The 144,179-nt window shown below is 46.3% G+C and overlaps 2 protein-coding genes across 8 annotated transcripts; one reads left to right on the top strand and one right to left on the bottom strand.

Annotated features, from left to right (window-relative positions):
- The first annotated feature begins 20,091 nt into the window (after nucleotides 1–20,091).
- Nucleotides 20,092–30,478, top strand: ODC1 (ornithine decarboxylase 1). Of its 3 annotated transcripts, none has more exons than XM_049818961.1 (11): nucleotides 20,092–20,380; nucleotides 23,378–23,523; nucleotides 23,693–23,866; nucleotides 24,036–24,208; nucleotides 25,087–25,221; nucleotides 25,379–25,460; nucleotides 25,794–25,877; nucleotides 27,197–27,359; nucleotides 27,445–27,557; nucleotides 27,841–28,055; nucleotides 30,018–30,478. In XM_049818961.1, exons 2-11 carry the CDS (start codon nucleotides 23,422–23,424, stop codon nucleotides 30,157–30,159), a joined length of 1,383 nt encoding a protein of 460 aa, XP_049674918.1. In that variant the 5' UTR covers nucleotides 20,092–20,380; nucleotides 23,378–23,421; the 3' UTR covers nucleotides 30,160–30,478. The 3 variants fall into 3 exon arrangements, with proteins under 3 accessions (XP_049674918.1, XP_049674919.1, XP_049674917.1); XM_049818962.1 differs by lacking the exon at nucleotides 20,092–20,380 and adding an exon at nucleotides 21,550–21,923; XM_049818960.1 differs by lacking the exon at nucleotides 20,092–20,380 and having other exon boundaries at nucleotides 21,941–23,523.
- Nucleotides 30,479–52,689: 22,211 nt separating this feature from the next.
- HPCAL1 (hippocalcin like 1) lies at nucleotides 52,690–118,692 on the bottom strand. 5 transcript variants are annotated; one of them, XM_049818801.1, is made up of 6 exons: nucleotides 118,622–118,692; nucleotides 102,153–102,199; nucleotides 60,374–60,488; nucleotides 58,073–58,522; nucleotides 56,801–56,906; nucleotides 52,690–53,866 (listed from the first exon to the last, which is right to left on the bottom strand). In XM_049818801.1, exons 4-6 carry the CDS (start codon nucleotides 58,448–58,450, stop codon nucleotides 53,769–53,771), a joined length of 582 nt encoding a protein of 193 aa, XP_049674758.1. In that variant the 5' UTR covers nucleotides 58,451–58,522; nucleotides 60,374–60,488; nucleotides 102,153–102,199; nucleotides 118,622–118,692; the 3' UTR covers nucleotides 52,690–53,768. The 5 variants fall into 5 exon arrangements, with proteins under 5 accessions (XP_049674758.1, XP_049674760.1, XP_049674755.1 ...); XM_049818803.1 differs by lacking the exon at nucleotides 118,622–118,692 and adding an exon at nucleotides 117,663–117,886; XM_049818798.1 differs by lacking the exon at nucleotides 60,374–60,488.
- Nucleotides 118,693–144,179: the final 25,487 nt, after the last annotated feature.

Genomic DNA, 144,179 nt, shown 5'->3' with positions numbered 1-144,179 from the left:
CCATGAGTGTTATTAGCTGGCATATTTACAGCTGCTATGCACTCATTAATATATATTCACATGAGAACACCCTATTGACAGCCAGAGATTTTTGCAGTCGTAAATTCTGCACTGGATTGTTTCTGCGGGTCTCCTTCCTTCCTCTCCTCTCCTCTCAAGCTGCAGCTTCTTCAAGTTGTTTGTGTGGTAGGAGCAGCAGCCCTTGGGCTCTTCTCTCCTTCCCTGGCCAAAAAAAGAAAAAGAAAAGAGAGGGTCTTTCATCTGCTTGGTCTTTTCCCCATGAAGCAATTGTACAGCTGGTGCAGCTGAAGGGCCAGGGCAGGAGGTGACCCTAAAAGCTGCTCTTCCAGTGCTGGGTGTAACTTCTTTGCTTGGTGTTTGCAGGGCACTGAGCGTGGGGACATCCTTACCTGTGGGTAAGGGCAGTGAGGTGCAGTGCTGCTCAGGGGAGGTGTCAGCTGTTTGAGACAGATTGAGTGATGCTGTTGGGGAGCAAAGGTTGGGGAGCAAATGAGTTCAGGAGCTTCTCAGTTACAGGTGAACATGGACCATGGACTGGACCCGGGCAGAAAGTGTTGCCCTGGCCATGTGTCCCCACCACAGATCTGCCCACATTGCTGCAAACAGCATTTTTAGCGGAGCTGGTGCTATGTCACGGCTCGGTGACAAGAGGGTGGTCACCGCTGCCCAAGGGACTCGGGGCGGTGAAGTCCTCTCTCCCAAGGACCAGGGCAAAAACCTCCTCTTGGCCTGCTTGCTGGTCCCAGCATGGGGCGAGGGGACACTCACTGGCCCTGCACACAGGAACAAATTTCATCCTGTATTTCGATCCTTATTACTTAATACTTCAATTGTACTTAATGATGTGTTTTATTTTATACGCCGTTTTACTTTATGACTGTTCTCTTGGGTGGATTAATCTGTCATTAGTGCATCATGTTTTAAAGGCTTTTCTTTTCCCTTGTTAAACAGTTTAATAGGCTCAGCGAGACACTTCTGGGTGTGTGCTCTGCGGTCTGCCTGCGCACGGCTGGGGTGCAGCCAGGTGCCCCGCACGCACCCAGCGGGTGCCTCAGGGGCCAACTGGGGCTTATGGCATGGTTTTACAACCACACTCAGCCCTGGTAGCAAATGGACCCTACGCTGCTACCTAGCATGCAGTGTGCAGGACCCAGCAGTAAGGCTACCGGCATGCACTTGACCCTGCTACTTCACACCACTGCCAGGGTGTCCTGCCCCTGTGAATCCTGCCCATTCACAGGCAGGGGATGCCAACCTACTGTGGGGCAGTGTGTCCCGTGTGTATGGGACAAGCCTTGGTTCCCCCACAGCCCTGGGCAGAGCTGGGCACAGTGGGGGAGCAAGGATCCCGTGCATGCTCGGGTAGCCTGAAGTCAGGCTGCAGCCAAAGTGGGAGGCAAATCCAGGCTCCAGAAGTGGTCCCACCCTGTACACACTAATAAATACATAGATAAATATTAAAAATATGTTTATAGCCTGTGGTAAGTAAAACAAGTGAATTACCCTTGCTCAAGTCACATACAGCAGCAGAATTAAGAACAAGTGGTAGGATTTCAACTTGTTGATTGTGTTTGCCATTATCTACAGCCATCCATGTATGATGATAGATTGTATTTGTGCTTCCTTTATAGGGAATATGAAAAAAGTATCAATAGTTGTCTGATTTACCCAATAAGAGATTTACATAACAGAAACACTGTGATTATCTAACTTACTACGAGATCAGCTTTGCCCCTGGTCTTTTCAGAGAATTATAGGGCTGCAGGAACCTCAGAAGATCACTTAGTCCCTTCCATTGCTTCTGTCCAGCAGAATGATTTGTTGGGGCTGACAATGTGCAAACATAGAAACCTCTTTTCTTATCCACCTAAATGAATAAGTACATGAATGAAAAGCTTACAACAATGAATACGCTTTTACATTCACCTTAAACACATGCGTGCATAGAGGAGGGTGAAACCAACCATCTGCCAAGGGATAATTCATACATCTTCAAACACGAGAGTCCACAAAACTGCTGACACGTGCAGAACAGCAGCGCAGCAGCATGAGCTCATTCCAAGACAAGCATTTCCCTTTGGTGAGTGCATAGCTCCCAACGGTAGGTGCGATTGGATTTGGGCACAGGCCTCCAAGCGATACCACACAGAACCAGATCCTAATCTCCCCTGCACTTGAAGGGCCCTAATCCTGCAGATGTTTGAGTAAGAAACAGGCTTCCACAATGACAAGGTCCGTGCACCACAGGGATTGCTATGTACAGCCCAAATTTTGCACCTGACTGCATGCGTGTGTACAGTCATGCTCCAGGTAGATCCCCTGGACATATGAAGGGGCTTGCACAGATACAGGACCTCCCCTGCACTTCTGGCTGCAAGACCAAGGGGAATTTTAGATCTCCCGTAAAGCAAAGATCTAAGACAGCAGCTGGAAAGAAGTGGAAAGAAGGTAGCGTTGATGTTCGTCCAGAGATCCATCTCAGGTAGCCCCGCCAGTGTGTGCTTACTCTGGCTCCTCTGAATTATCAGCTCTGATTAATTTGATTCTTTCTTTCAGGGGACCAGGCAGGAAGGAAGGTTTCAAAGCTCAATGCAGTCATCATGAAGGTGACTGTCTCCAGTGTCCCTTAGGCTCAGGCCCAGAGGCCCCAGTTCAAACCAGCATTCAGAAGTGTGCTACAGCAATGTAGCTTACAGGACTTGAACTCAAGGTTAAAGTTGAACACGTGCTGAAGTGCTCTTTTGCACCAAGACTATGGCTTAATAGCTGGTTGTCCAAATATTTGGGCAGGAGGGACCTTGCTGAAAGCCTGAAGAGGGAAAGGCAGAAGGCAATGACGATGCTGCTGGGACTGGCTTTGCTTGCAGCAAGGAGTGGGGATGGGGTGTTTGTGGCAGGAAGCAAGGGACATGGGGCATAGCACAGCAGGGACAACATGATGTTTGTTTGAACTTGGTGCAGAGATAGAGAAAATCTCCTATTTGAATGAAATCTCCACCTGGATATTCACAGTGAAGGTCTTAAATATTGTGCCTGAATGGCTGGTAAAGGGGACAATAAGTGTAGCAAGAAATATACAGATCAGCAGCAGCGAATGGGATTATCCCACCACCCCCATGCAAGAAGGTCTACAATTATTTTGGTACTAGCACTGATGAGGTTCTGACCATGTTTATTGCCTATGGCAGAAATTTTCTGTCCTTTCATGTTTCAAAGAAGCTTTCTTTGGAGCAAATCTGGACAGTGGAAAGGATGTTGATTTTGAGGTGCTTTGTGGTTAATTTTCATTCCTTTCTTGAAGAAAGCAAGGCTTATGAGCCTGTACATCTCTGAGCTCATATGAATTAGGTCAGTAAATGGTGTAACTGTAAATGGTAACTGTAAATGGTGCTCCACAGTTTCACCAGCACTGAGCAGGGGCTGCTTAAAGTCTTGGGGGGAAACTTTCAGATCTAGTGAAGACCTGAGATCTGGGGCTCAGAGGACATTAATGGTTCCTTCTGCTTCCTGGCATATAATCACATTGCAGACAAACCGCAGTTCAAACAGTTACTTGCTGACACCCACTTCCCCGGCCATCTGGGCTGGATGGGCACCTTTTCATTTCTCCCCTACCACTGATATTCCTGTTAGCACTGTGCACTGTTACTGCTCTGAGTCCAGGGTCCTGGAGGTGTAGTCATGGATCATGAACTCATTTGACTATACTAAACAGAAACAGAGGAGAAAGTCCTATTTTTTTCCTCAAAACACACTTGGTCAGGCAAGAGATGAGGGAGAGGAATAGGAGGAGATAATGAAGCAGAACTGGTCAGATGACAGACTGTGGGTGACTTCAACGCAACAAGAACACAACTATGGTAAATTTTTTTTGTGGGCACATTGTCAAAGGATAATTGAGTTTGAAGAAAAATTGGAGAATGAGTGCAGTACAGCATTATTCTGCAAGGTATTGTGTCTTTATTTTACTGCTTACTCAGGAAATACTTAGCCTCAATCATCCCTGGGTCACAGTTTCATTTTTCAGAGCCATCACCAGCTCATAGTTCTCCTAGCTCTGACACATTGGGAGCTAACAGGGCAGGGCATGGCTCAGGCACCGTCCTATGGCACAAGTCAGGATGGTTGTCCCCAAGGGACAAGGCTGACAAGGACACCCTGCTTTGGTGGTGTTGCAAATACTCTGTTAAAGAAATCAAATTTTGATCACACAGAAGAGTTAGGTTTGATTAAGAAGTAGAATTGTGAAGAATAGAATAATGTATAGGATTGTTGAGTTTGAAATGTAGCCATAGAAACTTTAGGAACTGTGTTACGTGTGACCATAGGAACCTCAACATTGTTAAGTTTAAAGTAGCTAGCCATAGAAACCTCACCAGGAAGTTACTGTTTTTTCTATGTTTTGTTTCAAGAGACTACGGAAACTGTCATAGACACCAGTTATGCTGCCTGGAAACCCCTTACCCTTCCCATCTCAATTTGAGTATTGAGGATTCCAATCAGCAGAGCTAAGTGAAATTGACCAATGATTGTTTTTAAATAAGGATATACATAAGTTTATTTAATCAAAGGACCAATCATTATAAAGGTTAAATTTAAGAGCAAGCATAGTAATACATTTTTATGTAAAGAGCTTATGTAACAATGACTTGACAGAAAGAGTGTATAAAAACTGATGGATTTTGATACTAAGTTGGACACGCCTTTGGAGGAGTGATCCCCTGTGTCCCCAGCACTGCAATAGAGAAGTGCCTGCTTCTTAATGCCACATTGGTGTTAAGGAGGTTTTTTCCAGATTTCGGTAACAGTGGGGGCAAGCAGGTAAAGAATGAGAAGACTGAAAATCAAGGAGTCCCAGGAATAATCCTTGAGGACTGCTGCTAATAACCTCTTTCCATCCTCATACTTCTTTCTTCCCCTTACCATCTCCCACGCAGTAAGCTCCCTGCCCACCTCGCAGTTCATGCACTAATCTACAGCAAATCTTCAGTTTCTCTCAGAGGAGCAGCTCCAAATGTAAGTGAAAATCATGGGGGGTTCAGGAGGCTTCTTGCCATTATAGCCACTGACTTCAGTGTTGGTTTCTTTCTTTTAGTCCCTATGTACCACCCTATAGACAGCTGAAAAGGCAGAAAGCGGCAGTGCTGGAGCGCAATGGGGCCACCATGTCCTTGAGCAGAAGGCCAGTGTTTCCCAGAGCAGCTTTGCAGTCAGAAATGCTGTGTTGTGGGGCAGCACCCGCAGACCCAAAACTCCCTCCAGCAGCTGCTGCCTCGTGGTAACTCGCACTCGTGGCTGGGATTCCTGCAGCTTTGGGGATGAGAGACTGAAAGCACATTTTTATCAGCTGAGTTGCTAGCCCAGCAGGAAGAAGACTTTAAGAAGAAACAAAAGTGCCATTATCCTTTTGTTTCCCCTTTTCCCACAAACGCTCCCACAAGCAGCCAGACACTGAGAGGTGAGCTATGGTGGGTCAAATGTTTTTCCTGAGTCACAGCTGTGAACTGCAATTGCCCTCTTGTTCTGCCCCATCTTAGTTCATCCATGCAATGAAAGCCATCCCTTGTGGCAGAAGGGAAATGTTTCCAAATGGTAGGAAAGATGCCACATTTATTCCAGGAAAGTGAACAGGAGCAGGGGATAAGCATATGATTGCCAATGCAGTTGGCGCAGTCCCTGGAATGGTTTTGGTAGAGACCCAAGTCTTGTCCCTGACAGTGTCCATGGCCAGCACAGGGATGGTATGGGCCAGGGACAGCTAACAGCACTTCCCTTAACACAGACTCCCTGTTTCAGAGACTTGTGTTGTTTTGCCCTCAGTTGGCCTCAGGACCAAAGAACTACCCACAACCCAATTTATTCTCCAATGCAGATGTTGCTGATGCTTCTGCAGAGGAAATGTTCATTCCCCTGTGCCCTCCCCCTCCCCCTCCCCCCCCATTTTTGTTTTTCTCCAGTTCCATGAGCGGAGAGGGTGAGAGTGGCCATTTTAGTAATTTTTCAGAAAGTCTGGTGGTGAAGCTCTTGTTTGGCAAATCTTCGGAAAGTTTCATTTCATGGAGTGGTGGGCTACCTCTTCCAAAGTCTTACTATGACTGGAGGTGGGCCATGTACATAAGTCCAAACCTAGACTAGGTTTAGGCTAGGACTCAGTGATTAGGCCAGAGGATAAATCAAAGTTTGGTCTTAGATTTGAAGGCACCAATTTTCATGAGAGCTTTTCTTGCAAAATGTAACCTCAAAATTCTTTCTGATACCTTCTGGCAGTGATATACCAAAGAGCCCTGAGTATTATTGAGCCTGTTACATGTATATTAAACCTCACATTTAGTTCCCTCTGTCTTCTATTTCCTAAGAAGTTTCTGCCAGCTAGTCTTGGAGAAGGAAAGAGATTTTTATTCACTTTTGTAATATCCACATTTTGTAGTGCCTTCTCTCCAACCACAAAATCAGGGGCCATGTACAACATCCAGCCTCATTAGTGGAGTCAGTTGCAATGTAAGTGTCTCAAGATCTGGTTACATCACAGTTCACTTTATAACCTAATTCAGCCTAGATAAACTTGCTCTGCAAAATAAGGGAGTGAAGGAAGGAGGAACAAAAAATGGAACCATTCTAAGTAGCCATAGACCAATAATGGACATGGAGCCACTTCTCGTGCTGCCATAGAGAGCTAGAGAGGCAGGCAGTGTCCGTGGGGTCGGAAAGGGTTTTGATGAACTCATGGTGACAGGTCCACAGATGGATACTAAAATGACTGGACAGGGTTGCAGGCCTGAATGTGGCAGTGAACCACAGAAGGTGACCACGCTTATATGCTCTCCTAAATAGCATCTCCTGCTGCTGTCCTCAGGCACTGACTATGGCCTGGGCGGCCCACTGCTTTGATGTTTCAGGTCCTTTCTTATGTCCTTATGCCCCTTCTAGCAGTATGTGCTTGGTGCAAGATCTGCGTGCGCATGGGAAGGAGACACAACACAAAGCTGAGCCCAGACTAATCGATTCTGGGAGACCTTTGCAGTCCCCACTGCGCTAAAAAGCAGATGGCAAAATATCACATCTGGAGTCAAGTGTGAGCATCCTGTACTGCTGAGCATGGTTCTCATGCCCAGCTCACGCAGGAGGGTCAGCTTTCTTACCAGTGTAATAACGGTGCCATCCACAGAGATCAGCAATTCCATTTTCTAAACTAGCTTAACCTGTGTATTTTCTCTACAATCTGGAAAAGTTCTGTATACGTTGAATTCAGTGGAGTCTTGAGTTCAGCAGGATTTGCAAGAGGTGTCTGCTAATCTTTATTCTTTTTTCTTTTTTCTTTTTTTTTCTGTAGAAAATACAGAGGAAAAGAAGTAAGCCAAATTATCACTGCCAAATACCACAACTAAGCATACTCTGTCGATCATACATGTCATTATCTTTATTATGGCAGCATTTCATGTGGATTATAAAATGTCATAGAAACGTCATTGCTCCCTCTGTCCAAAGATATATAACAATAATAATAGTCTCTTACAAGTATATTTTTTTTCATCTGTGGATGTCAGAAGCTTTTTAAAAAGGTCAGCATCATTATCCTCCCTTTATGACAGGGGAAAAAAGACAAAGGCCAAGCTGTTCCTTCTAGCTTTAGGCATCTAGGATTCTTCTACCATCAGTGAAGACAGAGAGCAAGAAAGGTATGTGCAAGGAGATCTGAGTCATTTTTTGGAAGGGACATGTCCTCTCTGTGACTCCCACAGAGGACTTCTACCCAGGAAACCTCTGGTGTCTTGCTGGGGCCTCAATCAGATACCTAAAGCCTGGAGGGTGAATTAGACCCTGGTCATTTGTGCCAGGTTTCCACCCGTTTGACAATAGAGTGCAAAACAGAGCCCAGCTCCTGATTCCCACCCTCATGCTGTGCCCCCTCTTTTTCTTTCTGAAATAATGATGACGGCATGCTTCCAGCATTACCCTTGCTGTCAGGCCAGCACGGCCCTGTGTGTAGACAAGATTTAATGCTTGGTTTGTGGCAGAACAATTTTTGCCTGCCCGTGCATGATGGCATAGCAGATAAATCACCAAAAGAAACGTACTGAATGTACTCTGCAGCCCTGCTTTCCTCAATACCCAAACTGTATACTGTACTTCAGATGAGGAACCTGATCTTCCCACTGCAGTATTATGTCTGGCCACGGCTCTTCTCTGGGATGTGCCAGGGGGGACGTAAGATGGAAGCTGAGCGGTGCTAACATGCTCTTGTTGCAGGTCCTCAGCAGCCAGAGCCACGACAAGAAATTCAGCCACCCAGCAGTCAGCTCTGTGTCCACAAAGGACATTGCAAATCAACCACTGATCATGAATCATCATGAAGAGTGATCATCTTTGACCATGAAAACGTCCTTGAATTCATCTCCTCCCTTGTGAAAATAATCCTAACATCACCAGTGTTTCCCTAATTGCCTTTTTTCTTTCACAGTGAAGGGTGGCAGCATTGTTGCCAGTGGTCTCACTCACAGCACAGGCCAACACGGTGCAGTGGCTTTCCCTGGGTGCTTCTGGTATGATTTTCCCTCCTGCACCTTCATTGCACTTTAGTTCTCCTGGTAAAAACTATCACAAGTATCTTTTAAATACTGTGACTTCCACCCAGGAAATGTTTAAGAAACTTGATGCTTATAATAGAGAAAATAATGCAGTTATTCGTCTAATTCTACATTTATACTAATGTTAATACAAATGTTAATGTGGGCATGTGTAAACCACACAAAGAAGTCTCACTACCCACCCACAGAGAGGAATTTGAATCTGCTGTGCATTTATGCACACTGAGTGGCATCCAACCTAATGAGATATCCCCAAAGTTGGGACTTGGGTTATGAAACACACTTGCCTTGCAGCCAGCAATCCTGTCTGCCTGGTTTCTGGACTGGATAACTCCATGTACAGCTAAATTCATGGCCCTTTCAGGCTGTGCTTGGCCTGACAGCCCTCTGGATGCCCATGTCCAGTCCGGAGGTCTGTCCCTTCTCGACTGCTGTAAAAGTCCTGCTGTGTGCAGAGCACCTGAACTCAAGCCGAGTTCATTTTGGAGACTCCCCAGAAGTCAGATGGGTAGTGTGATGGTGTAGTGTCCTCCTCCTGAACACTGGCTGCGTGGAGCAGGAGTTGTGAAGGAGGGCTTTTGTGCTGTGCTCAGACCATGAGTGGTCAACACCACAGGTATCTCACCTGGGAACACCAAACTGCCAACTGAGGCTGAGTCATTGTGCAGCCAGGCACGAGAGCAGAGAAAGCAGGAAGGAGAAAGCCTGACTCTAGCTTTGTGATTATGGCATTCATCTAATGGTTCAGGGACAGGGAAATCTAAGCATCTAGCAAACGTGTCTGACCCCACAGCTCACCCTACTTTGAGCAGGAGGTTGGGCTAGATGACCTCCTGAAATCTCTTCCAGCCTGAATTATCCTATGAGATTATGATGCCGGCTCCTGAAGCTGCTTTTATTCTAACGATGACCACATTTAAAAAGGGTGGATTATGCATCTGACTTCCTCCCCCTTCCAGCTGGCTGCTGTAGCTATGGGCAGCAAGCAACCTCCTGGGCTCCCTTGCTGGTCCCACAACTCTTAACTTCAGCAGGAAAGGCCAAATGCTGTCACTGAGGACAGCCATAAGAATGGTCTCAAGAGATGTGGGTTCCTTTACCTCAGGCTGAGAAGTGTCTGTAATCTTGGTACCCCATTTTTGCAGGTGTGCCCTCTGACCACCATGCAGGGCAGTGGACATTGCTAGCATGCTAACAGCATGCTGCTGGGGGGACAAGCTCTTAAAATTTTTCTATTGCTTCCTCAGACTCCCAAGGAAGGTGCCCAGCTTATGCAGAGGGAGTCTAGAGGCATTTCTGTGGTCGCAGAGAAAGGGGAGCACCTTGGCAGGCAGCCTGGGGCTCTCCCTGCTGTCTCTCCAGTGAGCGTACCAGGAATGAAGGAAAGCAGGAACACCTCCTCTGGGACCAGGCACTTAAAATTCCAATAACACAGCATCTCACTGAAGCCCTGAAAACAGGCAAGGTGGATCCAACCCGCAGCAGGGACTAGGAGGCTTAGGAGGGGCAGGTGGGCTGGAAACAGGGACTGAGCGTGAGAACTGTTTTGGGGTATCACTACAGAAAACAGAGCTTCAGGGAACAGAGCAAGCCTACGTGCCAAGATATCAATCAGCATTGTCTAAAAAGTTTTCATCGAACAAATCAGACAAAGGAAGAAAACTAGAACAGAATGTTCTGAGTTACAGAAATAATTGAAGATAAATTCAAGGCTTTATCATACCATAGTAATCAGTTTGAGGGGTTTCACTGTCACCTATGGAAGGACTCAAAAAAATAACAGCAACAAGATAACTGCAGTATGGCTCAACAGTACAAATAAAGCTGCTTATACTGATTAATCCTCCTGTACTTCTTGCTTCAACAGGTTAGTACTCACAGATTAAAACTCAAAGCATTTCTCCTGCTGTGCCACCCTACATTTGAGGCTGTATTTGAAGCACTTGTTTATAACAGTGTGCAGTGAAGACCACTGCCCAGGGTGGTACATGCCGGTCCTTGCAGATGTATGCAGCTTTGCAGAGCACTGCAATAATGACCAGAAGGACTAGTAGAGAATAACTCCCGCATTTCATTTTTATTGTATTTTTTGTCTGCTCCTTTCCCTTTTGTATGAAAGATCACAGTAGCTGTTGAAGGACATGTTTTAAATTTATTAAGACCCAATAGTAGCCCTCTCATTCAGATTATCTTCTCGTCCCATTGAAACCCAGAAGATTGTCTGAAGAGCAAGGTACAATTTGACGTGGGTAAGAGCAGAGGAATCAAGGTCTTCATTCCTCAGAAGCCTGCGAAATACTTTGGTCTTGCAGCACACTTCTGTTTTCCCTTGATAACAGCACTGTAACAAGGCTGATAACAATGGGCCATGTGCTGTACCTGTTGCACAGCTATGAATGCAATGAAAACAAAGGCCAAATGTTACCTACCTACATAAGGACAAGGTCACCCGATCACAATTACTAGAAGAAAACACGGCAAGGGTTTGGCTAACTGCATGGCATGATTACAGCCAAGTCCTGGCATCAGACTATGTATTGTTGCAAAGCCAACACTATCGATCTATTGTACTTAGTCATAAATAATTCCTATCTGAGCACCTCTGCAGCTACTTTCAGTATCAACTGGTTGATCTGTACAATCTTCTGGTGGTGAAAGGGAGGCAGTGCCAATTTGGGATGCCCCAGGCTGACCCTGGCCTGGTCTGCTCTGGCAGCAGACACTGCTGTTGGCTTCGCCGCAGGCTGTCTGTGTGGCCACAGGCAGCGTTTCAGGTCTGCCTGGGCCACCGGGACCCACCTGCCTGCAAAAGGCAGATTATACTTTCTTTTCCACCTCTTTCCTCCCTTCTTGGGTATTTAGGCTTGGATGGCTTTCACAAAGGGGATTCTTCCTTTTGCCTATATCCAAAGGACTCTATGCTGGAAGCAGAGTTTCCCTGGCCTTCCATTTTGGACAAAATCCCCTTTTTTTAACAGCTAATTCCCACTGGGACTCCGATGATTCTATACCCAATGTTTTTAACACTGCAGACACTATCTGCTCTATGTACTAACCACATACACTTGAAAAACACTCCAACAACCAGCTCATAACAGATTTTACAAAACCTTTCTGAGTCATTTTTGGACCTTGCCTTATTTTTAAGTGCAGCTTAAGGAGAGTGACCCACCAAGCCAGGCGGCGATGTGCAGCAGGACGACAGGCCGCATCCTGGCCAAGGGCTGCAGCATCAGGTGGGTACAAGGTGGGTGACGTGGAACTTCACAGGCTCCATCCCTTGCAACAAGGGGCACAATGGGGTCTGAGTCATTGCCACACGCCCAGAGGCGAGACGAAAGCCTGCAGCCAGTAAACGGTGCAAGGCACGGTGCTGCACCAATTGCCTCCGTGGGGGCTAGGTGCTGAGCGGGACCTCAGGGCGAGAGCGCAGGGCACGGGCTCCCCCGGCTGAGGAAGCATCCCTAGAGGCTGTACCATCCTAAAACCACCTGAGTCATAATCCCCTGTCCTCCTCCTTCCTCCTGGGAGTGGCACCGATTTGCTATCGGCACAAACCTGCCGGAGCAAACTGCTAACCCCAATCCGTGGCCAAGGGACAAGCCTCCACCCCGCTGTCCACCTACACCTCGCTCTCCTGTTTCTGGAGGAAGGGAACAGGAAAGACTCTTGCTTTCTCCTCCACACCCGGGCCCCAGGTCTGAGCAGCTCTGAGTAGTCAGAGGTGGTTTTTCCTGGGCTGGTTGTCTTCTTTCTAATTTTTTTTTTTTTGGCGTGCAGAGGAAGAATTTGTTCTTGCTCTCCATCTCTCGTGTGGGTGCACTGCCAGGCACTGGCTCTCTGACTGTCTTTGGCAGCTTCTCCTTAAAGGTGATATTCCACCCAGGACACTGGGTCTGCTTACCTGGCCTTTTCGCAAGGGTTTGAAAGAATAACTCTCCAAAGGAGGTGATATGTGGCACTCAGCGATTTCCTCTTCATAGCCGGGGCCAGCTCCTGGAGAAGGACCTTTCCATTTAGAAAAGCAGGACACCTCCTGCACTTATCTAGCTTACTGACTCTTAATAAATAGTAGAGTGGATAATGAATAAACATTTACCACCTTGGAATCTCCATGCTGGCAAGTTATGGGGAAGCAAGTGTCTATCCCAAATTCTGCATTTCCCTCCCCTCTGGACTAATGGAGTATGTGCATTAGTTCATTCAGGGATATATTCCTGGTCTCCCCATTTAACCTACTTATCTTAAACTATCTTATCCTATTTGCCCCACAATTTCTAAAAAGATCCTACCCAAGGACAAGATCATGCTTGTGAAATTTTTGTGTGTACTGGTTTAGTTTTGGCAAAGTTAGGAGGTAGTTAAAATGAGACTTATAATGGAAAGCTAGCTGCTAGCGTCTCTCCATAATACATGTCTACCTTGCAGGAGAGTTGTGAGGATTAATTAATTTGTGTTTGTTAAGCACTTTGAGATCCTAAGATCAAAGGTTCTATAGAAATGCAAATTGTTATTATAAAGATAAATTCTTTATATGAGCTCATATGTTTTGCCTTAGAGGCACAGTCTCACCCTGAGTTGCGTAGTTATACACGTAAATCTTCAAACATTATGATGAAAATATACCTCTGAGGGCCTGATCCTTCTTCTTGCTCTAACGCTTCATACACAGAGCTCCCCTTGACTTCAGGCAGGTCCTGTCCATGGGACAATTGCGGGATTCAATGTGTTTGGGAAATGAAAAGACCATTGTGTGCCTCCGGGCTTTGCATTGAGACACATAACTTTCCGTCTCACTCCATAAAACTGCTGCTGCTGCCAGTAGTTACGTCCATCTTGTTAATGAAAGAACTGAGCAGATGACAAAATTTGGATCTGAATTTTGACCCTCCCAAAGCTCAGGTTTTTTAAGAGGTTTATTTAGCCTCCTAGAGAAGAAGGGAGATAAAAGCCTAGCTCAGCTGCAACTTGCTGCTGTGTCCTAACAGATACAGGATCTCATCAGCACGGCCGAATGTCATTCCTGACGCACAAGATGTGCCTATTTGGCCCTTCCCCCTGTGTGCTTTTACAAGCGAATGAGGAATACAGGTTTTCAGGCACTCGCTTGCACAAGTTGCCAAAGGACAGCAGGGAGCAAGGCCACAGCTGCGCAAGCCTGGCAGCCCTGTGTCCCCTTCCCAAAGAGAGCTCTCTGCTTTTCCTTCCCCCTTGCACAGGCTCAGAGCACCATGCTGTCTGTCCCCTGCCTGTGAGGATGTCTAACCTATCCTTGTCTGAAGCACTGGTCCAACATGGGGGCTGTGCAACAGCTGGGAAGCAGGTTCTTGGGAGAAGCAGTCACCCACCTTCCATCACGACATCCCTCCGTGCCTTCCTTGTCATGTCCCTGGCACGCAGACACCTCTACCCACGTCTTTAATGCACAGAGTCAGAAAAATGTCCTGAAGTTTGTTTGCATCCCCCATGGGCTTACCTGAATGCAGAGCCAGAAACTCCAGCTGGAAAGGAGGTCTCCTGTCCAACCTCACCCTCAAAGCAGGACTATAACCAGGCATCAGATCAGGTCAGCCATAGCTTTTTCTAGCTTAAGCTTGAAAATCTTCAAGAATGGCCGCCCCACCTCTGTCTCAGGGCTTCACTACTCTCCTGGAGAAGAAGTTTCTCCTGATGTCCAACCTGAACCTCCCATGCCACAATTTGTGGCCATTGCTCCTTGTGATAATATCTGGCAATACTGAGAAGAGTTTTGCACCATCTTTGTAGCTACCCTTCAGCTAGTCACCTCTTAAACTGCTCTTCACCAGACTAAACTAATCCTGAATTAAACTGGGATCGTAATCCAAAATGTGAGGCTTTCAGCTGTGAGGTGTTGCTTCATGGCTGTTTGCAGTGCGTATTGTGTAGGTGAGATTGCAACACTTACATCCCCCTGAAGATGAATTAAAATTAAGGAACCAACACACTACCTCTTCAAAGTCTTCTACCATTTGTTGTGTAGTCTCAAAAGATTTCTGTTGCATGAAAGCCTTTCCAGGAGCAGAAGGTATGATCCACCTACTGTATTATTCCCTTCCCCTGACATGGAAACCTTCAGAAGTTCTCAGTTAGTCTGGGAAGCTGTCTGCTACATGATATATACCTAGTATTATCACAGAACAGAATGAATAGTTGTCATGTTTAACATATCCAGAATTTATAATCTTCTAAATATGACACTTGTCTCTTTTTTTTCCTCCAAATATTCTGGGGCCTGACACAGATTTGATGCACTATCCAATACATTCACTTCTACCCTTCACATCATCAGTTCCTCCTACCGGAGATGATAACTCAAGCCTAATGTTGCCATAAACCCCAGGAAACCATGCTGACTTCTGATGAGTTTCTTATATTTTGCATTACTGTAAGAGAAAAAGATGTCCTACATGTTCCTGTCACTTGTCTATCTGAAGACAGTAAAAGTCAGATGAAGACTGTGGTGAAAACCAAGACACTAAGCTTTCCAGCTGTCCTTACTTTTACCGCAAAGCATTAGTGGGTACTCAGGGCTCTGCACTGGGACATACATTAACCAGAAGACAAACCTTTGTGAAAAAATGTCAGTATGTGCAACATGCACACACAACGTCCTAATGGGGTTGGGCTCTGCTCACCAACACGTGCCACAGGCTGCTGTCGTCCCCTGCCTCCTCACGTCGTGCACTGAACTTCCCACCAGCAATTGCAAGTTTGCTGGAGTGGTCTGTAACCTCATTGTGTTTGCACAACACCTGAAGATCTGATCCATGGGAGAGATCTTCATATTTAAATCTGCAAAGTGTTAACTTCTGCAGTTTCTGGCATATTTCAGGTCCTGGTGCTGCTCTCCTTGTCAAACAGCATTCTCCTCTCTGAGCAGCCATTGCAGCGTGTGCCAGATAAGACGCATACAGGGGTCAGATCCATCACTGACATCATCAGTGGTCATCACTTGATGTGATGCTTGATATGCTTACAAGCACCAAATGCTTCCTCACTCAAAACTTGAAACCCACTCGAACTCTCAGGCTGCTTCTGGAATAAATCAAGGTCTTGCCCACAGTGGGCTCGGAAGCTGGCCATGAATTATGGGTGACAGCAATGCCCCTTGGACCCAGCAATGCCTTCACTATGGCAGAAGACAGTCCTCTACATGAGAGAGAGATGCAATCTGCAGGCTGAACACAGCAGTGCTGTGCTAGCAGGACTGGCCATTGCCTCCCCACTTTCTGGTGTAAACAGCACTCTGCTGCCTGCACACACAAAATCCCTCTGTCACTTCCATGGTTTCCTTTCCATTGATCCCACGGTACAGGCTGACCTCTGCTTTTCAAGCTGATGCTCAAGAGTTTGCAAGAGCTCTTCTCACTCTTCCTGACTCTCAGAGAATTTTGACATTGTCTTCATTGAGAGCAAGATGAGATGAAGAGTCTATTAAAATACAAAGTATTTTAAAACTCCATTACACCATTATATGTTGCCTATAGAATCCATGTATTAAATATAACAAAAGCTAGAGCCAAATCTTATGATCTGGCTCACCTCTGGTGGGAGCTGAGCTCATACAGAGGATGATGATACTCAAACACCTTGCCGTATCAAGTATATTTAACAACATGCATATGAGAGCACTGACTTCTTTCAATTTCTTTTTTTTTATCTCAAATCTGTAAATGTGAAGGACTGGAAAAGCCTCAGACACAAAACTGGTGCTGTAATGTCAGAGTTATGTGCTTCACCTCATGGCATGTGTCTGTGAATGACTCGGTTTGAACATACTGGGGCTACTTTCTCCTAAAAAAGGCAAGTTAGAAAATAGAAACATAAGCATTTCTGCAGTTGAGCTGCAAAGCAAAGCTTTCCAGTCACTTCACAAGGTTTTTGTCACTCCATCTCCTTTAGTTTAGCCACTGTAAGGAGTTATTTTAATTTGTTGCTCTGACTCAAAGATATGCAACATCACATTTTCAGCACTGAGTGGCATGAAAATGCATTCAAACACCTTGAAAATATGTAATAAAAGATGGCAAAAATGTATCCTGGAAATACATTGCTTCCTCTAATGGTCTTTTTTGAATGACAGGGACAATTTATAGCTTTTTTTTCTCTGTGCAATGGCCAACAAACTGAAAAGGAGTGACGAGCTGCTGCCCCAAGAGAGCCAGAGGTAGCCCCACAGGAGTCCCCCATGCATGTGTCATGCGCCCTGCAGCCTGCAGAGTATCTCCACCTTACACAGGTCTGCAGCTCGGCACACCCCAATCTGGATTTTACCCTCCGCAATCCTGGGTAAAGCACTGAGTCTCCCTCTGCACCACTTTTTCATCCGTAAAGTGGAGGTATTATTAACTTACCTCCATGAGCTGTCAGAAGGCTTAATTTCCTAAGAAGCGCAAAGCCCCTGGGTTAGACTCAGAGGGAAAGCAAGCAGTCGAGAAATGTCAGGCATTACCTAGAGGCTTCCTCCAGCAGCTGTGATGGTGCTGGCCAGGGAGCCTGTCCATCTCCCGCTGGGCAGCTCTCACTGCCCGGCCAGCGGCTGTGGGAACCTGGAGCTTGGCCCCAGGTCCTCCCAAATTTGGGGGTCTGCGACAGCCAGGAGACCCATCCCTCAGCAGGACCAGGGACCACCAGGTTGCTGCTGCTGCGAGATGCAGGAGACACTGACAGCTACAGGGCAGCTGGACAGTCCTCCCCGTCCCCTGTCCCTTCCTGGCAGCAGTGGCCCTGCTTGGAGAGAAAGCGAGGAGGGGAAACATGAGGAAGATGTGCCCAGTCTCCTGCCAACAGATGCTTTTCCAGTGCCCTCTTCTGGAAAACATTTTTGGCCCACGCAACTGCTTCATGTAAGTTAGAGACTGGTGGTGACTTGCGAGGAGCTGCAGGAGCATCTCCCAGCTCTTCAGACCCAGGATCTGCTCTTCTCCTGTCACCCATGGACCTGTGCAGCTCCTCACGCCCTTCAGAGCAGTCAGGGCACTAGCCAGAAAATGGGCAGCGAAGGATGTGACTCCTTGCTCTCTCTCGCCTGACGTGCCTGAAGGCTGTCCCTGGCTGTCTGGCATGGTGACCCAGGTCCAGCCCCCTTCCCTCCCCGTACTGGGAGACCTCCTGCAAACCTCGTGCTCCTCACAGCCAGTCCTTGCCACCAGCAGCTCTCAAGGAGCCTCCAGAGACAAAAACTCTGAGGGGGACAAAATATTTCAGTAATCCCATCCTTTTGAGAAGCTGATATAACATTGCTATTAATCACCCGCAAACAGCTAATGAATGCGTCAGTTCCTCAGATAATTGCACCCTGTGGTTTTTCTTGCTGCCTCTTTCCCTCGGAGCAGTCCAGCCGTCCCTCTCCAGGCTCAAGTATGGCTCCGTCTTTTCTCACATCCGTATCTGAGCGGCACCTTCCCGCTGGCAGCTGCCCTCCTGCCCCAGCTGAGGTCGGTTGACCCAGACTCCGGTGGGGACAGAGCCACGGGCTCTCCTTCAGCCCCAGCCAGAAGGTAGAAGGCGAAGGGGGAACAACGGCCAGACTGGTGACGCGGTCGAGCCCTGGAGCCGGGTGATGGCCACCGTCTCCATCCCGGCCTCAGTCCCTGCTTTTCTGCCAGCTCAGCGAGTAGCTGGGCTCCTGCGGTGGTGGCACAGCCCTTCGCTTCCCTCTCTGGCAGCTTTTCCGACACTTAGATTGCATCTGCTGCCCACAGAGTCAAATCTAGAGGCTTGCGAGCCCTGTTCTTTGCCCCGTTAACTGGCAGGGGAGGTGGTGTGAACCTCCTCTGTTTTTTTGAGGAGTTATCTCAGCACAGGCAACCCTCGTGCAGTGACAGGAATAGCTGTCCAGGGAAGGTAGTGCCCTGGGGAGCAGCTGATGTGGATGCTACATACTGGGACAGTTTTCCCCACTGCAGGCTTGCCATTCTTTAGAAAACCTTCTCCAAATCGTGCCTATGTGTGGGGCCACATACACACACACACTAAATATATTTTTAAATCTTTCAGGGGCTTTTGTTCCTTCTTTCATTTAATTATTTTAACCAAAGCCAGCTCTGTCCCCAGACATTTCTTTTGGCTGTGGCCCAACTCGCCTTTTGTTTCTTATCTGCTTGATCTTGGTGTTTTCCTTTATTTTACTCCTTCAAGGGATTCTTTTGGAGCCCCAGCCTTGGCCCCCACCCCCCCACCCCCCCACCCCAGCTCCAACAGCTGGGGCCAGGGCGGGGGGACAAGGACATCCCATTGATCCGCTTCTGCCTGAAATATGGTGGGGTTTCCAGCTGGGCTCGGTGGGAGAGGTGGGAGGACGGGACCTCTGAGGCCGGTGGGCGCAGCCTTTTCGGTACCTCCACGAGAGGATCCCACACCCCACAGCAGCCAGCATTTCCGATCACCTTTCCCCACGCAGGGCCGAGGGTTTTCCCCACGGTGTGGTGCCCACCCGCCAGCTCTGCAGAAGGGCACGGGCCAGCCAAATGTCTCTGTCTTCAGAAAGCCATTAGCTCTTAGTTAAAATAGCCACTGGTGATTTGGAGGTGGGGTGCCCCTTTTTGGCATGGCAAGGGCAGCCCCATCCTTCAGAGCTCCCACGTACAGCGACGGGACAGGGACTCAGTCCCTACGGCGTTGCGTCCACCATGGGGTAAGACTTGAACTTTTAAAGAGAGGGGCTGAAAGCACCTGTCCCGGTGAGGGCAGCAAGCGCAGTCGTTCAGGGCTAAAACAGAAATGGGTTAAGAGAAGCGTGCAATTTATACCTGCTTACGACTTCCACCAAAGCTCATTTTTTAAACAAGCCAGCACGCAGGGAGACAAAATAACCTTACAGCGGAAACAGGCATCAGCGTCAAAGCAAAAACAAAGGAAAAAACGATGGTCAGTGTTATGAGAAGCGCTTTGGACACCAACCTCGGCGGGCAGGGACGGGGGCAGGGGCAGCACCGCTGCGGGCAGCAGCCAGTGCCGGGGCTGCGAGCGCGGCGCAAACCCGACGGCTTTGGGGGGGACAAACGCTTCCAGTGTCGCCCCACTGACACCACGGGTACTCTGGCACTCCGGGTCCTCTGGCCCCTCCTCCGGCGTCAGCCAAAAGCACCGCTCACAGCCGGCCTCTCCCGGCCTCCCGCAGCCGCCTTCCCACGTTACGCAGGACGCGCAGGGGTGCCGCCGCGGGGGCTGGGGCAGTGAGGCCCCTGCACCTGCACCGGCAGCCGGTGCATCACCCTGCGGGCCCACGCACCGTGCGGGCCCCACGGGGGAAGGAAGGGGACCCGGGCGGGGGGGGAGGGGGGGGGGGTAGGGGAGGGGGGGGGGCCGCCGCGGCGGAGCCCCGCTGCAGAGACCCGACGCGCTCAGCGCACGGCAGGGGCCGGGGCGGGCGGGGCGGGGGGGGGGGGCGTGGCGCGCCCTGCGCGTGTTCGCCGCCGACGTCACAATAGCGGCTGGCCAGAGTCGTTACCCGGTCCCAGCCGATCGGGGCTGGTTTGAGCTGGTGCGTTGCCATAGCGACGCCGGCTGCCCTATATATAGGAGAGCCGCGGCGGTGGCGAAGCTTTGTCAGCCGCGGCGCCGCGCTCGCTCCGCCGGCCCCGCTCCTCCTCAGGCGGCAGCAGGGCGCCTCCCGCCCAGCTCCCCGCACCGCTCCCGGCTCGCAGGAGGAGGCGGCGGCGGAGGAGGAGGAGGAGGAGGAAGCGGCTCGGAGCGAGGGGACCGGCCGCCGCCGAGGCCTGACGGCAGCTCCCGCCGCCGCCTGAGGCGAGGTGAGGCGAGGCGCGGCGGGGTGCGTCGCGCCGGGCCGGGCCGCGGCGGGGAGCGGAGCGGAAGGGGCCGGGGCGGGCGGCGGGGCAGGCGCGCGCGGCGGCGGAAGCCGGCCGGCGCGGAGCCACGTGTCTCCGGGGCCGCTGCCAAAGCGGCCCGGGCTGGGCGCCGGCTCCTGCCGCCGGGCACGGGGGCCTCCCTCCGCGCCCGGGGAATCCCCCGCCCCGGCGGGGCGAGGGCTGGGTGGGGAGAAAGGCAGGCTCCGGGCGGCGGCTTGCCCGGGGAGGTGTTGGCGGCGCGTCCCGGGAGCGGGGAAGGGGACGCCTCCGCCGTGGCCGCCGGGCTCTTTCCGGGGTGGGGAGAGGCAGGTGCGCGGCGGGAACATGGCTCGGGGCGCCCCTGCCCGCCCCTACGCAAGGCGGCCCGGCGCGGAGCGGAGCGGAGCGGCTTCCCTGCGCCGAGGCCAGAGCCGCTCGGTTCCGCGGAGCGCCCGTGTCCCCCCCCCGGGGGTCTCGGCGGTGGGGGGGGGGGGGGGGGGGGTGCGGCAAGCTGCAAGGCGAGGGGGGCTTTGATAAAGGCGTCCGCCAGGGCAAACCGAAATGCCTCCTCGGGAGGCCTCGGCATCGGGGGCTGGAGCGCTGAGTGCCCCGCGGCCGGGTCGGGCAGCCCGGCCCGAGCTGAGCCGAGCCAGGTAGCCGACTCGAGTAAAGGACCAGCCGGACTTCCAGGCAGGAGGACCCTCCGCCAGAGCAGGGCGGCTAGCCGTCCCGGTAGCGGTCAGCAGCGATCTGCTAGCTCCAGGACTGCAGGGTCAGGAGCGCCTCGGGCGCCCTTTCTAGACGCAGCTTTGGTATTTGAGTACAGAGCCTGCAGGTATGACTCAGCTGTGTCTAAATACAGCTCCCGAATAAGGGAATGTTCTGGAGAACAGCTTCTAAACGAGCAGAAATTGCCTTTCTTCTGGGAAGCTGCAGACGCTCTGCACACAGTCCAAGTAGAAATATACACTCGGAGGCTACAATTTGCATCTACGTGATCATGTTCGGCCTATATTCTTTGTAATTACTCTGTAGTTAAAATTGTGCAATGAGGTGGAGGTGGAAGGCTTGCAAGAACTTCTTAACAAAGTCTGCTGTGACCAGCAAAAGTAATTCCCCTCTTACAGGTTAATAGGAAAAGTGCTTTTCATGCAGGTCTGTGCAGAGGGGAGGGTAAACTAAATTCTTCCGGATGGTGTTCACTTAACCACAGCTAGAATTCACTGCATCGCTTTCTGCAAAGCTGCAGCATCTTGTTGAAATTGTCCTACCATAAGATGCAGCTTCTCTTCAGTAACAGACAGCTTCCTGAGAAGTGTTTAATTTGCTGTTTCTTAAGGTCCTTTCAAAGAGGCTTTTAAGAGGAGACTTTAATCCAGCTTCTGGGAGAATTAACACTGCATGTGAATGAGACCAGGGGGAGAATGAGGCTCGGTGGATTGTTGGCTTTTATTTCATTAGAGTTAAAGCTTAATCTAGTTTGAATCTCAAATCTGGTTTGTCTCTGGTAAGTGAGAATCGATCAAAAAGATGCAGAGTGGTTCTTGACACTGGCAGTTCAGGTGCTGTATGTTTCTGAAGGCTGAAATGAAGTTGTATAAGCACTGACTTTTCAAAGTCCTTCAGCAGATAAAGTTTAATGGACTTTAGTATACACAGTGTATGGAACCAATGATCCTGTTGGTCTTAGAACCTTGTTAATCTGTAATGGCTGTAAAATATTTGTTCTTTTTCATATGTTATTATAAACAGCCTTTTTGAAAATAGAGGGAACGGCGATGTAAGTAAAGATTAGTGAATAATTTAGCATTTGCATAATCTTTGGTCCAAATCTGTATGACTAGATTGAGTGTAAAAAGTGCTGAGAGAAGCAGAAGGCTAGACCTGGTTACATGAAACCATATCTTCCCTATGAGTCACTTGCAATGCTGAGGTCTTTAAAAGGTAGCGCACTTCTGCTTGAGTTAACAGCTTAATGGAGACTGTCATTCTTTATTTGGACTACCCAGTAAAAGGATGACCCATACACTTTGCCATGGACTTCATAGGTCTTGGATAGCAGAGGAATGTGCTTTTGCCTTTTAGTTCTGGTTCTCAAGGGACTTTCTACTTGGCTGGTAGATTCCTGTTAACAATGAAGATTTGTTATGGGCTACTGTAAAATCCTGCTATAAAGTGTTAATTGGGATCACTGTTAAGACTTTGCAGGCCACAGTTAGGAACCACTCTTAGTGTGTATCTGCCACTCCTGACAGCTGAGGTTTTCTTTTCATGTAGCCTGGGGGTGATGGGTAGAACAGGGAAGTTCTAACCACCAACAGAGCAACTTGAAGGAAAGCCCTGATCTCATGGCTGGTTTACGCATAGTCTGAACTGCAGTGAGAATCCAGATATTCAACTGGCTTTGACCTAGTGAGAGTTGTTACTACTCAGAAGTTGGTAACATCTTCAGATTCTGTCTGTAGTAACATGTAAACCCTTTTCCCCAGAAACTGGTGAGCTACAATAGTGCTTAAGAGTTGTTACAAAAAAAACCCAACAGTGGTAACTATGTTGACACTGGCGTAATATTAACAGTTCCAATGTGAAGGTGAAGGAAGACAGTGTAAACTTTCAGGGACTTATATAAATAGTCAGATATTATTAGTCTGAGGTGTTGTTTGGTTTTTTAAATTTGAATAGGTTTAGTACATCATACAGTTGCTGAACAAAGGAGAACTTGCCTTGAAGCTAGCAAGATTATTTTGTGGAGTGCCTCCTTAATTCTGATTAAATCTGATCTGTCATCTCTAAGTTCCTAATCTATGCTGCTGTTGGTGATCATTGTAGGACTTGTATAATTGTAAATTATATGACCACAATGTAGTGGTCATATAGTGACTATATGAATTTAAGTGAAGTAGTTGAATGTAAACTGTATGAATTTAAATGAAGTAATGAATGTTATTTTTGCATCAACAGTTTGTACTTAAATCCTTTTACATAAAGCTGAAATCTTGGAAATCATGAGTAGCTTCAGCAATGAAGAATTTGAATTCACCTTCCTTGATGAAGGCTTTACTGCCAAGGATATCCTTGACCAAAAAATAAATGAAGTGTCATCTTCCGTAAGTATGGTAGAAGAATGACTGCATTTTGTGATGCTACAGATTTATAAAATAATGGAACAAGTTGGCTTTGCAGATTTTCTGCAAGGCCGGCTCCTACTCAGATGCTGACCTCTAGGCTTATCCTGTTATCTATTGTTTGTAACTTTAAGATGTGTATTTGCTCTAGGATGATAAAGATGCCTTCTATGTTGCTGACCTTGGGGATATTGTGAAGAAGCACATGCGATGGCATAAAGCCCTTCCTCGGGTAACCCCCTTCTATGCTGTAAAATGTAATGACAGCAAAGCTGTAGTGAAGACGCTTGCTGTTCTTGGTGCAGGATTTGATTGCGCCAGTAAGGTAAGATCTTGATGACTGTGTTCTGATCTGTGATGTTAGTGTATGTTCAGCTTTACAAGATGTGTTCATATAAAATTAAGCATAACCAAGTGCTTTAACTTCTGTTGTACTGATTAGTCTGATCACTCATCAAGAAATCTTTCACGAGTGTAATCTGTTCTTTCTTCAGACGGAAATACAGCTGGTACAGAGCATTGGTGTACCTCCTGACCGAATAATATATGCAAATCCCTGCAAACAAGTATCTCAAATCAAACATGCTGCCAGCAGTGGTGTACAGATGATGACATTTGATAGCGAAGTAGAACTAATGAAAGTTGCAAGGGCTCATCCAAAAGCCAAGTAAGTTATGCTAATTGTTCTATAATTCTTTCTTGGGTTCCCAAGTTATGGAAACATCTGCTGTTATCTGAAACTTATTCTTCATTAGTTAAGATGGGCTGCAAAATTATGAGAAAATAAACCTAATTTTAGCCAGTGAAGTCTAATCCTGTGTATCTTACTGGCACACTAGGAAGAGATAGACAGGAGAGCTGTCATGGTTTAACTCCAGCCAGCAACCTGGCACATGCAGCAGCTCGCTTGCTTCCCTCCACCCAGTGGGATGGGGGAGAGAATCGGAAGGAAAAAGGTAAAACTCGTGGGCTGACATAAGAATAGTTTAATAGAACAGAAAGGAAAAAACTAATAATGATAATAATAAAATTACAATAATAATAATAATAAAGGATTGGAATATGCAAAACAAGTGATGCACAATGCAATTGCTCACCACTTGCTAACTGATGCCCAGTTAGTTCCTGAGCAGCGATCCCCCTCAGGCCAACTCCTCCCCTCAGTTTATATACTGGGCATGATGTCACATGGTATGGAATAATAGCCCTTTGGCCAGTTTGGGTCAGCTGCCCTGGCTGTGTCCCCTCCCAACTTCTTGTGCCCCTCCAGTCTTCTTGCTGGCTGGGCATGAGAAGCTGAAAAATCCTTGACTCGGTATAAACACTGCTTAGTAACAACTGAAAACATCAGTGTGTTATCAACATTCTTCTCACACTGAATACAAAACATAACACTATACCAGCTACTGGAAGGAAAATTAACTCTATCCCAGCCAAAACCAGGACAAAAGCTTGTATGTTTAAGCTCAGCCTCATTCTAAGGATATATGTGCCTGATAATGTCTTTTATACTGGAAGTTAAACCCTCATTTTTCCTATTTCTAGGTTAGTCTTGCGCATTACAACTGATGACTCCAAAGCAGTTTGTCGTCTGAGTGTTAAATTTGGAGCTACACTTAAGACTAGCAGGCTTCTACTGGAGCGTGCAAAAGAACTTGACCTTGCCATCATTGGAGTTAGGTGAGTTGATAACATCAAAATACAGTCATATTAAATAAGATTTCTTTAAATGGTCTGCCTGACAATAGAGATGCCTTTGCGTATGGTGACTTGAGTTTTGTATGAACTTCGTGACTAGTTTGCCAAATAGCAACCGATATTTTGTATCTCTTTGTAGTTTCCATGTTGGAAGTGGATGTACAGACCCAGAGACCTTTGTTCAAGCCATTTCTGATGCCCGCTGTGTGTTTGATATGGGAGTAAGTCTAGTTCTATTTTCTCTGGAACTACTGCTCAACTGTTGTGGCAAAACTGAATTGAATGTAAAACCGTTACAGGCTTTAAAGCTAGCTAAGTTGCTAATTTCATGTTGTTGGAATTTTTGAGGTCACCATGGCTTACTTTGACCAGATCTGCAAAACTTACCTATGGATGTGCTAAAACTGGCAGCTCAAACTCAAGTGACTATTACTTGAACTTGATGAATTAGCTCTGTTCCAAGTGTTAATAAAATTACTTTATGTTGCTTTTTAAGCTAAAAGGATAAACTAAGTACTGGTTTCTTAACAGTGTTGCCCTTAATCTCATTTTAGGCTGAACTTGGCTTCAGTATGTATCTGCTTGATATTGGTGGTGGCTTCCCTGGCTCTGAAGATGTCAAGCTTAAATTTGAAGAGGTATAGCTTTGCTAAGAACTCCTTAGGTTGTGGAGTTGTCTTGAATGTTGATCTGGAGTAAACAAAATCTTGCTTTTATATTGGTATGCAGACATACTTCTAAGAACTTGTCTGCTTGGTCAGAAACTGAATTTAGAGAAAAAGAGGGAAATTAATCTGAAAACTGAAGATCAGATGAACTCCTTAGATACATAGCTAAATGGCTGCATAATCATGCAGAGATATCAAACTTGTAAAGCAAATTTTAATTGTAGGCTTGATTCTTACTGGCATAGACTTCTTCCAGTTGATGCTGTACTTCAGACTATCTGGATTGACGATGCTCCCAAATGGGGTGAAAAAGTAGTTCTGAACCCATACGGCCCTGCTGGGTGGCATAAGCATTGATGTAGCAAACTAGATCAGTGTCTGATCTGGTTCAGAGCCCAGAGCCAGCTTTTGGATCATTTTTTAACTGATCAGTTCTCCAGGCTCCAGTCTGCTTTTGCACAGAAATATTTCTGCTTTCAGAGGATAAACGTTCTCTGGGTGTTAATAGGACTTCCACTTACAGCAGTGTTGTCAGAGCACCTGCCAGTCTAAAGTTGCATTAAACAATGTTATATATTTACACAAGGAGGCAGCAAGTAAGCTACATAAAGTGAGTTTTCTGCTAATAATGTGGGCCAATGTTGCCTCACTTATAATGCCTCTTAATGAAGGCTGGCTTCTCCTAGTGTAGTATTGACTTACATGAAGCATCAAGAGCAAATGTTGCTGTCATTGGGCTCCATGGTGTAATGTAGTCATGCTGCAGTTGGAGGCAGCTTAATAATCACTGATAACTTCAGAACTTGGAAATAACTCTGTTCATGAAGGCAACTGAATTTCAAAGGTGGTGACAAAGCATTCTGTGTTCTCAAGATCCTGTGAGATGACTTCTTTAGGATGCAGTAAGCTGGAGAATATTGCATGATCAGCAGAACTGCAAGTAAACTAGGAATTAAAGTTGAAGCATGGGGACTTGCAGGGCCTTAATGCTGGCTCAATGAGTCTAGTGGGGAGAATTCCTTTAAACTCAAACATGAACTGTTTGATCACTTAATTTAAGCTGCAAGTGATGTCTGCTTTTGTTGCTTTGTACAAACTTAATCCCAAACAAAAGTTTGAATAGGAAAATAAAGCAGAGGCAATGAATAGAGATTACAATATGAAAATAGTTATTACACACTTGACCAGTGTATCACCGTGAGCATGAAAGTCTGACTCCATCTCAGACTTCTGAAATAGCACCTGAGTAACTGCTGAAGTACTAATATTGGCAACTGATTCTTCCCTAGATCACGAGTGTAATCAACCCAGCACTGGATAAATACTTTCCTTTGGATTCTGGAATAAATATTATTGCAGAGCCGGGAAGATACTATGTTGCATCAGCATTCACGCTGGCAGTCAACATCATTGCGAAAAAAATTGTATTAAAGGAGCAAACAGGTTCTGATGGTGTGTCAATCCAGACCTAATCTTATATCTAGCCAACTGTGTTTCTTTTCAAGCATTCTCTTAATGGTATCTCAACTTCTTCCAGATGAAGATGATGCAAATGACAAAACTCTTATGTACTATGTGAATGATGGAGTCTATGGATCATTCAACTGCATCTTGTATGATCACGCACATGTTAAACCAGTTCTGCAGAAGGTATGCTCATTCAGAAGTATCACATACTAGTCATGTATAATGGATGTAGGAGAATCCTTGTCACAGCAGTCACTTCTCAGTTCACTGCTTACTTCATGTTGCCAGAATTTGGCATTTGGCTTAGAAAGCATGCAGTGGAATTAATTCAAAGCCAAGGGTGGAAAAGGACATGCAAGCAGCAGCTATTCTTCCTCTTCCTTGTGAGGTGGAATGTTATACTAATTATGATATTACTTCTGGAAGCTGTTTTGATTGTCTAATTATACTCGACTCTCTTCTTTAGCGGTCTAAACCAGATGACAGCTGCTATTCCTGCAGCATATGGGGACCAACATGTGATGGTCTAGATCGTATTGTTGAGCGTTTTAATATGCCAGAGTTGCAAGTTGGTGACTGGATCCTGTTTGAAAACATGGGTGCCTATACTGTTGCAGCAGCTTCTACTTTCAATGGATTCCAGAGGCCAACAATACACTATGTGATATCAAGACCAGCATGGTTAGTAATTAAGTATCTTGATCCATCAGTTCTTTTGATACAGATGACTATAGTGAAAAGCTCATGTCAGTTGTCTGCCCCTTAACAAACAGGGCCCATAGTTTTGGTGCCATTGCTCTTGGAAAACCTCCTTGTGGTGTGGAAGAAGGCAGTGCCTCTGAAGGTTTTTGTTGTGTGCTTAGAACAACCCTAATGCTATCAGTTACTCTTTTCTCTGATGTACTCTCTTTCAGGAGAGGTGCTTTTAGAAGGTTAACATTAGGAGTCTTCACTAAGCTAGGGTTCTGGCTGGTGTTTTTCACTCTTGCACAATGTATAGAATCATTATAGATTCTTTACAGTTAGCTACTGTGACCAGTAATTAGACCAGTCAATCACAGTTCTGTGTGCTGTCTTCTAAGTTGATGGCTTGCTGAATCCTGACTGCAGGAGACAGGAACACTCAATAGTGCTGCTTCTCAATATGATCTCTCTGTTTGAGGGCTGTTTCTTGGTTTAGGTTGAGCTCTGGCTCATTGCTCAGTGCAGAGTGCCAGATCTCCATGGCAAGTTATTAAACAGGTAAGCAAAGAAAGCAGGACTACCTCTTGAGTATGAGGATACCATAAAGCTGCACCTTAAACAGTAGTTTAAAGTAACCTGGATACTCTTCTGTGCAAGGCAGTTTAACAGATTGCATCTTCTATAAAAGTGGGATTTCCTGTAAGAAGCAGCCCTTTTCTCTGTATTGAAGTCTGCCTACTAAACTGGCAGAGAGCATTTGGGCAGCAGTATTACCCTAAAGCATGATTAAATTTGCTATTGGGTTGCTTTCAAACTTACTGAAAAAAGCTTAAGTTCAGGGGAATTCCTGCCATAAAAGAGGAAGCTCCCTTCATCCTTTTACTATCCTTGCCTCTATAAGCAAGGCTTTCATTGTTTCTTTTAGTGAAACCTTCTGTCAATTGAAGCATTCCTCAAACCAAATGAAGCTTTTAGATTTCCCATAAGACTCCAAACTTGTGTCTAATTGAACTAAAAATGGCTCTGCAGAAGAATAATTAGCTTTTTCACTATAGCATTGGGTTTCTGTGAAAATGTAATACTTGGTTTGAGGCATACTGAGCTTAATTATGCAGACATAACCATCACCCAAGGCTACAGCCCTTTCAGCCCTACATGACCCCCTGCACTTTCTGTTTTGGCAGGAGAATTCTGTGATATACAAGCTGGCCCTTAACTGAGAGGGATGTATCAATGAAGTTATGGTGCAGATCTTTCTAGCACAGGCAAAACTTATTGGAATGTAATCTACATATATAAAGGTGTATAACTAAATTTGTGGGTAGATAACTGAAGATAAGGGGCAAGATGACTACATGTCTAAGTAAAAGCTAGTAGTATATGGGGAGCCATGTAGTAGCACAACTTCTTGCCCTGCATATAGTAAAAGATAACCAAGTCCACTGAAGTTCTTCTGAGCTTGTCTTTCAGTACAACTCCAGTCTGAGTATGGTAGGAGTTACATGGTTCTCACTGGTCAGCTCATTTACATTCCTAGTCTGTCATCCATACTTTTACTTGATTCATGTTAGCCAGGAATGTGAAGGTATGGGATAAGGGATAGTCAGTGACATAGGTATGAAATCTGAACTAATGACTACTAAATCATTAAATCTTTGTAGTGTGTGGTATACAGATGTAGCTACAGATATATAGGTGCATCTTTGCAGATCTAGATCCTACCCAGAAATCGTGAATCCAGCTTGGTATTGGCACTTGCCCTAAAGCCTTGCCAGCTATAAGTGACCTGCATTGATTCTGCTTTGGGGTTTTTTTGCTCTGGTGATACTGTCTAGATTGCAGATGAGTAAAGAGTTGATTTCATGCTCCCCAGTAGTAAAAAAATTACTTTGCTTAGCAGCTTCGTGGCACATTGTAGTGAAATACTCTTTTGACTGTTGCTTTTTTTTATCTTTCTAGGCAACTAATGCAGCAGATTAAGGAGCAAGGGTTCCTAGCTGAAGTGGAGGAGCAGGATGTTGCTAGTCTGCCACTCTCTTGTGCTTGGGAAAGCGGAATTGAATATCCAGCAACTTGTGCTTCAGCTAGTATTAATGTATAGGTAATATTTAGTAATTAACTGCAAGGTTAGTCATTGAATTTAGGGCATTTGGGGGACCATTAACTTAATTTGCTAGAATTTTTAAGTGGGGTTTTTTTTAAATTTAGGTTTGGTATAAATGCAACAAAAATGACTAGGAGATGGGTCACAATTATCTGTGTTCCTATGGAAACTATTTGAATATTGTTTTATATGGATTTTTATTCACTTTTCATGTATGCTACTAAAGACTGACCCTCAACTGTCAAACAAGTATTTGTAGCTTGTGTATGGCAGAACGGGCTAAGGTTAGTGTTTTGTGACCTACCTGTTTTAAAATAAAGTATATTGAAATAACTGGTCTGGTCTTTGTTTAATCTGTAGAGAATTAAGCAGTCATGGATTGCTCTTATAGCATATATGAAGGCAGAGCAGATGCTGCAAGCACAGAGCTTATTAATAAGTGAATAACACAATTGCCATCTTCCTCCCCTACCTTTGCCCTCCCAACTTACTGAAGTGTCCTTTTTAAGATGTTGATAGTCCAGCTTTTTCTAATCACAAGTTAACTACTGTGCAAATTCTCATGGAATCACATTTGCCTTTCACTATTGAACATGGGCTTAACATGGTTTCATAGTGCATGTTCAATGTGGTGCCATTTTTATTCATGTTGGTCTATAACTGCTGTGGCTAGGACTGATGGCTACTTAAACATATCTAGTCATTAATGAGAGAAAACAACACAGGCTCCATGGCTGCTACTGACAAGCTGTTTGTTATGTATGTGACAAAGTATGTTATGGGAAAACTTAAGAAGCTGAAACTCTGTGGCTAACTAGTAGGTGGCAACTATTCTCTGACCCTTGTTGCTTAGGGCTTTAGTATAAAATGGATGATAAGAGATGGGACTCAACATCCTTTGCATGCAATACAATTAGAAGCTCTTATTTAATGTCATGAATATACATGCTACCCTGTTAAACTTCTAACTTTGGATTAAATGAGATGGATGACACTAAGTAGTAAATAGTAGGCACTAATGATAAAATTAGTGAGTCTGCTTACTGGAGCAGAGCATTCTGATTTCTATTTAACCTGATGCTAGGCTGCTGCCACTTGTTGCACTAAAATTGCCAAATGTTTCTGACAAACTGATCAGGCCCAGATCTGGATCTGTTCTGTTTGCCAGAAGGTCCTGGACTGCAGGCATCCCTTAGCAAATGCCTGATGTGTAAAGAGGAAAACCTTAATGTATTGAATAAGTATGTAAAGCTTAAGCTAACTTAGAGTAAGTGTTAAGTTTTAAAGGGTCATCCAAGGATAGCACTGCTGATAAAACAAGATGAAAAATAAAGCTGTTTTCTTGCAAGCAGCTGTGAAAGACAATGTTTAACTTCTGTGCTTTCAGCTGAGACTACACACTTCACTAATAGGGTAAACAGAAGCAATGGTACGTCATTCCTGATTCTCTTGAAGCATCCCCAACAGCTTTTTTTAAAATTACATTAATTGCTTCACTCCTGCCCTCAAACTTGCGATTGAAATATTCTCATGCATACAGTAGCCAGCTGTTTGGGTACTGAACCACACCGGTGCAAACTGCAGTACATACATGTAGTGGAGCGATAGCCTTAATCTCAGGGAAACTCTCTGCAGCCAAACTAGGGTGTCTTTCAGCTTCTCCAAATTCACATGGAAACTTAAATGATTCTTAGCATGAAAGCAAAAGTAATGAATGGTAACCAAATGTTAATACTGTAACATTTCACATCTAAATCTTGCCCTGTGAGAGGTAAGTGCATTTATTTGAACTCTGGAAAAAATTGTATGCAGAAAAAGTACTCTTGGAAAACCTGCAGTAGGCTAAAGGAGAGGCAGCTGCCTTTTAAACCTGCCTGTTTGAAGGCTGTGGATGGTTGAGCCAGAAGGCTGAGTACGGCTGTAGTGAGACCTGACACAATATCTGCACTAGCAACTACTGTGCTGGTGGGCAAGCAGCATGGTCTGGCTTCCTCACAGCCAGCAGAGACCATCTCCAGCAGGTAGTTTGAAGGCAATCACTTGTAGAAGCTAATTAGTAAGCTTCTCTGAGAGGAATTTGGCAGGCTGCCAATTAGTTTCTTGATCTGCATTTAACTTAACTGGCTGCTTTAGCTATTTCATTGGCTTTTGTCTCAAAAAAAAAAAAAAATTAATCTCTTTGTCTGCTGGAGGCCAGGACAGTGGCAATATGCTAATCATTTTGATTAACTTCTGGTGCTCCCCAAAAGAGATGTAGCTGACCTGTTCTTTACCTTCCTCTCCCATGGCAGGTAAGTCATAGCTTCAGCTGGTGCTCTGTAACCCATGTCTAAGGAAAGTATCAAGTGCTTAAAAAGAGCTGTTAATCTTGAGCATCTTCCATGTTAAAAAAAAAAAAGGGGGGGGGGGGGGGGAATCCTAGCTGACTTTTAGTACTTGTGGGAGTAATAAATCTTTACAGTAAGGATGGTGTGTTTTTAAGCAAGACACAAGTTTCTCATTTTAAGTTGGATTACACTGATCAGATGTTCTGGTCTTAGGGATACTGAGTATATGTCCTTCATCTCACAGTTGCCCTGCTCCTGGCTTCCATAGAATCTTAGAGGTCCATTTCTACTTTTTAAATTGATTTTAAAGTACCCCAAGTGACAGGAATTGGTCATATGGTGACAGTGGGGATATTCCCTACCATCCAAACTAGGGTAATATGTTTCCTAGTGTAAGCTGGAGCACCATGTAGGACAGCAAAGATGTAACAAAGCAAGCAGTGAACTCCTATGGTTTAGTTTGATCTCCTTTCCCTGAGCCTTGGGCCATCAAAGCCTTTGCCCTGTTTTGCCATGTTCATTGATCAAATGCAGTTGTTCTAACTGCACATCTGAATTATTACTCCCTGGAGCAAGCTTGTCTGATACAGGAGCGAGGGAGGAGCTGCATGCCAGAAAAAATTTGAGATCAGCTGCATCAGTCTTATAATTAGCTCAACAAATATCAAAGTTGGAGACAAAAATAGCCTGTGCCTTTCAGCTCGCTTCTTCCTCACCATGGTCTGTATGGTGCTTGTGTCTGTCTCACTGTGGACACATGGACCTCGCTGGACGGTTTGCAAAGACTGGCATTCCTGCTCCTAATGTCCCCAGCGGTCACTCCTCACTGGACTCATGATGGTGTTGTCTGTTCTCAGAAAAAGAGAGTAATATCTGAGGCAAATACCAAGACATCATCTTGAGCAGAGGGCATAGCTTCTCATCACCCCATTCCTCTCTTCTCGAGTTGTGAAGCCGTTTGAGGTCTGAAACAAGTCTAGCTGACACCTTCCATAAGTCCACCTATGGCTATACGTGGCCTGTAGTAGAGTTCAGCTGACATCCTTTGGTGCAAATGTAGTTTCATATACCAAAAAAAAGTTGAGAAACAGTGGTCCTCTGAAATTACATCAGACAGAAAATCAAAGGTGGGAATACGTTAAGGAGAAAGTGGAGAATACTGAAGTAGGAGAAGACTGAGAGAAAATAAAGGACAAGGGGGGAAGTTGCTGACAGCAGAGTGTACCATGGGGCAGATTTCCTTTGTGTTATTGCATGAGCATTTAACTTCACAATTTAACTCTTAAGCTGCTAACTTGTAGGCTACAACACAGGCCTTGCAGACAAACAGTGTCAGTGCATGAATCCCCTTGGAAGAGGCAAGTCTGCTGCCTTGTTTGCACCAGCAGACTAACCCAGAGCTGGGAGCAACGCCGAGCAGGGACCCAAAGCTCCACCTGCAGAAGCAAGGCTTCCTCTGGGAGCAAACCTGGAGCTGCAGGGAGAGCTCTTCCCTCTCACAGACCTCACCCCCAACAAGTACTATCATTTAAACAGGTCTTTTGTAGCTAAACACAGCATCAGTTTGCAGCAAGACTGAAATGGAAAACTTGCTTTCCAGATCAAAGCCAACTCTCTTCCACAAAAAAAAAAAAAAAAAAAAAAAAAAAAAAAAAAAAAAAATCATTGTCCACAAGTATTGCAAGAAGAGCTTAGACAAGTATGTTAATTGATTGTCAAAAAGTAAAAGGTCATCAATCATTGCAATACTAATGATTATTTTTAATTTTCTCTTGAAATAAGCACTGATCAGTACCAAAAAAAGTGACAGTAATTTGCTTCAGAGAAGTGTCCCTGGTTTTGACATGAATCACCTAGTTTTCTTTACAGTTTGAAGGCAGTTGGTATCTCAGTGGCTGTGGTCTGGTTTCAATAACCATGTCACAAATGCCTCCAGTTAAAATTCATCTTCAGCTAGTTAAAACACTGTATTTGACTATCCTGAAGATACATGGAAAACAGGGAGCATATACAGGCCTGGGACTTAATTACTTTATATTTTGGCAAGCTTTGCTATTGCTCTTCAACTGCTTTTGTAGTCCTCTGCATACAGGAGGTGTTTAGAGCAGCTAAACCACAGCAGTGCCGCTTCTGGAAAGCTGATGATGAGCGCTCAGAGTGGTACAACCACCAAGACATTGCCCTTTGCAGCGGGAGGCTGAAGACTTGTGCAAAGGTGCATGCTTTGGGCATGAACAACGGTGGCCCCTTTGAATCCCCTCCATTTCAGTAAGGAGAGGCCACCCACAGGCAAATGCTGGAGCACTGGCAAACACTGCAGTCTTGTGCATGTCCATGTTGTCTTGCAAATATCACTAACGTCCAGCTAATATTAGAACCTTATTTGCATGTGTTTGTTGATGCTTATACTACAGCAACAGCATTCCTCAGTTTGTTAGTCTGTGCCTAAAGACAAAAGCATTGGCACACTGAAACCAACCGTCCCTCTTCCTCATTTTAGGGAGCTGGTCCCAGTCTTGCCCACAGTATTCCCACAAAAAAAAAAGTGCTGTCCAGTTATACTCTCTTCAGTTCACACTCTGAGTGCTTTGCAAAGGACTAATTGGCTCACCCTGCCTTTGGTACAGAGCCAACTGCCATATTCCAGTCCAAAAAGTGGTCAAGAGGCTGCACAGCAATTCAGGGAAGGAAGCAAAGGCAGAGGCACTTTCAGACCAGCGATATAAAGAGACCAGTGCTCCCAGTTGGTTGCTGCCAACACCTTACCATTGCTGGGGAAGTGCAGGGCCAGTCTACGTACCTTCGAAACGCAGGAAGCACTACATACAAGCTGAGAAAGGGCAACTGTAGCAGCTCAGTATGAAGGATTCCCAAAGTGCTTTGCAATCACAGGTGTTATTTCATCCATCCTCAAAATGCAGTTCCCAGCCTTGGGAGAAGAACAGGATTTGGGCATTCAGTGGGCTTAAGCATAACCCTTTTATATTTGGCTACTAAGCTCACTAGGTGGGAAGAACACAACATTAGTTCTAGTTTGGCACTCTTGCAAGGAACGGGGTTGCAATGTTTGACCAGGATAACGTGGACGCAGTTTTCAGTAAGGTAACACGTGCTGCTGCTCTTTGGGGACAAGAAGAAAATCATCTATTGTGTTGCTAGATAAAAAAGTTCCTGCTTAAAGACTCCAGTTACTTGCTGTTAACTATAGTTGATCAGTAGCAACAGGATTTCACTGTAACTGCTCAATAAATATTTCTCAGCAACAATTGTCCTGCTTTCCTGCAGTCAAAACTGGCATTAAACCATTACAGCATCTGACCAAAGCGAAAAGCAAAAGAAAAATCCAACTTGCCATAGAGACTGCCGATTTGGGAGAGGGAAATTCCTCTGGCACCCTGCCAGGATTCCCCGGGAGGTAGGTGCTATTGGACTCATCTGCTTGTGCCATGTGGGTTTCATCCCCCAGTGGGTGATTATACCTGACTGCAGGTGAAGAGGGGTGTTCCTCTGACCGCGGCCAAGGGAGATCCTCTCCGAGATAAGGATGTGGTGACTAATTAGCCAAGCAAAAGCCCACAAGATGGAGCTCAGCTCAAAAAAAGCATCAAAACTCCCGGCTGTCAGAGCCAGGGAAGGCAGGAGAAAGGAGAGAAGGCTTCCGAATGAACCCACACTCCCAATGTTAGACCGCAACATGAGGAAGATGTTATTAGAGAGAACAAACGCAAATAAGAAAGTACAAGGAAAAAGTATGTACAAAGTAGTAATTAAACTATTGCACAGCTCAAAAAAAAAAAAACATCCCAGCCAAACAAAGCTCCCTTCCCATCTGTTCACAGAAATGGGAAACAAAGGATTTGAGGTTTTTAATACACAGAAAACTTCAAAATGAATTTATTAAGGCTGTTACCTCAAATGTCCTGTCAGGTTCCAGCTTCCTGCTTGGAGCCCAGTCCGAGGCTTGGCTCTTCCAGTAGCTATTTCTGTGATGTTTTTTATTCTCCTTTACTGCTCCTGGGGTTAATTTACATTCACTGTTGTCAGGGGTTTTTTTGGTGGGGGTAAGTCCATGGAACCAATTTATGCCATCTTCTGTAGAGCAACTTTGAGGATTGCTGCTAAGTGACAACGGACACAAGCTGGAACCAGGGGGTCAGGCTAGGTGCACAGAGAAACTTGCCCTGTGAGGACAGCCAGGAGGGGACCAGGCTGCTGGTGGGGTTGGCCAGGCTCCACCTCTGCAGGCTTTTGAGACCCAACAGGCCAAAGTCCTGAGCAACCATGGACTGATCTTGCAGCTGAGCCTGCCTGGAGCAGGAGCTTGGGCTGGAGACCTCCTAAAGTCCCTTCCAATCCTGGTGCACTTATCCTCACCCTGCTGCCCAGCAGGTCCGGCAGGGCCGTGGGGCTGAGCCCCACAGTGCTGTCCCCTCGGTTTTGCCAACACCACCAGCTCCTCGGCTGCCTTCCCACTGGTGGGGGCTCTGTTCGGTGAGATGAGGTGCCTATGCTGAAATGAATCTAAACTGGGCAGCTGCCTCTGAAGGAGCTACTGAGGAGGGAGGACCCACTCCTGCCTCAAAAAAAGTTGGGGAGGGGGGTGGCGAGAAGTGGTAATGGATGCTAAACCAAAGCCAGAGTGTGGCTGTCAAAGCAAAGAGAAGAGCCACATCCTGCTCCATGGGGTAAAGAAGGTTCCTCACCCAGGAGCCCTGACGCTCCCGAGGTGGCATCTCACCTTCCTGAAGGAGTTTTCCTGCATCCCCAGCTGAGCGTGCTGCCCGTCAGCCTGGGGACCACCATTCACTCCTCCTCCCGACTCAGGCAGTAGCCACAAACATCGCAGGGAGCAAACAGCTTCAAAAGCAGAAACCTGTTCCCAGCCTCAGGTTTAGGACACCGGGCAGGGTGGTGGGAGATCTGCTGGGTCCGACGTCCGTGCCAGCATCAGTCACAGAGGGTGTCTTCCCCCAGACTGGGTGGAAGGATGCAACCCAGCAAGCGTGGCCCCACAACACTCGCTGGATGTGGGCCCACGGCCACGGAGAGCAGCTGGCACGTCCTCCTCTGGTTTGACCACTGAGCTGCTGCGTGTCCTGGCCCTAAGTACTGCAGCAGCTATGGCAGCAATCTCAGAAAGGGTGAGCTAAACAAAGAGACCTGAAAAGATACCTTGTCCTCAGTGGCTCAGGAGAGGAAAGTTGCAGAAAGGTGCGTGGGTGAGGGCTGAGCTGCTCCTGAGCGGCAGGCAGGGCTAGATGGCAGCAGCAGCCCGCCTTGGGCCTCGCTTCACCCGCTCCCTCCCCAGACCCCAAACTGGGGGTCCGTGTTTGCTGCCGCCTGCTCCTTTGCAGCCCAAAACTTTCAGCTGTGGGACCTTCCTAAGGCTATGCTTACTGCCTGCACGCTTCTTTTTTGGCAGAAGAGGGGAAATTTCTTTATTAACAGCAAATAAATTGACCTGCGCTGAGGCGAGCCAGGAGGGAAACGGTGCTTACAGGGAAAACGCAACTCCTTAAATCTTTGGCTTTTAAGCAAGGGCAGGATGGTGGGAAGGGAGGAGGCCAGAGCAGACAGCACCAGCCAGGGATGTATCCCTCCAGATGGGTTGCCAGCAGCCCTAGGCATCCTGCCCGATGCCACAAAGTCCAGGGGTTTAAGGGACACAGCAGAGACCCCCTGGAGTATCCACAGCTGCTGAGAGACGAGGGCAGGCTGGTAGAACGAGGGTTCCCTAGAAACCTCTGCATAAGATGAGCTCACGTGAACCCTGCTCCCTGCCCTCTGCCCACGTCCTCTTCCTAGAGCCAGACCAGCACCCCATGGCCCCAGGGTGCCTGGAGCCAGATGTTTTACAGTGCTTATTGCGTGTAGAAATTGGAGGTCACACTGTACCCACAGCTGGAAAGCTTAGCCTAGGTGTAAGCCAAGGCTTGGATGCACCCCGAGACGTGGGTGCAGCCCGAGATGTGCCCTGGGGGGAGACCCTGAGTTTCTCCCACTGTTGTCCCCTCCTGGAGAAGAAAACAACCCTGCTCGGGCAGATGATGCCAGTGTGGCTGCAGCGAGGCAGAGCACACCTCTGCTGGCCTGGCTTCCCCGTGCTGTCCCCAGTAATGCCCAGGGACACCGTGCAACCATCCTCTCATCCCGCCAGCCCCCTTGTGCTTCCCAAGAGCCAGAGTGCGTGTGTGTGGGCAGAACAGGGAAAAGAAAAGACAAAGTGGAAAGGGACAAAAAGCTACCCTCATCAAGCTATGTATTACTACGGGTTTTAAGTGCTGAATTGCTGGTGTCTACTGAGATTTTTTTTTTCTGTCCTGAGCAATACCATGCAATAAAGTATAATTTGTCTTTGGGAGAGAGAGATGCAGCTGAGCCAGCACCAGGTTTACTTAAGACAAAAGAATATTGACGTCACTCTCAGGAGTCCAGTGGCAGATGTTTAACATTCTCTCCAGCCTCGGGCCAAAGGTACAAGCCTGGTACACAAATAACCAAGGCAGATTCACTGGCTTGCGTTAGCCGTGGGGTCAAGATGGGCTGATCAAAATGTTCCCTGCTGGCATTAAGTAGCCGTGGAGCTATTTGCCATTGGTCTGCATGAGTACCGCTGACACGGTACGTGATTTAGCCAGGTACTAGCAGCCATGTAAATAGCCTGAAAGTTTAAGTTACCAAGTGAGGAGCTAAGGGCACAGAAACGTGGGCACGTGGGCTGCACAGGGAAGACCAGCTGTGCCCAAGCAGAAGAAGGAGGTTTTGGAGGCCAGCTTAACCCCACATGATATGTGGGGTGCCCAGGGAACCCTTTTACCCAGCTTAGTAACATCCTAAACCCAAAGGCTCCCCAAAAGCTTATTCATGGTATAAGAAGTTGAGCACTGACCTGATATTTTCAAAACTCTACCCAAAGTGACCCCAGTATCATGCTAATTTGGACTTCCAAGTGTATGAATAATTAGAGCTATTTTTTCCAATGTCTTTTTTTTTTTTTTATTTAATAATAGGTAGTTTAACTCACATTTTTACTGCCCAGTCACCAATATGCAAAACCACTCCTGCAATATTTTGCACCATCTCTGATGATCCTAGACAATCCTGTATCATTAGCAAACATCCTTGTCCCACTGTATCTATCCATCCATCTCTATATCCCTCCCTTGTCAGACCATTTAGGAATGCGTTACCCCTTCATTCATGCAGAAACCATGACAAGATTAGTCAGGCAAGACTTCCATTTATGAAAGTCCATTTTGTCTCTTCCCTAATACATCACATTTATCCTAGGATCTGCAGTATCTTTGCTATGGTTTCTACCAATATTTTTCTGGTTCGGGCTTACTGGTCTGGAGATCCTCAGATCCCTGGAGTCATTAAAAAAAATACTACTAATAATCCAGTATCATGTTTGCCAGAGGCTGATATAAATGAGAGGTTATGCTCTCATCCTTCTGCTCTTTGGGTGCACCCAATCCAAGCAATTTGTTGCTGTTTGTTTTAACAGGTTGTTGGAAAAATCTTTCCTGCGGCATTTCAGGTGGTACAGCTCCTCAGCCTAGGTCACTGTCACCTGTGGCTGTAGAGGACTGTGGTTTCAGCTTTTGATTAAGGAAACGAGCTGTTGAAGCTTGGCTTTCACTGCTGTGCTGGTGGCATAATAGCAAAACATCACTCTTTTGAGATGAAAAAAATGCTTGCTACTTTAAGGTATATGAATAAAGGTAAAAACCTACCTCGGTCAAATCCATTCACTTCATCTCTTCTTATCTGCATGAAACCTAAAATCATAGCAGGTGTCTTTGGACACTGGCTTCGTCCAGCCCCAACTTAGCAGGTCCTCGCTGTGTGACTCTATCCTCTCTCCCAGGATGTGGCAGGGCATGCCTGTGGGATCCAATTTGTTGCCAATCAGTCATTAGCCATCCAAGCCTGGTAAAGCTGCAATCAATTCTCTAAAGTACCAAAAATCTTTTCGATCCCCTGGGCAAAGGCAGGGAATATGCCTTGGAGCTTGGCTTCCAGAGGCAATCCCACCACACCACTCCACACAGCTGGGTCTTAACTCCTTCCAGCATTGCTATTTTTTACATTAAAAATTAACTTTCCCCTATTTTAAGGAAAAGGCATGACCTGGAGGCAGGCTGAAGGGTAAATCCCACTGCTGTTCAGTGAGGTAGGTGGCTACATACCACCAGTAGGGCACAAGCACTTACATCCTTCAGAGCTTGTTTCCAACTATCTTTTAATTAAGTACTGAAATCCCTGAGTTTTAAAGGGCACTGGGCAATCTAGAAAATCACACCCACTGCAGCTGTCAGCTTCTGGCTCTGGTGAAGGCAGGATGCAGGCAGGGACCACCACAATGCCCTGGTAGCCCCCCACCGCACTCAGATAATGTTTTCCCATATCAGTGCCATGCACTGCACAAGAATGTACCAGTTTTTCCTATTTGTGCCCTTTTCGTTCACACAACCACAGCAGAGGAACCGACTCATCCAAGGTTGGCAGCTCCTTCTCAAAAACCTGTTAGAAATTGAACCCATTTCCTAGAAGCACCTTTCTCTCATTTAAGGTGCTAATTTGTCCTTATTGCCATAAGGTGTGGAAATGACTAGTGATTGAAGGGTGATTTAAATCACATTACTGAGGAAGGAATCAACTAGCAGTCTTACTTTGGAAAAAAGCTATAAGACAGCTGTGCAGCTGATGGAGGTAAAGACTTTGAAGTGACTCATACTCCAGGACAGAAGCAGGAATTGCTCATCACAAGGGAGAACAAGGCAAACCCACAGGCAGGACATTTAGCTTTATCTTTAGGAAAGTGCTTGGAAGTCATAGAAAAATGATGCAGTAAGAAACCACGTTGACCGTGCCATCAGCCCAGGGCGGGATGTTCTCCTGCTCCATCCCCACACGCCTCCCCAGAACAGATGCACATGTTGCAGGCGTGCTCCTGCTGCCTCCTCCCTGCCAGAGCCTGCCAGTATGCGCTGTTCTGAGCCTGCATGGTAGCAATTTGAAAATAAATGCCCAGTATAGCTGCAAACACATGCACATATGCACACGCACTGTGTGATATGACTCAGCTGCACATTTGGGTGCATGGAGCTGCAGCCCCTCTGGCTTCCCATCGATAAGCACCTGGATACAGTCAGCAAAGGCATGGCATAAACCTGAACTGTACTGTGAACCAGCAGCCCGCAGGAGGGTGGCTTGTCCTCTTCTCCTGCTGAAGTCCCTTTTCCTCTGCCTGGACAGCATAATTCTCCCCTCCCACACTAAACCTGCCCAAGGTGCCCAGCATGGAGCAGCCTGAGCTGATGCTGACCTTGGCTGGCCTCCAAGGGAGGAGAGATGATGATTCCTAAACTGTGTGGAGGAAGTAGCTAGGAGACTACTAGCTGATATGTGCCAAAATCATGCCAGCTAATGACCTAATGAGTTAGACCTTAGGAGCCAGTGAGCCTGCCAGTGCAGCTTCCAGTGCCTGAGGACTCTTGGGACAGGGGTTATTTCGTGAGGCTGGATGCAGCCAGTGGCTCTGGGAAGACATATTTTGTAACATTGTGGCCAAGCTGCCTTGGCTTTTGTCAGAACGTGGGTGTTTAGTTGCTGAATGTCATGTCATGCAATCCTAATGTTGTTTGGGAAAGGTCAACTGAGTCTGCTGAGCCTCCTCTTCCTCCAAACCCAAGACAGGTCTCCACTCCATTTCCCTGGCTACCCAGTCCAGGTGAGATCTGGTGACCCTGCATCCAAGGAGCATCTGTGCCTGGCATGCCAGGTCCAGTGAAGAAGGTGCATCGAGCTCATTACCTCCTCAGAGGTTCATGCTATTTCTTGTTTCCTTGGGTCACTGGCATACCCAGCTGTGGGGATGCTTTGTGGCTGGGCCATGGGCCCAACGTGCCCTGCATGGGACCTGCACAGCGGCTGAGGAGTGGGGAGGACCTGCTCTTCATCCCGTGGAGAACAATGACTGCTTTCCTTGTCTTGTTCGAGCCAGCAGCCAGTGCACCAGCTTCCCCTTAAGGCTCATCCCTGCCTGAAGCTAGTATGGAGTGGAGGAAAGGCATCCATCCCAAAGGCAAGCTCTGGCGTAGCAGCATGGCTCATCCCTCCCACTCCATGCAGTTGCTGTCTGCAAGCGTGGTGTCCCCGTAGGCTAACCTCCATGATGTCCAGCAGCCCCAGAGCACAACCCCTTCTACACCCCCAGTGGCTGGTGCGTTGATATTGGCATCAGCAGGATGTCTGCCAGGACCTGTGGGAACTAAGCCCATTTCCTTCCCTCTAGGTCACCTCTGCAGTGGATGGTGCCAATCCAGCCCTGCATGCTTGTTTGCCAGGTGAGATATTTTTTTCCTTTGTGTCTGGGACTTGAAAGTCTGCAAGGTCAGAGGTGCCAGGGCCAGTGACACAAAGCCTGCGCTGCTGGGAGCTGCACCATGACGCCCTGCAGGGCTCAGTCCCAGCTGGATATACCAGGAATGCAGAAAAATTTTGGGGTAGCATCTGCCTCCTATTTGCACAACAGGCATCCAGACGGGATTTTCTCCAAGGCCAACCATACTGTGGGACAGCTGCTGACACCAGCCAGGCAGGTTTTGTTGGTGATGCAGTCATGATGTGCAAGGCCAAATCAGCTGAAGCTGATGGCAATAAAGGTGGTGATCTACCACTTGGTCCCTGGTGATCTACCACTTGGTCCCTGGTGATCTACAGGGACCTGGAAGATGACAAAGTAACCCAGCTTCCAAGGAAGAACTGTGTCTGGTGGGGAGGATGGCAAACAAGGCACTATCTCTTCTTGACAGCACTAGCAGAGCCCACAAGCCCTCTTGCAACTATCGGTGGGTGGTGTGGGCTTGGACCTTTACGTGGTACCTCCCCTGTCCTGGAAGGATGCTGTCCTGACCCCAAGCTCTCTGGGGATGGTGAGAGACTGCTGGGCACCAAGCAAGCAGAGCAAGCCCTTGCACAGAGCTGACCATGTGTCTCTGGAGAGCATCTAAGGCAGCACAGGAGGATGAGCTTGGCAAGGCGCACTGCTGTCCTCACACTGGCATTCTCTATCTGACTGCAGTTCTTTTCCACATTTGTAGGCTGACCACCTGCTGCTGGTTACCATGTGCTTGAGGAAGATAGGCAGAGACCCCCTGGGAGCCTCCATCAGTTCACTCGGCCATGCCTGAAGGAAGGTAGCCATCACACACCGTTGGGTGCTGGCTGTCCCTGAGGCTCAGGAGAGCCCGGGCACCAGCATGTGGAGGTTTGGTCTGGTGGTATCACCACTCATGCAAGCCACGAGCAGGTGGGATCCCTGCTGCTGCTCAACGAGGAGAAGCACGAAGGTATATTTCATTCATGCTGAGCCAGTCCTGCCTGTGGAGTGGTGCCCCTTTGAAATCTCCCAGTATCTCTGACCCTTGAACCAGCACTACTGGCTAATCTGGCTGTGCCTGTGTCCAGCTGATGCTGGTGGAGGCTCATGGAGCCACGGTGTCAGCTCAGATTATAAATGGGCAGCTTAAACAGGTCCCCATCATGCTAAAACCTAGTGACAATGAGGCTCAAGGTTGGACCTTGGTGAGCTATGAAAATCACAGAATAGTTTGGGTTGGAAGGAACCTTTAAAGGCCATCTAGTCCAATCCCCCTGCAGTGAGCAGGAACATCTTCAACTAGATCAGGTTACTCAGAGCCCCATCCAACCTGACCTTGAATGTTTCCAGGGATGGGGCATTGACCACCTCTCTGGGCAATCTGTTCCAAAGTTTCACCACCTTCATTGTAAAAAAATTCTTCCTTGTATCTAGTCTAAACCTACCCTCTTTTAGTTTGAAACCATTACTCCTTGCCCTATCGCAACAAAAGTTTGCTGAAAAGTTTGTCCCCATCTTTCTTATAAACCCCCTTTATATACTGAAAGGCCGCAATAAGGTCTCCCCAGAGCCTTCTCTTCTCCAGGCTGAACAACCCCAACTCTTTCATGCTTTCCTCACAGGAAAGGTGTTCCATCCCTCTGATCACTTTTGTGGCCCTCCTCTGGACCCGCTCCAACAGGTCCCTGTCCTTCCTGTGCTGAGGACCCCAGAGCTGAAGGCAGGACTGCAGGTGGGGTCTCACCAGAGCGGAGCAGAGGGGCAGAATCCCCTCCCTCGACCTGCTGGCCACGCTGCTTTTGATGCAGCCCAGGATACGGTTGGCTCTCTGGGCTGTGGGCGCACATTGCCACATCATGGCCAGCTGGATCACCCACCAGTATCCCCAAGTCCTTCCCCGCAGGGCTGCTCTCAATCCCTTCATCCCCCAGTCTGTATTGATACCAGAGGTTGCCCCGACCCATGTGCAGGACCTTGCACTTGGCCTTGTTGAACCTCATGAGGTTCACGTGGGCCCAGTTCTTGAGCTTGTCCAGGTCCCTCTGGATGACATCCCATTCCCCAGGTGTGTCAACCGCACCACTCAGCTTGGTGTCATCTGCAAACCTGCTGAGGGTGCACTCGATCCCACTGTCTATATCTGTGCCCATGCCTGTGCTCATGCTTTCACCCCTGGTGACAGCAGCAATCCAGCCATGCTGCGGCGGAGGAGGGAACATAGCAGCTAAGCAAGAGCACATAAAAGAGCTGATCCTGTACAGAAAAGGTTTCTGGGAGACATGGCAGTTCATGCCACTCAAAATGATATATGTCCAAAATTGCCACATGGTGTAAAGGAAACCCGGGAGCAGGAGATCTTCCTGGCAAGACATGTAGCTTTCACAGGTGCCTTCTACTTGCAGGCAGGTTCAGCTGCGAGGAGACTTGCTGAGATTTGTGGCACACCCAAACCGAGCAAGCATGGGCTGGTGGGGGAATTACCTGTCAATTGGTGCTGGCTCAAGTGTGAAAAGGAAGTTTAAAAACACAAGCCAAATAAGAGCACTGAAACTTGTAGCTGGGTGGAAGTAGCGTACAGAGGTGGCTGGCACAGAAGAAAATAAAACTAGAAAAATGATTGTGGAAATGTAAGAAACAGCACAAACCTTGCTGACTGGTTGAGGAATGGTCTAATGTTAGCTTTGAGAATCAGCTACCAGAATATGGAAAATCATTATTCACTGTCCCCTTTGTCCCTTTCCTTGTATTCTGGGTGGTGTCACCGCCCCCCCCCCCCCCCCCCCCCCCGCCTCCCCAAAATGCAGGGGAGTGCAAAGCACAATTGCCCTGAGAGTAACTTTGCCAGATGATTGCTACAGTGGAGCAGAGAAATAGAGGGCTTTGGTCCCCTCTGTTGCCACCTCACAGGGCCATCCCATGCATGGTCGCACACATGCTGCTCAGCAGGGACTTTTTGGCCCATTCAAGCATTGTGCCCGGCGTGGGTGCTGTGAACTGTGCAGAGAAGGTGAACATGGGGGGCTGCGAAGCCATCCAAAACTAAAAGTGAGGTTTTTCTTCAAGCAAGTTGCTTTGCTTTGAGAGGAAAAAAAAATAAACACCTAGCTCCTTTTTGGGTGTTGCCATAGCAACTGAGGCAGCCCCGGCCTCTGCTGCCTGGAGAGCATCACCTGGGTACCATGTGGGGGGGGTGCATCTCCCTTCACAGGCATCATGGGAAAGAGTCACACTCAAGGAAGAAAAGACAAAAACCTTTTTTTTCCTGTTTTTTTTTTACCTAGTTTCCAGTGGCAGTGCTGGCAGTTACCAAAGGAATGAACAGACTTGGAGTTGGTGAGTTGTATTGATGAACAGTCCTGCAGGTTTCACCAATATGTGGCCTGTGATGCCTCGGTCCCAAAAGACTTTGGGATCCTCATGGGAGAGCTGGAGCCCCACAGGGTCTGCTTGGGGACCCTTGCTATACTGTGCAGCCATCACTGGGCCCTACAGGGGACAGCGGGCTGGTGACAGCGTGCCTGAAGGGCGGCTAACGGCACCGGCAGCTCCATGAGAAGTGGCCGTGAAATCTCCTGCCAAGTAGCTCAGAAGGGTTCAACAGCTGCTTTTAAGCTGGCTTAAGCCACCCCTGCTTAAAAATGAAGTTCTTTTCTTACATATGGTTATCTTTAGTCCATAGGGCTCCCCAGATGGGGCATGGGGAAGCTACCAAAGCTAGTTTCCCCAAAGACCATATTTCCCCAGCATGGCCAGGGTGCCTGGCAGCAGCAGCTCACTGGGGCATCACCACACGCGATGCTGGCGAGGTGGAGGATTGCAGAGTGTGGCTAACCCTGGCACCTGCCACCCATTTCTAGAGCATCGGCACTGTCCCCAGAGTGCATGAAGCCTTGCTGCTCAGTGTCACCATACACATGCAGCGTTATTACCCGTGTCCTTCAGCAGGCATCAAACCTGCTTATTGCAAGCCTCGGAGGTATTAATAATTCAGAAGGAAAGCAGCACAGGAATAACCACGGCTGTGCAACACTAACATCTAAATTAGCTGACTTTATTTTCTCCAAGGAAAGCGTGTGCAGTGTTTGTGTTTTGTTCCTGGTTATTAATGGCATATTAAAGCACAGTCACTGTGCTCACCTTTCCCTGAGGAAATGCTGCCAGCATTGCGTCTGCTGCCCACGGCATCTGCTGTTCAGCCATTGCCGCAGCCCCAAGAGCTGGATGGTTGCTCACACCAGCTGGGTCTGGCAGGCCTCTTCTCCCACTACCGCTTTGCTATTGCACCTTTAGTAAAGAAGTGGGGGGAGCAGCGGTCCCACACAGCATCCCTGTGGGAGCTAGAGATGGGCAGCCTGCTGCTCCTGCTGGCTGCAGCAAGCAGGGGTTCCTGGTATCCCCGAAAGGACGGCGCTCCTCAGCTCCACGCTGTGATGCTTAGCACATGGCCTTTCCCCTTGCTGCTCCCAAAATGCTTTTAAAAACACTCACAAAGACATCCTGCCCGTGGAAAAACAGTCCAAACGGAAGAGGAATCCCAGCTTCAGGCACAGGGTTATCTTTATTGGTTCTGTGTTTCTCCATAAGAGGGGATGGGCCAATATCCCAATTATATGAGTTAGCTGGCACTCTCTTCCGAGTCTGGGCACTTCTGCATTTCTCCAAACAAGCCCATGATTTCTCTTACTGGATTCTTGCCCAGCTTCATTCACACGTTCAGTTTAACACCTGGGTGGAGTGCCCCAGCCCTGCTCTGCCGACCCCCACCACCGGCTCCCACAGCCACACCGCAGCGGGCACGGGGTGTCCCTGCAGCCACTGCCACAGCAAAGATGCAGTAGAAAAGTTCTCAGAAGCAACGTAGGGTCCTGCAGAAGCAAAAAGGAGCAAACCCTGGGGAGGCTGCCTGCCAGATACCTCCTTGGGACTTCTTGACCACTGAGGCGTGCTTAGCACAGTACTGGTTACAACCTGAACCCCACATGGGAGAAAGAGGGATTTCTTCTTGCATGTACCCACATTGAAGACACCAGCTACCCGTGGCAGTTTGCATTTTCCTCCTGTGCAAACAAGTCGAGGAATGCATTGGAGGTGCTCTAGTACCTAGAAGAAATACATGGCTATTCTTGCCAATAAGGGCAGGCTGGAGCAGAACTGTGCACAGCCACACAGCCAAGACTTTAGACTTATAGAACCATGCAATCATTTAGGTTGGAAAAGACGTCCAAGATCAATGAGTCCAACTGTAAACCTAACACTGAAGTCCACCACTAAACCATGTCCCTATTTTAAACGCCTCCAGGGATGGTGACTCCACTGCTTCCCTGGGGAGCCTGTTCTAGTACTTGACAACCCTTTTGGTGCAGAAATTTTTCCTAATATCCAATCTAAACCTCCCCTGGCACAACTTAAGACTGTTTCCTCTGATCCTATTGCTTGTTACTTGGGAAAAGAGACCAACACCCACCTCGCTACAACCTCCCTTCAGTCTCCCCTCACCCTCTTTTCTCCAGACTTTGCTGGAGAAAGCCTGGATCCAACCCTGGCTGAATCTGTACCCACACCAGGCTTTTGGGATGTTACTTTCTTCACTTTGAAACTAAAGAGCAAAATGCAAATAGTGACTGGAAAGACGCCTGTGTCCTGATTTCGGAAAGATGATGGAAGTGTTCGCTGTGGGTGACTTTGACAGGATGGGACCCTTAGGCAGGACCTATCCCTGCTCCTGCTGTCTTCTGTAGCGCTACTCCATCCCCACTGCTGGGGAAGAGCAGGCACAGCCAGCATTACTATGCAGAAACAGGCTCCATCGCTTACACCTCATTACCTGCAGAACGGCCTGGGTGACAGGAGCAGGAGCTGGATGAAGCAAACTTCATCCAGCACGTAATTTGTCGTATTTGCTACAATATACCTGTGACCAACTTGGACTTAAGAGCGTAACCTGCCTTCTGCACGGAGTTCCATGCTGCTGCATGTCAGGTGCAGTTAAGGCAAAGGGAGCTGCCAAAGTCCCAGGCAAAACAGTGCAGGAAAGGTAAAAAAATGCTGGGGTGGGGACCCAGGACCACAGCTGCAAGCTGGCAGCGCCCAGAGGTTTAGTGATGCAGCTCCCAGTGCTAGGTACCAGGTAAAGAGAAGACACCAAAGATGTGCTCAGACCTGTAGCCCTACAGGCAGGGTTTGGGAAAGGTGAGCATGACCTGGGGTGCCAGGCTTGACCCACCCAAGCCCTGGCAGCACCAAACACCAAGGTGTGGGAATGTGCATGGAGAGGAGCAAGGAGGGAACCCTGCTTCTCACCTTCAGGTGAGACCATTCCCTCTAGTGACAGCCCAGCCAGTGAAGATTTTGTTTGGGATAAATTGTTCCTCCATCAAGAAGAGCCTGCCTGCTGTTAGCCTGTTAAGATAACCAGCCCAATTGGTGGTCATAGGCTTACCCGTGTCTCTGAAGACACCAGGCAGCTGTCGCAACAGCTCCTCGCCTCCTTCTTCTGGCCAGTGGTTTCTGACTCGTGTGACATGGCCATCAGCCTGGTATTAACCTGGCCCTCTGGTGATGCATTGGCTGCCCTTTAACCACAGTGACAATGCAAGAGTGTTCAGAAGCGTGTGTGGGTCCAAACCATCACAATTGATACAGGTGGGCAACAGGTAAGGTCTGCTTGCAGGCACACTGCTCCCAGCGATGCAGACACATCTCCAAAGCTTCTACACAGAGAGATGCTCTGCTCTCCTTCTCCGCCCCCTACCCCCCCCCTTCTTTTCAATGGAACACCTCTCCTCACAGAAGAGATAGCGGCAATTATCGGGTTCATCAGCAATATATCTGCCATCATGCAGCCTGGGGATCTCAAAATGCCAGTCTGCCCACTGGACCATTACAGTTGATGGCTGTTCCTAACCTTTAAATATGAATAGAGGGTGACCTGCATAATGGATTGGGGACTATCCATGAAGACCATCTGCCCAGTGGCTGCAGAAATGCTCACATTGTTCTTCACAGGAGTTTATTACTCAGAGGCTAATGCTAAAAATACGTTGCAAAAGGCCTTATTTAAAAACAAATGGCCAATGCAAACCTGGCGACAGAGAAACACCAGACGAAATCCAAGCACCTTTGCCACCTCAGCTGGAGTTAAGCTGCAACCAGACAGGCACTAACTTAATTTGAAAGGCAATGACATAATTCTGAATTAGCTTAATAGGACCTGCAATTCATACAGAAAAGCCTGAATTTACGTAGTAATTAGCCAGAGCTTTCATAGTGCTAGATATCTCTGTGGTAAGAAAATAATTGCATAGCTTATTAAAGCAAGGTAAAAATTATGAGGGTTTTTGTGCTAAACTCCACTTTCACTAAGTTAGACTCCTTTTTTCACTAAACATACAATTTGCCAAAACACCAAAGTCACCTAACAAGTTGAAGTTTTCTATTAATCACTTGGACATCGTTTTGCAAGTGATTAACCCCCCTACACACCAGTCCCTCCCTGAAAGACACCGCCCCCCGCCTCCCCGGAGAGCCTGATGAGCAGTAAAGCTTTGCGAGTTGCTTTGCTGAGTTTTTCACTGATGTCTCCATCGGATTTGAACTCCGCCTGGATCAGCTCTCAAATGACACATCCTGGAGGACAAGCCTGGAAATTGCTCTCCCCTCCTAGCCCTCATTACCAGCTGGGGAAGCAGGCACATCCTCAGAGGAGTTCTTCAAAGCACAGTCAAGATGTTCAAAGTTACTCAGTGACTGCAGATGCACAACTTCAGCCTCTGAAGCAGGTTTGATTTTCTTAAAGAGAGCTGCTTGGCAGCAGCAGATAAATCCCTTTCCAGTACTTAGCTGGCCTGTAATCAAAAGGTTCTCCATATCAGAAGCCACCTTTGAAAAGCTCAGCCTGGTCAGGCTTCAGAGCATCCCCTTAGCCGCCCCCGGGATGCCCTGCACAACCACCTTTCCTGGGCATCTTCCTCGCTTGCTTTCCAAAAGGCAAGCTGGGAGCGCCTTGCTCGCACATCCTGTGCCAGCCCCAATCTGAAATGGAGCCAACCCACCCTGCCCTGAGAATAAACTCCTTAAAAGCTGGGAAAGCATTATAGGACAACCTAAAAAAATCAAACCCGGGACTGGCAAGTTTAAAGAGACAAGGAGAAAGGCAGAAGAAATTGGGCCGGATGAAGCAGGACACAGTCCCAGTGTCTGCACAGGGCTGCTCAGGGGCTTGTCAGCCTGTGGCGGGCAGCAAACTCCATCGTGGATACCTCAGCACATTTCAGAGCAAAAATCAGAAAGTCAAAGAAATGGGAATTTTTTGACCGCTACAGTTCAGACTCTCTTTCATTTTGTTTCTGCAAAAATGAGGTCAAAATGAGCTTTTGTAAGATTTTTTTTTTTTTTCTTTTCAAATGAGAAGAGTTTGGGCTTTGTAAAACAGCTACTTAAACTTGCTATTCACTACAGACAGAAGTGGAAACCAGAAGAGGAGAGATGTCAGGAAAAGGTGGAAAAGGTGACAAAAGTCGCACTTACAAGAGCAGATGAATGATGACAGCAGAACTGCTGCATTTATGAACGCTACAGGAAAACAGTTTTTACATCCTTGGTACCCAAGAACACAATATTGTGCAATGCTTGACTAAAAATATGCCTGACTCATTTTAAGATTGCACAAACAAGATTCAAATGCTGCAGTCCCTTTCAGAGGCACTATCCCATGACAAGGTCAGAGATGTTTTTCCACATTCTCCCAAGTGCAGAGAGACAATAAAGCCCACGGTGGCCAATTTACATCTAAACCTTGTGCATCTAAACAACCCCTACCCAGCCCATAAGGAGAGCCATTAGTGTAAGAATATCTGCAGCATCTTTAACACCACAGCATCTTCTGGCAGCCAGCCAGCCAGCATGAACACAAATAGGCTGGAGACAGACTATAAGCAACCACAGGATTTCCACCCCCACCCCCCCCCCCAATAGTTTGCTTCTTTTGCTGGGCTCGCTCTGGGAAAGCAGGCAGACTTCTGATTAACCTCCCTTTCAGGGCTGCACTCATGAGCAGGGTGTTGCGGTTGAAAGGACTGTTGGTTTAATAGCTCAAATTTCAATTTCTAGGAAAAAAACATGAACACACTTTTCTGCTTGGCAGCACTGACATGAGTCTGTATTGTAGACCACGTCCGACCTAACAACACATTTCCATTTGGATATTGCAACTATTTCTCTCTCTCTCTTTTTTTAATATTAAAGTAGTAACACCTAACCACTACTAGGACATTCTACACAGCAAAAATCCCTTAACTACATGCTTAACATTAACCTCAGGCCAAATAATTTGTTGATACTTTATTTTGCAGAGAAGACAGGCTTACGCAGCCACCTGCAGACCGGATAAACATGGGGAAAACTGCTTCCCAGGCTACCAATGTCAAACATTATTCCAACAGCACATACTTGGTACCTGACAAGACCAAGAAACTTTTATTTTTGTAAATTCACAGTCACAACAGCCCAGACAGCTTTCCCTTCATTGCCTTAAGCTGCTCTGCACCTAGCAGAAACTGAGCTGTCACCTTCCTGAGGTCTTTGCCAAGGAATTGCCTTCACCCAGGACCCAGCTGGGAGCTGGATCCCACAGGCACCAACACCGCTGCATTAACCCAGCTGCAACAGCAGGCTCCCAAAAAATCCTGTGTACTTACAAGGCAACATGTCTTGGACAAGACAGGCAGGGGACCTGGGAGCAGGGAGCCAGCCTCCTCCTTCCCCCAAATATGTGATGTTAGGAACTTGTTGCATGGGTTAGACCAAGACAGGCAGTGACAAGAAAAGTAGTCTTTTATTTCAATTAATATTTCTTGGCATTAGGCAGATATTAAATAACACTGGAATGCACAAGACTATTAACATATTGACAGCAAAAGGGAGGAGGTGTAGCCAAGTTGAGAACAGCAGTGCGAGTCACATCACCTCGGGGCACTCAAAAGCTATTTAACGTAGTAACCACCAGAAAGTAGGACTCCACTGAGAAACACAAAATGAGGATGAACTCCTTTCAGGTCTTTTGTTAATACAGTAACGCTGGATCGATTGACAGTAAAAATGAACAAATACTTGCATTCAGGAATTAAACAGAGTGAAATATCCACAAACTGCTAGTCATGCATTTCTTTTGGAACAGCAATTTGCTACTGCATAAATATCACAAAAAAACAATCTCCAAGATTTGAATAAATCACAGACGACTAGAAGAAACAAAGCTTGAATTCTATTTTATGCCTTAAATAGATGACCTAAATATTTAAAATTTTACTTCACCATATATATATAATTTATATATATATTAAAAGAAAGTAAAGACCATTAGATAAGTGCAAGCAATTTTCCTCAGAAAGAAAATTGGAACCATGCCCAGGAAAGATGCTTTTTTTTTTTTTTTTTTTTTAACTTTCTACTCCATTCAGTCCACTTTTTTTTTTTACATAGTAATTTCTGAAGCAAAATAAATTATCTACCATCTGCTATGTCAGGTAAAAGTCCTACCTAGCATCTTCTTGGGAACTACTAGAACATCACCTTTCTCACGGACTAAGTGAAGTGGTATCTCACCAGCGATTTGAACTCTTTTGTAGCTGCATGTAAACATACCTTTCAATTAATGTTTAAAATGTGTAGAGTGTATTGTAACATTACGGGGAAGCAGAAACGGAGCTGCCGAAGGAGAGCTGCACCAGTGTTAGTGAGGGGAGCGAGGGCTGGTTCGCTCAGACACACACACACACAATCTGGCAATGGGATCTTATCCGCAAAGTGTGGAGGGACGGTTGAGAAGGCATCCGTTTGCGAGCAAAGCTTGAAGGACACAAGCCAAGATTCTCTGTGCACACTGTCCGCTTTAATCAGAATTGACTTGCGCTACTGGGGTCACACTGTAACAACCGCACGATGGAGGGATCACTCTTGGCACCTTTGATGAACTCTTCCAGCGACAGCTTACCTGAAAGGGAGGAAACACAAAATAGAAATAATTTTTAAAAAGTCAGTTGTTGCCGTCACCATCACTGTAGTTTAAAAAAAACCCCCTCCTTACTGAAGCAACATACGCATGTTTAATCTATTGCAAAGGCATTGAGGGGAATTTAGTGCAATGCACAGCAGCCAAATCCTACTCAAGCCCTTAAGCCCAGATGCATTTTTCTTCTGCAAAACAATCTAGCATAATAATTGTTATTTTTTTATTTAAAAAGACAGCGCCAAATATAAAAACAACTGTTCCAATATCATTTGGCAGCTTTTTGCCCAGAACCAGACTATACAAATTATGCGACACATGAACACAAGGTATGGTACCTGAATACATGTATGCTTTGAAAATGATGCTTATGTTACTACGACAATTTAAACCTAAATATCCCAAATCGCCCCACTTTGGCCCCTTGTTTGTTGTGACATGTAGGGCTGAGCAGCGATGGCTTCTCCTGCACCTATGAGGCCACGTTGGATGAAGCTTTGAGCAGCCTGGTTGGACTAGATGACCATTAAAGGTCCCTTCCAAACCAAACCATTCTATGATTCAGCTGCTTGCTGTGCCCTGGCTGGGTGTGCAGGGACAGGACCGGTTTCCTGGGGCAGCAAGAAAAGCCAGCCTTGGGGCAGCCACTTACTGCCACGTGTCACTCCTGAGTGTTTCTGGTTTACTATCTTCAGTTTAGGCCAGAGGCACTGACTTGGACAGACCCTGTAACAGTCTGTGGGTCTGAAAAGGTGACATCTGGCGGAGCGACCACGAGGAGCAACCGCCCCGGCATTCCCTGGTTCCAGCAGTCCCGTGGCACAGCATAGCATGGCACAGCAAGGAGGAAAGATGCCATCCACTCTCCCAAACCTCATCCTGGGGTGACCCAGCCTCCTGGCAGGTTTTTCCCCGAGCTCAAGACCAGTCTGCTGCACCAATGCCATCAGGAGACCATGAGCAGCCTCTGCCTTGCCTACTATCTCCAATACTCTCCTGCTCAAGCACTCTGAACCATGGCAGAAATAAGCCGTAGGAATACTAAGGAGAAATGAAACAGTTTCCCTACAAACTGGAGACAAACATTTGCTGCATCCCTGACACCATGTCCAGTGATGTCCCATCTACCTCGTGCTCCCATCTACCTCGTGCTCCCAGCACGACCTACCCCGACCCTCACACAACACCCCAGGGCCATCCTTACGCAACCCAAACTGCTCCGCTCAAGACAGGCAGGACTCACACATGAACATCTTGCACTTGGCAGCTGCCTGCTACCACTTTTGGTCACGTGCCCCCAAAGGGAGGGAGGCACAAGCTCATCATGCCGGTTTTCACCAGCCCCAGGATGCTCCCAGCCTGCCAGGGGGACGGGGAGAGGACTGAGCTCAGTGGCCAGCACCTGAGTCAGGTCGAACAGGGAGGAATGAGCAAACCTTCCTCTTGCAGAAATTACAGAAGCTCAAAAACACGTAGCACACTTCTGTACAAATTTCTGGCTTTTAAGCTAATGTTCCCACACTAAGGGTTTTCTTAAGCCTGAAAAACAAGTACTCATAACTATCAGGACATTTATTAGTATTGCCTTCTCCTTGCATTACTTAAAAGCAAAGCACAAATCAAAATCTATTTGCCACGTCCAACAGTCAGACAGGGAAGAAGAAACATTTCCAGCCACCAAGAGCACACGCGCTTCCCCGTGCGCAGACTTTTTTGCTTGGCACTGTGTGGCTTGCAGGGCTGGTATTTTACTGGGAATAGGATGACTTTATTTCAGCAACAGATGGAGGATGTATACAGCAGGTTTTCTGAGCACTACTCTGTCGCACATCTGCACGCACGGCTACTTTCCGCAGAATAAAAATACTTTAATCATGTTATTTTAGGGCCCTCCACATGTGAAGTCAGGGGATGAAGTGCTAGTTTTGATGAAGTCAGAGGTAAAATACTTGAGGGCTTCAGCAAGGGCAGCAATTTGCCCTGAGGGCTGCAGCAGCAGATGCCAAAACGCAGCCATAAAATTCTCTTAAATAAAAACCTTTCTACACATAAGATCATATTTTTCCAGGTCTCCGTATCTCAGCACTAGAACCAAATCTTTGCTCCCACTGAGCACATCAGTAGGATACAGTTCCCGATTTCACTGCTGGGGTTAACTCCCAGAGAAAACTCCACCAGGACTGGGATAAGAGGAAACATGTCGGCAGGCTGATGGGCAGAGGAAATTGCTCAATTTTGCCTGTGTTTTTCAAGCTTAAGGAAATGAGCTAGCTCAGGTGGAGGGCTCGTGGCAGGTAGTCTGTCAGATAATTTATCAAGTAGCTCCATAATTGCCTTAGGAGCTGTTAGCATCCCCCCACATACATTCTGCAACAGAATAAACACTGCAGGACTGTGTGTGGCCATCTGCATATGCACACATGCCATAAACATGCACAGAGAATAAGTATTATGGACCCAGGGGAATTTTTGCTTTCAGTTACCCAACTGCATCCCCAACCCACATTACTGATGACAAGCCCAGGACTGCAACCTTATCAAGGGCAACAGGAGCAAAACCTTGTACCTGGTTCGTGCTATGCCCTGAGAAAATAACCCAAAGACATCGGACTCAGTGAAGTTTCAGAGGAGCCTTTACAGCAGGGGATTTACCTGCAAAACGTCAGGGTAGGACTGCTCCCCTCCCCTCCCTTCGTCCCACCAGCAGGAAAAGTCTCTCACCCGCTGCCCACTTATTCACCCTACTTGTTACAGACTGGCAATGCTCACTGAGGTCAGGCAGACACCAGAGGTACCAGTGGGGACATCCCTGCCCTCTACCTCCCACCCACACCAAATACCATCATCTGCTTCGACCAACGCTGGGCTAGAAAACCTGTACTTCTAGAGCCTATGAAGGGGTGCCAGTGAAGATCCTACCATCGTTGTTTGTGTCCATCTGTCTGAAGATCTTGTCTGTTCGCTTCTCAGGAGTGGATTCATCTTCCGGCATTTTCATTACTGATGAAACCATTTTGTAGATTGCCTGAGTATTAAAAAATTTTTTTTTTTTTAAAAAAAAGATATAGGAAAAACACAACCCAAAGACTAAAGTATTAGGACTGAGAAAAAGAATTTAATCGTGTAGCAATAAAAAAAGGCAGCTGACCCTGGCAGGCAGCTGCGGGACTTTATAAAACAAAACAAATAGGAATTTCTGACTGCAGCTTTTTTTATTTTTCCTTCCTGTATTCACTCACACTTCAAAAGAAGCTCCCGCACCGCTGGGTCAGTTTAACTGGAAGTCAGTGTCTAGATTAATGTACGAGCAGGACTGCGCTAAGATACAGGAGGCAATGGTGTGTAATTGTCTTTTCTGCAACTGGGCTAAGCCATCGCCTCTTCGGCTGGCTCTCAACACACACTCAGTTACATTTATGCATGTGGGGTGTTGCACAGATGGTAGGTGAATATATGGAAATAGAAGTTGTTTTTATTTGTGGATAGGTAAGGAAACACATTTTCAGACTTATAAGAATGTGAATAAAGATGAGACCTCTTTAGGACATCTGCAGTCCTAGCCCTTCTCCTAAATTATCCCTGCTCAGCCATGAGGACCACCACTGGGGCACTGGCTGGATGCATTATGTGCTTCCCAGTGCCCTTTGCAGTGCACCGGAGACACATCTCAGCTGCAGAGCGGATGGCAAGCAGCCCACTCCTGAGACCAAGCCCCAGCCAGCACATGGGGCAGGGGCACAGGGGGCTCTGCCCCGCATGCACCCCCAGTACAGCCCGTGGGCAATCTGTCCCCAACCTTCCGGAGACGAAGACATGCTACAGCCTTTCATTCGGAGATCATGTTGACTCACATCTGAAGTTTCAAAGTATTACTTTTGAGATTAATCAGGTCAGTAAAATTTGCATTCAGGGTTTTTTGATCCCATCAACACCCCACTAAGAAATCCCCAGGGAGAGCTGCAAGATTTTGGCTGTGAGCCAGTTGCACAGCACCCTGTTCGTCTCTCAGGCTCTTTCCTTATTTGCACCTTGTGGGTTCCACCATGGCCCCCAGTGTCCCTTTGGGGACCATGGGCTCAGGAGCCTCCCTGGGGCAGGAGGGACCCAGTTTGGCACTTTCCTCATCTCCATCTCCAGATGTCCTGAGACAAAGAGGTTACAGCAACATAAATACAAGAAACAACACCTCACCTGCACTATTTCTAGCATTTCACCACGGCTGATGTACCCGTTGCCATCCAGGTCGTACATACTAAACGCCCACTTCAGCTTCTGTTCCAGCTTGCCCCGAGAGGTGACACTCAGGGCGATGATGAATTCCCTAAAGTCGATCGTCCCGTCACCATTGGTGTCAAAGGTGCGGAAGACATGCTCCGCAAACTTCGATGCATCACCATAGGGGAAAAAATTCGCGTATATTTTTTTGAACTCTTCCACAGTCAAATGGCCCGTCGGGCAATCTTTTAGGAAGCCCTTATACCATTCCTGCAGCTCATGGTCTGTGAACTCGGTGTTCTCACGCAGGTCCTGGAGCACCTCGGGGCGCAGCTTGCTGTTCTGCTTTCCCATCCTCTTCTGGATCCCGGTTCAGAGGAGAGGGGCCGGGGGCAGGCAGAGCCCTGCAGGAAACGCAGACCCTGCCTGGGGCAAGGGGGAGAGAGGAGAAAAAGGATGCTGTAAATCACTGGGAAAAAAATCTCGTTTCATCTGGCCTCTTTTCCTCCGCTCTAGGCTCTCTCGGTTACTAGTATGCTGTGAAAGGACAAGGGAAGGCAGTTTGAGAGGGATTGTTTAGGAATTATTAACCTTTATTAATAATGCTTATTATTTGGGAAATAATAATCCTCATCATTTTATTTCTCTGCTACAGTCCCACTCCTGCATCATATGGCTTCTGATGCCCAGGTCTGGATCCGAGCTCTTGACCCCCCCCAACAGGCTGATCTGCTGTGGTGACCGAGCGGGAAGGGACAGCAGCGGCAATGGAAAGTAAAATCCATCTATTCAAAAGTGAAAGTAAGCCAGGATGAAGCCAGGGGCAGGAAGGGCAGGTGGCTCCGTGCCAGCCACGTTCACATCATCCAGAACCCTTGGCTTACGGAGCATCTTCTCCCTCCTCCTGTGACAGCAGCACCGGTACAAGGAAATTCATCCTTTCCAGCAGATCGTGACCCTCTGCCTCCCCAGGCAAGCAGAGAAAAGGGCTTTTTAAACCAAAATGTTTGGCAAAGCAACTCCTGCCAGGTTTACTGGGGTTTATATTTTTCTAAGCTTATTCAGCAAGTTCAACATTCCCCAGTGTGAGCAAAAGGGCATTTCAACCTCAGGATTTTATCAGAATTTTAGGAAGGTTTGTCCCCTCCTTTGACAGTGCCTGTGATGTGCAGGTGACTGCCTGGCAACAGGAAAGCTCCTTCAACAAAATGAAAGATGGTCAATCTGCACTTAGGAAACAACAGGAGAAAAAAGATACCATGATGTATTTTTGGCTTTTACCCCTTTCAGCCTTTCATGGTTTCCCAGCAATACCAAACCGAGCTGCCAAGCAAGAGGTTGAGCTGCATCTCCTCCCCCAGACTGACAGGGGTTTATTCACAAGCTTTGCACAACCTCACATCCAAACCCCTATGACTGGTCCAGCATAAATGAAATTTCTCTGCACAGCCTGTTAAGGCCCTGTTCGGCTGGCTCATAGCTGGTGCAGAAGGCAGGTTAGTAACTGGCCACAGTAACACTGCATGGCTACATGGAAACTGCAAGAGCTGAGCAACAAGGCGCACACAGACCAGGAAAAAATGTAACGGGAGCTAAGCACTTCCCAGAGAGTAAAAATCCCAGGCATGCATAAGAACCTAAAAAAAATAAAATGTTAAAGGTCAGCAAAAAAATAAGTTGCTCTACAGCAGACAGATTTTCAACAGCTGAATTTAAGCTCATTTGATTTGTATTCCACTTAGTCTCTGTGTCGCCTCAGCAATGTAAAAAATCCCCATCCTGCTCTGTGGCTTAATGCTCAGAGACAGAAATCAGCCAGCTGCTCATTAGTTCAATGCATTGGGCTTAACGGAAAACTGTGTTATCATTAGCACGTCTGTTTTCTAGAAAAGCTGTCAATATTTCAGCTCCAAAGCTGTATTTTTGTCCATTATACTGCAGAGTTTTCTCTAGGCCCCTGACATACCACTGCTTGCTCCCCATATGCACGGATGCTACAGCTCCCAGTCCCTGCCAGCATCATCCCTAGGAGAGTACTGGGCTGCCCTCCAGTTAAACCACTAACTCCCAGCTGCTCCCGCTGCCTTTCCATCTTTGAATATCCCCGGCTCCAGATATTCATTCTTGCAGTGCCAAGGGCAGAAAACACAATATTCTACTCTGCTGCAGTCAATTTGCAGAAAACACTGGTTTGGAGCAAATAACAGATTGACCGTGGTCCTTTTTTTAAGAGCAGAAATTGTAGCACTGTGTTTCTGTCCTTGGGTGAGGAGATACCTTCAGGTTCCATCCTTCAGTGAACCCCTCCACTTCATGATGCCCAGGTGCTTTGTAAGAGCTACTGTCCCAGCCCAAGAGCAGTCCCTGCCTGCCAGCCACTGTCTCGGACTTCCTGGGAGAGGGACAGAAGCATCAGAGCCCGCTTAATGCAGGAGCTGGACTTTAAGCAGAAATAACCTCAGCTTTAATCATGTACGTGGTTAAGGGACTGTAAAACTTCCAACTGGTAGTTACAAAAGGTTTGCAAAGGTTTGCCATTTCTCCCTGTTCCTATAATACCTTTATTATCCCTGTTCCCTTAAAAATAGAGGCCCCTAGACAAGATGATAATTCCATTTGCTAGCTTTCACTACTACTAGTGATAAGATATATCCCGTTATTTGGACGGATGCTCATTTAATATTGGCTTCAAAAGCTTTATATTCAAGTAGTCTTTGCATTCAACAAATTACAGGTTATTTCAACCCTTCTTCCTCTTTTATATCATTTTATATCAGAAATGTGCAATGCTCTGAACACAACCCTTTTTTGCATATAAGCTTTGTGAAAGGCTTCATAATGTGTTCAACCCAAACATAACCCTGCAGTTGTTGCAACCAATTTGTGTGAATAATTAAATAACCAACATTAACATTAATTTATTAAAGCCAATCTAAAAAAAACCAGCTTCGATGTGAATTGTGTTGCAGGTAGCTCCTCCAAAATGAAATGCCTAAATATCTCATTAATCATGACAGCAACCCCTGCTGCTGGCATCCAACTGACATTTCATTCAATTGCTATAAAATGCTTTTATCAAATCACTTTCTAGAGGCTCAATGGCTGATTTAGCCACAAGACCACTCGGAGGATGGTTGTTAATGGGAATCACAGGAGTGGGTCTGGGATGCTCAGGTCGGTCTTGTGATTAGGGCTGTGGGGTGTTTTTTTAACAAGCCTGTACCAGCCAAATCACTGGCTGCAGCGGGTGTAAAAGGCAAGGGTGGAGACACATCCTTGCACCCAATGTTGCCCCATGCAGTCAGTGGAGACCTAACTCCAAAACTGCCTGCCTGTCCCTCATTTCCCATCATGCCAGGGTGAAATCCAGGGAAGCGATGCCACATACATTGCGATGAGGTCCACCTCTGTTTAGCTTGATGAGCCCTCAGGTCACCTGGCACTATCATGGCAGTAACAAAAATAATCGCAGGAATGCCCTTGAGGTGGTCAGACAAGGAAAAGCTTGGAAGTATAATTGCAGACCAGTAGACTTCACAAGTATGTCATTGCTCATGAAAGTGATGCTCAGTCATGTAAGGGTCAGACAGGGGGAAACGCAGATGCATTTTTGTTCTGGTTTCACACCAAAATTTTTGTTAAAATTATGCGGTGCTGCTACCTGCCTGCAATAAGCTATGTCCAGCCAGGCTAGCGATTGAGATGCCAGAGAACTCCTACCTGAATATATCCTCTGTCCTTCTAGGTTCACCAAAAATAAGCAATAATCTCATAGCAAAAGCCTAGCAATGAGAAAAAAGGTTATTTAGGCCAAGACACACACCAGTTATGCAGCAGTATGGTAACTGTAGCTAACTCTGAAACAGCTAAAGTAGCAATTCTGTGTTTTTGCCAATAGATGGACTGATTGTCAGCATCCATGCACTGAAGTATTTGAAATACTTTTAACAAAGCTCAGTGCACCCTGCTTTTGCATGAACTCTCCATCAACCACCAGTTACTGCAGATAGAAGTGTTCTCTGAATATGTAACCCAGAAAGCCAGAGACCAACTTGGCTTTTTCAATGCAAACCTTCTGAAGGCAAAAATCCCTTGAACTGAACTCCTGATGGGATCCTCTTAGTGCATCAGTTACGGCTGCAAAAGGAGGCATGACTCCTTGGAGATGCACTTCCTTGTGCAAACCCCCTTGGATACTGATTCAGTGTTAATAAAAAGATGAAAACTGATGAAATGCCCATCTGTCGGACAGAGGTGCTCTCCAGCAGAGAAAGACAGTTCACAGAGAAATAGAGTAAATACTTTTTATGTTATCTGAGCTATCTGCTTTGCAGGGGGAAATCTAGCACCATTTCTCTTGCAGCGTTCACTTCTAAAATAGAAGAAGCATGTCTGAGATCTGTTATGGTCCTGAAGCTGTAGCACAGTGCCTCGGGGACTGCAGGAGCCCAAAGCAAACAAACAGCATAAGCCAGGCAGCAAATACTGCTCTTATTTGGTCTGAAATGCAAGAACCATTCCTGCAGGGGTGGAAGATTTTTTTATTTTTAATTAAAACACCTAAAGCGTTAGATCCATCACCAATGCCTTCCGCCTTGGGGTGCAGAAGAAGAGACAAAAGGATTCAGCCCACACCGACCTTGTGAGCATCATATTAAGAAAGGCTTTGCTTGGAAACACTGTTTTACAGTGATGGTGGTCAAACACTGGCATAGGTTGCCCAGAGAAAACTTCACCATTCTGTGGAATAGCCTCAATATCTTTTTTCCTATGGCTAGGTGAAGATGAGAGACAGGAGGAGATCCTGCTCCCCTGGGGCAATTCAGCAGCCATGGTGCCTTGTTCTGCAGCTGTATTTTTTAAAGTTTGATCGACGTATTAAGAAACAAACAAACAAAAACCGAAAAAACCCCACAAAAACCCCACAGGTAGTCGAAACAAAAGCCTCAGTCACTAAAGATGTGTGCTGCCACACTTCAGGAAGACACCCTCAAGGAAAAGTGTTTTTGGGCTCCGGTAGCGCCATTGCTCACCAACACAGTCAACACACAGATGTATTTAAGAAGACTCCAGCTCCCGTGGGCCAAACTGCAAGAGGGAGATGGGTTCTCGGGCACCTCAGCGAGCAACAAATGCCTAGTGGTAAGAAAAGTTCATATAGCAAATAGGCTGCAAAACGGGATTATAACGACATCCTCTGGACCATGCTTTGCCCAGGGCCAGTCAACAGGTCTGATCTGAACTGGGAGGGGAAACGCGCAATTACATGGGCCTGGGACGGATGATGAACTCTGGACTAAAGAGCAGATTTTGTTATGTGTTTTAATGCCAGTATCCTAAGCAACAAGCATTGAAATAGAGAAGGCACAGGATATACAAATATGTTGCTATAGATATCTGGTCCTGCCTGGTAAACCCATGTGAACTTCTTTCCTGCCCTGCAGCAAAAGCAGCACGTACCAGCTACTGCAGGACCCGCTTTGTCTTCCCAAGCTGTAGACCCAGGGCCAAAAGTAACACCTTTTGATAAAGTTTGAAGTGCAACAAGGAATACCTTCACCTCTTGAAAAGTTAATGTTAGAAGCAGCGAGACAAAAGAGAAACCTCGATCAATAATGCCGCGAAAAATCCAAGCCCTGCAGAAACGCTGCAGGGTTTGAGAGGAAAAGGCTGGCGTCAAGAGGAGCTGAAGCGCCTTCCTCTGCTGCCTTCGGGACAACAGAGAAATGAAACCTGACAAGCGAAGAACAGACCACACTAAATAAATCAATGGGCTTCTTAAATTTTTCACTTTCAGTGACTAATCATGCTTTTATTTAAATAAGTAACATTGCTTACTTGCAACTTACTTTCAAGTTAAATCCTTTTCAGAAGCCTATTAAAAAAAGTGGGTGAAGGGGAAGGACTACACCCTGTATCACCCACATTTTCAGTTCCAGAGAACCCAGTAGCTATTCAGGTATGTACACTGAACGTCCTTCTGAGAGGCAGAGCAAATTGGTAACAGACCTTGAGCCATCTTACTTTGTAAGTTCATCCATAAACACGTACCCAGGGACTGTGTGGTCTTGAAAACCCGATTCCATGTCTGGGATGAAAATCCATCATAGATAACCACCTACCCCCAAGCTCACCAAAAAAAGATATAATTACAAAGGCTTCAATCCTGCAAATAGCTATGTGAGAGGAGTATTTCCAGGCTGGCACATTAATTTCATGGAGTCAGCTACAAGGGCTGAAACCTAAGAAATTCACTTACGGGTCTCTGGATTGCTCCTGTCTATTGAAGTCACTTTACTCAGGATTATATTCCCAATTTACAGGGAAAAATCAATTAGTCTCCGACATTGAGCATCAATGCATTAAGCCAAGAACCATTTTACATTCTACAAATTCACTGCAAAGAAACAAAAGAACCACAAAACACCCCCAAATATTCATGAATTGCTGCTAATGAGGAAAAAAATGAGACCTGTGTTAGCACCAGAAAACTGGCAGTTCCTCAGGGAGCTCTCCATAACGTTCTCCAGCTCAGGGAGGAGAGCTTATTACTGTAAAGGGCAAATATTCCCAATGCAGTAAGAAAAGCATAGAAATATTTTTAGGAAATTAGGAAATTGGGTTAATTTGGGTGGGAGCAGATTGGGCAGCAATACAGCTTGTGATTAAAGACAGGAAAAGAAAATCATGAGTGGATTTTCCTCGTCTCCTCCCTTTGCCCTTCCTTTTTTTTTTTTTTTTTTTTTTTTTAATGAAACCAAAGGAGAAGCAGCCAACCCTGTTTTGTCTGCAGACGCTGTGCAAAGTTGGCAAGGCTTAAAAAAAAAATAATTACAGTTTGTTTACACAATATTACAGAGCAAGGAAAACATGTCAGCACAGTGTCTTAGCCCACAAGGTCTTTTTCTGAGAAGGCTGGATTGCATGAGGAAAAACCCTTATCATGTTCACTGAATACGCTACGGCGATATATAATTTTAAATAAAGCTCTGTGAGTGCGGGCCTGCAGGATAGGGGAAGGTGCCTGATGTGAACTGCAAAATCAGAGAGAAGACTGCAACCTTTTAGAAAAAGGGAAGTGACAGAAATCAGCAGAGGGCACTATATTTTTAATATAATTAAAACCACAGAATTAGCACAGTTGGGCTGCTTTGTCATTGGATTTTAAAAGTTTCATACAATGTGTTTATTTAATTGATGAAAATAAATCACAGAATAATTCTCTACAGAATAATCACAGCCCTGGGAGGAAAGAAACTGGATTAAATTTTAGAAGAATTAGCCAAAATACGGCAGTATCAAGAGCCGGGCAATGGCACCTGAGACACCTCATAGCATCAGAACCATTCATGTGGAGACGATGGAGAGTTTGGGGACAATGGCACTTGCTAAAGAGACAGTGACAGATGATAGTCAGCCCTCAGAGGCTGGTCTGCAAGACTATCCTCACGGCTAATTATGCCTAAATGGGGGGGGAACGGGGCGGGGGGGGAGAGAGAGATGCAATGCGCTTCCCAAGCTGCAGGTACTGTGCTGAGATACACGAGTTGGGAGTAATCAAGGGGATTTCAAGGTAGCTAATCTGAAACGGGGAAGAGAAGAGAGTTGGGTTTGTTTTCAATATTTAGCAGAGGTATGCTTAGTAAAAAGATGCTCAGAAATTTGGTTTTGGAGATATGGCAACTAGCTACCTTTAACAAAAATTCAACCAACATTTATTTAGCTGCTTAATTAAAAATACTGAAACACTGTGTGTTTCTACTGCTACCCAATTTTTTGTTCAAAAAATCTCAAATCTAATATAAATGCATCCATTTCTTTTATTAATCCAGCTTTCTAAATGAGTTTTTTTTGTTGTGGGTTTTTTGGTTTTTTTTTTTTGGGTTTTTTTTTTTTTTTACATAGATCATCACTTTAAAATAGCACAAAAGCCACTGGTTAACATTCTTGTAAAAATACACTCTACTATACCAAAATTCTTCTCAAAACACTGTTCTCTTTCCCCTTCAGTGGCAACCACTAATGATAATAATCTAATTATTTCACACCTTTGTCTTCCTGTTTGTTGAATGAAAAAAAAGCTATAGGTAAAAATCTAAAAGCAAACCTTGAGTTTAACTTTTTTTTTTTCCTTGCAGAGGTGTAAAAACCCTGTGAAATAAAAAATATCTGTAAAATAACTACACGAGAACAGCATCTCACCCGTAAGGAAGGAACATGGTTCTGCTGGATGCAGCAATTCAGGCAGCAGAAGACCAAGACCAAGTCTTCTGTTGGTAGGAATCAGCCCAAGCTCTACACTAGCTGAGGATATTACTCAAGTCTTGCTGCAGGTGACTGTACCAGCCTCACGGATTTTTTTAAAATTTATTTTTAAAATCAAGGAGCCAAAAGTGCAGAGACTACTATCACGTGCAGGAAAGCCACATCTCCAGCACACATCTTGGACAAGAGCATCACAGAGGAACGTGATGCAAGGTTTGTGCTCGTGTTAGTATCAGGGCAAGCACAAGCCTTCGTGCCTCGAGAATGCAATGCCAAACACCTTGTATTGAATTATAGCAAAATCTATGCTGGGATGCAGACACCCATCTGGGGCAACATCCTGATGTCCTCCCAGGATGGCCATGCCAAGGCACGCCTTGGCTGGTGGCTCCCCACGGGCAACGTGTGCAAGGGCACACGCGGGTGTTTGCCCAAGGCAGTGCCTTGGCGGTGTGAACTCCAGGGCTGATGGTGGCAGGGATGAGCTGGGTGTTGGCGTTCCTGTTGGGTGGATCTTGAACACAAAATGCTATTTTCTATACCCACTGCAGAGACAAAAAGGACATCCTTGCTTGATCAGTGGTGGTATGACAGACCATCTCTCTGGCCATGCATGATGCTCAGTGATGCAAGTAATACCCCCGCTCACCTCTTACTTCAGTCCCCATCATTAAAAATGGGAGAAGATCTCCAGACAACAGGAGACGTCGTATTATTTTGTCACTAGTTCCTACAAAATCAGTACAAAAATGGGCAACACCCCTTCACTGAGCTGCCTGGGACTGCTTGCTGGACGCTCCCAGCAGCTGGGTCCAAGGCAAGCAAAGGCTGATGCAGCAGCATGGCAGGACACCTCCAGTACCAGCCCACGCACTAAGTAGGTGCAACTTTCATTAATCCTGAACACTCAACAGTATGATTTGCTTTTAAGAGCATTCACTATAAATTATGCAGAAGAGCAATATGACTGCCTGCCTCAGAGAAAGGGAGTGCTCCACATCAGAGGAGACAGTGGAAGACCCCCTGACTCAAGACACATGTTGACATTTTTAAGGGCACCAAGAAAAGCCCTCTGAAAATCCTTTCTCTCCTGACATTTCTGCGTGGCATTCAACACTCGAATGCAAGTCATCTCAGAAGCAAACCATGCAATCCACACTCAAGACATCACTTTTTTCATTAACCTCCACCACAGGGCTCCATCCCCAGCAATATCCACACCAAATGTGCTTTTCTGAGCCCTGCAGGTGAGGGCTGCCTGGAGCTGAGTCTCTGTCAACAGGCTGGGTCTCCGTCAACAGGCTGGGTAAGAGAGCAAATGGAAAATCAAATCACGCTTAATTTTATACTTATATCTAAGTGATGCCAGTAGTGGCCAAATGGGTGTATTTCCCTCCCTAACTGGGTATGGTAACAGGAAGGAGATGTGATGGCTTTGAAGCAGGAAGCACCCCAACAGGCGTGGGATGAGAAGAGCTGACCTCCACCTGAGACCACACATGGGGCACATCCTGTCCCACCGCCTCGGTGCCGCAAAAACAGGAAACAAGAGTCTTCTCTCAACAGCGATATTGAAGGTGGACATTCATGGGGGGAGAAGGGGACAAGGAAGAAAACCTACTCCTGATACCACCTTAAGGTCTCTCCTTCAGATGGCACTATCTTTATGAACTTTGTTTTAGTAAAGGCAAAAAAAAAAAAAAAAAAAAAAAATACTTAACCAGTAAGATTTTAACATATCAGGCCATGGACACATAAGCTCTTCAGGTCTGGCCACACCATGATACTTACCTCAGCCACTTTTTGATCTTTTCTTTTATTACTCTGGTCTCTGAAGAGACCCTAAGTTATACCTGATATCAACTACTAGTTAGCTCCACTTCTAACAGGGCTACAGAAAATCCTACTAAACCCAACACTTTCACCAATTTCTGCATCTTTCACAAACCAAGATCCATGCTAGCCACCAGGCTGTCTTTTTTTTTTTTTTTAATCTCCCTTCCCCAAGGATGACATACCTATTTTCCTAGAAATTTTCAGCAACTTTTCTGCATGAGAAGGTATCCTGTGTGAGAAACCACGTCAACAAGACCTTTCCGTAAGTGCAACATTTGCGTAACGTCAACACAATAATTTATCATTTATTTTTTCCTCTTGAGAGAAACAGGAAAAAAGTGTTTAAAGGACATGGCAGTGGTTAAAAGGAGGGCTACACTGGTGGAGGATGGTGCACTAATGGAAAGTTTCTGAAGTGATGCCTTCTCCTGGGGTGTGCAGACATCAACTTTCAGCACAGAACAGAGAGGCCGCTTCCCTTCACCTTGAAGCCTGCCAACAGCTTCTCGTTGGCAGTATGTTGAAAAGGGAAGGCCAGTGAACGCACCACCTTCAGGGTCAGCAGAGTCAGCTCCAAAACTGATGTAGATATTTGGAGTGACACTGGCATCAGGGAAGAGGTTCCTGCCAAAGGAAGGTGAAGCTTTATCTGCTCAGCTGAAGGCAGTCTGGACCATGGAGGCACCAGGTAGATCTCCAGCTGATGCTCTGCCCTGGCTGAGCCTCCTGTTCAGTCTCTTCTCTCTCCCCTCTGCAAACACAGGCACGATCCTGCTACTGGACTTTCCTGAGATATACCCAGCACAACAGAAATAGCCCCATATTTCCCCCCATGCTCTGAAAAGAGTACACAGTACCTTAAAAGCATTTCAGGCCCTCACATTCTTGCAGTCAACACATTTTTTTAGCTTCTTGACCCTCTACTGCAGAGATCCTGACTTGTGAGACTTATTTTGAGATCTACCTTACATTTCAGAAGTAGAACATAGCAGCAAGCATCAATCAGGCTCCCAAAGGAAGCTCAACCCCCATATTTCCTCTCTGCAACACCAACATTTCCAACTGCTGGAGAGGTGGTGGGGCAGGGTGGACAGACAGGCATTTATATCTCCCATAGCCCAACCCAGGACAGCGCTCTTTGGCATTTTGGTGCCAAAACCTTCTGTTTTGGAAAAAAAGAGGAGCCGCGGCTGAGGATGACCCCGCTGAACAACGGCACATTGCCCTGGCATGCTGGGTTTTGGAGCAACTCCAAACAGGGTGGGACTGTAAGGAAGTGGACAAAAGCTTTGGATAGAGATCTACGGGGAGGAAGCGCTTCCTACTTCCTATACTCCACAGAAAGGATGAGGGCTTTAAATAACCGTCCTCCCGAGCCCTGCTGAAGACCAAAAGGAAGATTCTGCTGCTGGAAGAAAATCCTATCTGGCTAGGACCTGGCTGAAGGCTGCTGTGGGTCTCCCATGGGATGCAGCCACCCTGCCGCAGTTCCCACCACGTTGGTGGGAAGGGGAAGGCTGGGCTGCCCACAGTCCTACTGCGACTGGCACCATCCAGATAAAAAAAGGGCTCTTAGCTCCCCCACCAAAGCTGCAGAGCCAGATTTGCCCCCTGAGAACATCCTTTGCTCAAAAAGGAAAATCAAGAAGCTACATTTAGACTTTGCAATGCCATCTTGACATCACACTTTTTCTCGGGCCCATTTACCTTTTAGCCTTTTCTAATAGGACTGCAGCAGCCCCTTTATGCTGATGGACAGAGACACTCAACCTGCTCCATCCATCCCTCCCTCCCCACCTCTGCAGCCACACCAGACCCTCCCCCCCTTGCCTCCCTCCTGCCTCTTGCACAGTCCTACATGTAGACCAAGAACACTGGAGCCAGGACAACCTGTAGGTTGGGCAACAGTACTGATAAGCAAATAACTGGCACTGAGCAAAAAAACCCCCACTCCTAATGAATACCAATGGAATATTTACTTTGCTTGGATGTAACAGAATCAGACCCTAAATACAGTAACACATATTTGCAGACCACCCAGATCTTTCCTCTGTACAGTACTGCATCAGTTATCTGTCCATTTTAATGTACATATTCAGTTGTCACATCTCTCACCTGCCCTGGGTGTCAGACCGTGGGAAGAAACCTGTTTGTCATTTTTCAACCCATCCTTCGTGTGCTGGAGCCTATTAACCCAATAGAAGACAACTTGTGCTGTGCCAAAGTTGCTTAAATCTACATCTCGGATATTTTCAGTGGGCTGGAAGATTTAATAATGGAAAATGCGGGAGAGAAGGAAGGAAACCACAGGTTTGGAAAATATCAGGCTAGACAGATTAAGAAGCAATGTGGAAAAAAATATACTCCAAATTATATTCTCAAAACAAAACCAAAGGCAGGTCAGAAAGAACCAAGTTGTGCACACATTTCTGCTACGGTCTCTAGTAAGAAATGGCATTGCTTTGAAATGGGATTGAATAAACAAACTTCACCTTCCTGGAGGAAAAAATTAGTTCATGAATGGCTTTGCACAAAGCAATTACCCACTGGTTTGGAACAGATGCCTGTGGCTTTGAGCTGCCCAGATAGCCATCGAAACCGCACTTGGTCCAAAACAGGGAGAGATAAAGTTATCAATTCCTCCCTGGTTTTACAAAGGAGCAAAAGAGTCAAAACTATTTCTCATAGCAATTATCTGCCAGGTACTAGGTTCAGTGGACAACAAAATGCGCTCAGCAAACGTACTGGTGTTATAAAACTCCTGGGTCATGTCTACTAATTCATATTATGGCAATACAGTGAGCACTCAGCTGAGAGGGCAGCTTTGTTGGGCTGAAATTAGACGAAGTGCAGTAAGACACAGCCTGTGGTGATACTGAATTCGCAGCCAGGGGTGAGAGGGACAGATCTGCCCGAGTGCCAGCCCTGAAGAGGTGGCATATCCACCACAGGCATGCACTGAAGCGAAGATGCTGAGTGCCACCATTCCTGCAAATTCAATTTGGCTATTGTAGGTTATTTCTTTTTCTTGTTGTTTCCAAGCCATCTTCACATCCTATAAGCTTCTGTTACTCAGCTTTGTCCTAATGGCTTCCGTACAGAGCTATGTCTGGGTGGATGTAGCTCAATATACTTGCACTTTAATGTAGTCAATACTCATTATTTTCAATATTCCTAAAGATGAGCTGCTCCTCTTGGAAATACCATTTTTGGGCCCTGATATGGCAGATGTGGCATCACTCATTGACCTTCTTCCTGAGCTTCATCCCAAAAGCCAGCCAGGCTTTGCTCCCACTATCGCAGTCACGGACCTCATTCCTCTACCAGCTCAACATCATCTTCTAATTTCCAGCCTGAATGTATTCAGTGCCAGTGACCACATTTGCTCTGGTTCTCTAGAACTTCCCCTCTGTTACACACACAGATAGAGAGCCGTCACTCTCACATCAGTCTTGGCTTTCCTGGCTTAAATGACCAGGCTCTTCTTGCCCCCTCTCAGACAGACCTTCTCCTTTCCCTGTGTCATAGAAATCCTCCTATAGACTTAGTGCAGTGACAGCCTCATGACTCGTGGCCACCAGGACCACACACACCATCTTGGACAAGGTTTCATCTCGACACCGAGTTTCCTTATCTGCACTGGGAACTCATCCAAGAAGGGGATTTGTCTTCTCACCTTAGTGCCTTGGGTCAATCTGTGTTCAGCTCTGCCTGGGCTCCTCTCAGTGCTACCAGATGAGCAGCTTCTTCTCTGCTCAGATACAGATTGCCCCTACGTTTCATGCCTTTTCTGTGACTCCATCCCCAGGGCTACCCAGCTCGCTCAGAACCACATCCTGATCTTCTTTCACGTTAAACGGCAGCATTGTGGCATCAGATATCTGGTCTGTGCACTCCCAAATGTGGAGCTTCAAAACCCATCCCCTGAGAAGGTCTAATGGAAGAGATGTGAAGCTCAGTGGAAGACACAATGTTAAGAAATAAGTGACCCAACACATTTCTGGAACGTCTCCACGTGTAAAACCTAGTGGTGCAAATCACACAAGACTTTTCCAGTTTCTTCTCCAGCTGTAAGTGTCAGGCAACCGAGGAAGACCACTTCTATCACTCATCCACAGTGTGAGAACAGGGAATAATGGCATATTTGTTTCATAAACAAAACAGCAGGCTTGTACAAAACCAACCAAGCAAATCTAACCACAGCCTTAACTAGGGGAGACCACAATCACTCTCTATTTGCTATTCAATAGGATCTGGGTACTAGAAAACATTTTCAGCAAGTGCAGCTTCTCACACACATATGTTTGTATTTTATCCAAAATAAAGGTTTTTTTCCTCCTACAGGGGGAGATTCAGATCTGGTCTGTCAGAGAAACAGCTGTAACAAACAGAAAGGCCACTAGGCAGTTTGCTCTGAAAGTAAAATTTTAAAATCCCCCTTTACTAGAGCAGTAAAAAAGGTGACTGAAAATATCCCTGAATGCTATGAGCAGGTTGCAGTCCCCTTGGAACGTGAAGGGCCTCAGGATCAGCCGTAGGGGCAGGAGAAGCAGTTCAGCAAACATGTGTTCATGCACACTTAGATATACATGGCACTTGTAGTCACTGAGAGATTTGCCACTGAGAAAAGCTTTTTTTTTTTTTTTTTTTTTTTTTTTACATCAAGAGAAGTGTGCCCTTTGTGGTTTTACCCCATGGGTGGAACCACAGTGAGCAGGCACTGCTCCTTCCCTAGCTCCAAGCAGTGCTTGCACTGGAGCAACATGGCAGGACCCTTTGCAAACCAGAAAGGCACCCTGGATTGGGTCACCGTACAAGCAAATGGATGGGGAGAAGCCACGCAAACATACCACAAGTTTGCCAAAACCTTGGGCTATGCTGTAACAGCATTTGGATGTACGTTGGGGCATGCAGGCAGCTTTGGCCAGGCACAAGCCTGCTCAGCTGGGCACTCGCTCCAACGGCCCATCACTGCCGACATGCGAGTCGCGAAAAAGCTTAAAACCCCTACATGTCTCGGCACGCCACTGAATAAAATTTGTGTATGCATAAAGCCCCCAGATCGACTTTTCCTATAAAAGGTGACTGTTTCTCAACCAAAACTGCTCTTTCCAGCAGGGAGGGGAGCTGCAGCAGGACATTTCTCCAGGCTGCACCATGAAGCCACAGAGGCTGCCAGGAGCACTGCAGGCAGAGCTTACAGAGCTCTTCAACAAGAGCACCACTCTTTACCCACAAATAACCCCACTAAAACAGGTCCAATTTCCTGATGCTGCTCTTGCAGCCAGTGCTTCCACGCCTGCAGCTTTCCCGGAGAAAACCACAGCATGAACACGCTCTAGCCCGCACTGTGTTTAACACGAGTAGCCTGTTTTCACACATCTGTACAAGCAGTGGGAGCTACCATTTCTTTGCTAAGAGCACATCTTAGGCTGGTACGTGTTAAAGTTAACCAGCGGTGAAGCCGCTGCTCTGGCTCTCCCGGCGGCTGTCCCAGCCTAAAAGCAGGATGCTGGAAGGCTCCTGCTGCGATGCAGAGAAGTGGCAGTTGAGATCTGGCCTCCAGATCTGCCAGGCACCATGCACGGGGCTAAAAAGAGCTTGTTGCTGTGCCAAAAAGTGGATAATTTAAGTAGAAAGGCAGCTGATGGGACTTCGCTGCTTTGCCAAGCAGCCAGCTAGAGAAATGCATCTTGCAGCAGCAAACATCACCCTGCATTGACAAGGTGGAAGGTCCTTTCAAATCAGTCCTGGGCAGGTCCAAGGACAAGGGCTGGGAATAAAGAGGAGCTGCCTGATAAATGGCAATACTTGGCAAGCCTAAAAAAATATAACTGCTTCCTCTCCTTCAAAAGGTTATGGACCTCTTTCCTACCTTTGCCTCCCAGCTCATCATTACACTTATCCTGACTGAAAATATTAGATGTCTTAAACTTGAAGAACATTTTTTTCCACTCAGACACAGGAATTTTGCTTACCTTCATCAAGCAGCAGTGCCAAAAGTTGTTCAAGTACAGTATAAATATCAGCCTTTGCCAGTAAACAAGTGCAGATTTTAGCACCAGATCTCACAGGAATAATCACCGAATGGTTTGGTTTGGAAGGGACCTTAAAGATCATCTAGTCCCACCCCTCCCTGCCATGCGCAGGGACCCCTTCCTCTAGACCAGGTTGCTCAAAGCCCCATCCAACCTGGCCTTGAACACTTCCAGGGATGGGGCATTCACAGCTTCTCTGGGCAACCTGTTCCAGTGCCTCACCACCCTCATCATAAAAAATTTCTTTCTTATCTATAACCTTTCTTCCAATCTATAACCTACCCTCTTTCAGTCCAAAACCATTGCCCCTTGTCCTGTCACTACAGGTACTTGTAAAAAGTCTTTCTCCATCTTTTTATAAGCCCCCTTTAAGCACTGAAAGGCCGCAATAAGGTCTCCCTGGAGCCTTCTCTTCTCCAGGCTGAACAACCCCACCTCTCTCAGCCTGTCCTCATAGGAGAGGCGTTCCATCCCTCTGATCATTTTTGTGGCCCTCCTCTGGACCCGCTCCAACAGGTCCCTGTCCTTCCTGTGCTGAGGACCCCAGAGCTGAAGGCAGGACTGCAGGTGGGGTCTCACCAGAGCGGAGCAGAGGGGCAGAATCCCCTCCCTCGACCTGCTGGCCACGCTGCTTTTGATGCAGCCCAGGATACGGTTGGCTCTCTGGGCTGCGCGCGCACATTGCCACGTCATGTCCAGCTGGATCATCCACCAGTACCCCCAAGTCCTTCTCAATCCATTCATCCCCCAGCCTGTATTGACACTGGGGGCTGCCTGACTCAGGTGCAGGAACTCGTGCTTGGCCTCGTTGAACTTCATGAGGTTTGCATGGGCCCGCTCCTCCACAGCCTGTCAAGGTCCCTCTGGATGGCATCCCTTCCCTCAGATGTGTCAACTGCACCACTCAGCTCAGTGTCATCTGCAAAATGGCTGAGGGAGCACACAACCCCTGTCTATGGCATTAGTAAGTTAAAATACATGACACCACCTTGCAAGTAAAAGCCCAGCTGGGGAATACCAGCACAGACTGAGCAACTGTGCATGCGGGACTGAAGAACGTATGCACAGCTAAGCTGGGCCGCAATTTCTAGAAACTCCATTTCCATGCTTTATTTATTTGTATTTAACAAACTAAAACCCTAAGTGCGAAACTGAAGGCTCAGTGACAGAACTCATACTAAACAAATTAGCTACTCATATCATTAAAACACTTGAGAGCTGCTTTACTTCCTTCTGTTTATGCTCTACTAATCTCTACCCTTCTCTCAGTCTGATAAAGTAATAATAAAAAAAATCCATTCCACTTTTGGTTTCTGACCACAGAAAGCATCATGAGTTCACAAGATACAGGGATTTTTTTTAAATGAGAAGTATTATTCTCCATATACTTTCAGTAAATAATCCCAGTGAGTCTAGGTATGAAATAGATCTGCAAAATTAAATAGGCAAGAATGTAAACTTAGCATCTCTGCTTCAAAACACTCCCAGCCTCACCTAAGGAGTGACTTGGCTGGAAAGTCATTTATCAAAACAAAGAGGCCAAGTGATGCACGAGTGCCAAAGACACGGCAAGGAGAGCAGGGAGGGTAATGCCTAAGTCAGTTACGCAAGTGGGGAAGCACAGGGTGAAAGGACAGGAGGACTCTGCGGGATGCACAGCAGCCAGCCTCGGAAAGCTCATAAAGAGCTTTGGCAGGAGCCGCCTGCCCCGCCGGTGATGGTAAAGCCAGGCTCTGGCACCACCGGCTGCAGGACCCCATGCCCAGCACCCCGAGCAGCAGGGCAAAGCTCCTGGTAGTTTGCTGATGAGCTTTGTGCTTGCTGGGCACGTGTGGAGCCTGCGGGATGCTAGGGAAAACAACAAAAGGCCTTTGATGCTTTCTCTGCCATCTATTCTGGTTTTCAATGCTGGTTTGGTTTTGGGTTTTTTTTTCCTGGGTTTGCTGCTGAAGTGCCCACAGACAATGAGACTATTGAGCCTTTACTACAGCATGAGATTAGGCTGGGTTTCAGTTTCTGCTGAGCCTGCTCATTTCTTCCTTCCACATTCTTACAGGAACAGATGCTAAAATTTAAACAGGCAGTCATCAACATAAAAGCAGAAAAAGGAAGATTCTTCATATAACAGCAGTTAATATTATTCTTTTTCACAGCTTTAGCCAGAACCACTCAATAGCTTGGTCCTCCGTCTTAATTACATTACGTTAAAGAGGCAAGGAGCTATTACTTTGTCTTTTCTTTAATAACGAAAAAATCCACATACACACCTCAAAATATGAAAAACCTAACCAAACAACAACAAAACTGGCCAAACTGGCCAGATTAAAAGAAGTCTTCAGAGGAGCTAAATAGAAAAATTACTTTTGTCCCCTCCCATCACACATGACTGTGGTGCTGCCTTCAGACACCAAATTTGATTGCTGCAGCAATTAGTCCAAAATTCAAGGCAAGTTGAAACCGCCGGACACACCAAAGAGCATCCCTGCACTATAACCAGTTCTTCGCCCACAGAGGAAAACCAAGTGGATGAATAACTACAGTTAATAAAAAGCAGCTAGTCATCCCTGGGCTGCAGCATCAGCAAGGATGAGGTGACGGCAGCCCTCGTTAAACACCCAGCCCTTGCGCCACCACTTGAGTCAATGAAGGAGCATCTCTTCCCCGGGTGCTTTGGTACCCAGTGACCGCAGCCCAGAGCATCCCCATGGGGCCACGCAGCAGAGACAGAGCCACCAGAGCTTGGACTTTCTTTGGGGAAAAAAAGGTGGAAAGAAACCCAGACTGTGACTCTGACCAGAGCCCTGCTCCGCCATGTTTCTCTTTTCACCCATAATTACTCCTGTCACGATTACTTGTGCAAAACTGCCTGCAGTCTTCCAGAAACTAAATTGCATCCATCAACTTTATGCCTGCTCAGAAAACTCCTAAGTACAGCGAGATGCTCCCCCATGCAGCTCTGCTATTCAGATGCTTTGTCAGCTAGATGGGCAATCTGCAAGCCCTCCAGGCACTTTTTAAAGTACCTTTTACATACAGATATAATATCCATCGTCCACTAATGCTTTTAAAATGCCAGATACTTCTCATCGGCTGCCCCAGATAGGCAACCCACCCCTCCGCAAGCCTGTACCTCCCTGGTGCTGCTCTGCCAGCCCAGTGCTGAACCTGCAAGCGCCATCTCCTCCAGGCTGGGGGAAAAATATGTTAATACAGGTCAGAAAAACAAGATCATGAAAGACTGAAGCCACTGATCCCCCCACATCAGGTTGCTTCCTTGTTCAGTGCAAATTTTTCCAGGAGGTTGCTAAACCTCTGAGAACACACTGTTAAGTACAAACATGCAATGTAAATATACAGACAATATATATGTCGGTAGACCCGATGACAAGAAATCACTGATAAAACTTAGGAGGACTTTCAGAGAAATCTTTCCAAATCATCAGCTTCTGGATTTGAGACAAGCAAGGTAGATTCATAGAGGTAAAAAACAAAGTTCATGGAGTAAAATGGATTTAGCTCACATGGAGAAGAAAGTAAAGGTCCCTGCTGGCAGTTCAGGCCAGAACCAGGCTCTGCAATATCTTACTGACCACAAGCTAGGGGAGTTTCAATCCTGCCTGTAAAAAGCAGAGAAAACAACGCAACTTCCTATTGCCTTTGTCAGCTTATTTGTAAACACTTTAGTATTACGAACATTTTAATTGCCTGTGCATCCCCTGCACAATATCATTAAGTTTTCTTTAAAAAAAAAAAAAAAAAAAAAAAGAAGAAAAGAAAAGGCAACAAAGTAGGAAATGTCGTAGCATCCTTAACAAAAAAATAATGCGCTCCCGGGCAACTCTTGATGAATGGAGCTGCCCTGTGGTTTCAGCCGGCCGCTGCCTTTCTCGGTTCCCATCTGCAGTTCTCCTAGCCCTGGCTCAGCAAACCGCCCCAGCACCACGCTGCTCCTCCCTGCCTGGAGAGCAAAGCCCCCCGTGAGCCAGCACGGCTGCCGTTGCACAGCGTCCTGGTGGCTCTCCAGCTGAGTTTCGGTGCTGGTTATACAGCTGTAACACCACACTGCCGCACCAGCATGAGAGGCTGCCGTTATATTACGCATCTTTGACGGCTTCACGGTTGCTCTGCTTGCTCACCTGTTTTGCCCAGAGCAGCACCCGGACCTCTAAAGCACTCTGGGGATTTAGGCTTTAAAGCCAACCACCTCCCTCATCGCCAAAACACACGCTCGGGACCGACGGAGGACCTGCACGTTCGCACTATGACGTGAATTTACAGGCGTAGAGGGAATCCATGCAGCCACCCGCGCAGGACAGACACCCTACGTACTGACCGGTGGCAGCGTGACCCCCCAGCACAGGGAGAAGGGACCGCCACACGCCGACTGCCCGAGGGGGTGCCAGCCACCCCCCCGCTCACCCCCTCACCTTGCCCCTCCAGCCGCTCCAGGCTCAGGTGGGGGGTTCCCCAGGCCAGCCCTGCCGCCCCATCCCTCCGGCTGCTCCACCGCAGCCTGTGCAAACCAGGAAGCGGAGGTGAGCCGGGAGTTTATTTTTAGACGAGTTGTTTTTTTTTCTTGAATACAAAGCGAAAACACACACACAAAAGACGCGTACACCCTCACTCCGCCCTGCGATGGGTTTTACATTTTACACCCTTCTGACACTCAGAAATTCCTGGGCGATGGTGGAGAACAAACATCACCGTATTATCACCCCATACGTTTCCATTATCCCCCCCGCCTCAGCATCCTCATTCCTACACGGGGAAAATAAGAGTCTCTCAAACACTGAATTAAGTCTCTCCACGAAGCAGGCAAAGCCTGAAGAGAGAGCTTGGAGAGGGAACGTGCCCTTAGCACTGCTATGGCATAAAAGTGGGCAGGTGGCTCCACTCTCGGCTTGTGTCCCCCTTTCCTAAAACCCCCTCCTCCCCTAAAACCATCCAGGCTCAGGACATCCAGGAGCACCAGCAGAAGATGCAGCTCACACCTCCAAAGCTTCGCTGCAGAAGTTTCAGAGAAAGAAGAGCTAGCATGGGATTATTCGTTCCTTCCCACCAGTTCAAACACAGTTTTGAATCCCTACTAGCCAGGAGTTGGCTGTTGCTTCACTTCTGCAGCTCCTCAGACATCATTACTTATAGTATCTTTGAGTGTTGTGGTTAAACAAGATACAGGATCTCAAGAGACACCCTAAGGTTTAGTTTCAGAGATGCAGGCAGGTAGAAAGGTTGAAAGGTTTCCAAGCAGTTGATGGTTTTGCAGTCTACAGCTCTCCAGGCTGAATTTTCGGAGCTAGGAGACCACCTGGCTGGTCACCCATCCACTGTGGGAATTGCTGGTACAGCACTTAGTTTCCCTCAAAGTTAAAATAAAGACAAAAGTTGAAAGATTCCCTGCTTTTCCAAAATGTGTCTATTAGAAATTTACAGATCTTTCTTTAAAAAGAGGGGCATTAGCTCAGCATACACATATCTACACCTATAGCAGCAAGACTTCTGCATCAAAGAGAGGAAAACTGTCAAGGAGCAAATACATTTACACAAGACACAGTTTGTGCCCACAGCCTGATGTGGCTATATATTCAGGCTCTAATGGCAAAATTACCTGTTTCAACCTCTGTTCAAAGAGAAACCCCATGCCAGCAGAGGGCCACTTAGATGTGCACATTATTAATATAGAAATGACTGTTCCAGAACTCTGAAAACCCTAATTAATCACAGCACTGGTTTTAGGAGTGATCATTTGCAAATGCCACACTAGCTCTGCACCACCCTGATGTCACTGGTGATGCCTCATCCCAGGCAGAAAAATGCCCTCACTACTTGCTGGTTACCATACTGCTTAGACAAGAAGTGTAAGCTGTCATTTTGATGACAGCAAACTTGAAAGATAAAATGAAGCCACTGAAAATCATAAGAAGGCATCTGCCTCAGTTTTAGTATCTCATTACCAATTTTTACCTCCAAGACAAGAAAAATTTGGTGGGTACGCCATTGCACAGCAGCTCAGGGATGGACCGGACAGCTTCAAGCACTACAAGACTTGAAGACACAAGCTTTGCTCCCCAACCTCAATAAAAAGAAGATGTTCATGAACATAAAAAGGTGGAAGCTAAGACAGCTGGGTCACTCCAACCACTCAGTGGTCCTCTACACTAGGATAAAAAGTAGATTCAATGCAGCCTTGCAGATACCTTAATTCAAAAGTCTTTTGGAAAGGTTGGCAAATATGTTTGTGTGTTTTAAGAAGCAGAGCTGATGGGAACTTCTTTTCCCAGTCCAACCCAACAAACACATGGTGAGACACAGGCTGGCTTTAAGACATCAGATGATGTTAGCTAACAACCACCCCTTTCTTCATTCTCAGTCAGCCCTCTTGGACCGTCTCAACCAGGCAGACTGGGTTTTCAAAACAGATCAATGTATCAGGGTGCCCAGAAGGGACGGGGCAGGTTACATGCTGACACGTCATTCAGGCACGCTGCAAACCAGATCCACCCTGACCAAGCAGCTGAACTCATCCTGTCAAAACAGTGTTAAAAATACACCTTTATCCTCTCCTGGATGCCTCTTTCAGGGATGCCAGGATGGGGATGTGAGCAGCACCGCTCTGCTGCCCCAAACCACCTCACCCCATGTGATGCTGGTAGCGGCATCCTGAATGCATCACCACAGAGGGCGAAGCTTTCCACAGCCTCTGCTTACCTTATTGCCAAAAGTTTTTCGTACACTATTAACAAAAAATTAAATCTTTTGTTGTAATTAAGCAAAAAGAAGAGGATATTGATGAGAAGAGCCCTGGGCTTTTGCTACACTGGCGGCATTTCACAAAACTATCACTGCAAGGCTGCAGGTGTTATTAGTCACCTTGTCCGTGCTTTATGCAGTCACGTACAGTGCCGATTCAACACCCTCTCACAACACACCGAGGTGCCTGGTGCCAAGTTTAAGTATCCCCTTGCTAAAAAAACTGAAAGTTATTTTATGCAGAGCGATGGAGAGGTGCATTTGCTAGGCGAAGGGGAAGCCTTGTACTGTGCCCCATACCCTGAAGGAAAGTTGAATTTAAACCTACTTAACTAATGAACCACACTCTGCAAAGAGCAGCGTGCTTACTTCTAGGAAGCATTGCAGAAGCACCACAGACAGCTACAATTTCTTGTTTCTTTGCTCTGCAGAAGCAGCATCTTCCCCTTCCCGCTGCCCAAAGTTTTGCCAACACCACTTTGCCGATGGGGTGGATTTGAAACTGCAGTGACACCAGCCTTCTGCTCCCTTCCCACACGAGACCACCCATAGCAAGGCAGCTTCTTCTCAGCTCACCACCGGTGTGGGCACGGAGACCCACCGACATTCAGACCTCAGATTTCCAGCAGCATAGAGCAGCACCAGTGGACTGAAATGGGCTGCCAGCCCCTGCAAGGGATGCTGGCACAGAACGCCCACACCAAACACAGGCGAGTTCCCAAGGGAAAGGCATTTAAGTGTCAAGACCTCTCCCTTCCACCCTCCAAAGAAGCCTACAGACTTCTCCAGCAGCCTAATGGGCTGTGTTTATTGCTGCATCCTTCACTTCATAGGTTAACATATACCAGAGAGCTAGAAATTCTCAGCTAATCAGATTTCTGTGCAGACTGACAAATGGCTCCCAATAAGAATATAAAAACCCCATAAAATAAACAGCCCCTATAATCAACTTGCTTGATGTAACACAGCAAGTATGCAGAAAGCTTGTACGCTTTATTAGCACATTTGATTGCACTTCACAGCAGCATCCCAGGGGGCTGTTGGCGGTGGGGGGACCCCAGCCCAGGCCGGCTGCAGGAAGGAACATGTTCTCACCGGTCTTTGCTATTTGTACTCCACTAATGCTGTGTTATTTTAAAATTAAATTTGTGGCAATTTGTTTACATACCATTAGTGTGCTCACCAAATGCCAAAGCCTAAAACCAGACTGTGAACACAAGGTCACAAAGAAGGTCCTCGTTCCACCGCTGGATTACCCCAGGCTGGAAACTTACAGGAAAGTCCTTCCTATCTCCACAGCCAGACCCTAAAACCACAAACTGCCATCACTGACGGGGTGCGTAAATCATCCTTCCCATGAAGGCCAAGCACATCTCCTTCTTACCCTGCCCCTGCAGCTCCACCACATTTGGTCCCTCCAAACTCCAGATCCTGAGCACTTTACCCCAAAACATTTCAGAAAGCTCACTCATCACTGAGAAGAGCTTGAGAAGTTTAATGACATCACTGACATGTATATGGCATCCCTCCTCCTTCCCACTGCAGTGCTCATGGTGACAGCGGGGCACTGCATGCCCTGAAAGCCAAACCGCCGAACCTGGCGAGCCAGGAGACGAGGAGATGCTGTACAGAGGCAGGCAGAAAATCAGGACCTCCTCCTCCATGATGGCCCTCAGACGGCCTTAGAAGATGACAAGGATTTCCAGCTAAAACCCTTGTGTTCTCAGAGGTCTAGCACCCGAGCTGCTGAGCAGGTGAAGGGGATGGATGTTGAATCTGCCAAGGTCCCTGATCAGGTGTGAAAGAAAAGCCCTGTGCACACAATACTCTTACTGCAGCTATAAATAGCCCCCTCTGAACCAAAGTTGTACATATTGTATTGACACTCCTGACTTAATAGGATTTATGAGGTAGCCCAAACCAGCTCTGGCTGCTGCAGGGCAGCCTTGCTGAGCAATTTTCACATCACATGCACACCGTATGGTGCTGCGATTGGGGGGAGCACAGGGATAATCCCATGTTTTTGGTGTCCTGGTCACACTAAGGCAGAAAGAGACTGTGAGAAACTCCTAAAGGGTTGTAATGAGTTTGCATGTGCAGCACAACGCTGACCGTTTCAATGTAACAAGTTTATCTCTCAGCTACATTTCAGAAGCTTCTGTTTCTACTACAAATGCTGTTTCTTTCTCCTTTATATTCATCCCTTTTTATAGTGGTAGACTAAGATAAAAAACAATGCTCTAATAAAACATATATTATAGTACCATTTATATAATGTGAAATAATGCAAAATACTAGATTGTTATCCTACTCAAGTTTATCATGTCATCTCACCTCCTGTAAGTAAACTAAACCAGTTCTCCCACTAATGAGTCATTACTGTATTCAAACAAATGTGTAAGATAAGAATTTAAACATCTCATATATTACTTTATTGGTCCTAAAGAAATCCCACCCTGTTTGAGTTGTTGTCTGTAAACCTCAGATGCTGACCTGAGTACTGTTAACCACACCACCTTTGCCTTTGTGGTGTTCCACAGCCTGCCGGTGGTGCTGGGAATCAGGTCCAGGTTGTACCTTGACCCTTGGAGCACATACAAGATATACCCCCTGCCCTCGTTCCGAGGCTGGGCTGCGCTGCTGAGCCCATGCCTGCCTTCACAGGCACAACGGCAGGATCACTTCACCCGGCCCTGTCCCACGCTCCATCATCTGCCTTCCAGAAATGAGCCCTCATTGCTTCCATCGCCTGATAAAATACTCCAAAAACCTGTCCACTCATCTGCTGTGGGGAAAACCAATATTGCCACTTCCACCCCCAAAATCTAAAAGTACCAAGGACTATCTATACCAGAAGCGAGCAACTACCCCACTTTGCCCTACCGTTGCAAGGGCTGAGCATCACCTGGCTGAAAACATCACCCCAGCACCTTGGGGCCTAAGCCACAGACCAGAAGGCAGCAAGACTTTATGTTGTAAAGATGCAGAACAAAAAGATGTCTTCTGGTACCTTATCACGCCATCCCCATCATCACTGCCTCACAGGCAACAATCCTGAGCAAGGAATGAAGAAGGACAGTTTCATATTGCACATTCCCTACCAACCCCCGCTTCCTTCAGCTCCTGTATGACCATAAGCAACACAGGAACCACACAGGACAACTGAAATGCTCACCCATGTACTAAGTATTGCAGGTCACTGACCCAACTGGCTCAGGACGAGCTCTCAAGTGTGCCTGTGGCTCTTGGCACACTGTATCTCCGAGGCTTAGGGATGCAGTCTCTCCGTGCAGCACTTCTGTGTTTATCTGGGATGAGGTTTGGCTATTGGGAGCACTGGAAATTCGTAACACAGGAAGAAGAAATAATAAAGTTGACCTCAAGCTGGTTCAATACACTCATTCTGAAACTAAAGCAGCTAAAACGTGATGCATCATTTTTTCCTACCACAGTCTTAACTGTTATGGAAAATGCAATAATGAAGAAAGGGGCTGGCTCTTGTGAGCTAACCTGTCTGCACCCCATCTGCTTCTTCAGTACATACTGCACGCCACGGCCATGATATACATAGTGTTTGCATGACTAAGAACCCCAGGCAGAAGTGATTGTAAAGAGACACGTAGGTTAAAATTTCATTAAAGAAATGGCTATAATACAATCACAAGTCACTCAATGCACTGGAGGCTGAATGTTGCTAAGGAAAATTATGAGCCTCCCCCTGCAAATATCCTTATCTACCCGCAACAGAGAAAGAGCCAGCAGTTTAACATCATCTTTATTCAGCACATGTACTAGACCAGAATAAGGTGATCATTAAATAGTTTAAAACAAAGAAGCTAGCAAAATTCAATAAGCCTCAACAAACCAAGTGAAACAGGGCTAAGAGGCTCTACCAGCTATGCCTTGCACTTAGTCCCCTCTTAGGAAACCTTCTGCAGGAGATGGAAGGACAATCTGCTCCCCAAGAGCTTCCACACAGGAGGCTCCTTCTGCAAAACCCATTTTCTTTATTCTGCTTAAGTGGATAATTCAGTTCAAGGGGAAAGGGGCGGGGGGGAGAGAAGGGGAGGTAAGGAAAATGCTTGAATGTTAGGATAGGCAAACTACTGAGCTAGAAAAATCTAGATTAAATTAAGCATTCCTGCAAATCTGTAATAAAGAAATAAATGGCTTCCATCTGGAAGCTCAGCAAATTAACTTGGATCCTGGTTAAGAAAATGGCACCAGAGCCTGATTCTAGAAATGTAAATATCCAGTGCGTATTTGCAATCCAATTACAGGCTAAAAATATAAGACAACTCAGAGTGGAAATCTGATTTTGTGTCTACCCTTTTAATGGGAAATAAAACAATTCCTCACTGCAGATACAGCAATCTGGATTCATTCTTCCTGCTTGGAGAGATTCTGCAAGATGTCTTTGCACCATGAAAGTCTTTCAGCTGCTTCTGATTGCAAGGCCACAGCTCATTTGTTGGAGGCCTGACTTTTTTTCCATCTCCTCTCCTGTCCCGTGCCCCCAGCTGCTCCACTGTACTGTCCTTAGCTCTCCCTTTACTTACATCACTTTATTTGGTCCTTATTATTAAGAGTATTCTAGTTCCTTGTTCCCCGAGATGTTTATCTTTGGCCTTCCAGTAAGAGATGAAGTGCTCTCACTCTCAGCGTGCAGATGGAGAACTCAACCACAGGCATGATCAAGGCTCAGGACTAAATTTAGCCTAGAAGAGGATCGTCTCTCTGCCAGTGGAACAAGTAGACTAGGAAGGCAATTTGAAGCAGGAGCCTGTTTTAGATGCTCCCTGGTGGTGCCTACCTCCCTCTTGGTTACAGAGAGAGCCTGGGGAGACCAGGCTTAGCCTCTGAGCATCATCCCTGGGGACTTTCTTTCGATGCTACAAAAGGAAGGAAAAGACATTACAAGTTAATGTTATCCATATGGTTCAAGAACTGACACGCAAGGGAAGCTTTAGGGTGTTCCACCACCAGAAGGCATTCATGGAAAAACGGCATTTCTCCATGGCTGAGAAATGGCCTTCTATGATCACAGCAGGCACAGCTGAGGGTTTTAAACTAAAGAAAAAACAAAAAAACCCAAACCAAACCACAACCTCTAGAGAGAGGATAATCAGTTAATTCCCACATCTGGTTTTAATAAACAGACAGGGGGATTGGTAAACGTGGACAAAAAAGCACATAATATCATCAAAACTTAGGAGAATGAAGAGCACATTAACATCAATAGCAGCAGATAGGATGGTAGATATTAAGCCAGAAATTCACAGATGATGAGTAAGAAACAAGATCAAGCATTAACATACTGACACTGGGAGCCAGGGCACAGCAACAGAAAAAAAAAATCAGGAAGCAGAAGCAGCTCAGGATGACAGCAATCATGGCTGGCCTATGACTGCTGTGGGGTCCATGCTGCTTGGAAGAAGGAGGGACAAAGGCACAGGTTGTCCTACACCCTACAGAGTTTGCACGGGACTGCAGTGTAGATTGCAACGTCCACAGTGAGGTAAAAGCGCTAACAGGGTTTATCTTACTGTGGGACTGTAACTTCCCAAAATACTCAACTGAAGAACCTACTATTAACGTTAAAAGCTGACCACAGATATTCCTGGAAGCAGCAGACAGCAGTTGTAATCCTCCAGCTGCTGAACTAGAAAAGGGCAATACTAATTTAGACACTGTAAGTAGCTGTAAGTGCTCACAGAAAGTAACTCTGGAGGCAGTTGTAATCATGTGGTTTAGGTAGAAAGAGTACTCTGAAGTGAAACATAGAAATTCATATTTTCAATTTCCCATAAGCTTTGAGGAATCAAAGGAACTCGGTATGGAAGTCAACTGGACTGAAGTGCTCAAGGACATACTTGTAAGAAGCTTATAATATCTTTATGGCAAAGAAGAAAGGGGGGGAGGGAGAAGAGCTAGTACTTATAACGCCAAGCAAAGTGGGGGAGACATCTAGGGAATGATTCCCAATCTAACTGGAGGAATAATCACCAAAAAAGGGATATTAGGACTAAGCAGAGTGCCTGCAAGGAATGGAAAGGAAGGGCTGCTCAGCAGATCAGCTGTGTCACGGAGGTCAGGAAGCAAAGGGGTAAAGGGAAATTGCCAAAAAGTCAAGCTGAATTAGATCACGCAAATAAAAATAAAGAACAAAGATCAAAATGTTCTTCAGTGATACAAATTTAAAAAAACAAGGCTAAGGAAAGTGGCAGACTAGCAGCACTTGGCTGATGCGTCTTAAAACAAAAGCACAAGAAGGGAGAAGAGCTTTTGCTGTAACTGCATCAGGATGGTGAACAGCAGATGGGAAAAAAAATAAACCCGTAGTGCTGACAAAAAAAACCCTCAAACTAGTCAACAGCCCATGAGTAAATTAAAACTGAAAGTGGAGCAGTTTCTAATCAGGGAGGGAGGTGAACGGCCTCTCAGCAGGGCAAGCACCCGAGAGGGGACCTGTTTGTTTGTTTGAGTTTAAAGTCTACTCCTCACTCTCTGTGACAGCATGAGATTGGACTTGACAATCAACACAGCTTCATGCAACCAGCTATTTTGAAACACGCTGACCACCACCAACTCACAGAGAAACCTAAACAGCAGGATAATGAGTCTCACAACGCATGGAGAAAACTACCTTAAAAATAAGTGGGATTAATTGCCATCTGTGGCCTCATACCTCAGCACCCATAGACAAGACCGCTCTTGGTGCTCTCCTTCAGCATCTTCACATCCATTTTCTGACCTCAGCACACCATCACCCCTCTTTGATCTCCTGTGGCAGGAGTTGCAGCACAGGCTCCCACACCTGGAGGTTTGGAGGATGGGAAGGTGCTTATTTTTAAACAATGGTCATCAGATCCATTTTGGAACAGGTACCAAAGCTACACCAAACCAACCATATCTGTTGCTGGGTGGGAGCAGTCTGTCTCATGTTTAGTTACTAAAATTTGGTAGCAAATACGTTAAGACTAAAACCAAGCTTTGTTCTGAATAACCTTAACGTAGCACAGATGTCTGCCTGGAATTCACTCCCGAACTTCAGCACCCTGAGCAAAAACAAACTGCATCATTTATAAGCACTGTCATGACTGTTTCTTCCACCACGTGAAATTAAGAAAAGGCGATTGGTTTACCTGAGAGAGCCAGAATTAAAAAAGTGCGCAGTATGAGACAGTTTGTAAGCCTTCTTGTTCTTGAACGAAAGTGTTACTATCAGAGCACAGGGTTGCCTTTAGGGGATGAGAAAATATTTCAAAGTGCAGAGAAAACATTTCCAACAAGGCGATGTAGCTCTTTCTTAAACCAACAGAAATTTCTTTTTAATGAGCCCTACCACTTCAGGTAGCACAGGTGTGATCTGGTTTGTAGCTCCATCAAGCCACTATTCAACCATACATGGAGTAACTGGCTTTCTGCCCGCAGTTTGAGAGTTAAACTCAAAACCTCTGCAACAACAGAATTGCCATCACACAACCCAGGGAAGCAAACCTATTGTTGTCCAGAGTTATTATTATATTATTAACCAGAACAACTTAAGGGAAGGGTAAGAAGCTATATGAGTAACTCCATGACTTACGCCCAGCTCCACTGCTGCTTACCAGCTCTGAGCCAGCTCAACTGGGCGTACAACCAAACATATCATTGCTATTGAAAGTAATGAGAAACAGCTTAACCTCTAACCTGAGGAGATACTCTGAGGACATCTCCTCAAACAGAAAGACATTAAAACCAGCACTAGCACATAGCCAAGTCCACAGCATCTACAGACACCAGACGATTTTCTGAGTTGGTTGTCTCGATGCCACATGGTCATAGCTTTATGACTTGTAGCTGTAAAAATGTTAAAAATGTACAAGTTTACAGAATGTATGAGGAACCAAACTAGAGTCTTTTCTGCAGTCTTGCCTTTTCTCCCACAGATCATTGCATTTTAAAGTGTTTAGTTATCTTCCTAAATTCAGCTGCAAATCAGATTGCTCCTTAACTACATGCTGGCAAGTTCTCCCTCTGCACCATGAGGGCCAAAAGAGATACCTTCTGAGAAGAAAACCAGGACGTAAGCAGGTATTCCCAGTACAAGGACTACTCCAGATAGTAAGATGATCAATGAATATTTTCTCATGCTCTGGACATGATGCCACCAACTCGCAAAGAAGAGCACTTGTGACCTCCCATCAACAAAAGCTCTCAAGCATCATTACTCACCTGGATTAAGCATGCATCTAAGTGCACAAATAAATCCAGCCAGCCCCATGATAATTTAAGCGTATGCCTCAAATGAAATACAAGACTGAATGTTCTTCTGGCTCAGGGCAGACTTTAAACCCCTTTCATTACACACTTCTCAGTGCGAGCCAAAAGCACAATACTGAAGCAAAGGAGCAGACTGAAGAAGAACCAGGCTACAAATCACAATTTATTTTATTGTCAGTGTCTTATCTTTAAACCAGTCTTGCAGGAAAAGAACAGCAGAGAAGAGGCTCAAAAATGGTTTCAAAGACACTACTGCGCTGGCTGTCTGCTAGTAGATTAATCATTTAGTGTCCACTTAGCAATAACCGTAATTGTTTTGGAAGACATTCATATTGCAAAATTGTAAGAGCATATAGTAAAAGTGAGTCAAGTCAAATCTAACCCTTCTTCATTTTACACTGGCTTTAGACAATCTCTAGTACAGAAAGAACCAACTTCAAGGAAAAAACCCATCATGTAAATTAAAGTTTATTGATTACCCAGACAACAATTCCAGCCCAGCAATTTGAGATCTCTCCAAGGGGAAAGAGATGGTATTTACAGAAACTGCTTCTAATGACAAAACCTTAAGGCAAGGAAGGCAAACCTGAGTATCAATTTTTATAAACAACTGTTTGCTCTTTTGCTTTTATAATTGCATTTCCTTTTATAACTACAGTCCCTACCTTCTTCCAGAAATACCCATTACTAGGCTAAGGTGGCCAAAGCTGGGTTATATCACAGTAACTATGGGCAAAGCATGTTAAGCCTTGCTTAAGCTCACTTTGCCAGGGACAGCCTTAAATTTATCAGTTTAAGGAAACCCCTGCAACAACTGGTGCCACTGAGGGACTGTCCCTTTCCCGCCCCATGATTTGAACAGCACAGTTTTGCACAGAGCTCCATGATGAAGGACTATTTTATTTCTAAAACAAATCCCAGTACCCCAAGCAGGTTAAGTTCACTTCAGAGAAGGCACCAAGCCCAAGGAAATCACTTTTATTAAAAAAAAAACAAAAACAAAAAAACCCACAGCTACCTCTCCCAAGTCTCCTCCTGACAAGCCAATTTTGCTGAAGGTTATCATGGAGAAGTCTCCCTTGTTGGTTGAGGACCTGAGCCAGCAGGACTTGGGGAACCAACATGGGCCGCTGCTCCTTCATGAAGCTTGACATGGTCTTCCACAGACAGAAGAAACTCACTCCTACAAAGCTAATCCTCATTATGCTCTCTGTGTTATAGCTGTGGGATGCCAAGAGTGCTGAAGCTCCAACACTTGGGGTAAGCAAGGAAACCCAACCACGCGGCTGTCGCAGCTTCTAACAGCCCTCGGCTCTGCAGGTACTGGATTTGCGTTTGTCAGATATGAAGTACCTGCAGCTTCCCCATCATGGGAGAAAAAAAGCTGAAAAAAGCAAACGAGCAGAAAGCAACTATGTTTTAAAGAATGCTCTGAACTGAGCTACAGCTGAGCTTGCATACAGACAGACTTGGGTTTTACAGACAAGCAGCAACGATAGGAGAGGAATTCAGTAAACAGCCATTTGCCAAACATAACTTTCTAAAACAGTTTGTCAGAAAATGGCAACTTTGGTGGAGTGAAGCAATAGGACAGAACGGACATTCTCACAGCATCATGTTTTTATTTAGAGAAGACAAATAAGAAAAAAAATAAATACATCTTGCAGATGTCCTGTCTCCAAGTGGCCCTGATAAAAGCCTCTGCACCCTGACTCCGGGCCAGCCACATTCCAGTTCCAACTGCACAGACTGCAGAAGCATTAGCAGTAATTAAGAAAAGCCAACTGTAATGATAAGCCAGACCTCTATAAAAGAAATACATGCTGCACCAATACAGATTTTTTTCTTCTTTCACTTTTTGGTGGACTAACATGGTAAGCTCCTTATAAACACAATTTCCAAGCACTTCACTGTTGTTCCTCCATCCTTGATTCACTGAATCCCAGATGGGACCCCTGGCATTGCTCATTCCAGCAGGTCTGCAGGACAGTGCTGAGGACTTCATATGTAGCCACCATGCAGATATTGCTCTTCCAAATCACCATATAAGTGTCCAAAGCACAGCCCCTGGGAATTTGGTGCTATCTCACAAAGAGCATTGAAAAGCACTGGTCTAGTCCGACACATCTTGATTCAAAGAATTTCTCCCAAGAATTTCTGCATCCAGCCACCACCCATTTGGCCTACACATTTTCAGAAGATATGCAACCCTGACCTAAGCACCTCCAGAGGACACAGAACCCACCATAACAGCGATGCTCTTCCACCGTTAAGCAGCCATACAGTGCACAGCTTTTTGGGGAGAGGTGGGATAGGGGAATTTGATCGTTTTCTGTCATCTCCCTCTTCGTACCATATATAGCTCAGCGCTCACTTGTGCGGCTCACTGAGAGATTAGTTGGCTCGTTCAGGCACGCAAGGGTAGACCCTTAAGACGGTTAAGTGATTTGGGGCAGGATGATTATCTGTCTCCACCCTGCCCACAATTAACCGTTCCATGGCCCTTGTCCGGCCCTTGTCCGTGCTAGAGCTGAGCTCTGCTGGGGCAGCAAGTGAATTAGAGGAGCCGAGTTCTTTCCAGCATGACCAGGAGCATCCCTCCTGCCTCAGCTTCCAGGGATTTAAAGAAAGTTGGCACAAAGGGAGCTGATCCCATTGATGCTCCAGGATCCTGCTCATTCTGCCTAAACCCCAGTGTTTCAAACAGCATGGAAATTAAGCAACAAAGCTTTGCGGTAAGCTAATAAATTGTGTTGTGTACCTAAGCTCAGATGGTTGTAAAGAGCATGACCAACTTAAAACAGGCTGCAAATTTCTAAAATTAAACGGTTCTTGGTGTTACAGAGGTCACCCATCTGTTCAAATGTTCATGTTGCAGTTAATTTAACCTTTCTTCTTCCACTCTCCTCTCCTGACTAAAGCATACCCCCCAGAAAGAAGAAAACATGGCTGAAGTCACCACAGTTAAACACCTCTCCTCTTCCACAAAAAACTGCCCACAGAAAACATGTTTATGGTTAGGAGAGACTACAGAAGCAAAGGAGAAAAAGTGGTGGAAAGTAGTATGTTATCCAGTCTCCCAGGACAGCCAAAACCTGCAGAGAGCTGGGACTTAAGGTGACATTCGGAAGAGAACTCATCAGGTTCTGAAAGCTGCGCTCAACGTCCCTGACATGGCAGGAGATGTCTGGACCCCCAGCCCATCCTTTCCAACCTCTGCTCAGTCTTAGCAGGTTTTCTTTTCTTTCTCCTAGAAAAACTAGAAAGCATTATGACATCCAACTTTAAACTGTCATTTCATGACATGGAGAACTTTGAAGTGAAATATGACTGCTCTCAATGGATTTCACATACATTTCTAATGGAACTGTTTGCTTTAAAAAAAATGATTTAAAAAAAATAATTTAAAAATCAGTCTGGAGTAACTCAGCAAGCAAAGCCAGCCCCAGGCTGAAACTGAGCTTTTAAGGAGAGAAGTGGGCTCCAAGCTGTGTGTGATATGAAGGGAGATGACACAAAACAACTAAATTCTGCTGTTTGGCATCCTTTCACAGTCTGGGTTATTCTGTCCTCTCCTCTATTCCTTGTAATAAAAGGAGGGGGAGGGGGGAAGAAAGAAAAAGGATTATGAGTTCTAATCAAGCTGAAGAATGAGGTGGACAGGGTGACAGAACCAAAATATGCTATTTTCAGGAAGAAACCAAGCCTGGGCAGGGGAGAACTAAAAGTTAAAAAGATCTGAAAGTCAGTGGCTGAGAACGGGTTGGTCTTCTGAAACCGCCAAACCCTCCTGAAATGCCTCTTCAAGGAAACTGGCCAATGCACTTCAGATCACAGGTAGTGTGTCCATCAGGACCTCTCTGGAACAAAGGGAAAGGCAATACATACATCTTTACATCTCCAGCTTTAGGCTGGGAATGATGGTTTCAAAGGAGACAAGGCAACACGCTGCTTTATTGTGCGCAATTTTAAACCAGCAGGAGTTGGAACAGGTTTTGATGGAGATATTTGGATAAAATTCCATGTAACAGAGAAATTGTGGAGAACTACCTACTGGGTTAAACACAGCCAAGTTTAGATGGAGAAAAGTGCCCCTATACTTGCTTGGAAACCCATCTAGGAACAGGTGTGAATCCTTGGTATTGCAGGTGGCTTAATTCAGGGGAATAACAGTGAATGAATTATCTGGAAACATTGCCATTCATTATTTTCTAACACCTCCAGCTTAAAACCTAGCAAACACTTAGCAGCCTGACCTTTGGGATGAATGTAAAAGCAGTGCTACAGCGCCAAAACAAAATAACTTTTTTTTTTTCTTTCCTCAAGTCAATAGGACCTGTATTATTTGAAGAATGGTAGCTTAAGGGAATCTCTTTCACTGCAAAACTGTTTAGGCAGCTGCCATTAGTTTAAAAGCCCATTTTTGTTTAATGACTGCAGTTTCACTTTCTCCCAATGCCATGCATCATAACTGTCATCCCTAAACCTTAGATTTATGAAAGCATCCAGCAGCATTATTGTACCAGGGGTCTGCTGACATTCCCATTATTAAACCACTTCTTGCAGGTTTTGACTTGCATTTAGGCATAATAAACCCTGGATTCTCCATGGGTGGTGTCACGGAGGTGGATGCCTCTCTGCTCCCCTGGGATGCCTGGGACCCCAGGCAGAACCATCACCACCCCTGACCAGGGCACCTCGCAGAGCATGGGAGGCTGAAAGAAGGATGCTCGAGATGCAGTAAGAAATAAAATCAAGCTTTTACATTTGTTTAGCTAGAAATAGAACAACTCCCTTGCCTTCATGGGAAGGATTTGGGAGGGATGGAGAGCACAGTAAGGCACACTCTTCTACTGAGTCACAGGTTATCCAGGGTGCAGAGAAAGCATGTGGCTGGAGGGGAACGCAACCACAGAGGTGGTAAGTGTCTGGAAACAACCGAAGAACCAGATAGCCTGCAAAACCAAACTCCTTTCCTTAGAGGCCCAGCCTACAAACTTTAAAAGCACAGATTCAAGCGGACAACCTTAAGTCATTTCCCAGGTACTCTACAAAATTCAACATTTAGTACTTTCCTGCTTTGAAATGTCTTTTGCACCTGCTATCTTCTATCAATCCTGCATTCAGTTGACATTTTGCAGGTAAATTAATCTCCCCCTATCTTTATAGTGGTGAACAGGGACCACTCAATCCTCTTACCCAACTCTTTAAGTGAGGAGCAGAATCTGTCAAATGTATTTGGTCAAACTTAAAACAAAAAACCCAACCAAACCCCAAACCCAACCAAAACAAAAGGAAAAAGCTCTTTTTTTTCAGATTCAAACCACTTAGAAAGCATATGCAAACAGAGGGAAGGTACTCCCAGCATATATTCTGAAACAAATCTGTTCAAGGTTTTGAATCCTGAAGTTTTATTTTTATACTCTTATATTAACATTATCTATTGTGCTCCTTGTTACAGCATTAAAACATTTCATTGTAATTCAGAGAGAAGGTATTTTAACCTAGAAAAAGACTTAAAAACAAACTGCCTTAGTGATTCCAATATAAATGGTCAGAACTAGATAATTAACTATTCTGACATATAGGTAGTAACGCGCATAACAATGAAACATGATATACGCCCTTAAGGATACATGCCTTAACACTGACATGCCATGAAATAATTTTGTGATGGTAAATCCCTAAAATGAAATTTCCACCCCAAATTACAAAGATTCCTAAATGATTTTTTTCCTGGCATTTCACTGAAGAAAATATCAAATCATATTCCCCTTGACATTCAATGAAGACCAAATAATTTCTTTTTTGTGTAATTAAGAATTCTGTATTCATTTTTACTGTAGCACATTCACTACATTTTGTGACCACACTCCATTTGCTGATGAAATCAAAATTGAGACAATTAATTCTCAGGCTTTAGGGTGTAAGACAGACAGACAGCAAACACCTAGCAAAGAAAATCTCTCCTACCCCTCCTGCACCAACGCGCCAACAAAGATACCAGCTGGGACCTACAGCCCAGTCCTCTTCCAGCTCTCCAATCCTGTCTGCACTTGAATAGAATAGTTCAGTTGGAAGGGACCAACAATGATCATCTAGTCCAACTGCAGATCCTGATGCTTCATCCCAGACAACAACAAAATCTAGACAAGGGTCTGATGGCCACATCTGCTTCCCCTGGTGATGCAGGGCAGCTCTCTGGAAGGGAGCAATTGGGATTTTGATTGCTAAGAGACAAGATTTTCTGGTAACTCAAGGCAGTATTTATAAATACCAAATGCTTAGGGAGAAGGAAACAAAATTGTCTGGCTTAGCTCAGACCCTTTGCTCACACAAAAACCAGCTTGTACCCCCCACCCACTCCACTGATGCTCCACTGGCACTTCACCAGAACGCCATGCAGGAGGAGGGCAATGTCTGGACACAACGGTAGATATAGATGCAACACTTGGTGGTGTTGGGGGGGGACGGGATGGGACACACAAACATGACACCCCACCCCCCAAAAAAAGCCCCACACGAAGCCCACCAAACAAACCTGTTACAAAGCAATGGAGCCCAAGCCCCTGGCCACAGCAGGAATGCATCAACAAAGCTGCAGCAAAATGCTCAGACCTGAAAGTCTGCAAGTGGTTAACTAGTTAAATGGTTAACTTTGCTACCAAAACACTTAAATACAGCTAAAATAAACATTAAGCATAAAAGGGGGTATAATAAATGAGAGGTAGTGTTTTTTTTAAAAAAAAAACAAACACATTAGGTAGGTCAAAACCCTCAAAATAGGATGGGTTTTTCAGCCTTCACTTCAAAAAAACCTTTAAATTAATATTCAGAAATTTTTCCCTGCCTTCAAGCCTGGCTACTCTCAAACCCAGCATGCATCCCATGTCAAAATTATTCATATATTTTATTATGGAAAAATTGACAATTTATGTTCCTCTACCCTAAATGGCATTAATGGAGTTCAAACTTCAGCTGATTTCCATACCTAACTCAACAGCTCGTGATCAGCAGGGAGGAGGACTGAAAGCCTTTGCAAGAAGCCAGCTGTGGTGCTGCACTGGCAAACCGACAGCATCTTCTCATCCCTTCAATGGACATCCTGGCTGCTCACAACTGTGGAGCATCCAGCCACTACCACTGGCTTTTCTTCTGTCAGGTAGAAGTCAAGTAGTTATTGGAAGTTATTCTGTATTCCTGGTAATTAAGGAGAAAGCTGTGAAAATTCCCATCGTTAAATGTCTATTTCATTTCAAATGAAGGCTTGAAGGGGATGGAGATGCTCATTCACATTTTTTAGTAGGCTGAGGCCCCATGTGTCACCATGCATGTTCATACTTGCACAAGTGGAGACCACACTTGAGACAGCCGCGGCTGCTCGTGGCAGCGTTCCTGACAGGATCCCAGTGCCTTTGGGTGCCACAAGCCAATTAGAGCAATTAAGCTGCTCGCCAGCCAGGCCGCCCCGGGATACGGAGCCCAGGACACCGCCCACGTTGAGCCGCTTCATCACCACTCCTCTTCTCCCATCAACCATCACCTCTCCTTCCAAATGCGGATGAAGGCCAGAAGGATGCCCAGAAACTCCCCCAAAGAGACAGTGCTGCATCCCCTGCTCTGGAGCAGCCCCATCCCAGCAAATCCTGGGGGTGAGAAGTTTAAGGGTAGGCGATGTCCCTCCTACTGCGCTCCCCAGAAAGGGGGGAGCAGTAGCTAAACAGCTAAAACCAAACCATGCTGACTTTTAGTGGTAAATCCTCTGAGACCCATTGCAAAAGAAACTAATTTTGATCACTTTCGCATTTGTCCCAATTGAGGAAAATCACACCTCACTTCTCATTGCATTCCCCCCCCGAAACACAACAGCTGGCAGTCTGTCCAACCCGCAGGCACCCAGCCAGACAGACATGCTGTCTGTAGATATCTCTGACTGAACCCCTCAGCCAACCTCAACCCTAGGGTGTACATTTATTTTTGCTTTATCAGGGCACCAAGCTGCTGCAGGGTGATAAGGAAGAGAGGAGCAAGAAAAGCATCCGCACCAAATTACCACATTCTTTATAACTAAGAGGGGCAGGGCCTGATATAGAAGTCAGTGAGGTGGAGGGACATGAGTGCTGGTATGATGCCCATGGGAGGTAGCATTTGCTTCAATTAGATGACCCCACAAGGGCTCAGATGGATGAAAACCACTGCACTCCCTCAGTGGCTACCCAGGTAACTCCACAGAGCATCCCCAAACCCTCTGCCCTCTTACACCAAAGCCCCCTGCTTACGCCAACGCTTCTCCCAGCAAGTACCAAGTCCCTGACCATAAGCCAAGGCACCCTCTTATTTTATTCCAAGCCTGGCCAACATGATGGAGGTCACATGAAAATGAAAAAATTAACGACTCCCTGTAGAAGAAAGGGGAAAAAAAAAAGTGTTGAGCTCATGACTAATCTTTGCAGCTCTTGCTATAGACAGGATTTGTACAGCCATGTTGATTTTTTATAGAAATAGCAAATCGTATTACCCCCATGCTGCAAGACCAAAGATTCACAATGATACCTTAATACAGCTTAAATAAAAATAGCACTACCTGAGTCAAACTGAGCATGATAATGCTTTGTAATCCCACGCTATTAGAGGATGAACAGTAGTATAGCAGTGAATCAACATGAGATACTTGCATTAGGAGACACTCCTTTTTCATGCCATATAGCAACATCTATGCAAAATGCAGAAGGCACGTGGTGTTTGTAGGAGGCACAGTACACAACAGGGGAAACAGCGCTATTACAGAATAATCCAAACCTGGTACCCCACTGTCTTCCAGCTTGGAAATCTTGGCTAGGAACTTATATTTTTAAAAGCAACGGCTGCTTTTAAATTTTTCCTATTACAGTAAAAAATTAATGAAAAAGTTTGAATTTTAGAAGTTTTGGAAAAGTAAGCAATCCCAAAGCCTGTATGCACCCAGGCAGAAGATTCATTCATAAAAACAAACACGGATGAACAGCAATGTTGCACATTCATTCTGTTTTTCTTCTTAATATCTTTGAATGAGCAAACAGCATATACAGAAAGCAAACGTGCAACACATAGAAAAGCCTCAACAGTGAAAATACTAATAAAACCTATTTATAATGAAAATATAGAAGACAGACTCAAATAGCAATTTTTAAAGGTGGTAAGAAGGAAAAATGCAAGCTTTGATTAGTGCCATATTAAAACATAATAAATTCTTCTTAATTACTTCATTACATAAGCCACTCACACAAGGTACTTCATTTGCTGTTGTGCTCCCCCCATTTGTTCTTTTTTAAGACACACTTTCCAATTAATTGCACTCCCACCCCCGCGGTATAGTTGTATGTATGGCAGACATACAGCCCTCACAGCTTCCTCCAGAGGGTTTTAGCAGACTGTGGGGAAAGGTAGCAGGAAAAGGTAATAGCACTGAAAGGTCTCCCTTTCCCCAACAGGATTTGAATCCTCAAACCAGGGAGTTTTCCAAGGCTGTAGCACAGAGGATACCCAGGGATGGGGGAAAACAGCCTCCAATTCCCCCTTGTCTTGCCTGCTCCCTCCCTCCTCCTCCTCCTCCTCCACCCCGGTGCTCATCACGGCTCTGCTGCTGGTTTTTCCTCCCCGCAGAGACTGGATGCTCACAGGGAGGGCAACCGCATGGGATCCTGGATATGGGGACATGGGTGGGCTGTGGGGAAGCCAGGGAGATGCTGGCAGGGGCAGCAGAGGAGGAGCCATGCCAGGAGGCACGGAGACCCAGGGATGAGGACATCCCAGTGAGGGGGGATGTCCTACTGATGGAAAAGGTCCCAGAGCCAGACCATGGGAGGTTTCTACAGCCTCACTCTATGCACAGGAGTATTTCCAAAAACGTCCCAGCACCAAGAGCAAGAGCATTCCTTGATTTCTGTGTCGAGCCGCAGGTGGTCCTCAGGTACCTCTAGGAGCCCAACCCTCCAGTACTCCATGCAACCTCCCATTCAAGGGGAGCCACCTTCCCTCAAAAACAAAGGCTGCGTAGATTTCAGCTCAGCTTTCAGTTTAAAAATAAAATGTTTCTCAAAGACAGTTTGGCTGCAAGAAGTTTCACTTCAAAATTCAAGCCCTGGATGTCGCATTGATGCACACCAGCTCTGGACCAGAGAAGCGAGGAGGCCTGTTTCAGCCACAGAACCCCATGTCCGTGCAAGAGACAGGCAGTTTCTGCTGTTGTTCACGCCATTTCATGTCCCATCCTCTGCCTTCCATGCCATAGGTCGCAGCCACTCACGCGCTCCTCCAAAACAGCAGAGAGGCTGCAGTGATGCCACCGCTGTGGCCCTGCTGCATCGCACCTGGGACCGAGATGGCCCTCACACCCACATCACATCCCCAACCTCCCAGCACAACCACCGCAGCAGCACCCCGAAACATGCCGAGGCACAGGAGACCCCAGCCCGGTTGCCGATTCAGCCATCCTGCCAAGGGCGGCCCTGAGGTGGGCGCGTCTCCCATCGTCTGTCTGGCTCCCCAGAGCTGCTTATGTGCTTACAGGCAGAAACACAGGTAAGCAGCTTGCTCCATCAGAGCCCCCGGTACCCTGTCAGGAGAGCACACAAGTGCCTGTTCCCCCTTCCATGGCCAGCACGCTCACTTCCAGGTGTGCTCCGCTGGGGTAAAATTCAAGCTACTTTCAGGCACTTTCATAAATATTTTGTTTTCACAATGCTATACTTTGCTCTGAAGCCACCCATATGCCACTGGCCACACATGACATTTTGGAAAATGCCCAACTGGCTCAGCACTGGTCTGCCTTCAGGTCTGTCTCTTACTATACGTTAAATATGAACTGACACAGCCAGACCACCATTAAGGCTCCATACATAAAGTGTTACACTTTGGAGATGTACCTTCGTACTGGTACAGATCATCTATATTCCCAAATTGGAACAAAGGACACGCCTGAATTTGAACAGGCAAAGAGGGATAGAGACTATTAATGCAGCAAAAATGCGATCTATAAACACCCAACACCTCTGAATTCTGTTTGCAAAACTGCATCAGGAGCCCAAGTTTCCCTGAAAGGCCACAGGACCCTCATGCTTTTGAAAGTGCTACCCAAAGCAACTACCCAGGAGAAAGAAACATTAACTATGGCAAGCACAGTCTGGAGTATTAAGAAGGGTTTTTTTATTTATAACCTATTCAGGTGTTACCTGAAACAACATTAAAAAAAATCCAATCGTAAGTACAATTTAAACTGACAGTTTAAAATTGCCTGGTCTTTACACACATGGTATTACAGTCACCAACCCCATACTCCTCTCTGCCCTCAGGAAAAGAGAGCTTGATTCATCTTTCAACATCTCAAAAAGATCAACTGATGATTCAGGTCCCAATATAGCAATTATCAGTACAAACAGCTTGCAGGTTTATAATACAGATCCAATCGTAGCTGCAGGGCTGGGGAAGAAGAAGGGTTCATAAGCTATTACTCACAAGAGCATTTTGGCAAAAGGCACACAGGATTCTTATTTTGGCCTTGTAAGACTCATGGGTTACAGATATAAGCCTTAGTCAGAAGAACTGTCTGGGGTTAAATTAGCTCCCCTTATACAGAAAACATGGATAACACTGTTTATTAAGTAGGGGATGTTTTCATCAATGAAAGATATAATTGTTGCCAAATACATTTAAGGGGCATTAAATAAGACCCTTTTAAATGTTAAAGAAGCATATTCTGGCCAAAATTAACGCATATTTAAGGTGGACACAAGCACAGTACAACACACCAAACCCCAGCATTCTCCCCTGCCCCAACAAGAAACAAGTACAGGTGGCTACATTCTAGCTGTACAGACACTTCAGATCAACCTGGGACCATCTGTATCAAAAGGCACCTTATCTATGGAAAACAGATTGATATGAAAGATAGAGAAGTCCATTAGAGGTTTGGGACATTCAGCTGTAGTTCATTAGTTAGTCTGAACACACAAGAGCTCTAATAGCTTGTATCCTGTGCACTAGGGAAATGCAACTAAAGAACAAACTTCCTGAGCAATTAATGGGTAATGATATAATTTGGTTAATTTCATTGGAAAGACATCTAGAATTGAAAGAGGAAACAGGGTACATATTTCTCTAGAAACAACAAAAACAAACAGGAAAGGGTGCTACAGAGCAGAGTCCTGGCTGGCATTCATGGGAAGAGATCAGCTCCACCAGAGGAAAAGAAATTGCACTGATTTACATCAGTGTAAGAGGTGGCTCTCTGGCTGCAAAGCCACAACATCAGCATTTCTTAGCAATCTCATCCTCCTGCAGCCCTTTACCAATTTAATATTTCGCTTACTTATAAATAAGGACACAATGAAGTGCATGCAAATGAAATACATGGAAGTCTTGGGTGCAGGCAGGACAAAATCAGTCACACGCAGCAGAGATTAGTGTGAGTTATGCAGCTCATTTAACCCTCTGGAAGTTGAATTCCTTTAGATTAATACAGTCAGATAGAACAGAAGGGAAAAAAACCCCTAGGATTGCTCTCTGACACAGAAAACACTTTGTCCCACTGGACTGTGTAGGCTTTTAGTGAAAAATACAGCATAATTTGTACAGATTTTCCCTGAAGTCAAATATTTTTAAAAATATAACATTATTTCACTAATCGAGTCTCAGGAAATCCATTATGGTGCAAAGGTAAAGCTTAACATTTTGATGCCAAACCCCTACTAAAAGACTAGTCCTGCCAGCTTTAAAATTAAACCGTGCCACAATCTCAGCAAATGCAAACTTCTGCACCCAATGCAGAACAAAAACCAACACTTGTAGTTTCTATTACTAATTTAATTTTTCTATTACTAATTTAAAGAGTGCCTTGAAAGGAGCAGGCTCTGGAAAGTACTCACCACCTGCCTTGGAACTTCTTCAGAGAAAGTCCACAGGGCTCGATTGCCTGGAGGAGAAGACACAAATGAAACATACTTTACATTACAGCTTTCTTGTAAGTGACAACCTTCCCACTTTTTGGCCTCACCTGTAAAAACCAATTTTCCCAACTGAAAAAGAAATCAGAATCAGTCAAAACATGCAAAAAACTTGCTCCAGTTCTCACCCTACACTGAGAAACAACTTTGTTGCCTGCATTTGCATTTTATTATTTCTCCTGAAATAGAAAACAGCTCCCATGTTGAAAAATGCAGATTTCTCTCCAATTCAGACAGCAAATTCTTCTGGCATTTGAAAATCTGCTGAAATTACCCTTCCTACTTCAAATGTTTTTTGTAAAACTCATCTTTCAAAATAAGCAAGTATCAAGTTCAGATCCAGAAGGCTTGCTTGTCTTATATCTCAAAATATTACTATGCCAAGATCTAAAAACAGGAGAAAAAGAAGTATGAGAGCCAGTTTCAAGTTTTCTGAAGCCATTAAGCATTGCTCTGAAAGGTTAGAAATCACTTCTCTTTCCGCTAAGCATGCTTCTCAAGAAATCGGAGTATAATAATTTGCATCCCTTCAGCATCTGCCAGCCATGAATCCTGAGGGTTCATCAACACTTAAGGAGTCACAGATAAAAGCACCATCAGCAAGCTCACCTGCTCCTGTGATTCCTAATCTCTCAAAATCTGTGGATTAGAAAATCGAAAACATGAGACTTGGTCCGATTCCCACCCTCCCACAAAGCGGACCACGATTTCCCCCACCACCCAGGCCAGGCATGGCTGGGAAGCATTCATCTCCTCCAGCCTCACCACACCAAATTCTTTCCTGCCAGACCCTTGCCTGACCCAGTAACCCCATAATGTCTGCAAACAAAATCCCATTGGGTTGGGGACCCTACTCCCAGGTGCCTCTAGCCCACCCCTAACCCACATATTTGGTCTGCCCAACACAAAACCCCAGCCACAGAGATCCCAGACATTACCAAAGCCTCCCAACACTCTCCTTCAACACTTCACCATCCCTACAAGTAGGAGTTTCTTCCTTTTGTGATACCATTCAAACTCGTTACCACTTGCCCCAAACCCACAGACATGGGGCAGAGGCTTCATGTTTCTCCCCCCACAGCAGTCTTCCAGACACTGCAAACCCATTGTGCTGATCTTTCACCTTCTCTCCAGACCAAACACCCCACTCCTTCCCATCCCTCCTCTTGGGTCCTGTTCTTCAGATTCCCGCTGGCCTCTCTCATTTTCTCCATGTCTTCCCCCACATGCAGTGGGCTCCAGATCACGCTGGCTCCAGTACTCCAGAGATACCAAAGCACCAGGAATGCAACAGATGGCACAATAAGTCCATCTTCCTGTTTACGGAAGACTGCGTCTGCTGCTGTTGGGGCAGGATGATGCTGGCAAAGTGGTGTATGACCCACCACAATCCCAAGACATTTTCCAGCAGAGCCCCTCCAACCACCCCCAGGTAGTCTGTACAGCCAACTCATTCACCAGAGGTAACTGCAAGCCCACATTAACACTTTGGGGTGTGAATGATCACCCTCCAAGCTAATTTTCTGGCTTTATCCAAAGCTATTTGAAAATCTAATCCCTCCTCCCAAGTGCTTGTAACCTCCCCTAGTTTGGTGTCACCTGTTGAGTCTGAACCAGTACTGTATCGAATGCATCAATTACAATGACCCAAGCGACAGAGTCCGCCTCTGGAAATATCCACACAATACTTCTGAGCTTGACGACATACTGGAGCTAAGCCTGGAGCATGGTTAGCAAACCTACATTGCACCATCCATAAGGCAAAAGTTTCACCAAAATTCCTTTCCCCTAGCTTCTGAGAACATCAAAACAGTGCCAAAAACCTAACTAGGATTGAAGTACATCATATCATCTGTCCTCCTTCTATCCACAAGATGTGTTACCCTGCTGTAGAAGGAAATTAGGATGTCTGACATGATTTGTTCTGGCCTAATCCGTGCTAACTGTTACTTATAAGCACCCAGAAGATGCCTAGGTGGGAAATAATTTATTAACTTCCAGGCAAATACTGTAATAAAAGTCAGACTGACTGTACTGCAATTCCATCTCCTCCGTTTCAAAAAATTTAGCACTATATTTTTTGCTTTTTCATTGTTATGGAAACCTCACAAATTCTCCACAGGTTTTTAGAAATAATCACCCAGAAGAAATTGAAAAGAACCAAAGTCAAGCAGCCAGCTGAAATCCAGCTCCTTCTATAAATCACGAGAGCGAGACAAGCGTCATGGAGGTGAGGTCAGGGCATCCCACCCTGCCATGGGGTCAGCAGCCACCCCTGCAGGTGCCCCCATCCCTGATCACTAGTGGTGCTGGTTGACCAGCTTTTACTGGACCAACCCTGCCGCATGTGTCCTCCCAACATCTGGGGGGTTGTTTTAAACAGATCCTTCCCTAAGGCCCAGAGAACCTGGAAGAAAAACTAAAGAAAAAGAGAAAAACCCTTAAGAGAGCACCCTCTAAGTGGTTCTTTTCTTATTTTATCCTTGTATCTTCCCTTGTCAGTACAGATGTTAACTACATCAGTCTTCTGCTCACAGAAAGGATGATCCAAGACTCCATGAAATTTTTTACTACTCTTGAGATCCTCGGCAGGCACTCACAAATGTTGCAACCTGGCAGCAATACAAGCATTTAAACAAGTCATTTTAGCTTCAACATCTTTTTAGAAAGAAAACCTAGTACTCTCATTTTATAACGGGATGGATGTTATCTCTCCAAGCTGCCAGCCCAATGAAACCCAATGAAAAGGCAAGGTAAGGATTGAACCACGCCAATGGCAAAACAGGAAACAACCCAGAAGCTCTTCCGATTTCTCTTCTGTGTCGCTGGTACAAAATTGTTGTGCCTTCCCCATTCAACAAACCTTACAGAATAGTGCAAGATTATTTGGCCATATTTACATGTTCAAAATAACATAAACTGGCATTTCCCAGTCCTTGGCTAGATTCTGGCATCCCAAAAGACTTTCAGGAAAAAAAGAAATGGCTACTTAAATTCTTATAATCATACAAAACCTTTGCTCCAACCTGATGAAGTAGAGGGTAACCAGACAGCACATGTTAATCTCCATGTTAACAGCACATGAAGTATTTAAATCCACTGCCAGTTAAAAGTAAAGTATAATTGAATTAGCAGAAGCAACTTATGGCAGAAATTCAATTACAAAGCAGAATTAAAGGAAGAGATGTCAGTAACTTTTGGAGGCTGGGCAGGAAGAGGCGAGTGCATCAATCTACTATTTTCAGAGCTGCTAGCAAAAAGCTTAAGGAGGAGTCTGCTCCAAAGAATCATTTGTAAAGATCCTCCTGAGAAAAGAGCTTCATTGATGGACTGGAGAAACCAAGGTGACAAATGTTTTTTTTTTCCACACCACACTTTGACCCATCTAGCAAGGGTAAAACTCCCTCCTGATGGTCATGCATCACCCACCCCTGCCTCCCCCGCAGGCACTGCAGCTCTGCTACGTCCTGCAGCATCCTCGGACCTGCCTTAGCTTGCACCAAAACTACTGCAGACACCTTTATTTTTCTTTTGTCTCGTTTTCCAAAGAGATTTTAACCCCATTCCTTTGCTTCAAGTCATGGACGACATATATTAAGTAGATTTCTTTCCACATGATAGAGAAGCCTCAAGCATTGTGGGCACTTTTCTTTAATGGGTGCCATTTTACCCTACCCTGTTCTAGCCTCCATTTGTTCCTCTTTGGCTGATACTATCCTTGATCAATCTCAATGCTGATTACCAGTAAGGCCCTCCCACACCTCCAAGGTTCAGCTTTCATAACTGCATTAAGACAAATCAATACTGTTATTAATGCTGCTATGTTTGTGGATAGTGTGACCTGCCTGCAAACACCTCAGGCAGCAGTGGAGATAACTCCCAGCACTACATGAAGTCTCTGCTCTCCCTTATTTGCAATTTGGTTTTCAACTAGACTGCTATTTTATAAAAATGTGTTGTTTTCTTCTTTTTTTTCTTGCAAATGCAAGCTGGTGAGGGCTTGTAGGACATACAATTTTGCAGTCCCCTTTACATGTGGGTAGCAATAGTCCACGGACAGCCAAACTAATTGTCCTGTCACCTGCAATGCAGTTGTGCTAGATGATCGTTGTAGGTCCCTTCCAACTGAACTATTCTATTCAAATTTCTCTCCAGTCCCCCCCAGCCAGCCAGCTCATCACCTGCCACTGCACCCCCCCTTTGGCTGTTGCACTTCTACACATGCTTGGGGATGCACCCAGACTGCCCGTGTAGCCGTGCCAGCACTCATTCTGGCTGACAAACTGCTCTGGAGCGTGCCCGTCCACCCCTTCCTCCACAGCACTGTCTCTTCCCACTCACCTCTGCCCCCCTTTCTCCTCCTCACCTTTCACACCAGGCCCATAAGCCACCACGCTCGGAGCCCACCCAGCAACTCTGAGAGGTCCCACCTGGACATATAATTCAACCCACAGTGCAAGGAAACTCTCAGAGGACTCTATCCTTCCCGGTTTGTTTTCTTTAAGGCCCCTACGTCCCAGAAGAGGCGTTGGTCAGTTCACGCTGTCCGTCACAGGACTGTCAGTACCCAAGCTCATGGCCAACCTTCCTAAGTCCCAGGGACCATTTACACTGCTCAGCACGGCTCAGCGAGCCCAGAGGCCACCGCAGCCCGGTGCAGGATCACTTCCCTCGGTTCCCAGGCAGGTTTTCCAGCCCATACTGAGCTCCAGGGTGCTACAACTCGAGATTTAGACCCTGGCTAACGTAAAAGGTAATTCAAGTGTTCTCCTCAATACCCTGCTATGGCTGTGGTGCAGATACACTTCAGGGGGGCGCATGTCCTGAGGGGCTGGTACTGCTGAGAGAGACTTCTGTTGTGTCAACAGAATAAACTGCTGCCCCTCCTTCCTCTGCCTTGGATACTCCTAGTGGCACCTCTCCTGTTACCATTTCACCCAAGAAACGTGCTTACAACACCCCCAGAAATGTATTACAATCCAACCATTGCAATGGGAAGCTGATGTACCGAGACCCTGCAGCCTCCCCAGGAACAAGTCAGAGACTGAATGTCACTCCCTCAAGCCCCAGGCCCTCAGCCAAGCCACAAGTGCATCAGCTCTGGTAAGACAGGAGATACCTGCTTCCAGCTATCACCACAACCACAACAACAGTGAATCTTGGACGCATCAAAGTGGACGTATGCAGTGAGATGGTCACACAGCCCCAAACCTCTCAATGACAGTGTCCGGCAGTCACCATAGCGAAGCACCACTTCTCACAGGGATGACTGCAACCAGGTGGCTGCCAGAGCACAAAGAGAACACCAAGCACTGACCGGATCAGGAAATGGCAACAGGGAGGAGTTCAAAACATTCCTTGGAGGCCGTGTTTGCTTATTTGGAGCACCTTCTGCACTTACTGACTGAACAGACTGAACAGGCTCCCAGGCTACTTTGATTTCCCGTGCTGTAAAGCAGCCTGCATTTTCAGAAGGTGTCCAACTCTCCCTCTGCAGTTTATTTGGACAACCTTCCAACACAAATTTTTGCAACCTGCAGCTTGTTGCAGCACCACTGGTACCTACACCTGCTACAAAGCCACCCTGACACTGCTTGGTGAATTTAAGCTGTAAACACTGAGGTGAAATGCAAAGCCAGGTCCACCTCTCAGCAGAGAAGACAGAACAAAGAATGGTGGATATTGCAGCATTAAAAAAAAACACCAACAAAAATAAACAAAGCATGGAGAGTGGGACTGCTGGGTGTTGTGGGGGTGGAGGTGTAGTATCTGTCCTGGCAGAAGGTTGTTTTCCTTCGGTTTCCCTTGGCACTCAGGTCTATCAGATAAGTCAACAAGCCCTGAGAGCGGGACAAGATGTTTACCTGGGTGCTTAAATGTAAACTCTCCGAGTAAGAGACCTACTCTTCTGCCTAGAAAAGTGTTTGTGACTCGTGCTCCTACCCAAGCAGGAACGTCATGCCTTGGCCGGGAGATGTCAGAGTTGGGTTCATAGGAGTCACAGAAATCCAATCAAATGAACACATCTGTCCCCTCGGTTTTTACTGTGGGATTTTAGGAAACACTTTATGCTGCCCTGCATATCTCCATTGCTCTCTTTCCAGCACAGAAACACTTGGAGTACAATCTGAAAAGCTTGGACCTAAATTAGTAGAAGATTAGGTCCACAGTAAGTAACTGTTGTTCCACATCTCCAAAAACCCTACTCTGAGCATCCCCTAAGGCTTATTTATTGAACACAGCTGCAATGTAGTGGTTAAACCATTGACTGAAGAACAACCTGAAGTGTGCAGTACAAGAATCTTATCTCTGGCTGATGCTATCATAACACAAACAGTTATCCCTGCCAGATTCAGGGGAGCAACAGGGAAACCAATGGAAAACAAAAGAAGCCAGTGCAAAGGAGAAACCCGCATGCCAACAAAGCTTATCATGAAATACATCATGCGCTACACCACCACAGATGCATCTCAGTGGAGGCAGATGCGATTCCCCTGGCTTTGGAAGAGTTTTTCTTACTTCAACCCAAAGCTGCAGACTGCATTTCTGCATTACATGTCAGTTTTGGCCCCAATCCCTCCTGCTAACAGAACCTCTCAAAAGCGGGACGATAACTTTTGGCCACCGAGGGTGACCATGCCGTGATGCCCTGCTTCAGGGGGGTGAGGAAGATGTACAGACATCTCCTCTGCCCAATTCAATGAGTAATTACTGTCTGCATTCCTTAGCACAGTTTTATACAAGCAAAGCTATTTGGCTTATTAAACACACCCCAAACTTGGGTTCCACAAAAGCAACTAAAAGGAAATCACAACAGGGTAAGAAAGCTTTACAAATTCAAGGGTAAGCAGAGGCTGATTTTTCAGGACAGCACTGGGGCTAAGACTAGAAGCCACGCTGGGTAAGTTGATGTTATCACGGAACCGATTGCCAAAGCAAGCTGTATAAGCTCACACACTGCACTAAACTCCCCTAGAAGCTGCGTGCGCATGAAAGAAGGAAAGGAAGGTATGGAAATTCAAAGAATCTGCCGACTAAATGCATTACATTTTATTTAATCTAATTTAAATTGTCAGAACAAGCTGAATTATTTTCACTTAAATATTTTTCCCTTACTGAACTGCAGAGTTGCTTTGATGCTCGTTTTTTTCCCCCCCAAAAGACTATTGACAAATGCCACATACTGCCTGGTCTGACTTGCACACAAGCGATCAGCCTACAGTTAAAAATTCTACAGGCAGTTGGGGACAGAACAGTGCCAGTTATTTACTCTATTTCCTCTTTTAAATTTTTTTCCAATACAATTAACTAAATTATGTCATTACACATTCATTGTCCAGGAAGTTTCTTTCTTCCCCTTTTTAGTCTCCTTTTCAGTTGCATTTCCCTACTTCACAGGATGCTCTAAACTAAACATTGGATTCAAGTTACACAATAAAGATTTGGGAGGGATGGAATGAATAAGGAAGGTCATGGGAAGGGAGGTATCTGCTAAAATAAGATTTGCCAAGCAGCTAGGCAGGACGTAGTGTCAACTGCCTTTTATTAAAGCAGACTGCAAATTTGTAGCAGCTAAGATACCAGGTGGAGGGACACAACAGAGCAGCAGTTGAAAGAGTTCAAAAACTTTCCAGGGACTGAATGAAGCCTAAATTTATTCAAAAACCAAATTACAGTGATAAATGCTGTTATGGCACAACCAAGGTGCCTCATATAACCTTAACCCTCTCTGCATATTGAGGCTCTTTCACGCTACATAAAATCACTCCAGCTACGGAATATGCAGCTGCATTTAAATTGAATGTATCGCAAACTAGTGCTCCTGGGCAGATCATTCATTCATTTAAAAAAATTTACATTCTCATCTTTATAATTACAAGGGGAAAACTACCTTGAAAGCAAAGCAAAAACCAGATACACCAGTGTCTCGTTAACCTCCAGAGAGCTGGAAAAGCAATGTTAAGAGCAAAACTTCCTGCACCCATCAATCACAGCTTTAGAGGCTGTAAAATATCAACCTCAGGTGACAAAGATTTTTCCAGGCTGATGGGTCTTCCCTGCTCTGCCAGGACAGGCTGTCGCTTCCCCTCAGGCAGCCCTGCCGCAGCCTGCGGCTTTCCTTGGCACGGGCTGTCCCGGCACAACCGGGAGACGTGGAGATGGGGTTCAGCCAGCAGCAGGGCTGCCTGAAGCACCGCCAGGTGAACCCCTCCTCTGGAGCCACACGGACACTCGGGTGACAGTGCGGGAAGTCCCTTCCTCTTTGTACGCGGTGGGAGCCACGACCTGCGTGAAACCAGGCTCCTGGAGAAGACTGGCAGGTGACCGCCTTGAAGTCTACGTTTTGGGATCTACCACTGTTGTTGCTGCTCCAGTTAGGGATTTTATCCTCACGTTCCACTCTGACTGACATTAAGAAATGGGTTTAAACGGAGGCCAATAACAGGAAGCAGGAGCCTGGCATCTCCGCAGCTCGACGTGGACAGCAGGGTGAGCTGGTGGAGGAGAGAAAACAAGCGGCGGCGAATGGGCATCCCGCAAATCTTGCGTCATGCCAGCTCCGGCCAGAGCCACAGAACCTGGCACGGGGATGTCTAAAACGCTGTCACAGATGGAGGTGGCAGCCGTGCCCTGCCCCGAGGAGTTCAGCCTGCGGCACCGCTCTGCCCCAGCACCTGCACGTCCTCTGCCGGTCAGAGCTCACCCAAACACTGGGCATGGGACAGCGAGCATGCTCACATGGAGAGCAGAAGGCACAACACTGTACACCTTGTGATATTTAAAAGCTACCAACAGTTCATCTTTCTGTCTAATGACTGTTACACCAGGAGGCACGCTCATTACAAGCCCCTGCACAGGCATTAATCTTCAATAGTCAGCCCAGTCTTTTGCATGCGTACAGCTCAAGAATATTAAAAACTTCCCCCAAAATGTTTTTGCAATGCTTTTATGAAACTGAGAAAGCAACGCAGAGCATTTTTGCCAGAAATATGCCTCCCTACCAAGCCTAAGAAGCCACTAAGCCCATTAACGAGGCATACAAGACCCTAGCACCAGACATGGGCACCAAGCATCTGAAAGCAAAGCTTGGCAACAAGATGCAGCTAACTCAAAATGTCCCACCACCAATGGGACTAGCCAATGCCTGGCTGTGAAGCTCCCAGTCCCCAGAAGATGATGGCTAAGCCAACTGCTGAGGAAGAAGATCCTTGAACATGTCCTGCAACAAGCCGGAGCTCTGGAAACAGCCACCAAGGGCACCTTCACTTCCAAAGCATGCCTTATGCGCTCAACCCATAAAAACGAGCGCTCAGTAAATTCACTTGTTTCTGGTGCTATCGGTTCGTAACAGCTTGCCTCACTTAAGGGACAGGACTTCTGGAAAGCTGCAGCACACACCTTGCAAACAGCCTGCCGACAGTCCCCATCAGGGGTGATGAAAGACATGGGCAAACACCAGGAGATCTGAGACAGGAGAAATCACAGTTGGTGCAGCTGAGAAGCTCAGATCACATGCAGTAAGCCATTTTGTCAGAAGAGAGACCCCCTCCTGTGACAGGCACAGCAATCGCTTCGGTTCTCCACGCTGGAGGATCCAGCAGTACCTCAGCAGGTGTTGGCAATGGGATTCTCTCCTGTAAAGACTCTTCTCTTGGCTGGCAGGGAGATGTTACTGGAGTCACAGATCCCTCCTCCTGCAACCACAAGCTGCTTTGGAGGGCCGTTCGCGATCCGAACAGGGCAAGACAGACTCTTTGCTCCCTTGCAAAGTGCCACCAGGGTCAGGACGTTTCCCACGGGGACAAGCCTGCCCCGGCAAGTCAGCCTGCAGGTTCAGGGCATACTTAAGGAGACGCAAGAGGAAGGCTAGAGGATGAATTAAAAATGAAGGATGGTCTTCCCTCACTTTGCATATCTCCCGAGAAAAACACAGGTCTGAGTAGCTTTAGGGCCAGATTTAGGAATGAATGACATTTTAAGAAGCATGACACCAGCAGAATAGAAAGTTGTGGCTGCAGCCTACAGAGCTCATTCTCATTTGCTTTCAGACCATTACCACAGCTCCAATTAGCTTCAGCTGGAATTAAATCCAATTTCCATTTAAAAAAAAAATAAAATCTTCTGATACATCTTCTGACAACCCTAGAAGAACTCGTGACTGGCCCAGGCAAAGCCGCTGCTCCTGGGACGAGCCTGGCACGGAGGAGCACAGCATCCCCAGGCTCACACTGTGCTCCCTGCGGGGACAGGCACACGTGCAGTGACCAAACTCCTGTCCTGACAACCTGAGAAGGGGCCACAGCCATCACTGAGGGTACAGCACCCAGCAACCCCTCCCGCAGCCAATGAGCTACCAACAAGGGAGCCAACTGAAATGGTCTCCCACAACTGGTTTCAGTGGTCTTGCTCCACGTCAAACCTAAGCCAAGGTGAATCATTTGTCATGAGATTTGGGGGAATCAGGCTTCTTACACCAGGGACAGGCTTGGCCTGCCACCCTCTGCTGGATGTAACCATCTGGGCTTTATTGCACAAAGCCAGAACAGAGGCTGGACACAGGGATGTGCTCATTCCCATTTAAATGGTTCTGGCTTACAGAGACTGGTCACAAAAAGGTGACTGTCAAATACCTGCATTTCCAACCCCTGTTTTATTTTGCATAAGTTCCTCCTTTAATAAAATCCTACACACAGGAGCACCCATTGTCTGGAAAGCCCCCCAGAATTCCTCTGAAGCAAAGCTGACATACACAAGCTCAAGAGCAATAAAACGCAGCCCAGCAAAAATCAAAGTAGTGTCTCATCACAGAGGGCCTTTTATGCTGAGCCTGCTTTCTTCTCCCCTCTCCTCCACGCAGCAATTCCAGCTCTCTCGGTACAAAAGCTTTAGGAGGGCAGACACCAGGGAGAAGACTGGGAGGTGTGACGCAAGACACACAGGTATTGACCACTGAAGGAGAAACTCGAATTGGAAACTGGAAGGAACAGCAGATGCCCCAGCTTGTTCCAGAACAATGCTTTGACCACTCTGCAGAGGACTATGAAAGGCAGCTGCCTGCGATACTCACCGGCTGGGTAGCTCCTGCCAGGCCTGTGCTCCCAAACCTAAGTTTCAAGCTGCTGCCTTCCCTTCAGCAATAGTGAAGGGGATACAGGATTTTCAAACATATTCTAACATATTTAACAGGTGTTGCTTCTAGGACCTTTCCTAAACATGGCAAAGTACGCTCACTTTCTTTTGAACACACATTTCATAATTAAAGTTGGTGCTAATGGTTATGCATTCACAACATCGTCCCTTGTAATTCCCACTCTCCTCTCACAGCAAGCAGCTCTCATCAACCAGCCCCAACTCATCCTTCAAAGGAAAGTCTGCTTCTCCCCAGATAAGTTTTAAGAAAGACAAAGCCATGTCTTTGGAGAAACACCATTTACCTTCTAAAAAAAAAAAAAAAAAAAAAAAGCTTCACTGAAGAGGAGAAGGAAAGGATTGCCCCGCAAATGCTAACTGGCTTCGATGGTGGCTATCTGCAGCACAACCAAAAGCAGCGAGCCTTCTCCCCTCACACCACTGGCAAGCTGCCAAGAACAGAGCATCCTGTGCACAATGCCCTTTAGAAAGAAAAAAAACAAACCTGAAAAAAAATCCTGCTACCTCCAAGCAAGGGAAACCATCCCTTCTGCACAGACATGCTAGTCTGTGCGGAGCAGAGGTGAATGAGAAGCACACCCACAAGCTAGCTCCTGGCCCTCCGAAGGCATTTCTTTTCCTCCCTCCTCCCACCGCTGCCGCCACCCCCGCCTATTTTAAAATGACTTTGTATGAGCCACGTGCCAACTTTCAAGCATCAGCAAGATGTATCTCCTTATCCCATGCCCAAGCCATACCATCCATCACATGCTTGCATTTTCAAGAAATTACAAGAATTTTGGGGTTGCGCACCAGAAGACACACGTGCGTGCTCCCTCTCCCCGGGGCACTCAGTATGAAATGCTTCTTGCACTTCCACTGGTGGGAAGTACGCTCCCGATGCTGGCATGCTGCATGGTTGGGGAATCAAAAACAAACCCTTCTGCCACTCTGACTAGTCCAATGGTTAATTCATTATGATAAACCCATTGTCCAAAACAAAAACATAATTTAATTGCTAAACCAGCTGCCCAAGTTTAGTCGTTGCTCTTGGCAAGCATGTCAGGATCTCAGTACGCCTCGTTTTCCGCAAGCATCTCTGTAGGTACATGCCATGCCTTCCACCTTTGGAAGCCTCCAGGTGTCCCTGTCACCCAAATCCAGTGTTTTCCAACCTAGGTGGATATTTAAAGGGATATCATCGGCTCAGAACACCTCTCAGAAAACATTAAGATTGCAGCAAATGAAATAATAGCAAGCATCCCTTTTTTTCCCCAGTTGTTGAGCATGCATTTATTCAGCTGCACCCTTTCCCATTTAGGCAGCCTGATCTCCCTTGAAAAAGAGGGCAGAAAAAGAAAACAAGGCTAAAATATATTTGTAGAAGTCACCAAAAAAGAACTGGCAGAGGTCTCAAAGGCTGGTGCATGAACTGTATGTAACTATAGCTATGTCTAAGTTTCGTTGCTGGGGTTTTTTCCCCAGCCAGATTTCGAGTAGATTGCGTCGCTTGATACTGGCAGTTCGATCATCGGGAAACATGTGGCATGCAAGAGAAGAGAAAAGCTGACCAGGTTGTAGTTGGCATCTTTTGCACAGAATGCTGCCGGCACGGGTTTCCACAGTATCTCAGCTAACACAGATCACCAGGGAGAACTCCTTAAAGTACCTGCTGCTTTCTTTGACTTTAAAAAGATACACACCTACAAGACAAGAGACACTGAAACAGTCAGAGTACCACTGCCATCTCTTCCACCCTGGTTATTCACAGCTATCTACAAACCTACTGTGCAAATTATAAGCAGTGTTTCTTAAAAATAATACAGGCGTATTTCATGCAATGCAGTCCAGAAGAGCTGCAATATTTCTTGGATTACAACATGCATCCGGCCCTCCCAGCTCCTGCCTTCTAATTCCAGTGCAATCAGTGCCAGGAGAATGCATAATTCATCCCGCAGTCAATCCTATGGTCTCCTAGTCATTAAGCAACAGAACCCTGAACTTCTAGAAAGGTCACATTTCCAGGAGGTTCAGCTGAAGAATGTTCTCTCCTATCCACTGAAAGCTTCACGGAGGCAAGGTAAGATAAGGTAAGGAGCTCCTTCATGGAGCATTTGCCCCCATTGTTTAAGGATTCACAATTACTTTGCTATCCCGGTGTGACAATAGGAATAAGATATTTATCTGAAGAAGTCAAGAAATGCAGAAATCAATAGGTTAATTAGCAGATTAGCAAAACACAACCGACCCATGAAAGCTTTTATATAGCAAAAGGCTGATGAAGATAAGCGTTTGCATTTGTTATACTCTCAGGATGGTAGAGGATTATTGGAACAACGGAGATTTCAGGCATTGATTTAAAACATTTTCTGCTCATTAAAGCTAAAACCCAACAATTTTGCAAGAGCAAATCCTTCCACAATCCATGGGCAGGATCCCACACAATACAGTAATACAGTCAATACGAACTCAGATAAATCACCTCTTGCCAAAAGAAATTTAACTTCAGTCCGAGTTAAGCTCCATGAAGATGCAGAAGTTGCACACAGACTATTTTCTAATACAGACAACGAACAAAGAAACTGATCCCACGTACAGACATTATGGGAAGCATCCCAGGTACATGAGGAAAAACACATTTTAAAAAAAAAAGCCTGTTTTTCTTCCATTCACTGGAAAACATATTGCATTTGTTATTGAATCTAACCTAAAAGTCATGCTTGAAGGAAAGACCAGCAGCTCTTTGGAAAAGTGGGAGATCCTCTTCCCATGAGTATCAGTGCATCTTGCATACACAGACAGCGCAACCTCATTCCTTACAGTCTCACATCACTAAAAACAAGAAAAGAAAAAAAATATAGAATTTTAATTCAGATTGCCCCCTTGGTCTACCAGCATTCTTGCCTCACGTCAAAGTAATCAACACTCAAAAGAATATTGTCTTGCTTGGGGGAAAAACAAAACCAAAACATGTTGCACGAGTATTTTTAATTGCAACCATTTCTAATCACAGATCGCATGCTTTCTTTTTTTTTTGCCCCTTTGTTTTTTTCCAGAGTCATAATCCAAGTTTAATGTTGCTTAGGCTACAAAGTAATCTCTATCATCAGCTCCCGACAACTGGCCCATGTTATTGCCATGCCCATGAGCTTGGGTGGCAGAACGAGGTACCACGGTGCCAGCTGCGACACACAGCGAAGAAAGCATCACCTGCGACAGCCTCATTTGAGAACTCAAAAGGTTTGCCTACACTTACACAAGGTCCTGCCGGTGCAAGCATCCAGCTGCAAGAGCAAACGCCACTCCTGCAGCTGGCAGAACTCCTCTCACCGTTGCAAGTCCCTGAATGGACTAAACTATGCCAACAAAAAGCACTTTTTTTGCCAGCATAGCTGACTCCTCAGCAGAGCTGCTGCCAGCGTTGCAACAGCCACTGTATAGCAGCATGCGCTTTTTTTCCCCTCCTAGTTTCCTACACTTCCATCTCTACACAGGGAGACCCTAAGTTTAAGGCAAGAAACAAAGAAAAGCAGAAAATAGGTGTCAGGAAGAGGCGATGCCTGCCTTGCTGGCTGCCCAGCATCTCCCCCTGTAACCTAAGGGAAGATGTGGGGAGATTATCTCCCTTCCCCCCCCCCCCCCCCCCCAGCCTCACCACGCTCGATGAAATCAAACATACACAGCTGTAAGATCCTTTCGCCTGAATCAAAGGGCTCCCGATCCAAGCACCTGAGAAGAGTCGGGGCACCAGCAGCGAGGTGGATATTCAGGTCCGGAGCAGGCAGGGCCCCACACGGGCTCCTTGCCGGTTCTGCTCCCCAGCTGCCGCGGGAAGCACCCCATGATGGTGGTGGGACCCCACTTAGGACAGCGTTATCACACCAGTGGGCTGCTGAAATAGCCCCCTGATCTTTGCTCGAGTTTCACCTCAGACAAGAAGAGCTTTTGAACGCGAAACCACAACAAATGGCTCCTAGTGGGAAAACTGCGGAATATTTTGGGGAGTAATTGATTCCTCCTTTCTCCCCCCCCCCCCCCCCCAAGAAAAAATCTGATCTCCCTACCAGATTTTCACTTGTGAATGGGATTACAGGCTAACGCTCAGTTCCAGTGCTTGCCTGTAAGTACTCCTGTGAAAAAACTCAGGATTCTGTCCTAAAGGCACAAACTACCCAGCTGCGAGCAGGAGACGCAGACCTCCAGAACACCCAGCTGTTTTTCTCAGCGAACCTTTCATTCCAGATGATGCACTACGCGACCTTTTCCCGAACCGAGCAGAAACTTATTTGCATGGGAACTTACTTGTAAACACACTTGCCCTGTTTTATTCCCTCTTTCTCGCGGTTCCCAATATTCCGGCAGCTATTGCGCTCCGGCAGGTCCCCCCCGGCAGCCCGATGCAAACCACGGCTGCCAGACGCCTTCGCTGCCACGACCTCCCAGGAGCAGGGTGTCCCCCCTCGCCCCGGGTTCAGGGGACCGGGGGGACCTCGGCCGCAGCCATCTGGCCTCCAGCGCGGCCCGCAGACATCTCCCGGGGGAGGAGACGGCCAAATAAGCCTACTCACCAGAGGCAAAGGCCAGCCTTTTTTAGCGGCCGTTTGGGAAGGTGGCAAATAGGAGGTCCGGAGCTGGAGGAGTTGACTCAAAGCGCCCTGCAACATTCACGCGGCGGGAACTTCGCCGGGTAAACCATTAACCACCCGAAAGCTGAGCTGTGTAACTCCTTCCATCATCGGGCGAGACTCGCACACACCCCACAAACACACGCGCGCTGCGTGTGTGCGCACACGCGCGTACATACACGTACGGGTATACAGACACAAGCACGGACAAACACACACGAATACGTACGTACACATTCTTTCCGCAGGGCAGGGGAACACGCCAGCGCTGCCCACGCTCGGGGCGAGGCGGGCGCTGCCACCGCAGCCCCACCGCGGCGAGGCCGAGGCCGGGGCCGGGACCGGGGGGATCCGCTCCGCATCCCCCGACGGCCAAGGGGGCGTCCGCTCCGCTCCACGGCGGGGGGGGGGGGGGGGGGGGGGGGGTGTAAAAAGATGCGCGCCCGCAATCCAGCCGGGATGTTTCCAACCCTCGCTCCCTGAAAATACACACACTCCCCCCTCCAAAAGCTGGAAAGCCCCCCCCCCCCCATCTCCCCCTTCTACAGTCCCCGCGGCAGGAGAGGGCAGCGCGGCTCTCCCGCAGCCCCGCCGAAGTTTCCGCGGGCGGCAGCGGGGGCAGCCCCAGCCCCTTACCCGGCTGGCGGAGCGGGGTCCCGCGGCGGCCCTGGAAGCGGCGGCGGCTGCCCGGCGGGGAGGGGTGGGGGTGCCGGGGGGGGGGGGGGGCGGCGGCGGCGGCTTCCTGGGAGCTACAACTCCGCGGCGGCGCCCGGTCGAGCCGCGCGCCTGCGGAGCGGCGGCGAGCGGGGAGGAAAAGAGGAAATGAGCGGGAGGCGCATTGGAGGGAGGGGGAGGAAGGAGCGGTCGCCGAGGGACCAGGGAGAGCGAGGGACGGAGCTCAACTTCCCCGGCGGGGCGGCGGGCGCGCCGGGGGGGGGGGGGGGGGCGGAGCGCAGCGCGCCGCTGCTCCGCGGCCGCCCCGCGTAGGGGAGGCCCGCTCGCCGCCGGCGCTCCCGCCGAGACGGGCCACTTGGTATCGCCCTGCCCGCCTACCCGGGCCGGGGCTGGGGCCGGGGCCGCCGGCGGCGGCGGGCAGGAAGTGCGGGGCCGGTGGGGCAGCGCGGAGAGGCGGCTCCGCGGAGCTGCGCACCCGCGGAGGTGGGGGGGATGCCTGCCCGACCCGCACCGGCAACGTGGGGAGGGGGAGGGGGGGTGGAAAAAAGTTTGGATTTTTCGGGTTGGGGTTTTTTTTCCTTTTTGTTTTTGTAAACCCCGAAGCAAATAAGGAAAGGACGGAGCAGGACTCCCGCGGCACCAGCTCACACCGGGCCCTGCGCGCATCTCCAGCACGGCTGGAGGGGGTGGCAAGTTTTCGGTGCGCGGGGGGGGGACGGTGGCAGCTCCGGAGCGGCCGCCGGAGGGGAGCGCGGCAGCCTCCGACACGCCGCACGCTTCCCTGCTGAGCAGGGCGATGCTTGTCCACCCCCCCTGCCCCCGAAGTGCCGCCCCCCGCCCCCCATCCCAGCAGTGCCCCCCAGCAAGGCCGATAGCGGTACAGGTGAATTCGGTGCAGGTGAATTCGGTACCGTCAGCCGAGTCCGTGGGTGGGTGCAGCCTCACCTGGCTGGAGACGGGCGCTCGCCGTTCTGTGCCAGACATGAACTTGCACTGCCTACCAGCGTACCCCATCACAAAATGGAGGGGATTTAGGGACTGATGCTAATCTTCTTCCTGAGGGAGGTCATTGGAAGCGTGGCTCAGAAATATGGCCCGCAGCACAGACAGAGAGGCGAATCTTCCCCTTAGGATATTTTTTGCCCCCTCCTGCCCAGCTCCTATCCAGCACATTTTTAAGTTGAAAATATATGGAGAATTTAATGTAGTTGCCACTGTGCCTTATCGGTAGCTTTCAGTCTGCCTCCCCTTATAGGAGACTAAGGGAGTACATTCAGTGCAGTCCTGAGATAAGAACTGAATAGAGCTGAAATCAAGGCCACACCAGGAAAAAGATACTTAAAGATTAGCGTCAAACCTTGGGAGGCAAGGGGGGGCAGGAACAAACAGAAAAATCCAAAGCAGCAGTTTTTCAAAGCTTATCTCTGCACAAAGTCCAACCGATTTTTATAAGGGCAGAAAAAAAAACCCCAAACCAAACAAACAAACCACCACTACCACCAACCAAACCTTTCACATGTACTGCAAAGCTTGAATACGCTGAAACTGAATACATTGATGCAGAGAGATGACAATGTTACTCAACAATAACCACTTTCTCCAAGGCCTTTCAGAAACAGTTCAACCATTTTGCCAGTTTAAAAAAAAAACAAAAAAACACAATAAAAATGTCAGCCCAAGGCAAAGAACAAGCTTGGAAACTAAAGAACCTGAACAGTTAAAACTAGAAGCAACTCGACCAGGAACACATAATGGAAAACTGTATGCAACCACCATTGCTGCCAACTTCGCATACTTGAAGCTGGGTTCTCCTTGCAGGAGATGATTACACGTGAGTAATCCCCTTGATTTCCCCGCAAACCCTTCCCTGCACGAGCATTGCCCAGGTAAGCGGGGCTGGCCACGGCTATGAGGCTGTGGCTCTGGCCGTGCCTCTCCGGCTGCTCTGCCCAGGAGGGCAGTGGCACAGGTGACGACATCACCCTCTGCCCAGGAATAGGTGGCAACAGAGCGAGTACCTACGTGAGGCTTCCTCCAAGATTTACAGCCCTCAGGCTAGACATCTGGCGAGAGGAGACGGTTTATGACACTCAATCCCAGGTGCTGCCCCACATCCTGCAGCGGACAGGTTGTGAGATGAGACCCGCAGCCATTGCTGGAGGCTGCGGCGGTTCCTCGCGGGGATGCCCTGGTTCGATGGGGCTGGGTGGCTGCGAGCGCCCTGCCCTCAGTTTGGGGTGATCCTCGGGTGGGTGTCCTCGTGCTGCACTGCACCCTGCTCAGCACAGTGCTCGAACGTTTCTGGCAGGAGCTGCCTGTGCTGGGGCATTTTATGGTCAGTGGGTACTTACTTAGGAAGAGCCCACAGCTGCTCTTCTCTTCCAGCCCTCTAGTATTCCGTGTGTTATCCCATGATAAATTGCATAAATACTGAAAATAATTCTGGATACAACAATTATTGGAGAACGCACAACAAGGACCAAATGAGGCGTTACTATCATTTATACCCAAATTCTTCCTTCAAGAGTTGCACCCTTCCAGCTGTGACCGGATACAAGATGGTGCAATCCAGATAGATAGCCAACCAAAGAAACACCACCAAGATTTCAGACGATTTTGAGTCCTAATGCTTGATAACGAGCAATTCCTGATTTACAGAAATCCCTTGGGAAACAAGGAAGGATGGCCTTAGAAAGTCGTCAACTGCTCACAAACAATCTGAGATGAAAAGAAGCTGCAGATTCATTCCTGCAATGAGTTTGTGAGGGCTGCTGCTCTCGCTCTGCAGCCTCCCAGCTCTGCTCTCCTCTTCAGAGACCGTACCATGTGAAGACAGTCAAGCCCTGTATTTGCAAGTTAAGGTCCATACGTAGGCAGTTACTTTCTCATATTACGCACTTAAGTGCATACTTGAGTGTACTACTAGGACACCTTAATGTCCTGTGAAATACTGTGTTCAGTTTTGGGCCCCTCATTACAAGACAGACGTTGAGGTGCTGGAGCATGTCCAGAGAAGGGCAACGAAGCCACTGAAAGGTTTATAGCACAAGTCTTACGAGGAGCAGCTGAGGGAACTGGGGTTGTTCAGCCTGGAGAAAAGGAGGCTGAGGGGAGACCTTATCGCTCTCTACAACTACCTGAAAGGGGGTTGTAGCGAGGTGGGGGTCAGACTCTTCTCCCAAGTAACAAGCAATAGGATGAGATGAAACAGTCTCAAGTGGCACCAGGAGAGGTTTAGATTGGATATTAGGAAAAATTTCTGCACCAAAAGGGTTGTCAAGCATTGGAACAGGCTGCCAGGGAAGTGGTGGAGTCACCCCCCTGGAGGTATTTAAAAGATGTGTAGACGTGGTGCTTAGGGACATGGTTTAGTGGTGGACTTGGCAGTGTTAGGTTTACAGTTGAACTCGATGTTCTTAAGGATATTTTCAAACCTAAATGATTCTGTGATTCTATGAAAGCATTTGCAAAATCGGGCCCACTGAGTCTATCTGGCTTATTTGAAGTTCTTCTTTTGATGGTGTATGTTCATTAAGCCTATCTCTAATACTGCCATGATGACCTAGCATGGACCTTCACAAACTTAAATCCATAGCTGCTCTGGCATCTCACCTTTTGTTTGATTTTTCTTTGTGCTTTTCATTCTGTTTCCACAGTTAGGAGTGAGAAACAAAGAGGGATTAAGTGAGATTCATCTGCATCGTTCAAACTATGCTGAATTTGGAGATACTGTGTGAAATTCCTTCTGCTGTCTGGGATTTAATCACCAATGGATTAGATAGATAGAAACTAGAGTATCTGAGGTATGTGGCATGCTGCTATTCTTTAAATATCTACCATAATAATGTGAGCTTCATAAGGCTATTGCTAATCTTGAATTATTACCTGCCTTCCTGTGGTTTGGCGTGATTAACTCGAGGAAGAGATTAAAGCAATATTTACCTTTTTTGAGCAGTTCATCAGCTTGACCTGGACAGCCCAGCACCAAAAAACAAAGGAAGAAGCTGCTGGCAAGGATTAGGATTCAGCCTGCTCTTTCCCCGTTGGTCTTCTGGTACCTGTCATGGTTGTTGGGATGGAAAGCGCTGGTGGCATCCTTGAAGATGGCTGATCGCTCCAGATGCTTTCAGGCCAGGTGTCTGGTAGAAAGTTTGTGTGCATCAGACAGGCTTTGATCTGCTTCTGCCAGAAGAGCCAGGACTTGCCTCCACTGCAGGAAGTGACAGCAAAAGCATGTCTTCTGGCTTTGAGCTGGGGACACGGTCTTCCTGGTCATCCCCACGCTGTCTTCCTAAAGGCAGATGGCACTTCTCTGGGGGGAGCTGCTGGCTGGCAGTTTTGCCTGGGAAGGACCTCCTGCCCGGCCAGGGCATTTGCAGGACAACCTGGTGGAAGCGGTCAGAGGAGCAACCCCTGGAGCACCCCCTCCATCACCGAGCTTCCTCACAACTTCCATGTGATGGAAGAAAGCAATGTTTCAAAAGACAGTGTAATTATTTCTTTCATCCTGTTTTAATCTTGCTTTTGGAAATCTCTCACTGAAGAATCGCTTTAGAGAAATTCAAATGAAAACAGTAACAGAGAAGTGCAGCCGGTGTTATTTCACTGCGATAAAGCCAAGCTGGATGGCAGGTGCTTGGGGAAATATGAGGGAAAATTGTTTATCAGAACTATTTTCTTTGATAAGTTTTGTCTTCCAGTAATAAAAACCTGGATGCTCATCTTGTAAAGCCTTCCATTTTTTGCTACCAGATGCTGGAGCTTGAATTTTTGCCTACATCAGTTTAACCCCTCTTTGTGCTTCTTTGCATTTCCAAGCTGGACTTAACAGGCAAACAAACATAACTTGGGAAATGCCAGCTCCACACATTGCTCTCAACCGTAGGATGGGCAAGCAGCATCGCCTGAACAGGCAGACCCGGTATTTAACGTACTACCAAAACAAGTATGCCAAGGGGTTTTGCCAGCCATCTGGATCACAGAAACGGGAGGTGGAAAAGAGCAGGTAGGTTTTTACAGTGCATTTTCCTGCCAAAGCAGGACTGTTCCCTGCAATATCTTCTAGTGTACTTCCCTGGCCTGTTTTAAATGACCTTGGAGAATGGGGAGAGGTGGGAGGCGGGAATCTGCTAGTACTCTCCAGAGTCTCTTTGTCTAGTTTGAATAATATAATGTGGAGCAAGGGCAAATGGGTGTTCAGAGAATTTAGCTACAACACAATATTTAATGTAATTTTTGCATGCTTGTTCATCTCTAACCTACTTGCTATGCCTGCCACTGTGCCAGTAACATCGGATAGATGTAAAAAAAAAGAAAAGTAACAAAAATAGTGGCAATACTCCATCTTTGGATGATTGCTCTTCTTTTTCTTAGCAGGAGATTGTCTTGGGTGCTTTCTTCCCCTGCGAGGAAAAATGAATAGTGAGAGCTGTGATGATTGGCACTAAGCCTGAGAACAGCAGATGTGAGCCTGCACAGCTGGACAAAGAAAAAAAATGCACTTTGCTACCTATGTTTATATTAAGGTTGCCCCAGGGATACCCCCAGTGACTACGGGGGAGGGGGAGGGGATGGGACTTAGCATACAAACAGCCAAAGCCATCAGGCACATTTACATATATAAGAACACTCACTGTCCTTTTCAAAGTCAAAGAGAGCAACGATTAAAGCAACATAAAGGAAATTTGGCTGCGTAGTTTTTCTCTCCAATAATAGAATGACTGAGGGTGGAAATATTAAAAAAAAATTAGGCCTGACAGAGGTGATGAATATATGAATTAAACCAGCACATTTTCATTTCATTTACTATTGTCTACCAGTTTATTACATGGTAATCTAAAAGGGACTTGATTGCCTCCCAGGCTGCAGTTGTTATGCCAGACACTAAAGTTAGATGTTTTAGATAAGATTTTAGTATTCTTACACAAAAAGTAAAGAACCTTGCTAAATAGGGAAAATTAAAAAGCCTAAGTTCTCTCCATGGTGCTTTACTGTAGTTTTGCACTCTGGGGTTTGCCACAATGTTTGCTGGGATTTATCATGAAAAAAAGTGTGGGACAGGGCGTGTTTTAACTAAAACTATTAAAAAACTTGGAATTTCCTACACTCCATAGCCTGCACATGCTTATTTCGAGTTGCATCTACCAAGAACCTTGTTCTCCCACAGGCTCTGTGCACAAGGATACCCACTATCAGGGCAGAGCAGAGCAGCAGGGCTTTGGGTATCCATCTGCCATCCCATGGCACGGTGAGGGCCTCAGCATGTTTGGTCTTAGCATTCCCACCCGGGGTTTTAACGCACAACAGCAGCAGCAGCAGCAATATCAAAACACAAAATGCTGTGTCTCACTTGTCTGAGCAGAAAATAACAGGAAGCCTTCAAAATGGGAGAGGTCCCACAGAGCCATTGAAAAAGGCTGTCGTGGCTATGCGATGCAACAGAGTGAACTCTGGGTTTGTGGTCCAAAATGGCAGATTTATGCTGAGAGAGGTGGGAGAGAGTAAGAAAACTCAAGCATTTCTATGCAGCAGAAAATATCAATGCTGTTACTTGTTTCTTTTCTGAACCGCAACAGGAAAATGCAAAAGCCAGGAATTAAGTGTGAGAAATACTGGTGTGTCTAAATGAAAATCAGTGTTTTAGCCTGGCATTACAAAAGCTTTAAAAAGCAAAACAAAGTATTTTTGTTAAATCAGGGCAAAAAAAATAACACAGTAAACCTGTTTTTTTCCCCACAGTGACTTTCAGTTTTGCTGAGACTGCTTTTTTTCATATGGCTGAACAAAAGAGGAAAAGAAAGAAACCTGACAGTGCTTTCTGGGATGTTGGAGCCAACAAGATGCTTATTTAGCTCTCTGCCAGCCTGTGTGCTCCAGAATGCCTTCCAGAGCCCTGCGAGAGCCAGGGGACCCCACACACCCGCCCCAGGATGCTGCCCCCATGCTCTGGGGTTAAAGGGCTTTGCATTATATTTGCACTCCTCATCCAGGGCTCAAACCTTCCTGCTGGGACACCTCCTCCCGCTGCTCCTCATGCTCCCCTCCCATCTGCATAAATCCAGCCTGAAATACTTACTATTGAAATTCCTTTCAATACTTAAAGGGGGCTTATAGGAAAGATGGGGACAGACTTTTTAGTAGGGCCTGCAGCGATAGGACAAGGGGTAATGGTTTTAAACTAAAAGACGGTAGATTCAGACTAGATACAAGGAAGAAATTTTTTACAATGAAGATGATGAAACACTGGAGCAGGTTGCCCAGAGAGGTGGTCGATGCCCCATCCCTGGTAACATTCAAGGTCAGGTTTGGATGGGGTTCTGAGCAACCTGATCTAGTTGAAAATTGCAGGGGGGGTGGAGTAGATGACCTTTAAAGGTCCCTTCCCACCCAAACCATTCTGTGATTGTGTGAAATCAGAGGTCCTCATACAGTACTATTTCCCATGGGATCGGGCTCTCCTGCTCAGTACCCAAAGGCAAAGCCATGTGGATCGTTCAGTGCAATTTGGAAGAAGTCAGATTAATTTTGGCACAGGCAATGGAGCACTCCTGTATTGCTCCTGTTGGTAATTAAGAGAAAGCAAATCACAGGGGAGGACAATAAAAGTATTAATTAACAACACTTTCAATAAGAAAAAAGTTAGTAATTTAAAAAAGGTTGGGTTATTCCTAGAGAAAATCCTTAAATAGGGTAAGCACATTGTTGGGCGTTTGACAAATGCATACTAATGACTAAATGGTGGTATTGATTATGCATTTAGATAATCACCAGATCCTCTGTGCTATTGCACGAATGTCCCAATTCTGTTGTCTCACACATTGATTTCAAGGAGTGAAAATTAGGCTTAATTTCAAGCATGCAGACAACTGTGTTTCGCTCACTGGCCTCCACCTGAAAAATCCATGTGTGCTTCCCATCAGGCGGAGAGCCCAACATAGAACCCCACAAAGCCACAGCAGCCTGTGGGCTGAGCAAAAGGCACTTGCCGAGGCCTCTGACCGGCTGGGCACTGGGCTTAGCTGGGACAGACTTGGCTGGGACAGGTTTAGCTGGCACAGGCTTAGCTGGGACGGACGGGCAGCAACGCAGGCTCAGTGCCTGAGCTGGTGTGTGCAGGAGGAGAGGAAGACAGAAGGACCCACTGACGTGGTGGGCCTGAGGCAGGCACACAGGGGAGCAGCATCCCCCCAGGAGCTTGTTGGCAGCTGGTGCTGCTCTCCCAGTGGGGATATCACAGCAAAATGTAAAGGACTCCTGCTGAGATGGAAAGATTTTTCCCAGGCCACTTTCTAGCCCTGCCAAGCATCCTGCCCTACCTTTGCAAAACACACATTTTTTTATAAACTGACAAGGAGAGGGGTGGTGGCTTTGCAACTAAAAGCAATCGCAGTTTTCAGGGATGTATAATCACCTTTTATCACAACACAAACCATGAGGCAATTTGCTTCAAGCAGAGGATATTTTTCTCCCCCTCCAAACAGACAATAATCCAACAAAAGAGCCCCCTAGCAGGATCCTGGACAACGTGTGACGCCATGTTCTCATCGGCATCCCACTGGTGTTCTGGCAAGGTACCTGGTGCTCCCAGCACCCGCTGGTGCGGCCGCTCTCAGCTGATCCACCCAACAGCATTCAAAGGCAAACAGTGGCACAGCTTATTGAAGCCGCAGCACCTCCTCTGTGCTCAGATTGTTGTGCCAGATTTTTCATATTATCATGATACCAGGTGTCCTGTTCTATATAAAATGATAGCCAGGCAAGTAAGAGAAATTCAGTGACTTACTCCATGCTAGGGGTATCTGTACAACATTAATTCTGTCTGATAGAGATTTTCGAGACATCCTTTCAGGCTGACAGAGATTAAGAAGTAATAAAGGGCACCTGATGAGCTCCTAAACCAGATGAATTCCTAAAAAAATACTGGACTGGGTCATCTTTTACATAGGAGTTTCAGCACTTAATGTACAGTTTGGCTTCAACCACGCAAAGAGCACGATTCTGCCCTTGCACATGTGAACTCCCACGAGCGACACAACTGCTGCTTTGCTTTGGGCACCTGTTGGGAACAGCCAGCCTTTAGTGGCATATAAAATTTATTTTTTTGTAATGAAAAGGTAGGTAAACAAGTCACACTAGCAGGGGCAGAAAGCAAAAAGTAGGGACTCTGGAGCCTTTGGGGTCTTCCAGTGTCTTCCTCTCCTGGCTGCTCCTCTTTATGTTTTTCTTTCACATTGACAATGCATTTTTCCACTGGAAAAAAAGATTTATTTCTTCTGAGTCATCTCTGCAGGAAATCTCCCATTCTAGCTGAGTCCTCTCTGTCAGGCAGCAGTGGGTGCTGGTGGCCACCACCTTCCCTAAGGCAGGTCCCATCTTTTGATGGTGGTGTTGAAATAAAAATACAAACATCCTATTAATAGCCAAACTGTAGACAATTCCAGATGTGGAATTTGGTTTCTGAAATTACAGACCCAACCAAGCCAGGACTGAACCAGTAAAATTTGGCTATGTTTTCTCTGACTTGTAACTGGGTTTTCAGAGAGGTTTTCAGTGAAATTTCTTCAGCAACTCCTGTGTTGTTGCCTGACTCATACTGAAACATCAAAATCATTCTTAAAGTGAAATCGTAGCAAAGGGGATGTGAATACTTGGTATTTACTAGTTTAAAATGCATTAGAAACCATATTTCACTATGGCGTATGCTTTATCTAATAATTAAATACTGTATTATTTACAAAAGCAAACAAAAAATATTTCATATAGGGCACAGAGGAAGTCAAGCACTTAAGAAACAACAATTTTTAAATGTAAGGTTAATTTATTCTTCAATAAACCTTCATTTATCCTCCTGACACGTGTAATATTTGTGTTCAGCATCCCACCTGCTTTTAGTCTGAAGCTCTCATCCATGCCAGCAGGGAAGAGGATGCTCAGCGTGAAGGATGAGGTGTTCGGACGTCCCGGGGATGGGCAGCAGTACAAAGAACACAGCTGTGAGCATGGGAGCAGGAATGCATGCAGCTGTGGGGGCAGAGGTGCACCCACAACCCCCCAACAGTGCAAAGTGATGGGAGAGAGGAGTCGGGCTGGTTAGCAGGTCACTGAAGCCTCCATCCCTGAGGAAAGACCCCAAACCTATTGCAGCTGGCTTCTGTTAAAGGGTGATTTACTGCAGGACGGTCAGTGGTGTCACACAGGCATCAGTCCATCACCCTCCCTGTGCGTTTGCAGCATGGGAGCAGCAGCCCTTTGCCTGACACAAAGCTGTGCCTGGGGGGGACCTCCCCCCCCCCCCCGGCTGGAGTGGGAACCCAGCTAACCCTCCCTGGGTTTTGCAGTGTCATAAAACCCAGGGGCCTGTGAAGGTGGACCTCAAAGGTGGTGGGTTTGGGGGAAAAAAAATGCTGCAACGATTTCTTTGCTTTTTAAATTAAAACTCAAACTGTTGCTACAGAAGAAGGGACTGAAAAATATCCCCCAAGTCTGGGAGCTCATATTTACCTTCTCACCAGCTCTGCAGATACTTAATTTGAACGTTGCTTCGTCTCTTGCCTCCCTCATGTATCATCGCTAATTAAAGTACACACTCTGCACTTACCCAAACGAAGATGTGGGAGGCAGAAGAGGCTCAACCTCATTTTCCGCTGCTGTATTGCCTCTGCAGCGCCAACCGCAGGGGAACCGGGGTCCTTCTCAGAGCCCAGCGCCTGTCGGGCAGACCCTTCCCTTCACCACTGCTCCGTGGGATGGAAACCCCCAGCGTGTGGACGGCAACTTCCAAGGGAAAGGGCTGGGTGAAAGAAGTGGCCGTGACTCCCCGGGCAGATGGGGTGAGCCTGGTAAGGGAGGGAGCGACACCCAACGCCGGTGCTGCTCCCCACCACACACCTGCGCTGGAGACTGCTCTGTCCCCAGCCGAGGAACCCAGAGGAGCTGTGCTGGCAGCAGCCTTGTAGGTCCGTGCTTTGGTGCCTCCATGCCCTCCTGCTGAACTTCCAGCTCAAGTGAAATTCAAACAAAGCCTTACGGCTGTAAGGACACATCTCGCCCAGCCTGCACCCCAGAGAGACGCCCCTCTGACGTGTCCCCCAGAGCCCAGCCATCCCCGACCATGCGTCCACTTGCTGCCAGCCAACAAAATGAGATCACTGACTTCTCCCCAGCTTCTGATTCCAGGCTAGAAGTCTATCTCCTTTAGCCTCCCCATTGCACCCCTGCTCAGCTTCGCTCCCATCCCAGCCAAAACGTGGGGTTGTTTTTGGCAGTGCCCAGTTCTGCAGCCACTGCATGCCACCTCATGCTCACTGCAGCCACTCCTGCCGCATGATGCTACAGGTGGCATCAACCCGTAATGCGTAAAGGGAGCCTCTAAAGCCTATGAATGCCAGGGAGGGAATACAGACATTATTAGGCTCAGAGATTATCTATGCCTCAAAAGATTCAAGGAGATGGTGTCAGAGGAAGAAATGCTGAAGGCAGCTTGTTTAACATTTGGCCAAAGTCATTCCCTTGTCTCTGTCTGAAGCACCAGCGTGTGCTCTGCTCTACATGAGCGAAATGCATCTGTGTCCATAAAAGCTGGGGAAAAGCACTGCCGAGAACTTCCACAGCTCTGAATAATTAATTCCCAGAACTATAAAAAGCTGTGAGAGAATGAAATTTAGAAAAATCTAGTTTTAGGATAATTATAGTACAAATCAGGAGAACACTTGGACCCAAGACAGATGCGTTAGTAGGACAACTGAGCGCAGTGGGTCAAATTCATACTCGACGGAACTGCATAGCATTCTACAGAGCTCCTGCCGGGATGGATTCAGCCCATGGAGGGAAAGCAGACCCTGCAGTTAGATTGTTGAAGTGAGTAGAAGTCTAAAATAGCACCTCTTAATATAGAAAGCATAAAAGAAAGGAGTGAAATTGTTTCAGGTTAGCATTCATGCCCCAGGTGTTAACAGGGAGTGATATTTTCCGAAATACTTTGTTATAATGCTAGTTCAACCTGCTTCCCCTCACCCTGCCTCCACTATCATGCGCATTGTGTTACAACTGGTTCTATAAAAACCCAGTTTATTTGCAGACCTTATCACATTTGGGTGTTTTTCAGAGCTCCAGATGCTGGAATTCACGTGTTGCTTGCGAATGCAGACCTTCTATTTTCTCACTAGTTCTATTTGTCGTCCATATTTTTCATGGCAAATTTGAAAACATTAACACTGAGCCTTGAGTCACCAGCAAGCAAACACAAACATTTTCTTCCAGTTTCCTGATTTTTAAGCCAGTCATTACAGTGTCCAGTGTAAGATGTTGAATCTTTGGGACTGCTCGTTTAACTCGCCACTCTTAGGTAGGGGCATGTAGGATTTTTGTAGTTTACACACTAACACATGTGGTCAGGCTGTATACTGGGCACATTTTAATTGAAAACTAGAGGAGCCAACATTGGGTAACTGGTTGATGGCTGGCATCATGCAACCCCAATGCCCTCAGCATCTCAGTGGGCTCCCCAAGGCTATGCACAGGGCACCCCAGGACAGACTCTGGCCTTTAGGTGTTGCTTTCTGGTAAAAGAGCATACCCACAGAGTGGCAGAAGTTTATTGCCTTTTTTTTTAATAACAGCAACAGATCACCTGAGAATTCAGTTTTATGTAAGCCAGAAGCGGCAGGCTGCTCACGGACTAACAAACAGAGAGATTATCACTACTTCAGAAGAGCTGGTTTAATGTCCAATGCCCTGTTTCAGCATGACTCTCAGTGGCAAAGGACCAGGTACTTCCATTCATACCTCCTGGTCAAAGACACATGCAGAATGGTGGAGGGGTCTGCCCCGTGTCAGCTCATGTTTCCACGAGCTCCCTGTTATGGCATTGTTCATTCCCAGTATGAAGTTATTTGGTACAGTCATAACATGCTATCAAATGAGTGCTCTTTTCACAGTGGCGAGCTATGATTTTCTATAGACTTCATTTATTAAAAGCATTTGCATCCTTCAAAGAGAAAGGCTCTCCTATAAGCCCATGCCATTCCTTGAACTTAAAATGTGCATAAGAGGAGGCATGTATTAGAAGAAGATATCATCTCCTTCATTTATAAGTGCAGGAGCTGTTTGACACGACACAAAGCAACTGGAGAGAGGAAGCAAAAATGCATCCAGCTCTGCTGTGGGGATCTTGCTGCAAGGGGAACAAAAGGCCATCTCTACAAGACTCAGCTCTCTAGAGCTCTTAAGCTCTTAAGTGGGTGGCAGGTAAAGCATCACATATTCCCCTTGTGTCCAAAAACATTAGGGTCAATTGAAGAGAAAAGCATTTGGTAAGGGTACAGATGATGAAGAAATGGAGAGTATGCTTATTAGCTTATAGACAAGGCAAAGCAAGTGGGGGCTGCAGGCACAAAGGAGGGCAGAATAATGATTCAAAGTGATGCTGACAAGTTGGGGAAAAGGCCTGGAAAAAAGGATGCGGCTCAGTAGAGACACATGTGAAGTAGGCAGGAACAATCAGCTGTGCAAACACAGCCTAGGTTCAGCTGCAGCAGCTCTGCCAAAAAAATGTCTGAGAGGGTGGTTGTGGATTGCAGAGTGAACGTGAATCAACAGCATCACGTTGTTGTGGAGAAGACAGATGTTCTAGCGTGGATAAAGGAGGAGCAGCGCCCATACAATGGGAAATCGCCCTTCCACACCAGCTAGAGAGGCAGCATGGCTTGAGGAGTGGCCCAGCTGCCAAGCAGGGAGGTGGAAAACACCCCGAGAGCAAAGGCTGACTGAATTGGGGTTTAGCCTAAATACGTGAAGCCTGAAGGGAAACATAATCCTCCAGCTAGGTAAAATGTTGTCTTAAATGGAGGGGGATGTCTGCAGTGAACAGAAGCAATGAGCTTACATTAAAGCAAGTAAGAGTCAGAGCATGGAAAAAAATCTCTGCAGGTAAGGGCAGCAAACCATTGGACTGGATTGCTGGGGGGGGGATTGAAATTTCCATCACACTACAAACACGTCAGACAGGTGGTGGTTAGAGATGATAAAGTGGTACAACCTGCCTTGAGGCTGGAGAAAAGATTAAATAAGCCCTTGTGAATCTTTCTAGCCCTGTTTTTCTGTGATTTATCAGAGGATTCATAGTTGCAGTTCTCCACATTTTCAGGGTTTAAAAATGTAGCTCTACTGGCCAACACCACAGCGGAGATGTTGGGAGAAAGTGGAAGCCCTTTTGTCTAAGCCCAGTGACACCCCACCACTTTTGGAGCAAAGTCCCTGTGGATTCACCAGCAAGCTTGTGCTCCTTGGAAGCTGAGAAAGTAACACTCAAAGCTTTTCTCTCCAGCTTTTGTGGAGCTAAAATATTAACAACAAATGACAGATGAGTCAAAATAAGAGCAGTATGTCAGTTCAGCTTCCAGGTTGTTTAACCTTTTTCTCTCCCATCATCCCCTGTCGACATCTAGGTCTCTTCAAAGTGAAGGTGAAAGAAAAAAACCTCAAATTCCTGTCCTGGAAGTGCCCATGCCAAACTGTTGATTTTTTTTAATTCCTTCTGCTTTTGTAGCAGAAATGATTCACAAATTGAGATTCACATGGCCTTTCAGTGCCCCAGAAGCTATTATGAATATATTGGCTCAGTTCTAGTTCCTTCATTTGCTATTTTTGGGGGAAGCAGCAATGCTTCCCGCCACCGAATAACATGGTGGGTGACACAGAAGGACAAAGCCAGACTCTGCAGATACACACCACAAGAGGATGAGGGACAGCGGTCACAGATGCAGCAAGGGAAATTCTGGTTAGAAGTGACGAAGAAATTTTCATCATGAGGGTGGGTGGTCAAGCACAGGAATACGTTGCCCAGGGAAGTGGTGGTAGGTGCATCCTGGAGTTTCAAAACTCAATGGGACAAGGCCCTGCACAACCTCACCTAATACTGAAGTTGGCCATACTGTGATCATTGGTGGGACTAAGGCTCCAGAGGACTCTTTTATAATGCCAACAGAGGTAAACCAGAAATTTCCTAAGTGGGAGCAGCATTTCCCAAACTTCTTCATGAAAGTGTGTTCAAACTTCTTGAACACACTTTTCCCTGGATTTAAGTTGGCAACAATTAGCGTGTGTCCCCAGGCTGCCCCAGTCCTACCCAGTGCCACCAAGCAGCTGACCCAGGACTTGCTGCTGGGTCTGTTCCACACCACAATCCCACGCCTTGGCTCTCCTTGGCTCACTTCTGCTGGGGGCTCTGGAGGCTGGTTGATAAGGACAAACATCTCATTTACCTGCTTTGGTTTTTTTAAAAAAAAAAAAAAAAAAAAAAAGATAAATGAACACCCTTTCTTTCATTGCTGTGCCACTGCAGCGTGGGAGAGGACAATTTATGCTAACTCTTCTCCCTTTCTCACGGCGTTTGTTGGTTTTTAGGGCCTTAGTAAATCCACCAAATATCAGCCAGAGAAGAAACGCCATAGCAGTAATGGCTGTAATCAGTACAATCCCCCAAATCCGTTTAGAAAGACTGCAAAGCATTCTCCCTATCTGAAAAAAAAAAAAAAAAAGGGGGGGGGGGAACATCAAGACTAGTGTGTTATTCAGATCACAATGAGCACCTTAAAGCCCTGAAGGCAACTGATCCTCCCAAGTCTGACACGTTTTTACATAGGCTTTGCTCACAACTGCACCAAACAATATTTGCCTTTGCTTTACCTGCTGAATGTCTAGCCGTGATTACAGGTCACCAGAAAGGGCAGAAGCCATTTTGACTTTCAGAGCCTGGGCAATTTGGTAGAACAGGGCTATTAGGAGATGACTGTCCTGTAACCACGCCAGTTTAGCACAACTCTGGAAGCCCTATGCTGATGCAACCATGACAGTATACATAAGGAAACCTTCCTGTCTTCTTGCAACACTTTTCTGCCTATTAGCTAGACAATAAATTTTCAGGAGTGTCCTATTTCTTTGCATAGTGGTCAGATATCTAAAGCCAAGACAGTGTTTAAAAACAGCACAGAAACTTCTCGGTTAAAACATTAAAAATCTGAACGTACCTTTACATCCACCATTACAAAGGGGTAGGCAGGGTTGACAGGGCTTTCATCACCTCCATGGTGTGGCTCTCCTGATAAGCGGGGTACTTAGTCGTAGGTGGTGCTAAAAGAGCCTTTCCGGGTGCTTGCATAGGGAAAGGATGGACGAGACAATCGATCTGCTTGAATTTAAAAAGACAGATTTATGAAGAATAATTGCCTTCTAACTTGGCAGAGAATGTGTACTGCCTTTAAGGGATTCACAGCTGTGTCCTCTTCTCGTGGAGTTAACTGAGTTTAGGAAACAAGATTTGATCTATTCTTTTGATCTTGCTTAATTCAACATAGCTGAGAATCTCCCAGGACATTCCTATTCGAATTGCAGCAGGCTTTCCATTTCAATGCGTTGGCAGTGAATATCTGTCACACTGATGGCATTTTCTACATGGAAAGTATCAGCAACACTCACAGTAGACAGCAGCATATACGTCACCCAAATGGCTGACTCTGTGTTGTAGGGAAAGCAAGATGGGCTACCTTTTTCTCTAACTATGAATGCAGGTTGCCTTGAGCAACATGAGTTCTGCAGCCAGATTCCCAGGTTTTGTGCCATTTCTGTGCTAGATTGACAGCTCTGGCATTTAGCTTCATTTAAAGCTAAGCCACAATTAAGTACAAAACAAATAGATCAGGCAGCAGAACTACTCGTGTTCCTAACAAGCTTCTAAACTGCATCCATCATTTCCTGCAGCTCTGTGCAAAAATGTCTGACTCTCACCTTTTAAACAGACAGATTTTTTTTAAAGTTCATATTTGCACGGAACTTGAACACAGCTGGAAACTCCCTGTATAACCTTCTTCCCAGGGAAGAGGAGGCAGCAAAATCCCCTGCAGGAGCTCCTGAAAAGCGACCACAGAATTAAATGAGTAATACAAAAACCATGAGCCTAGAAGAAGAGGGAAAAGTAAATTTCCGCTCCAAATGGATGCCTTTTTTTTTTCCTTTAATTTTTTCTTCTGGATACACAATGCTGCTACAATACACTTATGTTGATGATATCAGCACTGCATCCAGCATTTATAGAAATATGATGGAGCCACCACCAGAAGCAGTTTGCAAACCCTCTCAGAGATTACCTACTTGCTCTTAGTCAGACTCCGAAGCTCATAATTTATCTTCTTTTACTTATATGAAGAACACGAGTAGAGTTATAGAATCATATTTCCAAGGTAAATCATTAATACTGACAGAAAAGCTGTCCCATGAAAAATTGTTTCCAGGAAAGTGTTATCTATGCATGAACCCTAAGTTCTCTTTGTGTGTTAAGCACACTATTTCTCCACTGAAAGTGTGTCTCAAGGCTAGTTTATTTTATGCAGACCTTCGCAAGGCGAGAAAAAGCCTGTTGTGATACACACAATATCTGTTAGGCTCTGTTGTACGTAGAGGGACCCAGACATTGTCCAAGTCCATGTTAGGACCTGGCTACATGTCGACTTCTCCTGTCACTCTGCAGCAAGGAAACCCTGAGCTTGGTCCCACCCTGGGGACTGAGGCTGCAGGGTACAGGGCCAAAGACCAGTGCCTCATTTGAGACTCCAGTCTAAGTGCAGATGAAGCAGCACTCAATATGAAATTTATGTTAATATATTGTTTACATTAAATTGTTAAATTATACATTTTGCCTAAATCTAATATTTGAGAGTTTTGAATCCTGCCTGGTTTTAAAAGTAAGACTGACACACTTTTTTGTGTTGATACGGTGATCAAAAAGGGCAAGTTAGGCCACCTCTGCCAGAAGAACGTTGCCTTAGAAGGGAACTTTTCAGTTTTGTTTTACATATCCGCATATTTCCCTAAGAGGCCATCCGAAGGTCTGTTTCATGACCAGCATATAGAATTTCTCCTGGCACTTACAGGATATGCATATGCTAAAGGCATGCAGAAGTCAAACAAGGCTTCAGGAAAAAATTCCAAATGAGTAAATTCAATTACTTGAGTTTACTCTTGCAAATTTATTATTATTTTCTAGCAGTTCCACAAAGAAGCATTCAGCGACCATGGGATCATTCATATTGTATCCCATCAAGGTAGTCAAACTCAGGATGTAACTGGGGTCACAGGAGAGGGTCCTTTCCCTGTACTAATGTCATGACTGCACTCAGACAGCTCTGAGAGCTGGCAACCCCTTGCTGAGGGGGCCTGTCAAGACTCCTGAGTGGTCTCCTGGCCCCCACGCCCAAACAAGGGTGTGCCCCTGAGCTCCCTGCAAGTCAAATCATCTTTCACAAAAGCCTCCTCAGTTGGATTCAAGAGCACTAATCTCATATTGGGAATGCATTGCTCTTGCAAACGTTACCTCCAACAAATATTTTGCAGAGACTCAAAGCTGCTTCTTCAAAACAAGCCTGCATCAGTCATTCACAACCGAAATACTGCTGCTCACATCTCCCTGGCTCTGAGTGGAAGCACAAAGCACCCCACACACACCCCCAGCCTCCTGCCTTCATGACTCAGCTGCATCCCACACTTCTTCCCCCACCTTTCACTTCTGCTCCCAGCCAAGGTATCACAATCAACCCATGCTCAGGCTTCAGGACTGTCACTTTCCTATGACCAATGTCTCTTGGCTACCCGCTAAGTTTAATACCTGCCTGGTCCATTCATTGCATCTCCACATCAACCTTGGTCAAATGCTGTCAACCCTTTCATTGCCACCCAAGTTGCTTCTCCTGTCTAAGATAAGCAGACCCTTAGCCCAGGTAGCAAATAAGTGCTAGGATTCACCATACAGAGGTGAATGGATTGCTTCAGGTTTGGCATAGAAACACGTAGAGCTTTTCATTTACTGCAGCCAGTGTTAATACAAAAGATAATAAGTTCAATATCTCCTCTCTCCTGTACTTCTCTCTCTTGAAGTATCATGCATCCTGAGGTATGATGTGCTCTGCCAATCTGTCCCAGTTGTCTTGATGAAGCTTGGCAAAGCACTTCAGTCCTCAGCTGATATTATATAAGATATCAGAGTGTTCTGAAACATGCCTGCCAGCATTTTGATAGTGTTATTCAAACACTATCACTAGAGACTAGTCTGCTTAATGTTGCGGTCATGTGCCTCAGAGGTGGCCTTGTCCGACTGCGGTGACTGAGGAGGCTTTCCACTGAAATGTCTCGAGGCTTTTCTGCTTCCTTTTGATGCACTGGCCTGTTGTCTCTTGTGTGTATGGGGCACCTCGAGTGTCTCTATGGTCCACCCCAAAGCAGCCCTTACCCAAACTGGGCTGCTTCAATCTGTGAATCCCTTCAAACTGAGCTAGTGGAGCAGAGACAGTAAACTCTTGCCTTCTGTGTAGGAAGATGCTCACATTTTACTTGACATTATTTCTAGTCCACTTGTTGGGGAAGATGCTAAAGAAAGCCACTCATCCTGAATTTGATCTTAGAAGGTCATATGTCCCAATGGTTACAGACCCATCTGCCTCCTCATGATGTTCTCTTGCTTCATATCCCAGCTCCTTACCATGCTTTTTACCCTGCTCCTATTCCTACCACCCAGATTACCCTGTCTGTCTTTACATCTGTTCTGCACTCACTAGTCTGCCTCAGCTTCATCTGCTTTTCACAGCTCTGCCTTATGCATCCATATGCTTCGACTGCAAGGGTAGCATTTCTTTGCTCTTGGCTCCAATGCTCAGTTACAAAGGAATTGCTCCAGAGACTGTGTTGGGCTGGAGGCTTGGGTTTGGAGATGAAATCATCCAAGAATTTACCTGCATCACTATATATCTAAAGTGTACATGAAATAGTGATTTTTTTTTTCTTCCAGAGGTTTGTATCTTGGCCAGATTTGGGTGAGAGGGAAAACTGAAAACTGATCCAGTTGCAAATCAAACCCTTCTACTGAGCTTCAATTCCTGCTCAAAAATGAAGCACTGCAGTTTGGGCTAAAGGGCTCCAAGAATTCTGACTTAAGGAAATTAAACTGGTTTGTGTCAGACTTTTTCCAGATTTTCTGGATCAGATTTGCTGAAGCTTGCAAAGCCACCAAGTTCTGGGATAGGCCGTAGAATATGTAATCCACTTGGATTCAATTTTATTTGACAGGACATAAGCAACTGAAAACCGGACTTGAGAATGGAAATTGTTTAGTAACTCTAAGTATACACAGCTGTGCAACTTTAAATGTTCTTCTCCTCCAACAGTCTGGAGGCACAAGGTAAACCTTGATGAAATACAAGTTACCTATAATAGTTTTCATATTTAGTAACATAAAAAATTAGAGACTAAACAAGCTTTATCTCATTAGGCGCCAGAAAAATATCAAGTTTTGTTGCCAGCAGTCATCTTGAGCCCCACCTAAATACCCAGTTCAAGCATCTGAAAGACAAAAAAATGCAAGATTGAGTTACAAGCTGATGGAAGACCTTTCATGGTCATGAATTATAGCTCAGGAATTATCAAAAAAAGTAGGTCTCTATGTTACCCTGCACCACGCTGCAGAACATGGCATTTCCAAGTAATTTGGGCCTGTCATGGGCTTTAGTTTACCCTTAATTAGAAGGGGCTTCTCACCTCAAAGCAAAGCTGACATTTGCTCTCATTTGCTGATGGTAATTATGTGTTTACCTAGCTCTCAATACAGCAGACACCCAAGCTTTGCCCTTTGAGTGTCACAACAACACAAATCAACGATATTACTTCTCTATTACCAGCACAGCTTTTCACCAGGTCTTTCTTTCCAACTCCATGTTTCACAGAAGCAGGTGCCATCGCTCACACTTCAGTAACAGCAATAGCTGCAGTTCCCAGGTCCCGACCCATCCCAACCCTAACGCTGCAGGCCGCCCTTCCCACTCCAGTCTTCTTTCACACATGCGGACCCAGACGCTTGTCTCTGAACAAGAACAGGAGCTCTGTCCTCCACTTATGAGTATCTGCTGCTCCTTTTCGGAGGACCCTGGGACACTGTTTTTTCTGGATTTGGGGATCTATTCTACCCACCCATCTATGGTAAAGGAGAAAAAGCCTCTGGCTTAGGGATCTGCTAGACACTGTTTTCGCTCTTAATGTGAACCTTCCTCCTTGCAGATCACAAGCTGCTGGACAATCCCCAAACACGTGCACCCAAGTTGGCTCTGAATCTATGTACACAAGACAGCCCCTGGGCAAAGCGGCTTCATCCCACCACCCTCATCCTCAGCCACACGCGCTTTCTCCAGTTGCTGTCACAGCCTTAGCAGAGGACTCCAGCACTGCAGAGGCCCCTTTGCCACTCCACCCTCACGACTTCATCTTTACTGATCTCACTGTCATAAGTCAGGGTGTTACTGCCTCTGAGAATAAACCCCTGCAAATATCCACCTTCAAATAGCCAAGCAGCATCAGCTACAGATTGCCTGTTGCAGACCTTCATGGAGTTATAAATCTCGCACAGTGTGAATGTAATAACTATACGGCAGATTAGTCAGATCTTCCGCCGCACAAAATTTTAACACACAGAGCCGAATAGCATCTTTAGTCATTTACCACAAAGAATGACACAAACTTCAAAAAGAAAATAGAGCTGCTATTCTCAATAACTCAGAAGAAGATATGCTCTTTCAAGACTCCATAAATATATCGTCTCCCATTATATAGAATTAATTTCCGTATCAGACTAAGCCAAAGAATTATTAGGATGAAAGGTCGCTTAAAATGGTCTGTGTTACTGATTTTATCAGTTTCTACTTACAGATTTAAAAAAGTCAATGCCACCTAATAATGTCCACATTTCATCCGTTGAGAAATCTAATACTCTCAGAAAAGAAGCAATATCAGACTGCATGGTCAGTCTTACTTGGAAGAGAAAATACAATCCTGAGAAATTTAATCTTGAACAATAAGAGAAAGAAAATGGTGAAGCCTGGCTAATATGTTGCATATGCACATGGAAGGAGAGAAGAAACAAAATTATTGTGATCAATAGGGACAACATCTTACAAATAACGCAGATGCCAGCATAAAATATTCTGTTTCTGGAGTTGGTAACGAAAGACAAGAAGATTGCTGCAATATCATACCAATACTATGAGTGCATTGTATGTAACATATAAATTAAAACTCTGCCAATAATCCCAGGTACAGAGTGGCACACATATGCAGAAGGAATTAGTTCCTGAGATTCAGGAGTGCAACAGTGAATGTCTCATAATCATATTAACATCTCTTTCTCCCATAGTTTATGTGATGCACTACCACCCATATGCTGCGGTTCACTCTACGGTAGCATCCGGATGTCCTGACTTGGGGTCCCGTTGTGTGAGAAGCTGCAGTTTCAGTTGCCAAAGGCTGTGGCTACTCCCACTGGATACTGACACGTGGGTGAAGGGCAGCGAAAGGCAAGCAGTACCTAGGCAGTAAGTGAATCCTGAAAAAGGAGCACATCTTTTCTTCATTTAAACATACTCATAAATGCCTGGCACAAGTAAGCCTAACTAGATGAATCTAGGAGCAATGAAAATATCTCTCCAAGGGATAATCTTACCTCTCATTATACAGCAGTTGTGTCAGAGCTTGCTTACTCCCTCACCTAGTCCAAGGCAAGCCCATGCACACTTCCATCAACAGTATCGAGTTGCATTAAAAAGCATAGTTAAAGAGGCCTCACTACCTCCTTGCAAAATGAATGCGACTATAACACATCAGGGCTTCACGAGTGGGAAGACGAAGCATTTTTTTGCGCTAAGACAAGTGAGCTCAGCGCTGGGCACCAGGTTGCATTAGTTACTGGCTCTTGGCTGCTGTTGCAGATTGCTGTCTTTGCTGTGGACGGGGACATCTGAGGCCTTTATCCACCCTTGCAAAGAACTTCACCTTGTCAACACCAAGGGCAAGGCATGTGTAATCTGGCCAGCCCTGCCCCTGTGCTGACAGCCGTCCCCTCCTTGCCACAGGCTGCGCAGTGCTGGGAGACCTGTGCATGGTGAGGGGTTTCCAGCAGTCCTCCCACCGCAGCAAGGATCCCATCCGTTCCCCGCGTGCATTTACACACCCCGGTGCATCTGAAATGATCCCTTTCCAGTGCCTATGAGGGCAGCTCCCAAGGGAAGGGCATCGTGCTTTCTGAACTGTTCCAAGCCACCCGGGCAGGCAGAGCCTGGGCAGGAGTCTAGTCCTTTCTGTCTTCTTTTACACCTTGCCATGACTTGCTCCTGTTCTACATTAAGTGACATTTTTTTTCTCATCCTCATTTCATATTTTGAAGAATCAGCTTTGTTAGTGTTCTGGCTGCCTGAGCTATCCCAGTGCACTGCAATAGCTCAGAGGGCAACACTACCAACATGAGCCTTGTTTTGAAGCTGATAACCCTGCTACAGGCTTTTTGCTTAGACAAGATTCGTACACAAGATTTGAGCATGTAACATCCTCCCTTTCCAGTATAGTTCTATTCATATTTTCTTTGCTAAAAAGGGTTTTGTTTTTTTTTCTTTTTACATTTTTAATCTGCTTTTTAAGACTAGCTCCACCTCCTTGATCTGGTCTGTCCACGAAAATACCGCAGTCAAAAGAAATCTGCCTGATTTTGCTAGATCACTGATTAGGAGTGAGAGCATCTACTCTCAAATTCTGCCTCAAATCAGCAACCAAGATAAATATCTCCCTAATCATGCAGTCTGTTATAATTTGCTTTAAAAAGCTACATGTGATAAAGGCAAGTCAGCTGACTCACGGAAACTTTTAAATGTCATTATGTATATATGCACCTTATGATCAAATCTACTGTGTGTCTTACCCAAATGCTTACTGCAGTGCTTTGTTAGCCTAACTTAAATCTAGTTAGGAATGTTATTCACAATTGTTATTTTAACAGGAGCCCACTTCTGAATTACCCTCATGATCAGGCCTCCTGTTCAGTGGGTGAATTTCATGGTCTTGCAAAATTAGGCCTTACATTATCACAATTATGTGCAGAAATTACATGACCTTGTTTTGTATTTCCCTGACATACAATTGTGTGTTTCCTATTAGTTCCTGATTTTTTGTCTGATAACACAGTGATAATTTCTTCCTGAACACCGAGTAGAATGTACTCGGCAATTACAGTGTCAGAAAAGAAGCAATTATTTTGCTTACAATGGTTTATGAATTAAGTTCACAAAGGTCTAGACAAAGGTGTCCGCTATTCTCTATACAATCTGGTATTTGCATGTTAATTGAATCCTCCTCCGAGAAGGCCACCCTATTTAGCTCATCAGAGAAGAAGCAAGAAAGCTAATTCATACCTCAGAGGGGGTAGATGAAGAAGGCAGGCCATTACCAACATGAACAGTTACCACATTTCTTTTATATTAGAGGTAAAACACACGTATGTGTAAACAAGGCTCAGTCTACGGTTGCTGTTAATTGGCCTCCTTTGCAGTCAATGGGGCTACTCAGATTTGAGCTGGCTGAGACTCGGATTGGTGCTTAAAGAGTCCAGAGGATGTCTGTCGAAATCAGGGAAGTTCTCAGTGCCAGATCTCACCTGGAGGAAGCTGCGGCATTTGATGGCCATTCATGCATTGCTACCGAGTCCCTGAAAATGAAAACTCACACAAGCTCAGGGTATCAGAGGCATTGTCCAGAAAGGAATCCCCAGTTCATTCCCAATCAGGAGACCTCTGTTATCGATACTAAGGTCTACCTGGAATAGCTGCTAAATTGCATTAAGACTCTAGCCAGAATGTATTACTCAAGCCACCTAGCCGTGACCCTTGATTTTAACCTATTGCCATAGACCGATATCATGCATGACTCTCTAGCTGTGATATGTTGCTTACAGACTTGGAAGTAAGATTATGAGACTATTTTGATTTCATCAGCCAGGGACAATTGTGCACTGAGCTGCTGGCTGACCAGAGGATGCTCTAGTACACATACAGTGACAGCTCTCTCCTAAAGAGCTGACTCTGACCACTTGCAATTTTCACCAGTTTCAACAAGTTCTGCTGACTGCAGATATTTTACTTGAACTGAAAAAAAAATAATCATTCTTATTGCCTGATATCCACCAGGATACAACATTTTACAAATTAATAAAAGATGAAAGTACACATGGTACTTTCTGAGGACTGGGGGATAAGCTGTATTTATACATCTGGATTGTAAATTTTTATTGTAGCTCATAATTTCCTATTTTAAAATGTAAGTTAAAGATTTATTATTTGCTTGTGACTTTTTTCCTAGGTAATTGGGGTCAAACTGTATTTGGCTAAAAATACAGATACAAAGCACAATAGCAACTTTAAAAAAAAAACCACAATTATTTTGGTTGTATAGTCTTTAAATCCTTAATGAAATATGTTTGCTATTGAAAAAGTTTCTGATTTATTAACGTATGCATTTTCTATGGCCAGTGAATTGAACTGGCCATTACTAACCACAAGGTCCTTTAAGACATTAAAACCATTAGAGCTGGTCTCCTCACATCCCACTTTTACTTCTATGTTAGTGCAGAAAAATCACACTTTGCTTTTCCTATTTCAAAACAGTGTTT

The sequence above is a fragment of the Accipiter gentilis genome, chromosome 16 (assembly GCF_929443795.1).
Source record: "Accipiter gentilis chromosome 16, bAccGen1.1, whole genome shotgun sequence".
Classification (NCBI taxonomy): domain Eukaryota; kingdom Metazoa; phylum Chordata; class Aves; order Accipitriformes; family Accipitridae; genus Astur; species Astur gentilis.
Note: the sequence above shows the minus strand (reverse complement) of the source record. Positions and strands in the feature narration are given on the sequence as shown.

Bases quoted from the DNA above. Each gene is read 5' to 3' on its own strand.
- HPCAL1 (XM_049818801.1), bottom strand. From the start codon at position 58,450: ATGGGAAAGCAGAACAGCAAGCTGCGCCCCGAGGTGCTCCAGGACCTG. The intron at 56,907-58,072 runs GTGAGGTGTTGT...TTTAATACTCAG, and splicing joins AAATGCTAGAAATAGTGCAG to GCAATCTACAAAATGGTTTC. The intron at 53,867-56,800 runs GTAGGATCTTCA...CCTCCCTTTCAG, and splicing joins GATGGACACAAACAACGATG to GTAAGCTGTCGCTGGAAGAG.
- ODC1 (XM_049818961.1), top strand. From the start codon at position 23,422: ATGAGTAGCTTCAGCAATGAAGAATTTGAATTCACCTTCCTTGATGAA. The intron at 23,524-23,692 runs GTAAGTATGGTA...TATTTGCTCTAG, and splicing joins TAAATGAAGTGTCATCTTCC to GATGATAAAGATGCCTTCTA. The intron at 25,878-27,196 runs GTATAGCTTTGC...ATTCTTCCCTAG, and splicing joins TCAAGCTTAAATTTGAAGAG to ATCACGAGTGTAATCAACCC.